A 120,423-nucleotide genomic window follows, 5' to 3' on the forward strand; every position below is an offset into this window, starting at 1 on the left:
CTTTATAATATAAATATATTAAATTTTTATTTATAGTTGTAATGAGAATTAACTAGTAATTTAAATTTTATAAATGTTATAAAATATAATTATTTAATTTCTAAAAATTTAAAACATTAGTACGGATTAAATAATTACAATTTTATAAAAAATAAAATTATGGTATCAACAGACTTCTAAGTAAAGTTGAAGAGTAAAATTACATATTTTATCTCAAATAAATAAATTAATGTATATAAAACTACGGGGCTCATTACGTCTGACATTGATGAAACTTGTGTATTAGAAAATTAACTTGTAAAAAATTAATAATTAAATCAGAATAAATTACTTTTTAGTCTTTAATTTTAATATAATTAATAAATATATTCTCATAAATTATAATTTTTTTATTTATAAAATTTATTAAATTAATAATAAAATGGAAAATAACTGTTCTAAAATTTTCGTTTATTGAATTTCATCAATCAATTTCTCAAACAAACATGTATACATTTCACAAAACATCTCAGCATCAACAAATAATCAAAGAGGACAATGAATAAAAAAAAAAATCAAATTTCTAAAGAGAAAAAACAGAAATTTAATTACATTAAAAATTAAGTATTAAAATATAATTTACTTTAAAAATACCTCATTCCAACTTTTTTGCACATATATAAATTGCTAAAATAGTCGGACTTTATTATTTTAAAAATTATAAAAAAAAGCTTATTTTTAATTTCAAAATCTAAAATTAATTTTATAATAAAATAGTATATTATATTAATACTCAGTTTAAATCGATTTAAATAAATTTTTAATTTATTTTTTATTTTATTCAAAATAATTAATTTTAATTATTTAATAATTTTTATTAACTATTTATAAAATTATCATGTAAATAACCGATGTGAGAAATACCAATCTCGTTCATTCGTTTTTCAATTTGTTCAAAATGATTAATTCAATTTAATATTTTTATTAACTATTTATAAATCTATCAATTTTTTTATAAATAATCAATTTGAGACACTACAAATATACTATTAACAAACACTGTCAACAAACAATAATATTTCGAAAGACGTTCATGATTAATTTATAATATTATTTGAAATAAAACTATTTAGACTTTTAAAAAAATTTTAATCAATAAAATTTAATTAAAATGAAATTTAGAGAATAAAAAGTTAAAAATCAAAATTTTTTATTAAATTTTTGAAAATTAAAAAGTAAAAAATAATTATTTATAATAGAAAAAATCTTAATATAAAAAATTAAGAAAAAATCTAAAAGAATAATAAAATTATATTAACTCTTTTAACAATAAAATTTTATATTTGAATTTTGTGACAAAACTGACTTAATAGAATTTTGATCTTAAATTTTGTGATAAATTTATAACTTTAAAAAATCGTACATCATAAAATATTTTTTCAAAAAATTATTATGAACTTCCAATAAAAGTTAGCAGTAGAAATTAAACCCGATTCAAATTTATTATAAAATCTAAGATTAATCGCTTCATATTAGAACCGTAAACTTTTGAAAGTTGAAATTTTTTTTTTTGAAAGGTTATCCTAGACCTTCGACGAATGTGGTACTAAAAGTTAAATTATAATTTAAATTTATTATAAAACTTAATATTAATTATTCCCTATCATATCATGCCTTATGATTTTTTATCATAAAGTATACTTCATACTATGAAATAAAATATGCATTAAACCATGGTACTTTTTATTATCATTTTTTTAAAAATTTTTTTAGAATAGTCAGATGAAAAAAAAAAAGATCCATAATGGGATTTACAAAATTTATCCAGAATAATGCACCATATCAAACAGTGAGTTCTGCCTCTCCTCCTCTCTGTGAAATGAAGATGCATGATCATAAGCTCCTTCAACAGGCATAGGCTGATTTGAAGAGCTAGGTTGACCATCAAATTCCCTGGTACTCGTCTCAGCAAATGCAGGTTCGAGCAACGGACTGGGTTCCTCAGCTATCACTAAAAGATCACCATTCATAGCGGCCGTCTCCATCCAGTTAACATCACAAAGCTGATCCCCGCATCCATAGATGTGTTCCCCATCTGGCATTAAAAGATGACCATTCATGGCGGCCGTCTGCATGCAGTTAATATCCCAAACTTGATCCCCACGTCCATAGGCGGGTTCCTCAGCTGGAGGTAAAAGATGATCATTCATGGTGGCCATCTCCATGCAGTTAATATCAGAAACTTGATCCCCACATCCATACATGGGTTGAAAGCCATTGCTATAATGAGAATGAGGGTAATAGATTTGGATTGGTTGCACATTATAGGCAAAGATATTATTGAATGTGTTGTCCATTGATGGAGGATTATAGTCCATGTTATTCAAGATTGGCCGAGGAGGATCAGAAGAAAGAGGAGGATCAGAAGAAAGAGGAGGAAGCAAATAAGACCCATAACCATTCTCGTATTCTTTAGAAATCATCAAAGAATTATCACACGGTAGAGGCTGTGCAGTGGAATCATCAGCATGTGGAATTTCTGTTTCTGCATTTACAGTTCCTCCATCTTCATCATTCTTATTTTTCTTGTCTTCTGCTTTGTTGTTGTAGATCTTGCTGAGAACCCATTCATTCAACTGACCCAAAAAATATATAAACACATAAAAATTAATTTTTTTTTCTAGTTAACATAATTTTATGGTTATAATAAAGAATAGTTACATAATTTATCAATAATTATTGAATTTTTTAAGAAATCTATTAAAATATTTATATAATATAAAAAATTAACTGATTATTTAAACTCATTAATTAATCAATCAATAAAAAATATATTAAAACATTTTTAAAATTTTAAAAAAAATTAATAATTAATCACTCTATTAATTTAATTTTAGCCATATGCAAAAGTCTCAAATTCTCTCAATATCAAGATACTAAATAATAAATTCTTTTTTTTACTAATAATGAGTTTTCTGATAACAAATAAGAAAAGGTTAAATGATGGACAAACTAATGAAATAAACTAAATAATAAATTTTTTATAGAAAAAAAAAATGATGAATACCTGGTTAGGCTGCAGTGGGTTTTTGCCTCTGGCCGTAGCGCCTGAAGGAACAAGGCTTTGATGAAGAAGATATTCATGCATCTTCCAGTTGGTTTTGGTTCCATCACGCTGCCTCCCCTCATAATAGTCCAAAGACTTTCTGAATCCCAGAGGTTTTTTTCCATCTAGGATTGCTTTATCAGTTCCTGTAGCCTTCCAATATCCTAATTCCCCTGCGTTTCGTTTCGGTCTAGATCCATTCGGGTACTTTTTCTCCCTACTCGTGAAAAAATACCACTGGCTTTCTCTTTCTCTATTCAGTTTATAGGTTTCTGCAGCAAAACAAAGAAAACCCAAAAAAAAAATTACATTATTGAAGAAGAAGAAGGACATGCATATGTGCGTGCATGCAAAATTAATGCGACGTACCTGCGAGCTGTTGAGGGCTATAGTTATATAAATCAACCACATGAATTCTATTAGGAGGCAAGTGTTCATTGTTGATCTTTCTCAGTAAATAATAACGAATCAGCTCATCATCACTAGGAGCGAATCGATACCCAACAGGCAACGAGTTGAAATATCTCTCAACGTCATCGCTACTAGTACTGCAATCTGCAGCAACTCCTTTGTTCTTGTTCTGATTTTGTTCCATTAGATTGACACCAAACAGAAAATCAGAGAAGGGTTTTTGATGAACGTATGTGTTATGTGTGGGTGTTGTTTGTGTCAATTTTTTCAGACCATTACTCAGAAAAATTAGGTTTCCTTCTCTTAATGGAAATATTCATGAGGAAGTGTAATTAGATTAGGAAAAGGATTTTGAAATAATGTAGAGTTGTGAATATGTGGTCAGTTAATAGTTAATTAAATATCATAATAAATAGTTTTTTATAAATTATTTTTTCAATTATTAAATAATAGTGTTTTAACTAAATTAAAATACTGAATATTAATTTAAAATTAATTATTGAACAGAAAATAATAGACATTTTTTAAAGATATTTATTTATGGTATTTTTTAAAAATTGAGAGGTTATATGGGGAGATATTTTTAATTAAATCAAATTATATTTATTATTACTTTTATGATTATTTTATTAATTTTAAATAATTTTAATTATTTTTATTTAATTAAGAATAAAAAATAAAAAATTTAAATTATTGTTACTAATATTTATTCATAAGGAATATTTTAAAATTACTAATAAATTCTCATTATAAATAGAAATAGAATTTAATATATTTATATTATAAAGTATTATTTTTTATATTTATATTATAAAGTATTATTTTTTATATTTATATTATAAAGTATTACTTTTTATATTTATCAGAAATTTTCAAATTGATATTTAAAAATAATATATCAATTCATAAATTAATAATTTTAAAATTTGTACAATAATATCAATTAAAAATATCTGTATTCACAGATTAAAAAATATTTGTTAAAAAATCTCATAAAAAATAATAATTTTTTAAATTCATACCATAATCTTTTCAACATTAATACTATTGAAATTTAATATTAAGGATTTCTATATCTGTAAAATTAGATACAAAATAGCTTCATTTGTAATCAAGATTAAAATATTTGTTTAGAATACTAAAACCGGTCAAATCAAAATAAATCGAATCAATTATATTTGATGATCTAAGATCCAGAAAATAGGGTTTTACAATGGGTTCTGTAAGACTGGAAAAAACTTAGACCTAGAGGAGAGTATTTCTCCTTTTATATGTTTCCTTTTGGCAGCTAGTGACATGTAGCAGAACGTGTATCATTGGACCACCTGTCCTGGCTACGTTGATATGGACGTACGAGGGAATCGGATCTCTGTCCCATGCATAACAGCCCCTGATTCTCCCCATACGCGCATGCGTATGGACCCACATGACGGACAGGTGGGTTTTCCTCCTGATTCCGGACTAGACCGGAAGATAAGTCGTGAGCTGAGCCCAGGAAGGATCTATTCATCGGGCCCAAGAGGTTAGGCCGGCCTGATTGAGGAAACTGATTGGAGTCTGATCTGGAGGGGGACGGGCTGGACCAGTCTCACGGGGGAGGCCCCAAACGATGGGCTCACGATATGGGCTTGCCCCCAGTCCGGGGTGGAAAAATCCAGCGGTCATCAATTGCCCCTTTACCTTCTCGTCAGTTATTGTCTGACTGACGAGGGGGTAAATATCGAGAGTAATAATGACCGCGCCGCTCCAGGACAAAACTGTTCAGAACAACTCTTCGTCTCATTACCGTTCCCCATTTTGAGTTCTCTCAGTCTCCCAAGAAAACTTGCTCTCTTCTGCTCTCTGTTCTCCTTCGACCTCTTCTGCTTATTCATCCTTATTGTGTTTCAGGTACGCTTTCTTATTCCTCCATGGAAGGTCCTAAACTTCCCGATGTTTCTAATCTTGAGTCAAACATCACTCCCTCTACCATAACTAAGTATATTTCTCGGAGATATTTAGATACTCCGCTTTACTATATTCGTGCTCCTTTACAAAATGAGAGGATAGTTCTTCCAAACCCTTCCCCTCCCGATTTAATAGATCCCCAGAAGGGTCGTAGCTTAGTCTTCTTCCTTAAGCAGAGGGACTTTGGTCTGACTTTCCCTTTTACCCCTTTCTTCATCGAGGTTTTCCAATACTTCGGGATAACCCCCCGGATGTTGTCTCCAAATTCTATTTTGTTCATGTGTTGTTTTGAATCTATCTGCTTGAGTTGGGGTTTTACACCCACGGCATGTCTATTCGTCACTTTCTTCTGTCTCGTTAGGGCGATTCAGAATTTTTACTATTTTGCCCCCCGTGGTGGGTTGTCCATTTTCACGGGCTACAAGGACTCAATAAAGGGATGGGTAGAGAGTTTCCTTGTGGCAGAGCTGAGAAAAGAGACCGACTTGTCGTGGGGAGTGGGGCTAGATTGGGAGGATGTCCCCTTGGGCTGCAACGACCTGCCCCAACTAAGTCTTACCGAGCAGGTGGGGTATCTTCGACTGACTTCTGTTGACAAGAAGTATGACGTCGAGAAGTGTATGTTCGTGTCTAATCTTAGGGATATTCAAGATACAGGTATAGTGTTTTGTCCAGCAGTCCTATTTTTTCCTCGTAACTGGTATTATAAAGTACACTAACTTTTTCTGATTTTGTGTTTTTCGGCAGCTTCAGACTTCGAGATGGACCAGATCAAGCCCCCAAAGAACTTAGTTATGTCCCGGGAGAGCATGAACGCCGCCTTAGATGCCCTTCGGGCTGGACACTACGTGTCTAAGGTCGCTGAAGAAGTGGCTCAGATTGTTTCTTCTAGGAAGGTTAGCCGACCTCCTGCCAGAGCTTCCTCTCGAGCTCCTAAGCCGAGCTCCCGCGGTGCCGGATCCTCTCGGCCATCTAGCCGTGGCAGGTCGACCTCGGCTCCTAAACCTGCCCAGGAGTCTAGATCCAATCAAGCTTTCATAGAGGAGGTGAGGGAAGCTCCACGGGTCATTGCGAAGCAGACAGAAGACATTGAACAGGCAAGGTCGGATCTTGCTCTTTCTTCCGAGGAGGTGCTAGGGGGAAGGTTTGGGTCCCCCATTATTGAAGAGGAAGCCCCAGGGAAGGGAATGGAGGTTGTACTTGTGGAAGAGAATGTCCTGGAGGCCCCTATCGGGGATGCTCCTGCCCCTGTGGGGACTGGATCTGGATCTGTTGACGGAGGCGTCACAGTGAAGACCGGGGACAAGCGTCCAGCCCCTCCTGAAATATCTCCCCCAGCTCCTGCTCGAAAGAAGTCCAGGGCTTCCAAAGGATCAGCTCCAGCCCTCCCTCCTATTGGGAAGGAAAAAGATGTCCCCGTAGTACCTCTGTTGTTTGCTCCTGACAATGATATTCTGAACGTGGAGGACATCACCCACCAATCTCCAACCAGTGTAGTTGCCGAAATTCTCAGAGAGCGAATGTTTGGTGGCATTACGGAGGCTTCAGATCCATGCCTGCTTGCCCTCACTTGTAATACCCGGCTAGACTCCAGTATCGAAATTCCTACTGTCCGGTGGAATCTCGGATGTCGAAAACCTCTAGAAGGGTAAAACCATGTTTTCATAAATTGTTTTAATGTATTTTATGGTTTTAAGCAAGAAAGAAATTAAGTTTTGAATGAAAATAGTCTTGAGAGGAAGACTCAGATTCGGCCGCCGAACATGCATGCACTTTGGGAGTGGTTTAGGCCCCCGAAGGCATAAGTGAGGGAAGTCCAGGTTCGGCCGCCGAACCTTATGTTCGGCCGCCGAACATGGCATGCATGCGGAGGCACGTTAGGCCCCCAAAAGTGGCCTGGCCAGCCACCTATAAAAGGGTCCCCTTGTCCGAACGGGCGAGCTTTTCTCCCCATTTTCAGCCAAGGTGAGTTCTCCGCCGTCCCTCGCCGATTTTGAGTCTCTTCCTACAAATCTTTCATGATTTTCATGAGTTTTCACTTTGTTTTGAAGATTTTTGAGCATTAAAGCAAGTTTTGAGGCTTGGAAGACTCAGGAGCTCCTTTCCTTTGGTTTCCAAGTTTAGGTCGTCTCTCTCTCGATCTTCATGAGGTAAGAGCCGATCTTGAGCTCATTGTATGTTTTAAACAAGTTTTAAGTTGATTTATGGGGTAGAAATGCATGTTTAGGTTAGTTGAGCTTTGTTAGGTTTTATGTGATTATATGGACAATGTGTGTTGGATATGCATGTTTGATGTGTTGTAGTTGGGGTTTAAGATAGTTTGAGACCCCTAGGTGTTGATGTATGTGTGTATGCATGCTTTGAGAGAGTTGGATGCTTGATTGGAAGGTTTGGGAGGAAAGTGTGCATTGAAGAGCTGAGTTTATGCCCTTTGGGAGAAACCAGGTTCGGCAGCCGAAAGGATTTTCGGCCGCCGAACCTGTCTGTGAGGCAAGCCTTTCGGCTGCCGAAGCCTGCCCCAAAAAATGGACTTTCGTCTCTGGAGGGCACTTTCGGCCGCCGAAGGTGCCGCCGAACCTGCATGACTTTCGGCTCTGGAGAGACTTTCGGCCACCGAAAGTGCCCTGTTCAGCCTTCCTTTGCATGTTTTCTATGGATGTTTTGAGGTGTTTTAGGGGGTTTTTGGGGAGTATTTTAGAGTCTTGATCATAGATGTTTGGTCCCTCATTTGAGTCCACCTGTGTAGGCTCGGACCCGAGGAACCGAGGACCCCAGCAGTGAGTCAACTACTTCAGAGTCTTGTCAGAGCTAGCCAGAGGTGAGTGGAATAAACCTTATGTTTTAAATTAATACAAGTTTCAACATGATTCATGCATCACGAATGCCATGTGATATTTTAGGTTGTTTGCATTAGAATCCACGAATATGTTGCATTGCATATCTTAATGTTAATGTGGATGGATGTTGGATGACCCATTGGTCCTCAGTATGATGAGATATGATATGATATGGAAGTCCAGGTGTGGCCTGCACTACGCCCCTGGCACTATGTAAGGGAAAGTCCGGGTGTGGCCTCCACTACGCCCCCGGCATTATTGGATATGTATGACATGTTATGTTTAGGGGAAAGACCAGGTGTGGCCTGCACTACGCCCCTGGCATGATTGGATTATGATGAGGGTCATTGGCGACAAGTCCATCCTTGATGTGATTTGTTTGTGTTGTGACGCATTCCATGATATCATATGTTTTAAATACAATAGTTTATTATTCTGCTCACTGGGCTCTAGTAGCTCACCCCTCTCCCTTAACCCCCAGGTTTGCAGGTACAGGGTAGACCAGGAGGTCAGCAAGAGTAATGAAGTCATGGTCATGTAATAGCTAGTGTGGACATGAAAAATGGTGATATGTTATGTTGAGTACAATCATGTAAAAGTATGGTAATGTAATGATGCTTATGGAAGTTTAGAATTGTGCTTGACTATAGTGTAATGTTATTAATCCCTTGGAGTACATGATCTTTTTGATGCTTTTGTAAACCAAACTTAATTCATGTTATGTCACCCCATTGGAGCATTGATGAGACTCCAAGGAGGGGTTAATGTTTATGATTATGTTTATGTATAGTGCATGCTCAGGTTGAGTTTGGAGAATGAATAAATGGAAAGGAAAGTTCAAATTTTTATGTATGTTGTTGATCATGTATGGGATTAATCAGGTTCACAGGATGAATGTTTGGCTTGCTACGGGTCCCGGTGGCCTTAAGCCGATCTAGATCCTAGCGTCGGTAGCGGTCCGATTTCCGGGTCGTTACATCACTGGTCTTCTAGCCAGTTCTACTAAGGAGTAAGCAGCGTTCCGATCTCGACCTCAGGAGGAGCTCGGGGATATGATTAGGGAGATGCTTCTGATGGTAAAGTCGTCTTTCCGTTTCCTTTCTGGCTTTCTTTATTTCTTTCTTCTGATGGTTGTCTTTTTGTACTAGGTGACGGGCCTCTTCATGGAGGTGGATGCTCGCGACCACTCTCTCCGGGAGTCTGTGAATCGCCGGATTGAGGAGGCGCGTCTGGAGGAGAACTTGTCTGCCACCAGCGACGCCAAAGGCAATCTCACTGCTGCTCGAAAGCACTCTGAATCCCTCCGGCTTGAGCTACATACAGCCTTGGAGGCTCTCAAGAGGGCTGATGTGAGGGCCTCTGAGGCGCAGGAACACGCTAAATCCCTGGAGGCGGAGTTGTCTCACACTCAAGAGGTCCTGAAGGAATCTGATGAGAGGGTAGCTGCAGCTGAGGTTCGCTGTGAGGAAGTTTTGAAGCAGTTGTCCTCCATGGTGGAGACCCTTCGTGAGAGGAACGAGGCTATAAGCCAAAAGGATGAGGTCCAGCGCCAGTATGAGGCCCTGAAGGCTGATTTCGAAGAAATTCAGGCTCACCTTGATAAGGTGAAGATTCAAAAAGAGGGGGCCCTGGCTCGAGTGGAAATCCTCAAGTAGGAGCTGAGCACGAGCTCTGAACATATCAGAGACCTGGCTTCATCGGCGGAGGAGTCCAAACTTCGTAATCAACAGCTCAGCCATGAAGTCAGGACTTTAGAACGTAAATGTTCAGCTCTGCTCGAGGAGACCAGACATGCTGAGGACAAGATCCAGCTGGAGTGTGAGAGGCGTCTGACGGAGTATCAGGAGTCGGATGAGCTAAAAAGGAAGATTGAGCAGGCCTGTGAAGCTCACCTACAAGATTATAAGGATTCTCCTGAGCTGAAGGCAATTATAGCTAAGGCCTGTGAGTCACAACTTGCGGAGTATAAAGCCTCTGATGAGATGAAGATTGCTGTTTGGCAAAAAAGCTTCTGCATGTTCGCGACTGGCTTCAATCGGGGTTTAAGAGAAGCCAGGCTTGCTCTTGATATCCCTCTAGCGAAGCTCCGAGCTGCTGAGATGGACTCTGACGGCGAAAATGTGCTATACGGGGAGGACGACTTTCCCTTGCCCAGAGGAACCTCTCGCATTGCAACTGAATCTTCTTCAAAGGAATCCGAGCTAGATGGGGAAAGTGTGGACGTCCTCGAACCTGAGGAGGATGACTCCGGGCCTCAAGAAAGGGATGTAGAGCTAGGAGAGGAAGGTGCTAGTCCTTCAGGGCTAGAGACTGTGCCTTTTGTTGGCACTGAGGGGTCTGAGCTGGAGGATGCCAGACCTCCTTCAGATGTTAATGTAAATGTAAATAAAGATAGTGTAGATGACGATGTTCCTAGAAATGTAAGTCCCTTAAGGACTGTTTTTCCTTCAACCTTAGCAGATAAGTAGATTGTAATACGTTTTTTCTTTAATGAAATTATAATTGCCTCCACTTGAACTACTTCTTGTTTTTCGTTCATTCTTGAACTTATCTCTGCTTATAAATGAAATACTTAAACTGCATGCTTCATAATTTTCTCTGAGGGATCCACTATACTGTCTTTCCTTTTTTCCTTCAAGCTCGTCATTACTGAGATATTAACAATTGACAGGACTTTTGTCTTATAAATTTATCTATTTCACTAAGGCATACTTACCCGTATACTCCTTCCGAGCTGGACTAACCGTACCCGTTTCCGAGCTGAACTGGCCGTGCCTGCGAGCTCTGTTTCTAATAGTGGGTTAAACTTGCGATCTTTTGAGGTGATGAGTCGGGCTGGCCTTTTTGCTTTTAGTTCTGATTTGACAGGAGCTGAAGCTAGGGTCTCATTTGCTCACGCCATGGGGTTTCTCCTCAGATTGCCCTTTTTCCTCCTCAACATTTATTACATGAGTGGTGAGGGGGTAAATCCCTAGACTTCATTTGTAATCGCCTGTTTTTTTTTTCAGGGCTTCCTACTGCCCCTAAGTGTTTTATGTGTTGTCTGTTCTTTGCTGCCCCTGGGTTTTACCAGGGTTGAGCTTTCCTTCTTGAGGTCTGCATGGTGCTTTGGCGTTTTGGCGCCTGCGAGCCCTGCTTTAGTAGGTCGCACTGCTATATGATACAGGCGTTGAGGTGCCTTTGTTTAATCTTGTTATGTGCTGGTTACTTTGCGAGATTGGGGCCTTATTGGCTCTGTTGATCCGAGCTCTTTCGGGAGGTCGGAGTTTTAGCTTTTTATTTATGGCCCTGTGCCCCAATCTTTTATGTGAGGTCGGAACTTTTGTTTTTGCGTGTGGTCGTTGTGTACCTCTGTTTGCTATGAGCATGTGTTACCGGGATATCTCTGGGGATCCCAGTTTTTGTTGCTCCGGGAGGTCTTTTTGAGATCCTCGCCGGCCGTTTTTTGCTCCAGGAGATCTTACGAGATCCTAGCCCTTTTTATTTCGGGAGGTCTTTTTGAGATCCTCACCGGCCGTTTTTTCTTCGGGAGGTCTTTTTGAGATCCTCGCCGGCCGTTTTTGCTCTAGGAGATCTTACAAGATCCTGGCTGTTTTTGCTCCGGGAGGTCTTTTTGAGATCCTCACCGGCCGTTTTTGCTCCAGGAGATCTTACGAGATCCTGGCCATTTTTGCTCCAGGAGGTCTTTTTGAGATCCTCGCCGGCCGTTTTTGTTCCAGGGAGATTTTTTTGTGATCTCGCCGGCCTTCTATGCTCTGGGAGGTCTTTTTGAGATCCTCGCCGGCCGTTTTTGCTCCAGGAGATCTTACGAGATCCTGGCCGTTTTTGCTCCGGGAGGTCTTTTTGAGATCCTCGCCGGCCGTTTTTGCTCCAGGAGATCTTACGAGATCCTGGCCATTTTTGCTCCGGGAGGTCTTTTTGAGATCCTTGCCGGCCGTTTTTGCTCCAGGAGATCTTACGAGATCCTAGTTGTTTTTGCTCCGGGAGGTCTTTTTGAGATCCTCGCCGGCCGTTTTTATTCCGGTGAGATTTTTTTGTGATCCCGCCGGCCTTCTATGCTCCGGGAGGTCTTTTTGAGATCCTCGCCGGCCGTTTTTGCTCCAGGAGATCTTACGAGATCCTGACCGTTTTTGCTCCGGGAGGTCTTTTTGAGATCCTCGCCGGCCGTTTTTGTTCCGGGGAGATTTTTTTGTGATCCCGCCAGCCTTCTATGCTCCGGGAGGTCTTTTTGATATCTGTTCTTTCTTTTCCTGAGAGAGTTAATGCTCACAATAATAGAGTTCAATCATTGCATTTATAAGATGGCGTTATTTTGTGCTTTTATAGTACAAGAATTTCTTTTCACAAATTTTCTAAGGAAAATACCTCTGTAGCTTTTTCAACCTTTTGTTCCTCCAACGACCATATTGATGGCCCCATTGGATCCGTCATTCTCCTGCCCTGCTCCCTCTCTTCTGAGTGTCTGTCCTGTTGGGTCTGGCTGAGACCTTTGTTCTTCTGGTTTCTTTATGAAGTTCTTGAGGTGTCCCCTCTTTATTAGCCTTTCGATCTCAGCAATCAACTGGAAGCAGTTATTGGTGTCATGGCCGTTCGTGCGGTGGTACTGATAATATTTGTCAGGATTTCGCTGGTTCGATTCTGTTTTCATAGGCTTGGGCCACTGGAGGAACTCCTTATTTTGGATGGCCATGAGCACTTCGGCTTTAGAGGCATTGAGAGGGATCGGTTTCTCTGGAACCCACGGGGGGAGCGACCTTGGTTCTGAGGCCCGAGGGGAAGGTCTTTGGTCCCTGCGCTCCCAGGGTTGTCTATACGTTTCAGGTCTCTTGTCATGCTTTTTCTCGCGCCTCTCCGGCCTTCCCTCCTCCGGTTCTTTCCCCTTATCTGTCGCTCCCCTGGCAAACCTGCTTGTCTCCAAAGCATCGTCCTGCCTTATATACTTTTCGGCTCGTTTCATCAGCTCGGCCAGCGAGGTCGGAGGCTTCCTGCTCAACGAGCCAAAGAACTCTGCTGAGGTCGTCCCCTTCTGCATGGCTTCTACAGCTCTTCCTTCATCGAGCTCGGAGATCTGCAGGGCCTCTGTATTGAAACGAGCGACGTACTCCCTAAGTGATTCGTCTTTCCTTTGCCTGATTGTCTCCAGGTAGCTCGTCTTCCTATCCGCAGACACCCCGGCAATAAACCTGCTGATGAAGTGGGTGGCTAGATCTCCAAAACTGCCAATGCTTCCTGCCTCAAGGCTGTTGAACCACGCCCGTGCTGGCCCCGAGAGCGTCGTAGGAAATACCTTGCACATCAGGACGTCTGACAGAGTTTGCAGCTCCATGAAAGTCTTGTAGTTCAAGACACGCTCCCTAGGGTTCCCAGCCCCGTCATAGGCTACCATTGGTGGCATCATGAACTTCTTAGGCACAGTCTCCTGTTGTACCCATTTTGAGAAGGGTGAAGCAGTGGGTAGGAGAGTTTGGTTCTAATCCTTCGCTCCCAGCTCGGCCAAGAGCTGCTCCCTCAACTTCTGCAGCTTTTGGTCTACTCTCTCCCCTTCCCGCCTGGGCTTCCTCTCCTGGTGAGCCTCCTCTTCCCATGTTTCACTCCCCATTCTTCCGGTGGTTTCGGCGGAGTAGCTATCGACTTCATCATTTTCTATCATCTCCCTCGCCCTTCTCTTGTGAACTCGAGCTGCCGGCTCTTCCTCTTCTTCAACTCTCCTCCTCCCATCTCCGGTTTCTTGGCTGACAGTTCTGGGGTGGTTGAAGGTAGGCTGAGGTTCGTTGGTCTGGGGTTCTTCTACCACCGGTGACACGTTGGCGGGGGTGCTAAGGCCCCGATGTTGCATTATCTGCCCCAACCAGTGGGCGGTGCTCTGTAGTTGGAGGGCCATGGTTTGGAGGTCTTGGTTGGACAAGGTGGCGGCGGAAGCATTCCCCGCCAGGCTTGGCGAGGGGTTGAAAGGGATTGGTGTTTGGTTATTTGGTGTCGTATGACTAGAAAAGGAGAATTGTTGCCCCTCTTGGGCAGAGCTCAGGTCATTTGGAGTGACGTTGTTTTCATTGTGGTTAGCCATTGTGGATCTCAGTGGGTATTCGTGAGAGTGGAACTCTGGCGATGAAAAGATCTCCTTCGTTCCCACAGACGGCACCAATTGATGATCTGAGATCCAGAAAATAGGGTTTTACAATGGGTTCTGTAAGACTGGAAAAAACTTAGACCTAGAGGAGAGTATTTCTCCTTTTATATGTTTCCTTTTGGCAGCTAGTGACGTGTAGCAGAACGTGTATCATTGGACCACCTGTCCCGGCTACGTTGATATGGACGTACGAGGGAATCGGATCTCTGTCCCATGCATAACGGCCCCTAATTCTCCCCGGACGCGCATGCGTATGGACTCACATGACGGACAGGTGGGTTTCCCTCCTGATTCCAGACTAGACCGGAAGATAAGTCGTGGGCTGAGCCCAGGAAGGATCTGTTCAACGGGCCCAAGAGGTTAGGCCGGTCTGATTGAGGAAACTGATTGGAGTCTGATCTGGAGGGGGACGGGCTGGACCAGTCTCACGGGGGAGGCCTTGAACCCCCCAAACGATGGGCTCACGATATGGGCCTGCCCCAAGTCCGGGGTGGAGAAATCCAGCGGTCATCACTATTCAAATCAAATTTTATTCAAAATCAATTAATTCAATTTTTAATATACTAAAATTTTGATTTTTTATCAAACTGAACCGATCAAATACTCACCCTACCTACCAGCGTTTGAAGAGTTGCAATTAGATTCGATAACAACTTGTTGGAATTGATACAAGTTAATAGAAATCTAAATTCTTTTCTGCTAGTTTTTATAACTGAAATAGGGTAAAAAAACACGGCCATTTAATTAGATTCTCATCGTTCCAACCACTTTGATCTTCTTTTGTTTTTATGATTCACATAGGCTATAGACTCATGAGCCCACCACACCTTAGATATCTATTTTGCTGGTTAACCACTTGTCAAAGGATAGAGACATGTTAAACCGACGCTTCACCTTGACATGTTGATTTTCAAACATAGATCAGCATGAAACAGGCTCATGTCTAGCCTTTGTGATTATAAAACCGAGCCACTACTTTGCCTTCTACCCATCACAAGATCAGCATTCAGATTTCACTCCTCTAGTACTTTTAGAAGCACAGTTTCTCCATAGGTCTTTGCCTTTATAGAGTAATAACAGGACGATCAGTCCCAAGAAGCTCCCCAAAATGGCAAGAAATGAGGCGAAAAAGAATCACACTCCCACAAACCGTTGGAAACACAGATACAAGAAACTCCTGCTGCACATCAGCAGCAAAAGCTGAAAAGGGTTGTTTTGTTGTGCACTCTTCAGATCAAAAGCGCCTTTTGCTTCCTCTTCAATGCCTCAACAACCAAATCATCCTAGAACTATTCGAAATGGCATAAGAAGAGTTCGGATCACAAAGCACGGGACCTCTCACATTACCATGCGAGGCTGAGCTCATAGAATATGCAATCACTCTGATCAAACAGCAGGTCACCAGAGACATAGAAAAAGCATTACTGACTTCCATAGCTAGTAGTTTCTGTTCTTTGTCTTCCAATCTTCAACATCAAAGAACAAACCATCAAATACCCATTTGTAGCTTCTGAAGAGTTCATGTACAAATCAGATTTTTTATCAGAAATCTTGTCTTCTTTTTTTCTTTTAACTGTCTGATCAAGTTCATGTACCCATATACCCATAATTAGAATATTCCAATCCCATCAAAGTCAAAAACACAGTTCCTTCTTTGACTCTTTGCAGCAACAGAAGCAGGCAAGTACAAGAACTGCTCCATTCGTCAGAGGCTTAGCTTTCCAAGCTCCATTCTTATTTGCTGGTAAACCACTAGACAGAAGCATGTATATATTACATGCTTAGTCTCAAACTTGAGGGGTTAATTGTTAAACATGCCAACCTTGTAAACGAGCTTTCACAACCACCTATCACATGGTTTTGCTTTCATGCACCCCTGCCTTGTGGGAGCTCCATGAAATGGATTGTCTATCCTTGCAAATATATAACCAAGTCACATACTTTCCCTTATGCCCATCAAACAACTTGCATTCAGCATTTTAGAATCTAGAGGTTTCTTTCTCTATTTCCCTCCCAACTTTCAGTTCTTATAGATTAACAAGATGATCAGTAACCAGAAACTTTTGAAATTGGCAATGAAATGGCAAATTTCGAATAAAATTCCTAGAATTGAGCTCTCTCTCTGGCTGTGGAGTGATTAGATAGGTTACAAATTGCAACGACATCACTGGAAGCCTAATAATTCAATCTATTTTTAGCGAGAGGGTAATGCAGATTTTTGTAATTCCAGGGAAAATTAAGCATACCTCATATTAGGCTTTTGCATAGTGGGAATCCAATGATATTGGTGATTCTGATGGCTTGGATTTTCTTCTCTTTGTTTCCTTCTCATCATAAGAACTTTTATCATTACTGATTTTTCTTCATTCAAATTCCAATACCAAATTCAAATTAAGGGTTCAAAGAAAAATTATATGATTTTATCATCAATCATCAATCTTCTTTTTCATCACTCTCAAATTATTTTTACAAAAAAAGAAGCTTTTTTCTGATGAAGTCCAGTAGTTTTTTTTTTTTTCCAGGTTTCCCAAATTATTTTAATTTAATTTTATTAATTCAAAATTAATAGTTTGATTCTCATCTATTCCTGCACTGTGAGAGCTCCATGAAGCAGACTTATGTCACTACCTCCATAACCAAATCATCCGAGAGCTATTCGAAATGGCAGAAGAAGAGCTATTAGACCAGTTTAATACTAAGTGGAAATATTAAATAAAAAAATTAAAAAAAAAAAAAAGAAAATATAAAATGAAAATATTTCAATAAGTAATTCTAATCCTTCCACAACTCTATATTATTTCAAAATCCTGTTCCTAATCTAATTACACTTCCTCATGAATATTTCCGTTAAGAGAAGGAAACCTAATTTTTCTGAGTAATGGTCTGAAAAATTCGAAACAAACATATAAATATTTCAACACCCACACATAACACATACGTTCATCAAAAACCCTTCTCTGATTTTGTGTTTGTTGTCGATCTAATGGAACAAAATCAGAACAAGAACAAAATCAGAACAAGAACAAAGGATATTTCAACTCGTTACCTGTTGGGTATCGATTCGCTCCTAGTGATGATGAGCTGATTCGTGATTATTTACTGAGAAAGATCAGCAATGAACACTTGCCTCCCAATAGGATTCATGTGGTTGATTTATATAACTATAGCCCTCAACAGCTCACAGGTACGTCGTATTAATTTTGCATGCACGTACATGCATGTCCTTCTTCTTCTTCTTCAATAATGTAATTTTTTTTTTTTTTTTTGGGGGGGTTGGTTTCTTTGTTTTGCTGCAGAAACCTATAAACTGAATAGAGAAAGAGAAAGCCAGTGGTATTTTTTCACGAGTAGGGAGAAAAAGTACCCGAATGGATCTAGACCGAAACGAAACGCAGGGGAATTAGGATATTGGAAGGCTACAGGAACTGATAAAGCAATCCTAGATGGAAAAAAACCTCTGGGATTCAGAAAGTCTTTGGACTATTATGAGGGGAGGCAGCGTGATGGAACCAAAACCAACTGGAAGATGCATGAATATCTTCTTCATCAAAGCCTTGTTCCTTCAGGCGCTACGGCCAGAGGCAAAAACCCACTGCATCCTAAGCAGGTATTCATCATTTTTTTCTTTAAAAAAATTTATTATTTAGTTCATTTCATTAGTTTCTTCACATATTTTATAAAATATATTAAAACATCTTCAAAATTTTAAAAATTTTATTAATTAATTTTTCTCACAGTTTTAACATTTTATTCATTCATTAATTATAAAAAAAAATATCCATCGTTTAGTCCTATTGAAATTAAATTAATAGAGTGATTAATTATTAAATTTTTTAAAATTTTAAAGATATTATAATAAATTTTTCTTTAGCTGAATGATTAATGAGATTTTCCATGCCAATATTTTAATATAAATTTTAAAAATTCTTGTAATTATAGATCAATTATGTTAACTATAGATAAATTATCTTAACTAGAAAAAAAAATAATTTTTATGTGTTTATATTTTTTGTGGGTTAGTTGGATGAATGGGTTCTATGCAAGATCTACAGCAACAAAGCAGAAGATAAGAAAAACAAGAACGATGAAGATGGGGAACTGTAAATATTGCTGAAACAGAAATTCCAAAAGCTGATGATGTTTCCACCGCACAACCTCTACTGTGTGATAATTCTTTGATGATTTCCCAAGAATACGAGAATGGTTATGGGTCTTATTTGCTTCCTCCTCTTTGGTCTGATCCTCCTCAGCCAATCTTGGATAACGTTGACAATGATCCTCCGCCAATGAACAACACATTCAACAACAACTTTGCCTATAATGTGCAACCAATCCAAATATGTCAACCTCCTTCTCATTATAGCAATGGCTTTCAACCCATGTATGGATGTGGGGATCAAGTTTGGAATATTAACTCCATGCAGAAGGCCGCCATGAATGATCATCTTTTAATGCCAACTGGTCAGGAACTCATCCATGGACGTGGGGATCAAGTTTGGGATATTAACAGCATCCAGACAACCACCATGAATGATCATCTTTATGTGCCAACTGAGAAACCTGTATTTGGATGTGGGAATCAAGTTTCTGATATTAACTACGTGGTGACGGTCGACATGGATGGTTATCTTTTAGTGATAGCTGAGGAATCCAGTCTTTTGCTCGAACCTGCAGCTGCTGAGAAAAGTACTAGAGAATTTGATGTTCAACCTAACTCTTCAAATCAGCCTATGCCTGTTGAAGGAGCTTATGATCATGCATCTTCAGTGCACAGGGAGGAGAGGCAGAGCTCCCCGTTTGAAATGCTGCAATATTTTGGATAAATTTCGTAAACCCCATTATGGATTTTGCATTTTTTTTTAAATATAAAGAATTAAAAGCTTCTCGTATTTTTTTATTTCAGGATCTGATATTTACTTTGTGACAGAGTGATACAGAACAAAGTCTTGAGTATTTTAGCTATTTACACATGTGCAAAAAGTTAGAATGAGATTTTTTAGGATAAAGTATATTTTAGTTTTTAAATTTTAATGTAATTAATGAATATTATTTAAGTTTTTTTTGTCTTGGAAATTTGTTGCCAAGCAATATGGCAGAAGAAGAGTTTGGGTTGCAAAGCAAAGGGCTTTTTACTTTGCCTTGCGAGTAAGAGCTCTTAGAGTAAGTGACACCGGAGATGTGAAAAAAGCATTATTGATATCCATAGCTAGCTGCGGTTCATTGTCTTTCAATCTCCCACATAGAGAAACAAGCAATCAACTACCAATCTGCTTGCAATTAGATTCAAGAACAATGCATAGGGATTGACACAATTTAATAGAATTCTCAATTTTAAAATTAAGAATTAAAAAAATTCAATTCTTTTAACTTATATAATTTTATAAAACTTTATTAATTTTTTTTAAATGAATCATACCAACAGCATATTAAACGAGAGATTCATGATTAAGTTTTATTTCTATGAAAATTAATTTTTGTAAACGAAATAGTGTATAAAACACTTACCATTCGTTTTTTTTTCCCACTAGCCTGATAGGCCAAATTATAGTCATGTCATCTACCATCTAACCCTAATGATTTTTTTTTCTTTTGTTACTAAAGAACACACAACAATACTCCCTTGGCTTGGAACTCCATGTTAAATATTAACACCTAAAATTATGAAAGAAATCAATTAAATTAAATTTTTAATTCCAAATGAAGTGTTAAAATAACGAAAAGTAACGGTTAGTGATCAATGATAAGATGCATTTGCCACAATTCCCAGCAAGGCAGGTGATTTGTAGACGTGTAGGCACACAGAAAATATCAAGTGCAATCTTAATTGAATATGCAATACACTGGATAATAAAATACATCAACAATGATGACCTAACCAATCGGAAACACAAATATTTAAAAAAAAAAAAAAAAAAAGGAAAGGAAAAAGAATTGAATCAATTCTGCCTTTCACGTGAACTATCAGACTCTAAAAAATATTATACTCCTGCATCAAAAACATCTAATAGAATCAATCAATGAAATGACATCAGCATAACAACATTATATTTACATAACTGAAATTTGTTGAAGTCATTTCAGTATTTTCATCCATCTGAACAAAAATACTCATACAAATGGCATCAAACTCTTTCAGCCAGAAGCAGTTGTTCGAGTTCCTCCCTTCGCCGCTCCAATTGCTGTGATTTTAATTCATGTTAGTTGATATACAAAAATAATAGTTAAAGACTCTGTCTTCACAGGTATACATTAAAAAATTAATTTTCCTTTTAAGAGTCTAATAAAAACAGATGCATATTCGCACTACCTGGTGTGTGGCAAATCACAGTATACTTGGAATTATCTTGTGCACTGTTTTGAACAATGGTTTGTAAAAGTAAATTCTAACCCCCAAATGCTGTCACCTTAGTACAGACCTTAGTTATTGATCACCATAAACAGCATAATTTTACTCTTTCTCATGAGAAATTTTCCACATTCACCCTTGTGATTTGTAATTATTGCTCACAGCATGTAAGAGTTTTAGAGAGAACAAACTTTTTTACTTATTTTGATAGTCTTATCAGAATGAGTGAAACATATGGTTCTCATTTTAGGGATTGCATGAAAATAAAAATATTGAAGAAACCAAGTAAAATCATGTAATTCATCATCATCATCATGCTGACCTACATTTAACATCCTACATCCTAGGTTAGCAGGTGAGGACTATATCTTTACTTGCAGACAATGAGCATAGTGAACGAGGCATTTATTGAGCTCTAAGAACACCTATTTCCTTTTATCTCTAAAAAAAAATTCCAAACCATGCCATGACATCTACAATATGATTTCACAAATAAAGCATAATTGCATAATTCAGAGTAACAGTAAACATATGCAAACTCGGAAGTGAGTCGCAAACAAAAGCCCTAATGGGACCTATTACAAGTTTTATAACCTATCATTTGTTTTTAAGGTAATGTTTAACTTACCTCCAGATCCTTGACTGCCTGCTCCCTTGTAATTTCCTTCTGCTGGCGAGCACGTTTAAGAAAACCAATGCATAGAACTCCCTGGAAATTGAAAGTGTATTAATTATGATTTACTTTTCGAGTGAAATAAGTCAAGATACGTATGTCTTGAGTATTAGAACTGAACTAAAACACATGAAAAATTACAGCAAAATAAAAATCAAAATAACTCGTAGACTGGTTGTGGTGGTTGGCCATTGCTTGATAAAAGTTCTCAGGTAACAGAAAGGAAATTCATCATCATATAACCTGAGATAAAAGTTTCTTCAAACTCCAAAAAAGTTAAGTTAAAAGTAGGGGGTAAATACTTATTTTTGTTATCTTACCGAAACAAGATAGACAACACCACAAGCAAGAAGCATATAACTTGCTATATTTTGCAAAAGTATAAGGTCCTTCTTGCTTGCTGAATAGTCAGGGAAAGCTCTTGTCATGACTGCAACACTGAACAAAGTAATAAATCCTTTAAAATTAAATTCATATTGTTCAAGAATCTCTCTGTCTTTCTATTGTCTCCATGAGAATGTATTTGTTTGTGTGTGCAATACAAATGAAGGAGAAAAAGGTGGTTCTTCCTAAAACATAAAACATACAATATCTGCAGCATGCCCCTACCAGCCCAATACTCCAACACCTGCAAAATGTAGAAAATAGTTTACCAAACGATTGCAGAAAGGTCAACAATTGATTTAATTGTCAAGTAACTCTATCTCCATGTCGGCTAGACCTGAATGAAGTCTACTGTTTGTATTGGTATACATGCATTAGGTGGAAGCATTTTCAAGTTTAATTTCCATGTCATGAGTGAAACCCAATACAAGAAACCTAAAATACAGAGCAAGGATTCACACCACATTGGTGGTTCTCTTCTACTCGAAAATTTTGTTTTATAGAGCGATAGATGTACCATATAAAAACATTTCCATTTTGAATCATTCTCGTATTAGAATTCAATTGTATTTCATTAAAAGAACTCAATTTATATAATTTTTGTAAGAGTTCATGTGTTTATAATTATATAATTCATTTGAATTCTATTGTTCAGAATGCTTGGAAAGTAAGTAAATGCAATTTTATTCCTATTTCATTCCTTATTGACAAATAAACATAGCTAATTTAAGTAGGGGTGTTCTGGGTTTTCAACAGGATATTTTATTAAATATATTGAACTTTTGCAAAATCATATCATTTTTGCAACAATACAGTTTTTTTTTTAACTAAAATTAAATAGATTCCAGTAAGTTTGAACTTTTCAAGTTTCAAACTGAGATCTTCTAATAAATAGAATACTAATTCAGTGAATCTGAATAGCCTGCTCTACACGATGATTGCTAACAAGTTTTGTTTTTTTTTTTTTTTTTTTTTTTTTTTTTTGTAAATCATGGCATTCCTCATTATGATGGGAAACAGAAGGGTTTGTTCCTTCAACTAGTCAATAATAATGGAGCTTGCTTGAATAAGTATTTGTTAAGAATAGGCTGCTCTAGAAAAGAAAAGATATTTTTCCCTTAGTAGATAAGAGTTAATAAATAATTATTTTTGGAAAAAAAGGGAAAAAACAAATTGTATGTTATGCAGGAACTGCAAGACAATTCGTTTCTAACTAATTTCTAGCCTGTGTTATTTGCTTTAAAGATGCTAATTAAACACGACGAGAAACTCCCGCTCTCTCTCTCTCTGCAAAACGACAAGTTTGAACCTGATTGGTGTTTTCTTGGACTTGAGGGTTTAGAGATGACATCAGGAAAATAAAATTTAAGGATTAATAAGATAACATTTCAAAAGGGAAAATAAAAACCTTCCAGAACTTGGTGATAAATCCCCATTCCGTCTCGGCGACCACCACAAAAAACGCAATCACCACCGCATAACACCGGAAAATCCCATCGAATACCTAGAAAAACCGATTAATTCACAATCAATACCTCACATAAGCACACATATATCTTTGAAATTCCAGTGTATAAGAAAGAAAAGCACACATCGGATCCATTCTTAAAGGAGCGAACGGCAGAGAGAACGTTCACGGCAATGCAAAGAATGCCAACAAGAGCCGTTACGAAACTAAAGCATCTACACACAACCAAAAAGGGGTCTGGCCCCGCTCTTATTCTGGAGCTCGACGATAACCCAGGCCCGGCCTCTCCATCTCCTCCTCCTTCTCCTTCGTTTCTCGCCATTTGTTTCAGGAAACTAAGAAAATTGAAAGAATCAGCAGCTTCAATCGAGGAATTTTGTGTAATTTAATGAAAAATCTTAGTGGTTTCTCTGCAGGTTTGGCTTGGAGAGTTCATTTTCTGGTCTCTCTGTGTGTGTTGTGTTTTGCAGTTACGTTGGAAAGCGGGATTCTTTTTCTTTCACCTGCTGTTCAAAGAAGCAAAGGCAGACAGGCAGGTAGGAAAATGACAAGTGTCGGTTTGAACACGTGTCGGTCGAGATCATCTTCACCTTTCAAGCTATCCACCCATCGACGTCGTTTTATCGATAATCTCGAGAATTGTCCTTTTTGGGGATGTCACGTTATTTGTATTTTACGTATTTATATGGCAAAACACGGATTTTACCTCTTAAATTTTACATTAATAGTAATATAAGTTTTTAAATTCTTTTAAAAAAAATTTCATATTTTATCACTCCTATAAAAAAATTTTAAACATGTAGGCCATGGTTGATAGTTCGATTTAAATAGAAAAATTTTATTAAATTGAATTAATTTAAAATTTAATTTGAATTGAATTATTTTAAAATTTTAATTTTTTTTTCAATTTAGTTGCATTTATATTTTTAAAAATTTTAATTATTTTAATTTATTTTATTTTTATAAAAAATTTAATAAAATTAAATTAAATTAATTAATAATAATATATTATTTTTTATAATATAAAAAAATTATACTATTAATAAAATTGAAATATATATTTCAGTTAAATTTTAAAAAATTAAAAATAAAAATTTATTAAAAAGTTAAATCCATCAAATTGAATTAAATCAAACTGAATCAGATCAGTTTAATTCGACTCGATTTTTATTTAAAAACAGTTCGATACGGTTTTATAAATACTAAAAATTTTAATTTTTGATTTATTTACTTCAATTTTGAACAGAATCGATAAATATTCATCCAGAGAGGAATATTATTCGGTTTAAATTTAAAAAATTAATCAAATCAAATTTAAATATAAATTTAATTTGATTTATCTGATAATTCAGTTTAATTTTATAATTTTAAAAAATTAATTTATTTATTTCGATTTAATTTTATTTTAAAAAAAATCAAAAAACCAAACTGAAGATATATATAATATTTAAGAGAAGTTTATACACATATGTATATTATTGCTTGGTTGTTAAAAGTCGTCCATTTTCAAATGATTTTGGCCCTTGAAATTATGTATATATTCATCCCTACTTTTTAACCCTAACCCCCTCCTCTTCTCCCATTAATGTCATTGGGCTACCTTCGTCATCTCCTCCTCTAGGATCTCTCTTCTTTCACCTATGGTCTTATTCTTCTCGACTTCGCATTGCTCTCTTTCCTCGTCACCATTAAACTCTTTATCTAACCAAATATCTTCTTAATCTCCATCACCTTTTGCACTTGTTCTCAATTTCCGATTTCTATTTTATTGAAGCATTGCAAGCAGCTGTCATATTATTGTAGGAAGCAGAGGAAAGTAAATCCATTCTCCTCTCTCTTTCTCCCGACGAGTGAGTTTCATGCATATGGGATGTTCATTTTGTTTTTATTGTTTGTCTATTTGTAACTTACCAAATCCTTCTTCCTCTGTGACTATCTATATGAGTGACGTGAATATGAATATTGATTCAAGATTTTCTTGTATATATATGTAGACACCGATTTAATCTTGCAAATTATTTGCTTTGGTGCACAAGGAGAATTCTGAAAATATTCGTTAAATCTTGATTATCTTGTTTATAAAGGACAAATATATGTTATTTGTTGAGACGTAAGACTAATCTATTAGCTAAAGCCATACTAGTTGCATCTTAGCGTCGTTTGGCTCATCTCTTAGAAGCATGACATATGATGAACTGTAGAAGCATGACATATGATAAACTGGTTCCTGAGTAAAAAGAGAAATTTAACAGCCCTGAAGAGAAGTCCCTCGTCCTCTGTTTTTAATCGGTCACCTAAGAGCCAACAGAAAGAAGAGAAGAATAAAAAACAGCTTTTGGATGATGGGTGGAATTTCTATATATGAAAATGATACAGAAATGTAAAGTTGGTTTGGGTTAAATTTAAATTTAAATCATCTTTCACCCATCATATAACACATAAATTAGTTTTGTAATTGAATTCAACCGATTCATTTTATAAGTTTTTTTTTTTTTGTTGATTTTTGAAGTTAACCAAAATCTCCAATACTACCTGATATGTAATCTATTTAGATGAATTTATTTTCTCTTTATCCGTCTACAATTATATTCAAATTAAATTATATTTATTCGTTAATTAACAAAAATCAATAAAAAAATATAAAATGAATGAAATATTTAAATCAATCTAATATAATTATTTAATAAAGTGAAATGAAATAAATATGTGAACCAATTATTTCATCTAATTAGGGATTGGGTTTGAAAATGTTAATGGAGAATAAGCTCCATACATATATATATATATAATGATCTTTTCATGCAGTGTGTGAGAAACATATGCACTAAGTGAAATTGATAAAGGGGTCTTCAAAGTGCAAACAGGGGAGGAAGCCAGTAGATGACAGTTGAGGGAGATAATAATTTTTCTCATCATTGACTATAAGAAAGGACATGGACTAATCATAAAAAGTTTAAAATTGGCGGATGTCTTTTTAATTAATCAAATTAATTTATAAAGATATTTTGATATAATTTAAAAAATATAAAAATATTTTAATTAGTTAAATGAAATTATAAAAATATGATAGTAATTATACATTTTTATTTATATTAAAAAGTTGAAAGACTATTCATCGCACTTTAAAATTTAATTGTATTATTTATATAAATTTTTATATGACCTTTATTTATAATATATTATTATTATTGATGATACATAATATCTATTTAAAATAATGAAGTATCACCACCACAAGATAAGGGTAATATGGCAAGAATTGAATAAGTGAGAAAAACGGTCCTATCACAGAAAAGAAAGATCGGAACACTTTAACACCTGAATTATCATCAAGTCTCGCCCCCTTGACAGACCGAGTTTTGATACAGAGTTGCTGTTATCAGGCACAGTCCAGTATATCGCCTGTGATCGTGGGATCACTAATCTCTTAGCTGGCAATGCATTATCGGGCAGTCGGCCACATCATTGCCGAATTTTCAAGAAACAATATATTTATCTCTATTTTCTTACAGTATAAAAAGAAAATTATCACAGAGACAAAGATACGCTATATGTAGTACTACTCAAACTCTAAGTAGTCTATTACATTCTCTCTATTCTTAGGTATTAATTTAGGCGTTAGAGTGGCTATCGTGGTCACCTACTACCGCCTCACGTTTTCTCTTTTGCAGATTCTATCCAATCACAGCACAGTCTCATTCCGGCTATGTCATCAATCTAATCTCAACAATATCATTTGGTTCCGTTGCCAGAAAATCCATTAAACCTTCTTTTGGATCACGACCGATTCCCTAATCGTCTGCCCTCACTCAAGATGGCCGGAAGTCCTACGACTACTGTTAATATCACTACCAACGAGAGAGTTATCATTTCCTCTACCCCAGACAACCAGGAAAACACGTCCCCAGTGATCAACAAAGCAAACATTAATAATTTAAACAACAAGCAAATAATCCAGTATATCCAAAGGATGCAGGTCACTTTCAGGCAGTATAAGGCTCAAGAAGCGTCTAAAATAGACCTTAGAAGAAGGGACGAAACCTCCACAGACACCCCAAGGGCCCAAATGGAAGCAGTCAAATTACGACATAAAGAAAAGTCCAAATCTGAAGCTGAATCGGATGAGGCTCCGAAAGGAGTGGACTGGAAGTTAGTACGGGTCGTACAAAGATACCAAAAAGAACAGGTAGAAGATTTTAGTTTAGATAGTTTCTCGCCTCTTTCAGAAGAAATACTAGCGTTTTCCTTTTATGCCAAGTTCAAGTTACCCAACTTAGACAAATATGATGGAACGGCAGACCCTAGAAGTCATCTTGCCATTTTCAGGATGACTATGTAGCTTCAAGATGTAAATAATTTTGTGTTATGCTAAGTATTTCCGTCAACACTCTGGGTTTAGCTTAGAAATGGTATCAACACTTAAGCCTATGTTTAATCCAAAACTTTACACTATTTGCTACGATATTTAAATCCAGATTCATCACCTGCATACCTCCCAAAAAGCTTTCCTTGGACCTGCGGAAAATCCACCAGGGAGAGGGAGAATCTTTAAGGAGTTTTATTTTTCGTTTCAATACTGAAGCTATACAGGTGGAAGAGTTGAATCATGAGATAGCATGTGAAGCATTAAATAAAGGAACTCACAACGCTAAGTTCATGGATTTCTTAATTAAAAACCCAGCCGCAACGTACCAACAATTGATAGACAAGGTCTAAAAGTATATCAGGTTGGATGATGAGGTTCAGACACTAAAAGAAAAATAAGAAGGCAAATCAAAAGCTAAGTCAAAGGCCCAAGAGATAGGCCCATGAAGGAGATTATAGGAGCTACCCCATCTCATGAAAAAAAGATGAACAGAGTAAGTATAAGAATTACACTCCGTTAAGTGACCCACAAACTCGTATCTTGATGTGGATCAAGAAAAATGATAAAGAAATCAGGTGGCTGCTCAAACTCAATCCCGAGAAGGCAGAAAAATGAAACAGGACCAAGTATTATCGCTTCCATAAAGATCATGGCCACACAATGAAAGAATGTTGACAATTAAAGGACGAGATCGAAAGGCTTATAAAAGATGACACCCTCCAAAAATTCATGAGAAAAGGAAAAGAAGGGCAAAGGTCTGAGTCCGAGGAGACAACCCCTAAGACAACTCCTAATAGAAAACCTGTAGGAGTCCCACATGTGATAACCAAAGGACCTAGCGAGGCATAGGCAGCTTATAAACATAATTATTAGAAAGATAGGGAACTTTTGGAGGCCTTAGGAAATATTCGCCCATGAGGATCATTCGCCCAAAATCTCATGAGAGTTTTGGTACCGTTCATATTTTGACAGCAATTTAGTTCTACCCTCATATGCAAATGGAGAATATACTTTTAATAATAAAGCCAACGAAGTATTTTCATATGGTATATTCTTTGGACCAATAAACCACTCGGGTGTTGATCCCACGAATTAAGTCCACAAGGCAATTCACTCCAATCCAGGTCACAAGGCGGTTTCCTCTAGACCACTCAAGCATTGGTCCCACGAATTAAGGCCACAAGGCAGTTCTCGCCAAGCCAGGTCACAAGACAATTTCTGCCAGACCACTCGGGCATTGGCCCCACAAATTAAGGCCACAAGGCAATTCTCACCAGGCCAGTTCACAATACAGTTTTCACCAGATCATTCGGGTGCTGGCCTCACGAATCAAGGCCACAAGGTAGTTCTTGTCAGGCCAGATCACAAGGCATTTTCTCCAGACCACTCGGGCGTTGGCTTTGTGAATTAAGGCCACAAGGTAGTTCTTACCAGGCTAGATCACAAGGTGATTTTTGCTAGACTAATCAGGCATTGGTCCTATGAATTAAGGCCACAAGATAATTCTCGCCAAGCTAGGTCACAAGGCGGTTTCTGCCAGCTCAATCGGGCATCCCGCGAATCAAAGCCACGAGGCAGTTCTCGCCAGACCAAGTCACAAGACAGTTTCCGTCATACCACTCAAGCATTGGTCCCATGAATCAAGCCCACAAGGCAGTTCTCACTAGACAACTCGAACATTGGTCCCATGAATCAAGGCCATAAGGTAGCTTTTGCCAAGACAAGCCACAAGGCAAGTATCCACCGTACCTCATGTTTGGGTGTTAGTTCCATTTTGGAAGCTCACTAAGTCTCTTATTTTATGGCCATAAAATAAGTCACCAATTAGGCGGGTGTTTGCCCCTTAAGCAAATTTTTCTTCGAAAAAAAAAAGTACACATAGAGCATATAAATGCTTAACGGAAATAAAGACAACATTTTCATTAAAAAATATAAAAAGTTAAAAAAGGCAGGATCATCAGCATCATTTGCTCGAGTTTCCATTACATTGACATTTTCGGGAGAAACCCGAATAGAGGGTATATCTTCAACACGCTCCTCGTTGACGGGAGTATCTTCAGCATGCTCCCTTTTACCCTTATTTTCTTACTCGGGGAGGATGTCATCTATCCAGAAAAAATCCTCAAAAGGAAAATGTTTCATCAACTCCTTCTTCATAAAATCCTGACCCTGAACAAACATCTCTCCACCTTGGATCACTGTCTTCTAGAGTTTCACCGTGAGCTCGGCTGCCTTGGTTGAGGCAACCCGGGCCTCTCAGCTTAAGCCTACAGCCCCAAGACTTGGCATTGCAACAGGGTCATTTGATCCTCGACGAATTTAGCACTACTCTCTAAGCCCAGGTTAGAGGTAAAGGTCATGTCAAGATTTTGCTTTTAATTCCCCCTCTTGTCCTCCCTTAATGCTTGGACTTCTTCATCCAGTTTGATATACTTCTGGACTTTGTCTGTTGACACGTTGTGGCTAGATTTTTTATTAAAGAATGCATGAACTTGACGTTGTGTGTTTCTTTCTTTAGTGCTTCACACGCTATCTCATGATTTAACTCTTCCACCTGTATTACATTGACATTGAACCGTGAGATAAAACTCTTTAAAAACTCACCCTTTCCTTGGCGGATCTTTCGCAAGTCAAAGGAAAGTTTTTTAGGAAGTATGCAAGGAATAAATCTGGATTTTAATAACGTAGCAAACTACATAAAGTTTTAAATTAATTTTGAGCTCAGATGTTAGTACCATTTTTTAGCCAAACCTGTGAGTGTTGACGGAAACACTCAACACAACACAAAGTCATTGATGACTTGAAGTTGCATAGTCATCCGCCAGGTGGCTTCTGGGATCTGCTATTCCATCATACTTGTCCAAGTTAGGTAGCTTGAACTTGGTTAGGAATGTTTCTTTCAAAATTTCTTTTGAAAGAGGTAAGGCCTCCTCCATGCCAAAATCATCCTCTTGTTCCTTCTGGTACCTTTGAATAGCTTGTACCAGCTTCCAGTCTACACCTTTCGGAGTATCGTCTAATTCATCTTCTTTGACCTCGGCTTCCCTTTGTACCGTTTCTTAGTTGCCTCTGTACGAATCCTCAGGGCATCAACGGGGGCTTCTTCCCTTCCCATGGGAGTCATGACTGACGCCTTCCCCCAAGTTTTGTACTTCTCAAGAGTAGCTTGCAACTTCTAGATGTATTGGAGCATCTGTTTGTTGGTCAAATTGTTGAGATCTGCTTCATTGAGGATGTATTTTTCCCACTACCAAGGGTGAAAGAGATGATAAAGCCCTCATTGGTAACAACCTTAGCAGCAGCTCGTGAACTACTGGCCATTTCGAGAGAGAAGAGGAAGATTTTTTTTTTAAAAGAAAAGGAATAAGAGACCGACTTTAATCCAAATGAACAGAAAGGATTAAATGGATTATTCCCAGCAATGGAACTAAATGATGCAGTCAGAAAACAAAGCTGTGCTATGATTGCCTAGAGCTGCAAGAAAGAGAACGTGAGATAGTGGGTGTCCACGGCAACCACTCCGACGCTCAAGTCAGTATACTAGAGAATAGGGATAATGTAATGAGTTGCTTAGAACTTGAATAGTGTAAGAATTGCATACCTTTGCTTCTATGATCATTCTCATTTTATACTGTTAGAAGATGGAAATAAATATAACATTTACTGATAATTCAGTGATGATGTGGTCGACTACTTGATAAGGGATATCACCAACTAATAGGTCAGTGATCCCGCAATTACATGCGTAATAGAGATTCGTTGGACCTTGCCTGATAATGATAACTTTGTATCGAGACTCGTCCTATCCAGTGAAGGGCGAGCCTTGATGATGAATCGGGTGTTGAGTTATCCAGGTCTTCCTTTTTTTGGGTGGAAAAGTATTTCCCACTTATTAAATTTTTGTCGCATGGTCTTATCTTGTGGTGGCAGCTCATAACTTATTTTAGGCGATCATTACGTAATATCATTATTATTTATAATTATTATAAGTTATTGTGAGTAAGATTTTTTTTATAATACAAAATTATATATAATTTTTAAACTTTATTAAGGATAGTGTAAGAATTGAAAATAAATGAATTTTAATTTTGAAATTAATCTAAATAAAAATTATATAAAATTTAATTAACTTTCACACTTTAATTATACCAAATCAGTAGAATTGAATTGAAACTAATTGTTTCTCTCTAAGAGTTTTAGGGAGAGATTTTCTCTAATTTTTTTATATTTTTGTCTGAGGCATAGGGCCTCATCATTCAAGATTCCGCTTGCCTCCCCTGCCCAATCGGCTCTCTTCTTTGCTCAGGGTAAGTTCTCCTCTCTATCTTTTTCGGATGAAAGTGTATATATATATATATTTTTTCTTTTGTTTGTTTGCCAGCATGAGGTGTTTTTTAGTGAGAGAGTTGTTCTTTTGTCATGCCTTATTCATGCGTTTGTTGGTTGGTTTTTTTTTTTTTTTTTTTGGTTTTAGATGGAGATCCCTTAGATCTGAGCACTGAGGTTTTATTGCCGATGAAAATGGTATCATAGTTTCAGATAAGTGCCTTCCTTTCCTCATTGACTTCTCTTCAACATGTGTCTTCTCTTGAGTGTGGTGGTGGATCTAAACTCGATCGTAGAAGCTTCTCTCTCTTTCTCTTACATTTTGTTTCCACCAACCATCTTGGTCCAGTTCCATACTTTTCTCATATTGTTAGCTTCAACCTCTTTCAATTGTGATACTCCGGCTAGCTAGTTAGTTTTTTGTGACTTATTTCTCCGTTGTTCAATATGTTTTTGTAGCTATGGATATAATTTTTGGGGTAACCGGCTAGTGATCTTTCATTGACAATTGCTTCTAAAGTTGCAAGTAGGTGAGGGGGATAATTTTATTAGTTGTTGCCGGATTCAGTTTCGAGTCTAAGTTCTTTGTGCGATAGAGTTTTGTGGTTTTTGGACTTTTTTTATTTGGGCCTTGGACTCCTTTCATGTAATACTTTAGGGTAATTTACGATTTAGTCCCTGGATATTACCATTATTAACAAGTCAGTCCCTGTATTTTTAGAAACCTATTAAAACGTCCTTATGTTTTCTCTCCGTCAACGAAATAGTCCTTCTGTCTATTTTTGCCGTTAAAAATATAATAAAAGACTATATTACCCCCCATTATTTTTCTCCTTCTCCTCCTCCTTCCTTTTCTTCTTCATCAATTCTTTTTCTGCTTCTTCTTCTTCTGCTTCTTCTCCTTCTTCTTCTGCTTCTTCTCCTTCTTCTTCTTTTGCTTCTTTTTCTTCTTTCTCTTCTTCTTCTTCATCTCATTCTTCTTCTTCTTCTTTTTCTTCTTTCTCTTCTTCTTCTTCTTCTTCTTCTTCTTCTTCTTCTTCTTCTTCTTCTTCTTCTTCTTCTTCTTCTTCTTCTTCTTCTTCTCCTTCTTCTTCTTCTTCTTCTTCTTCTTCTCCTCCTCCTCCTCCTCCTCCTCCTTCTTCTTCTTCTTCTTCTTCTTCTTCTTCTTCTTCTTCTTCTTCTTCTTCTTCTTTTTCGGAGGAGGAGGAGGAGGAGGACGAAAGAAAAGACAGGGACGATTTCGTTGACAAAAAGAAACGATAAGGACGTTTTAATAGATCTGAGAAAAGATAGGGACTATTTAGTTGACATAAAAAAATGATAAGGACGTTTTAATAGATATGAAAAAAGATAAAAATATTTTAATAGATTTTTAAAAATGTAAGGACTAACTTGTTAATAATTGTAATATACAAGGACTAAATAAATGGTTTTATTTAAGGGTAAAATTGGATTTTAAAAATTTTCTCTCTCCTCCTTTATCTAATTTTAACGGAAAATAGGACAGAAGAACTATTTCGTTGACGGAGAGAAAACATAAGGACGTTTTAATAGGTTTCTAAAAATACAGGGACTGACTTGTTAATAATGGTAATACCCAGACACTAAATCGTAAATTACCCAATACTTTATTATGGGTCTTGAGTATCTTGATTGTATTCTTTAAAGCCTAATGGCTGAAATTTTTTATGGAAAAAAGAAAAAGAAAAAAACAAAAACCAAAAACCGTGTAAATTTTCTAATAACTAAATAATCTCATAACGATTGTTTCTGTCAATTGACCTGCCCTGCCTTCAAAAAAATTATTTCTTTAAACAACCAGCCCAGATTCTCACATGAATCCAAATACAACCAATCCATCTCCGCATTCCACTTCATTTCCATAATATTCAACTCTTGAAGATAACCCATCAATCATTTTCCTCTCTCCCACTCATACATGCATATTTTTTCCACACCCACCGTCGCCGTAAGCTGAGATTATCATCTCGTTACCAGAGAAGGCTCTGAACCTTAAAATGGAGAGAAATCAAGAAGAAAATAATCATGTGGAAGAGATTTCGACTTCCAAAGACGGTTCAATTTGTGGGTATGAGTCTCTTCATCATCTCCTCAGTGCCAACCTCAAGCCTCATCTTTTTAAGGTAACCTCATCTTGTTTCCTTGAACTGCAAATTCTGATGGGTGTGTCGCTGATTAATCTAATATGTGTTGTTCTGTCTCCTGGATATAAATAGATCCAATGGGTTTTTTTCAATTTAATCCTTTTCAGTTAGAAACTTAAAATGATTCATATAAATCTGCTGTTCTTATTTCTTTAATCAACTTAAAGCACTAGATGATTATGATTATTAAATTTAGCATAACTATGATGAATAATTTTTTCAGGAAGTCAGCAGGTTGCTTCTAGGGTTCAATTGTGGAAGGGCACTTGAATATGTCACCCTTCCAGAGTATGCAAAAGATCTCTCTTCGAAACATGATTTTGACCTCCAGGTATTGGCTCGTCCTCTCTATGTGCTATAGTAGTTCAGTATTAGATTAGTCTCTTTCTTTTTTTGGTATTTGAAGAATATGCTTCACTGTTATTTACTGCTCAAACATATGATTTGGTTATTGGTATTCAGAATTCTTGTGATACAATAAATTTTATGTCACTTGTGGAAGTCTTAATGTAATATTTTCTGTAAACTGGTTTAGGAACTGATTAAAAACAAAAAATGGTAATTCTGAAAAGTGATAGAACTCTAATTTGATATGCTATAGAATTAGATAATAGGATTTTAGGCCTAATAAGTTGAAAGTGTATGCTAGCTTACATGGTTCTGAAATGGACCTTCTGCTAATACTATCCGTAGTAGATTGTGCTATTTATATACTCATCCTTTTGCACATCATAAAGTTTCAACAAAGTTTATTTAATGTCTCAGGAATGTTTAACTATGTAATATGTATTAACTGAGTAGAAGTTTGTAACATTTAGTGTGATTGTCTTGCGACATGAGGATTTGCTTTTTGTTTTGGTTGTCGTATTAATAATAATATCTCATAATTATTTTTTCTGTATTTCATTGCTTATGTGAACAAGCATTTTGCTTCTTTTTCTAGGATAGAATCCTTAATCAATGCTATGCTATTTAGTGTTCTAAAGTATTAATCTTTATATCATTCAGGCTTTTTGCTTTGATGCTGACAAAGAGATATTAAGAGAACCTCGGAAAGTTAGGGTGGGTCTTATTCAAAACTCCATAGCTCTTCCAACAACTGCCCCTTTTTCAGATCAAAAGAGGGCCATTTTCCAGAAATTGAGGCCGATGATTGATGCTGCCGGTTCTTCAGGAGTGAACATTTTATGTTTGCAAGTAAGTTGGGAGATGATATTGAACTAATTCATTTATTGATTTTCCACTTAGTCTAAGGGTCTGGAGTGATTTTTCGCATAATATTAATTCTAGGAAGCATGGATGATGCCATTTGCTTTCTGTACTCGAGAGAAGAGGTGGTGTGAATTTGCAGAACCTGTAGATGGGGAGTCAACACAATTACTTCAGGAATATGCGCGAAAATACAACATGGTCATCATCAGTCCAATTCTTGAAAGAGATGTGAATCATGGAGAGACTCTTTGGAACACTGCTATTATAATTGGAAATCATGGGAACATAATTGGCAAGCATCGGAAGGTAAATGCAAGTATACTTATGTCTATCATCCATTACTTCTGGAGTAGTTTGTTCAGCACGTTAATTGAAATTGCATTTGGCAGAACCATATACCTAGAGTTGGTGACTTCAATGAGAGCACATATTATATGGAAGGAAATACTGGACATCCTGTGTTCGAGACTGCCTACGGAAAGATTTCTGTTAATATATGCTATGGGAGGCACCATCCATTGAATTGGTTAGCATTTGGCTTGAATGGTGCTGAGATTGTTTTCAATCCATCTGCCACTGTTGGTGAACTCAGTGAACCAATGTGGCCCATTGAGGTTATGTTCTATCCATTTGCTTCCTCTCTTGCTTTAACTTCTGTGTGATTCTTTTGGCCTGTTCTTTCAATGTACTTTGATATTCCCATGTTAGGTAATAGGAAAAGTTAGCATCATGAAGTCTTTGCATAGGGATTAAAATTCTGAAAGATGATTCACCTGTGAGGATTCTCATGCAATAAATAGCATGAGTTATTTACTATTTAGTTTATACACTAATGGATTACATGTAGTTAACCATTTGCCATGGTTTTACAGGCTCGTAATGCTGCAATAGCCAATAGTTACTTCGTTGGATCTATCAATCGCGTTGGGACTGAGAATTTTCCGAATCCATTCACTTCCGGTGACGGGAAGCCACAGCATGCAGATTTCGGGCATTTCTATGGATCGAGTCATTTTTCAGCACCAGATGCTTCTTGCACGCCCTGTCTTTCTCGTTACAAAGATGGATTGTTGATCTCAGACATGGACCTAAACCTGTGCAGACAGCTGAAAGACAAGTGGGGATTTCGAATGACTGCCCGGTATGAGTTGTATGCTGATTTGCTTGCTAATTATTTGAAACCAGACTTTGAACCCCAGATCGTCTCTGATCCATTGTTGCGCAAAAAGTCTTCATAAGTTCCAGGTACTATGCAAACTTGTAACAGTATCTCAAATCAACTTTCAAAATAAGTTGTGTGTGTGTTCATGTTTGTAAATATTTAAACATTATTTTTCTGTCATTGGACTAAGGGATGAATGATCGGAAAACATTACTTTTAGTCAATGGTCAGCGATCAAAGGTTGTTCATCAATGGTCATAACCGTGAAGTGTTAACAATTGATAACTTTAAGCTCTGTTATGTGTTTCATTTCACACTGTAATTTAATGAAAAATTCATGTTTCTAAGAGTGAAAACGCATATGCACATGTATTTTAGAGTTGATCTGAGCTTGAGAAGCAAAATTTGGTTTAAATTGAAAAATTGAATCCGACTTTTCTAATTTAATTTTTTTAATTCAGTTTTTCGATCAAATCAATTTTGTTCGATTTAATCTTTATTTTGCCTAAATAGGGTCTATATAGATCTGTAGTATAAATGAACAGATCTGTAGTATAAATGAACAGATTAAGTTTTATGTAAGTTTTATATATATTTATATTTTGCGTGTATATAGACTTGATCTATGTAAAATTTTCTTTCCATTGAGAAGGGTTAAAAGTATCTCAAATCATCTCCCAACTCAATTCCTGATCTATGTAAAAGAATTTATAAGGCCAACTTAAGCCCATGTTGTATCATTTGTAGCTAAAAGTTAAGTCCTGCCCATTTCGCTTACTAAAGACCGAAACAGCAGTACATCATTTCCCAACTCAATTCTTTTTTTTTTTTAAGGGAAAATGGAGATTTGCATTGAAACAGTCTTAGAAAAGTTATAATTACAGGGTAAAAACCACAAATTACATATCAAGTCTACAGTCCAATTCAAAAAAAATTGTTCAACTCATAAATTACCGATCCAGCTAGAATCCAATAAACCAAAACAACACCATATCAAGAATAAGGGAATCCACGTTATTAGCATCGAACCGACTATTTTTTTTATCTGGCATGTAACATTCTGAACAAAATTAGAGAAGGCAAAGCCAGATCAGAAGAAGCAAAAATGCATATAATCACAGAGTCGGAAATGACCAACATGCAAACAGAAGAACAAGGAGAATAAAACCAACGCAGTCGGTCATCGCAAAATCAGGACCACATACTTTGAAGAACAGCCGTACGACACCCAAAAAATGAAACCAGAGGCTACCATGTCCATGAACGAGAGATATCATAATCGTGAATCGGCCAATGGCATTTCTAGTCTATTATAGCTATTCAGCCACCTATTGTAGGCAAACATAGGTCTTCCGGTGCCGATTACCATTTATCTTGAATTTTTCTATATTTCCGCCCAAGCCAGAGATCAAAACCATTCAAAAAAAACCGCAACAAAAAAAAATCACATATACAACCACAATGAAAACAAACTAAATATATACCGTTGGTTAAGCCCACTGCCTTAGTATACCGTTGGTTAAGCCCACTGCTACAAGGCAGAAGAATCCGCCGTTAGCTAGCTCTCTTGTTTGGCATGAATAATTTTATAAGAAAAAAATTCAAATAAATTTTTACAAAATATTCATGGAAAATCTCCATAAATAATGAAAAATTTTCAAGTTCAAAAATTTTGAATTATTTTATTTTAAATAAGAATTTAATAAAAAAATTTTTAATTGAATTAAATTTTTATAAAATCTTTGATTTAAGGGTTAGGATGAATTATTCTAAGTTTGATAATTCATTTTATATTTTTAGAATTACTTTAAAGTGTTCTCAAATTTTATTTATAATTGTTAAAAGGTGGTTTGATCTAAAATTAAATCCATTTCCATGAGTCAATGTCTTTTAAACTAGTCATAGGAGAGACTTTTTTTTTTTTAAATCATGCTTAAAAATTTAATCAATTATGCAAATAGGATCAATTATTCAATTTACAAGTTAATAAATCATTGGACATTGATAAGCCGGATACCGAGAAATGCCAGAGGGTTGGATCAATCGAACCAACATGGATCCATAAGAGAGGATTAGGGAAATCACTCCAAGGGTCTAGGCTCCTAAAGAGGTTTGATCATTAACCGAAGGGCCAATGCCTATTAAGGGGTCCAGTGATAGCAATGGGAGCTAGGTGTGAGCACTATTCGATTCAAATCGAAAAAATCGATCGAATTAAATTAATTTTAAAATTCAATTTAATTTTTTATTCAATTCGGTTCAGTTCGATTTTTAATTTTAGAAATTTAAATTATTTCGATTCGATTCGATTTTGATCAGAAAAAATAAAAAAAATCAAACCGAACCGATTAATGATAATAATATGTTATTTTTAATAATATAGAGAAATTAAATTATATTAAAATTAAAATATTTTAATTAAATTTTAAAAAACTAAAAATAAAGTGTAAAAAATAAAAAAATTATTAAAAATCGAAATTGATCAAACCGAACCAAATCAGATCGATTCAGTTTGATTTAATTTCTGATCAAAATCGATTCGATTCGATTTTTATAAATACTAAAATTTCAATTTTCAATTTATTCGATTCGATTCAATTTTAAACTGAACCGATCAAATACTCAACCCTAATCAGAACCTTAAGACCTACTCCCAAGTAGATGTTTCAGTATTGCCTCGTAAGACCGACCTAGGCTTCTAACTTTTTTTTGTCAAGAACATATATAATTTTTTATTATTAAAATGGTGATTAAAAACTGGATAGTAAATTTTAAAACTCTCAAATTTACTCAAATACACTTACTATCATATTAAATCTAAGTACTCACATCATTATTTAAACTCATTCAAAATACATTCATTATATATACCATAATTTTATTATAACTATTAATTATAGCAATTTTTATATAAATTTCATGATCAACATCTAACCATTGGATAGGATGATGGGTTGAGCAAAGTTGAGGCATAGATCATGGCTTCTTGTGTGCCTGAAACGACACGTCACTTGCAATTATAGCTCCCCTTTCTTTTGCCATGTAAAGACCAACATGATGCATGAACTCCTGCTAGGAAAAATAATCTACTTAGTTAATATGATATTTAAATATACAATAAATCAAAATACATAAGATCAGAAGAGAAGTGAATTAATTACCTGAGGATGAGGTAAAGCGCCTTTGGTGTTGGTGGCGACATGAAGAGGCACATCAAAGGTGGCGCAGCCACGAGAGTACACCACCACCTTCTCCAGTGGCCTCAGAAATCCAAGGTTTCTAGCCGATAATGTTGAACTCACAAAATCCAGCACACATATATCTGTGCATACCCCCACAACCACCATCTGCACCGCAACAATTAAATTCATTTTCAAATTAAAATATAAATTCAAACTCATGTAATTAAAATATTTACATCCACAGATCTTTCCATGGCGAAAGAAAATAAACACAATCAGTAATCTAAAAAATCTTTTTAAGACATGGAAATCAGCAAAGGAAATTAAACTCCCAACATAAATCATACTCACAGTTTTGATCTGATTGTTCTTCACCCAGTCTACAAAAACATTGGACCCATCATCCTGAATTGAACCCAGAAATCCATCAAAGCAATCTTTGCGTCTGATTGTTACATTTGCTTCTTTTTCTAACCACTGTAGAGCTGCAGATTTTCACAAAATTAAGAAAGCTTACACTTCTGCAGACAAGAATGAATGATTCCATTAACAAGATAAACAGTAGAATACCAGGAACTAAGTTTGATTCATCAGTTCCCGAAATACAGTGAGATGGGTAAGGTTCCTCAGGCTTGTTTGGCTGATGGGTATCAAGAAATGCAAGAATAGGCCAATTCTTGTCACAGAAAACCCTAGCCAAGTTTGCTGATTCATTGATCATTCCTGAAATCTGCCTGTTGGGTTCTCTTGGAGCCTAATAGCCAAAACAAGTGTAAAATTTGTTCTTTCAAGAAGAATTATTACTGTAATTGATAATTACCAGATTTCCAGCACCAACAGTGCAAAATCCATTGATGATGTCCACAAGAACAAGGCCAATCACACCATCTTCAGGCAAAACCACAGCTTCCAGCTCAAGAGGAAGCTCATTTTTCAGAAGATCAACTGTTTGAGACACCATTTTTCAATCACCCAATTTTCTTCACAGTATAAAAGACATTTTCCATTAATATAGAACTTGTGGCCCTGTGGGAGGATAGCATTTGGGCCTCCATCTGTCAAAAGCTCATACTTCAGATATTATATTTCCAAGCTTAATTTCCTTCGGCAGTAGAACAGTCAAAAAGATAAAGCACATGCATATCCATCCATCTAGAGCCTTTGACAATTTAGTTTTTTTAATTTTAATAATTTATAATAATTTAATTTTATTATTTTAATATTATAATAATTTAATTTTTTTAATTTAAATTAAATTTTTAATTAATTATTAACTAATAAAACACATGCATATCTTCAATTATTAATATTTTATTGAAGAATTATATTTAGATGATATAGGTGTCAGGATTTGCTTATGACCTCAAAATACAAACTATAGCCCAAGGAAAAATAATTTGGCTAAAATAGGTTTTTAAGGCTGAAAAAATATTCTAAAAAAAAATTCATCTAGTAAAAAATCTCAAAAATCTAACTTGAGTTGATATTACACAATAATCATTTAATAAAATCCAACTTGATACCCATAGTATTCTGCAGACTCCGCCAAAATTTAGAAGTGAACTGAGGTCCCCTATCTGACACTATTGAAACGGGAGTCCCATACAACCTGACCACTTCATCAACAAACACCTGCGCCAATTTATCCACAGAATAGCCAATCCTGACAGGGATGAAGTGAGCAGATTTGGTCAGTCTGTCCACAATCAACCATATGGAGTCCAATCTGTTGGACATTGCCGGTAACCCCACCACAAAATCCATAGCTATATTCTCTCATTTCCACTCTGGAATCGGCAGTGGGTTAAGCATTCCAACCGGTTTCTGATGTTCCAGCTTCACCCTCTGACATACTTCGTGGGCGGACACGAACTGTGCCACTTCTCTCTTTATAGCTGGCCATCAATAAACTCTCTTCAGATCTTGATACATCTTGGTGGCTCCAGGGTGAACACTGTATCTGGCATTATGAGCTTCCCTCATAATGTCACCCTTTAATCTCACGTCATCTGGTACACATAACCTACTCTCATAGCGGAGGATCCCCTTGTTGTCGAATCTGAACTCTTCATTTTTGCCTGACTGAACAGTCCTGGTAATTTTCACTAACTCTGGGTCCTCATGCTGTTTCTGAGCCATGTGCTCCAGAAACACGGGTGTCACTCTCATCTGGGCTATCAAAGCACCTGTACCAGACAACTCCAACTGCAGCCCTTCATCAATGAGCTTGTAGAACTCCCTCACAACTGGTCTTCTCTCTGCTGTAATATGGGATAGACTGCCAAGTGACTTCCGGCTTAGGGCATCTGCCACAATATTTGCCTTACCCGGATGGTACTGAATTTTGCAATCATAGTCACTAAGCAGTTCTACCCATCTCTTCTGCCTTAGGTTCAACTCTCTCTGACTCAAGATGTACTACAAGCTTTTATGATCTGTGAAGATCTCACATTTGACCCCACAAAGGTAATGCCTCCACATCTTAAGTGCAAAGATCACAGCTGTCATCTCCAGGTCATGTGTAGGGTAATTCAACTCATGCTTCTTCAGCTGCCTAGAAGCATAAGCAATTACCCTCTCGTTTTTCATTAACACACAATCTAGTCCCACACGGGACGCATCACAAAACACTGTGAAGCCTTCATTACTGGTAGGCAGAGCCAACACCGGTGCTGACGTTAACCTTTTCTTCAGCTCTTCAAAGCTTTCCTCGCACTGATCAGTCCACACAAACCTCTGGTTCTTCTTGGTTAATCTGGTCATAGGAGCGGTAATCTTAGAGAAGTCCTGAACGAACCTCCTGTAGTAACCTGCCAAACCTAGAAAGCTCTTAATCTCTATAATTGTAGTGGGTCTAGGCCAGTTAGCTACAGCTTCCACATTCTTGGGGTCCACTTCAATTCCGTTCTCTAATACAACATGTCCCAAGAATGATATGCTCCTTAACCAGAACTCACACTTGGAGAACTTGGCATACAAGCCGTGCTCCCTCAGGGTCTGCAAAACTATCCTCAGATGATGGGCATGCTCCTCTGCATTTCTGGAATATACTAAGATACCGTCAATGAAGACAATAACAAAGTGATCCAGATACTGGCTAAATACTCTGTTCATGAGGTCCATGAATGCTGCAGGGGGATTGGTCAGCCCAAACGGCATTACTAGGAACTCATAATGCCTATATCTAGTCCTGAATGCCGTCTTTGGCACATTTTCTTCTCTTATTCTCAGCTGGTGGTACCCGGATCTCAGATCTATCTTGGAGAAACAACCTGCTCCTGCTAGCTGGTCGAATAGATCGTCGATCCTAGGTAACGGATATTTATTCTTGGTAGTGACTTTGTTCAACTGCCTGTAGTCGATACAAAGTCTCAAGGATCCATCCTTCTTCTTTACAAACAGCACTGGAGCACCCCAAGGTGAGGTACTCGGTCGGATGAAACCCTTGTCTACCAACTCTTGCAACTGCTCCTTTAGCTCCTTCAACTCTGCTGGTGTCATCCTGTAGGGAGGGATAGAGATTGGTCTGGTTCCAGGCATCAATTCTATTTCAAACTCTATCTCCCTAGCAGGTGGTAGTCCTGGAAGTTCGTCTGGGAAGACATCAGGAAACTCTCTGACCATGGGCACTGAGGCGGGCTCCCTAACCTGACTATCCAGCTCTCTCACATGAGCTAGAAACCCCTGACAACCTCTCCTGAGCAACCTACGAGCCTGTAGGGCTGATATCAGACCTCTAGGCGTACCCCTCCTGTCTCCTCTGAAGACAACCACTGACTCATCCTGATCTTTGAACCTGACTACCTTGTCTCTGCAGTCCAAGGTAGCCCTATGAGCAGATAGCCAATGCATCCCTAGAATGACATCAAAATCTGTCAAGTCCAGAACCACAAGGTCGGCTGAAAGGCATCTACTCTCCATAAACACTGGACTATACCGGCAGACTGACTCTACCACTGATGGATCACACTTGGGTCCACTGACCCAGAGAGGACACTCTAACCCAGAGACTATCAATCCCAACCTCTCTACGGCTCTCGGAGCAATAAAAGAATGAGAAGCACCAGGGTCCATTAGAGCATGCACATCTGAACAACCAATGATGAGATTACCTGACACCACGGTGTTGGATATGTTTGCCTCCTGCTGTGTCATAGTGAAGATCCGAGCTGGAGCTGATGGACTTTCACCCTGGGAACCTGCTGAAGAAGAGGCTGCCCCTCTCCCTCGGCCTCTGCCAATGCCCTGAGTCATGGCTGGTGCTGCTGGCTGAGCCACACTGCCAGAAGCTGTCTGCTGGGACTATGCCATGAAAGGTGCCCTAGGACACTCCCGAGCCATGTGTCCCTCCTACCCACATCTGAAGCAGGCTGTGGTCCCAAACCGACACACTCCCTTGTGTAGCTTACCACACCTCAAACACTCTGCACCATCTGAACCTGAGCTCGAGCCACCACTGAGTCCCAAACCTGATTTTAACCTGTTCCAGAACTTATTCTTCTTTGGCTTTTTGGTGGTGCTACTCCACCTCTTACTGCCTCAAGCTGCTGTACTCAGAGAAGAGGGATCTAACTTTCCTCTGCCTGGGGTCTTGGAACCCGAAGACTGTGCCACTGACTGCTTAACTGTCCCCTGAATGATGGCACTAGCCTCCATCTTTCGTGCTGCATCCACTATAGTGTGGAAGCTCTCCCTCTCTGCTGCAAGAATTAGGGAGGAATACCTAGAGTGGAGTCTCATGGTATACCTCTTTGCTTTCTTCTGATCCGTATCATAAGTTTGCTCCACAAATGGCAACAGCTCCAAGAACTTATCTGTAAACTCATCCACACTCATCTCTTCAGTCTGCCTTAACTGTTCAAACTCAATTATCTTCAATTCCCTTGAGCTATTAGGGAAAGCCCATCTTGCAAATTCATTAGCAAACTCCTCCCAGGTTAAACTGTCCAATCTTGGGTCCACATAGTTTTTAAACCACTCACGGGCCTTTTTGCATTTAAGTGTGAACCCCGCCATCTGAATGGCTCTACAATCATCTGCCCCTAACTCATCTATAATCATTTTAACTGTCTTCAAGTACTCAAATGGATCATCTCCCGTCTTGAACTTGGGAGCATCCAGCTTCAAGTAGTCAGTCATCTTAACTCTGCTCCCTCTAGATGAGCTAGGCTTAGGTACTTGGACTTCAGGAGCTACAGATTCAGGGGGTGGTGGAGGAGGTGCAACATTCCCTTGATTAGGGTTTGCTACATTTGGATAGAAAGGTGAGGGTGGATACATTGGGTATTGGGGGTATGGTGGATAGAAAGGAGGGTAAGGCATGAAAGAGGGATAAGGGTTAAAGTTGGGGTAATCCGATGTACCTCCCATCGAATACCCGGGGCCCTATGGAAAGGGTTGATATTGGGGTGGTTGAGCAAACCCCGAGGCCTGAGTGCCTCCTTGAGATTCTCCCATGCCCTCTTCAGACATGCTTACACCCAGACTTCCATCCCTTCTCTGGTCAACATCCATTTCATCCCCCTCAGCTGACATTCCTCCCTGAACTGCTCCCCTTCTGCTTGCATCAAAAGACCTTCTAGGGTCCCTTGACACTCTCTCCCTGCTAGATCTGTAGGACATTGCCCTTGGCAATGCAGGGGGACGGGCATCCATGCCCTCATTTTCTGGTGGGACTCCAGTCAATCGTGCAAATCGACGAGTGCCTCGCATTCTGTTTACTGAAAAACAACACACATCACATAAAACATTAGCATCATATGGTTCATGTGGAAACACATAAACCCGCATCACATACATCACATATCATTAATGCACATGCATAAAATCATGGCATTTCACATCATCATTTAAGACAGGACTCTACATCCTATCCTAGTGGACATGACTTTCCTAATGTGCTTGCCCTTCTAGAACATCTAAGAGCCCGACACTCTCTAGGTCCGACCATATAAACCTAGGACTCTGATACCAATCTGTAACGACCCGAAATCGGATCGCTACCGGCGCTAGGATCCAGATCGACTTAAGGTCGCCGGGACCCATAGCAAGCCTAGCATACAACCTGTCATACCAAATAAATCCCATACATGATCATACATTTTCATAAAAATTTCAAACTTTCCATCTACCAAGCTTGACCTGTGCATGCACTAATACTGAATACATAAAAGCCCCACACTAGAGCCCTCATTAAATGCTCTAGCTGGGTCAACATTACATATATCAAGCTTGGTTTACATCATATTAATATTACATAAAAATCACGTATCAAAAGGGATTAACCATAAACTCTAGGGTCAAGCACAATACTAATCCTCAATACAATTCTATACAATACATTACATTACATTATCTTTCATGTCCACAACTAACTATTGCATACACTATGCCTTTACTCTTGCTGACCTCCTGGTCTATCCCGAACCTGCAAGCCTGGGGGGTTAAGGGAAAGGGGTGAGCTACTAGAGCCCAGTGAGCAGAATAGTAAAACAATATATTAAAACACATGCTTTCATGGAATGCATCACATCATAAACAATTCACATCAAGGATGGACTTGTCACCAATAGCCCTCTACACATTCCAATGGTGCCAGGGGCATAGAATGGGCCTCACTGGACTTTCTCTTAACATAACATAACATAACTCGAGAGGAGAGGCGATCCAAACTTGGAGTTGTGGAGGAAATGGCTCCGGGGTCTCCAAGTTTCCAAACTTCGATCTTTGCTAAAAAATCTTTAAAACTAAGTTAAAACTCATCAAAAACATGAATGATTTAAAAGGAGACATCAAAACTGACCATAGAAGGGCATGGACTCACCTTTGCCCGAAAATGGGGAAGAAAACTCGCCCATTTTCGGACATAGAGCCTTTTATAGGTGGCTGGCCAGACCACCTTCGGGGGCCAAAGGTGGTCCCTAAACTGCACCATGTTCGGCGGCCGAACCTGGCTTTCCTTCCTTGGTACTTTTCTTTCAAAAACTCAATTTCTTTCTTACTTAAAACCTTAAAACACATGAAAACATTTTATAAAAATATGATTTTACCCTTCTAGAGGTTTTCGACATCCGAGAATCCACCGGAAAATAGAAATTCCGATGCCGGGGTCTAGCCAGGTATTACACAAGAGTTCAACTTGGGCAGCAAGTAAGGACCTAGGGCAACACTTTTAACTATAAAAAGACACATAAGGAGCCTCCCCATGCTTTTTCTACTCTCCCTTGGACACACATACGGGATTACAAGTGGCACCATCTCTTTTTCGTCCTTTCTTTATTTTCTTGTTTTGTTTCAACCATGAGTGGCTTAAACCTTTTGTTCTAGTTGAAGATTAGGTGATACTTTGATTGTTTTATGGATTGTGAGATCTGAACATAAGTTGTTTATCTTTTGGTTATTTAATATTTGTGCAATTTCATGCTTGATTCCATTATTGCTTTGTTATTATGATCAATGTGGCCACTTGATTCTTGATTGCAAGATAATATATTGTTAGTTTGAATAATTTTGAGTCTGTAATTGCTTGGATTGTTCAAACATAAGAACACTTGGTGTAAAAACTAAGGAAGTTGCATAATCTAGCAATATCACCATGCGTTTGGGTAGCTAGGATTAGATCTATCTATTTCTTAATGCAATTGACAGTTGTTTTGATGCCTAAGACCCAAGGACATTCCTTGGCAACTTGTTGATTAGTGATTAATTAGAGGACGTTCCCTAATTGGTTTACGATTAAGGAGAAACATGGTGGTGAGAAGCGTCTTCCATCTCCATAACTAATCTATTGAATCTATCAAGGGAAACTAAGTGTCAATGATCAATCCCAACAACTGAAGTGGATCCAATTCTTCAACTAGATCTTTCTCATTATTGAAATCTCTTTACTTTTATTATTCGCTTTCTTTTATTGCTTTCAGGTTTAGATCAATTCAATCAATTTCAAAACCTCTCTTTTTACTTTGCTTGCACTTTATTTTTATTTTGCTTTCAGTTTCTTTACTTTCAGTTAATTCTCTTGGTCTTGACAAGGAAGATAGGTAAGTTTTCAATTCTCTGTAAATTCGATCCTTTCACCACTATCTGCAGTTGTAATATTGTTGATAACTGAAAAGGTTATTTTTTACCGGTTTCGACAACCGCACAGTCACTCACCCTCCCCTGGAGAGGTTGGGTCTTCACAGCAAGTTATCGTTAGTGGCTACAATCTCGTATATCCCCTTTACGCCTGTAATCATGGGATCACACACCAATTAGCCGACGATATCCCTCATCAACGAGTCGGCCACATCATTGTAGGATTCTCAAAAAATATTATAATTAACTCCGTTTTCTCTTACAGTATAAAAGCCAACGATGACAAATACACACAATTTCTTCACAACTATTCTTGAATTCTAAATAATTAGATTAGATTCACCATTCTCTCCGGTTTACTAACTTGAGCGTCGAAATGGCTGCCGTAAACGCCAACCACTTCACGTGCTCTTTTTCGCAAGTTGTACAATCGCAACACAGTTTCATTCCGACTAGGACTGACCACCTCGCATTTTCTTTTGACCAATCATAGCACAGTTTCATTCCGCATTACAAATACATACCCGAACCTCAACTTACAACCAGTAGTGCTACTCTCTCTTCTCTGGTGTCATCCCATCAACTAGTACTAGTTGTGATTAAGGCGGCAAAAACATCTCCATCTACAGCAATCTAAGGACCAATACAACTAGGTGTAGAACAAGGAGAGGAAAACCAAGAGGTTTACCAGCAGCAGCCCAATAAAAACCACGACCGGAACGCAAAGGGAGAACATCTAAAGCCAAATCCAGCGCATGCAAAACCAAATCGGGTGGAAGTAGTGGCTGTCGACGCTATCGAGCATAGAGAAGGGGAAGAAAAACCCAGAGAGAAAAATAGAGACTTCCAAATTGTGTGCCTTGACTGTTAGAAAAGAAAAAAAATGAATTATTATGAGATATACTAATTATTTAGTTCTTGTTTCCTAAATTTTCTAATAAAATATGTTTATATTTTTATAAAATTAGATTTTTTTAAAAATTATTATTAAATTTCTATCAAAGAAATTATGAATAATTAAAATTACAGGAACAATTTTTGGAGTATAGGAATGCCTTGTGGAACTGATCATCTACCTCAGGAAGAGAAGGCTGGAAGCAGAGGTTATGATTGTAAAGTTAGAATTCTTTCACTGAAACCTGTCAAGCTGCATCAGATTTGGGTTGGCAAAAATTTCTGGCATCTGAGCTGCCTTCAGCCGGAGCTGCTCTCCCTCTTTCCCTACCATCACTAGTTTTATCGTCTTGGCAACTGCATATCTGTCGAAAGAGCCATCTTCATACCTTGGCACCTCAAAGCCAACTCCTTGCTCTATCAACAGCTTCGCATTGAGACCTTGATCAGCCATCATCGGCATCAGAATCGTGGGGTGACCAAAACCAAGTGTTTCTATGGTGGAACTCCACCCACAATGTAAGATGCATCCACCAATAGCTGGATGAGCCAGTAATCTCCGCTGCGAAGCCCAACCGAGACTCACAATCCCTCGACCGGAAGTCCGAGCCAAGAAGCCATTAGGCAATAAGTCTGAGATATCTACTCCTTCTGGCTTCCTAACAGTCCACAGAAAAGGCTGTTCTGAGAGTTCTAGCCCACAGGCGAGTTCTTGGATTTGTTCTGCTGGCATCTTATACTCACTCCCAAATGCTACAAAAACCACAGATTTTTGTTCTTGTTGATCCAGCCACTTGAAAGAACCACACCAATATGAGTCAGGCAAGTAATCAGTATCACTTACTGTGAGATTTGATGTAAGTAAACCGACTGGCAGAACTTGTTTCTGATACAGTTCCTGCAGAAGCTTCAGGTATGCATCTTCAAACTCTGGACAGCTTCGTATGGCGACGAAGTCACAGCCCTCCAGGCTTCCAGCCCACCGGTGGCCGCTAGTCTTGCCAGATCTGTCAGGTACATTCAAGTTACGGAACATTATAGCTGCCTGGTCAGGTCTATGAGCTACAAGAGACGAAAAAGGAAACCAGTTTGGTGGTGCCATGAGATCTTCAGGCTTGGTTCTCAGGGCAGAAGATCTCAACTCTTGTGGAGGACCGAAGAAAGACAAAGCAGCAGCTGAGAATGTACTGAAATAAGCGCAAGGAACATTGCATTTAGCAGCAATTTCTGGGATCCAGCAGGGAACAAAGTCATACAATATAAAGTTAGGAGATTCATTGCGTAGGAGATTTTCCATTGGCTTCTGTAACATATCATATGCTTTCTTTAGATCCTGAACTTGCTCCAGCTGCAGATCAATCGTGGCCTCGCCGTTTTCCGGCAAGCCGTTGATGTGTGGTAGTGGGATAGCTACCAGCTTTAAGTTAGCTGATAAATCTGGAGAAATGGAAGGCAATCTCTGAAGATTTCGTGGAGTGGAAACGAATAATACTTTAACACCCTTTGCTGCTAATTGTTTTGAGAGCTCTAGAAATGGTAGCATGTGGCCAAAGGCCAGCCATGGGAACATCATCAATTTGCATTGATTTGAAGAAGCCATGGCTGATTATTCTCAACTGATATCGAGAAAGGTGATTTCTTGCAGAAGACTACTGTGTTTTTCAATGCGGTGTGCATAGCGAAACCATAAAAAAAATTATAGAAAGAGAGCTTAGAAGTGTTCTTGGAAAAAAAAATTCGAAAAATTGAGATAAGTGTTTAGATATTTTTTGAAATTAAGATTTTTATTTGACGAAATAAATATTTGTTATAAATATTTAATAAACTGATAGGTGTGAATATTATTTAGTTTAAATAAAATAAAATATTTGTAAAATAATATATATATATATATATATATATATAAAGATACATGAGGTTTAAAATTATTTTATGTTTAATAATTAAATTAAAATAATCATTTCAAAAACGGTAATTAGATACGTGTTTAATATTTACAAAAATATTATTATTAATTATTTTATAATTTTTAAATAAAAATTAGACATTATAAATTTAGTTTGGTAATAAATGTATTTAAAAAGTTTTAAATTTTATTTTTTAATATTCAATTTTTATTTTAAAAAATACCAAATGGAGAGAGTTGATGTTTAGAGTATATATTTGTTTGGAGAAAGTGATTTATTTAAGTTTAAAAATAATAATAATAAAAATTAGCTTCAGCATATGCAGACAAGACAACACTATTGCCAATAATAATAATTAAAATATTTTTAACTCTTTTAGCTTTAGATACTCTAATATAAATTTATTTTCAATAAAATAAATTAAATTAAATAATTTTTTCTTTTAAAAAAAATATTTTACACGTCTTAAAAATTTTATTAAAATCTTTATATAAATTTATTAATATATTTTATTTTTTAAATTAAAATTAAATAATAAAAAATAAATATTTTCTCCAGAAGAATTTTAATTATTAAAACTTTCTTCCAGACTTGAACAAAACTCATTAAATTGGACAACTTGCTCAGTTGGCTCCATTGATTCGGAAGCATGATCCATTGCCTTTCCAACAATTTCAGTCTTATCTATAGTAGCTTGAGCTTCAATCGCTGAAGGACCTAAAACTACTGAAAATTTTTTTCTCCTTTTTTATCGTTCTGCATTGATATCTGATGCCCGCTGGATTTTGCCCCATACGAAGTCGGGCCTATAATAGCAGCCCACAATTAAACCGGTTCAGTCCATTTCGACTTTAAAGCCAGCCTTTTTTTAAGTCCCAGCTCTTTTTCCTCAAACCCAGCCACAAGAAAAGACTGTGGGTCCAGTCATTTCACAGTCCTAACCATGCACGTGCCGAAGAAAATTAAATACTCACCTAACATAGAGAGGGGTCCTAAGGACACTGCATAGCGGAGAGGCTATCTCGCGTTAGCAAAAAGAAAAAATATAAAAGAGGAGATAATATCATTTCTAAGGGCTAAGTTTTTCTCCAAACTTACAAAACCCCTTTAAAACCCTCCTAGATCTCAGCTTATCAATATCCTTACCAGTAGGCTTGTTAAATTCTGGGAGTTGCTCATGTGATTTCTAATATAGTGTTGATGGGTAACGCCTTAAGAACAGTGTTCTTAAACACTGTCTAGGCTTCTAATACTTTTCTGTTTCATCTTTAAATTTCTTCCAACACCCCTAATGCGACTTAATTGCCTCACCCTGTAAGTGCAAGACTGCAACCTTATCTCAATTCTCTGGACCAATTTTACCAATTTCAAAAGAAATACTCAAATTTCAATAACCATCGGTCTTGCCTTTCTCCATTAGAACGAGAAAATTCCAGTTTTGTTTTGTTGCTCCATGGACATTGACCGCTGGCTTATTCATTCAACGATCGCAACTCATCCAGCATACCAGTGAATTTGGCCTCCTGATGATGCTCTGCCTCACTAACCGTCGAGGCGATCTCTTTCCGCAACTTCTGCGAACGAGTCTCCACCGTCGTCATGGCCAAGAAACGAATGCTCAATGATTACAGTCCCTGAAGACTAACAATAGTTGCGAATTCCCGGCCAAGTAACTAATAGATCACGCCAGTCTAACAACCTGTAACTGTCATAACAACTTGGAGCTGATTCTGCAAGTTACCGTTGGAAGGCGCCCTTTGAAGGAAGAAAAAAGCACAATACGGCATCCTATGCTCATTATTCCTACGCACGGTTTAATGAAAAAACGTGTTATTAAACCTCAACGCACCGTTTTTATTACTTTGAATTACAACAAAAGAACCAATTTTATTATCACCGAATGGGTATCTAGTATGTTCTTAATTATCTTGATTTTGGTACAGAGACTTGGGTTAGGAGCATAGATCATAAGATAATATTGTCTCAATTGTCTCGAGGGAAAGAAGGTTCACTCCATTTCTTTCTTTTATTAATTATAAGAATCTAATTCTTTTTAACTTTAAACAAATCATGCTTAATTGTGAAAGAATTCATTTAAATAAACCGTTTCAAACAAAGTCTTAGTATCTAAATACGTACCTAAGAATTGCCCTTTTGATCAAAATGAGGAAATCGCCCTTATGATCAAAATGAGGAAAACTCTAAGAGGTGGAGCCAAAACTGTGGCCAAAATTTTAAAACAAGCAAATACATCCATAAATTCTATTCACCAACATCTCTCGTGTGTTTTTTCATACAGAAACTCAACAGATGTAAATCAAGATACATAAATAAGACACTTCTTTCTTGTCACAAGCAACATTAACTATATAATAGCATTTACTGCATTTAACAGCAGAAACAAGTTCTGCTGCATGAAATTCTGGCATTCCATTCATTCTCGAAAACCGAGTCAGCCGATGCTATGCTGGCTGAGGTGGTGGCTTTAGTGTGATTTCCACATTGTCATGCACACCCTGCAGTAATAGCTCACCATCATATGCAAGTACTTTACGCTTCTTTGCTGCTCTTAGTGTTCCAACCAATGCTTCAAATATGTTTGCACATCTATCGTCATTGAATAGCACACCGAAGGTGACCTATAAAACAGAAAACAAAACTTGGTGAAAAATGAAGACAGGATATTAGGTCTTTGAATAGAACATACCAATTTCAATTATGTTTCAGTCAATAAACAATGGCTAAAAGAATACCTGGACATGGTTAACGTCATCAAATGCAATGAAATTTTTTCTGATGTTCCTTTGAACGTAAAAGAATCAAAATATTCCCAACATATGTACTCTGGTTTGCATGATTTCCTCAAAGTAAACTGTGCTCATGAAGATTTCCAGAATCTTTAACCTCCTAGTTCCAGATTCCAGTTATCATATGTTGGTTGGACGGATGTATAAACTTAGTTAGAAGATCTCCAAGTTGTCAATTCAACACCAGCTAAAATTGTCATACAAGGGAAGGATATACAAATGAAGGTGCTGATTGAGAAGCCTACAAGAATACAAATGAAGGTGCAAAACCAGAAAATATGAATTGTTTTCTGGTTTTCAGTATTTTTTTTTTTTAATTCTTGAAAGATTATTGCAGTGAGCAATAATACAGAATATGGTTACTGGCTTACTGGGACTAAATATGACTTGGATGACTTTGGGAGAGACAACCGGAGCAAATGTCACGGGTTACAAATATTTAGCGGTAATGAGAGGGAGATTCTTCTTTGAAATAAGTTTTCATGTGTTAGTAATGGTGACTGTCATCTTGCTACATGATGACTGGAATGGCTCCCCCCCTCCCCCAACAAAAAAAACACTGCCATCTTAACTTGTTTGTCCCAGCAATAGAGGGATGATTTGATGAGTCCTTGTTTGCAGTTGCCTTTGAGAAGGTTGACGTGAGATTGCACCAATTGTGAAGAAAACTAAGATGGGAGGCAGACATCTTACTACTTTGCATAGGAGTTAATGAGGGTCAGGTTAAGCAGAGAATTTAGGTTGCCTCTACACGAAATGCTAATATGGATCATCCTGGGAGAGATTCTGTATGGGAATTAGAGAGAAGTATAGGAGGATGCTTGCACCATCCAAAGATACTGTTTTGTGAATGACCCACATGGGCAGGATTTTGACAATCAACAGTTTTGAGCAGGGGGAGAAAACCCTCGGAATAGAATGCTGAAACAGATGTAACTCTACTACAACATGGATGGAGCAAAAGCAACAGAAACTGGCCTTTCTTTCCCAGTTAAAGAAGCTTTCAAGCAGTTGCAGCTCAAGACAGGAATTTATGGCAGGAGTTGAAGATTTTAAGTTCTTCTGTATAATTTCAGATAGCTGATTTGAGAACCAAAGTTATTGTTAAAGTTGGCATTTTCCCGTTGATACCGCTGATGATGTAATTTTTGTTGATTCTGTCTCGTAAATAATCTCTTTTTGTTTGCTGCCTTTGCCCTTTGGTTCCTCATAGATATTATCCATACAGACAAACAGAAAACAAAAACCATTGAAATAATATCAGATAATGTACGTGTTCTGCTTTACCCCTTTTGTTGATGAAATGGGATACGAAGCAAGAGAGAAGCAATTGTTACTCCTATCAAAATCTAATTGGGATTCCATCTGAGAAAAATTGCATAATTGTGTTCTATGCAGTGGGTTAATAAACACAAACTGTCAAAAAGTGGACTAATCTGGAACTGTTATCAGTTGCATTCTCTCTTTCGGAGCTTCACTGCCATAGAAGAGCCAATACATTGGTAAGGGTGTGCATGGTCTACTTTTGTCAATGGAGGGAAGAAGACTAAACAAAATTACTAAGTACCAGTAAGAAAGGAGATTCTCCCAAGAGAGAAGTATACTTAATTGGTTTTCCCATTCTTCCTTTCCGATATTTAAAATCAACAGCCAACTCATGACATTTCAATTTTCATACAGACCCAAATCTAATTCCTAATCCAAAAAAGCAATTCCTAATCAGATCCTTATACTTCTGATATCAAATTCCTAGAGGACAAAAATAACATTTTTACCTAAATCAGCACTGACATTCATCTTGCAACTCTGCAGCTTCCAAACATAAAAAATGGACCAAAGAACCGAAAACAAAGAAGAAAAACGATCTAGAATCCAGATCTCACTTATAAAATTATCTCAAATCAAGATCCACCATTGATAGATTTTCCAATAATCAGGATCCAGATGAGATCAACCTAGATGCAAATTCAACTCGCTCGCATGCTCCATCAATGTTTAACAAATTTTATCAATGGAAATGAGAATTTACCTTATAGGATCCATCAGGTTGGATCTTGCCGAGTCTGTGGATCTCTTCCTTGAGTCGCTCAACCTCTTCCTCTACGTTCATGGTTCCTCTTTCTCCCTTCCTCAAAAATTTCTCGTTGTGATTTCTTATCTTGCTTCTGCGGGCTTGTGTTGTCTCAGGATTTTATATGTCGCACTTTCCATAAGGATAAATAAATAATATAAGCTTTATTTAAAAGATAATTTTATTTTTTTAGAATTTCAATTTTAATTTCTTTTATATATAATTATATTTTTTTTAAATTAAAAATTAAAAATCGAAGAAGTAGAAGTCAGATCTCTTATATTTATTATCAGATTAAATCTATAAATATATATAATTATATATTTAAAATTTATTAATTTAAATAATTTAAATTTATATTGAATAAATTAATAAAATAAAATACTTTTATTTTAAAAATATTTTAGATATAGAATTTAAATTCAAAATTTTAAAAAAAATAGCACTGAAAATTCAACTTCAAATTCTAATATAAACTAATTAATACATTCACATCAAATATAAGTTTAAAAGTAACATGAATTTAATTTCATTGAAAAAATAAATAAATTATGCTAACAAAAAATTAATAAATTTTAAAAAATAATAATATATATACATGTATAAAAGTAAATATGAATAAAAATATTAATTATTTGAGTAGCAGTTAATTATTGGAGCAAAAGTTAATTGTTGTAATAGTAAGTAATTAATATTATTTTTTATACTTGTAATTATAGATAAAAAAATTTTATTTTACATAATAAAATTTTAATTTTTAAATTTATTATAATTATAATTAATTTTTAAAATAAGAGAGAATTACTATTTAATTTATATAATATAGATAAACTCACTAATTAATTTTTTATTTTAAAAAATATATTAAAATATACTTTCAATATAAGTTTTCTCTATAATCCCTTTGTGGTTTGATACTCTCACTTTTTTTTTTTAACTTAACTTTTTTTTTATTCTTTTTTGGAAAGACGATCTGCGTCAATTGACTATCGATAATGAAAAAAATATTATTGTCCCTATTAATTTACCAGGCAATAATAAAGTGGCTCATCCGTTAAGGTCGAGATAGCCGAAAGCAATAATTGTTCTATGTTGAAACTGTTGAGAATTTGGCAGTTTCAATATATGAGAAAGAAAGAGAGCATTTTTATCAAATTATTTTATACTTAGTCAGGTACTTGAAAAGTATTTTTATCAAATTATCTTATACAGAGTTTAATTTTAAATGATTGTAAATGTTTGCTAGGGGTTTGATTTTAAATAATTGTAAATATTTATTAGATTTTAGAATTGATATTTCTGTTAGACTCTAACAGCTTATATTTTAGTTAGAAAATTTATTAGGTATAATAGTATTTTTATTTGGGATGATATCTATTTTTATTTGATAAAATTTTATTAATATAAACAATAGTTTTACTTGAAAAAAATATATATATTTTTTAAAACAAATAACTTAAAAAGTTAACTAATAAATTTTTTAAAATAATAAAATTAAATAGTAAAATAATTAACATACAAATTAACGATAAATTATCTAATAAATTCTTTTAAATATTAAATATTTTAATATATTTTTTAAAATTAAAAAAATTAATTAAAAAATTTTTATATTATAGAAATTAAATAATAATTTTTAATCTTAAAATAATTTATCAATAAAATTCATATTTAATAATAATTATAATCAAAATTTTTAGATATAAAATTAAAATTTTTATTTTTTTATAATTATGAATAATCAATAAAATAATTTTAATTAATTTTAAATTAATAAATATGTCATATTATATTTATTTATTAACTGTTTTTAAATATTAATTAAATTTATGTAAATTTTAATTAAACTTTAAATTTTAGTGTTTAATTAGATAAATTATTTTTAAAAAATTATTATTTAAAAGTTAAAATTTTATTCAAAATTAAAAGTCTTGATTATTATTGTCGTCGAAAGTAAAGTTTAAGCTTTTTTTTTTAATGGCGGATGAGCCATTTAAAAATAATTGCTTCACACGAATGATGGTAATTTGCTAATTTTCAAGCTTTCCACGCTGTCGGCTGTCGCCGAAAAATACGCCATCCTTGTTCTTTGATGCCGCAGTGGGCTGGCCGATGGCATGCCAACCCAGTGGGCACAGACCGTAATTGGTACCCATTTCTAGGGCCTATTTTCCAACCCTCTTCGTCCTCCTCTTTTCACCGCCCTTCATACCCTTTCCACCCATTATAGAAATCCCCTTTCCTTCCCAAATTTAGGTCTCTTCCTTTCTCCGTAATCTCTTCCTGGTTTCAAATTATTTTCATCTTCTGTTTGACGTTTAGTATTGTGTATCTAAATAGTAAGTCATAATCTTCAGTTGATTTTTCTATTGTTTCTTCATACGTTTTTGTTTATATTTCTCTTTCTTTTATTGGGATGTTTGTTTTCTGTTTGCTAAGTTGAATAAAAGTTCAGCTTTTGAATTTTGGGCCATTTTAAAGGTTTATTCTTTCTTTATTCTGTGATGAGATTTTAATTCTTTTTTTTTTTCTGTTTTGGGGTTTTTTTAGTGTTTTTTGGATTTGTTCTATCTCAAAAAAACCTGTGAATGTAATAAAAAAATGCCCAATTCAAATATACAAGCACCATTGCACACTGCAGAACAAATGAAAATACAGACCCAGTTGGAAGAAGAAGAAGATGAAGATATAGCTGGAGGTGGAGAAGAGTCCATAGACAACCCTAACATCCACTATGAAAATGGCACTGGAAATGCAGGTGGTGTAGACAGTTTTCCTCCTGATGATATTTGTCTTACTGGTGGACAAGATTATCCCCCGGCGGTTGGAAACGGTGGCGATGCTGACCAGCTCACTCTGTCTTTCCAGGGTGAGGTCTATGTGTTTGATGCTGTTTCCCCTGATAAGGTAAGTGTGGTGTTGGTTGAGTTGTGATTTCTTTGTGCTGTTGATTTATCTCAAGAGTGCTGGAATTTGTTTCTGGGTTTTGGTTAATTTTATGGGTTCTGCTATGTATTTGTCCTTGTTTTCTGGTTAATAATAGGGAGCCTGTAATTTGTGATGAGCCTAAGTATGCAAGATGAAAGAAGGTTGACTTTTTAGTGAAGGTTGGGACTGAGTTGCCTTCTAACTAATTTTTTTTTCAATTGTTCTTAGTTTTTATGCTATATTGGTGCTCTTCCAAGGCGCAGGTTTTGGTTTTTGTTTGAACGTACCTGTATCTGTTCGTCTGAAACTGAATCAATTTGAGTTTTCCTTCTACTTATTTATTTTATTATCTCAATTTTTTGTTTTTAACTCGATGATATTTCTGAAGAGTTCTAGTTTTCCCCTCCTAGGGGAAAGGTCAAGATCTGAGGTAGGCTTTGTTCTTCATTTTATCATATTTTCAGTAATATTTTTGTGACAAAAATTGATAATTTGATGACTTAATGCTGTTAGTTCTATGAATTTTGGTCGGTTATATTCAAAATATTCATGTTTCCTCATCTTCGAGCATAACTGCCAGACAGCTGGATTTTTCACTTGTCTGTATCTCATTTGGCTAATTGTTTCAACTGAAAAGTATTTCTTGTCTGGTTTCTGATAATTCTATAAGCAATTTAGCATTTCTTTCCTTCAAGGTTGTCTAATTATTGAAAAATTTCATGTTCATGCTAGTGAGTTTTGAAGGAGTAATGTGAATGGGTTAATCATTAATATGAAAATTTTGGTGTTATGTTCTCTGTAAATCAGCCTAAGCTGTGTTCTATGAATATGTTAGCTAGCTTTACAGCTGAAATATGTGCTGTTTCATTTCACTCGCGATTGCACAGTGGGCTTATTTTGTTTTTATTTATCTTCCAAAGTCTCTTTTCTTCTGATTTTAAGTAGGTTGGTTACTTTTGGTATTCTAATTAAACTGTGTAAATTTAAGTTTAAGGTTGATGGTTTTAGCAGGTGCAGGCCGTGCTGTTACTTTTAGGTGGATATGAAATCCCTTCTGGTGTTCCTACTGCAGGGGCTGTCCCTCTTAACCCAAGTGTATGCTATCATTCGAGTCATGCAAATTTTCTTACAATGGTACCTTTTAGACATGTTCATAGCTTCTTATACGCACTTGCTGTGATTCATATTCCTAGGGTCCAAGTGACTTACCTGGAAGGTCAATCCAGCATCAGAGGGCAGCTTCTTTGCATCGGTTTAGAGAAAAAAGAAAGGAACGTTGTTTCGATAAGAAAATCCGATACAATGTCCGGAAAGAAGTTGCACTTAGGTATTCTAAAAATTCATTTATTGCTTTTCCTTTTGTGTGGATGTGAGAGGCTTGCTTGTTCTATACATATTTGATTGGTAGAAGTTGAATTGCATGGTTCAGTAAATATATCAGGCTTCAAGTTTTGTTATCTTTTTCCTCAAGTATTTATAATTTGAGATCTGCGAGGGGTGTCTTTTAGGAATGGCATGATTTAATGATTCCTCTTGTCCTCAAAAGCAATACTATTAGTTTACACCACAGAATTATATATATATATGCACACACACACACACACGATTATATGGCTCTCGTTGCCTGCACTTTGACTTGGCAGCTTCCTACAATTCTCACTATAGCTGTTGTAAAATTAACTACCTTCTTAATTTGTTGTTGCTTTTTCCTTTAACAGTTGCAAAAGTTAAGATTGCCTTATTAATATAGAAATAGAAAATGGTTTGTGGTTGGATGATATAGTACTTCCCCCCATTACTTAATTTTCATAACATAACAATGCTACAAATATAACCAGATTTGGGTTACTTTAGCCATCTGCTACCTAGCCAAGTTAATTTTGAGAACTTTTAGGTTGCTGACGTGTTACATATTTTTCCACCTCTGTTAGAATGCTAGCTTTGTTTTCTTGCTGATTTGTTTATTGGAGGCAAAGATTTATGCCCAAGCTGTTTTTTTGGCAAGTTATTGACCTCCCTCTCCCCCTAAGCAAACCTTTCTTTTTCATAAAAATTTGGAGCTGGTCTTCTTATGAATTTTCTTAATTAATTGTTTAGATTGAAAGACAGTTTTCAACATATTGAGAGATATTGCCATTTCTTTTAACATAAAGGCAGTTTATATCTAGTATGTGTGTTGACCAGTTATCAATTGGACACTGTATTAGCTTGAAGATACCAATCAAAGCTTCCATTTTTTTTTTCTTAATTTCTATTCCTGTGTCTACTAATATAATGCATTCTCCCAACCACTTGTCCATATGTCCATATTATAAATTTGTCGTGTGTGGATTTTTTCAGGATGCAGCGTAAGAAGGGACAATTTACTTCATCGAAGGCTAATTCTGATGGAGCAGGAGCAGCTTCTTCTGGTTGGAATGTGACACAGGGTTCTGGACAAGATGATAGCATGCTGGAAACTTCGTAAGTGTTGATTTGTTTCTTCCAAATCCAATATGTATCTATTGCTGTCTCATAAAAGAGGATATGCCAGTATTTTATGTTTCTTTTGAATGGCTGTTATATCATATTGAAATTGGGGGTGTGCACAATTTGTGGCTTTCAAACCAAACCAATCAGAATTGTATCAAGCTGAACTTATTATGTTGTTTTGGTTCGATTCAAGTTCTTCACTAAGTACCGCACCAGATTAACAAAATTGAAAAACTGATTTATATGATTTTTTGAAAATTTTGTGGATATCGTGTATAATTCCTATATATTTATATACAGTTAAGATTATCTTTCATTCCTTTACCTTTTCTTCATAATTTTAGTTGTTAATACATTAAATTTTTTTATAATTCTTGATTATAATTATATTAGTGTATTGCATATATGCTTAATTCTTAGTTCTATATGTATGTTTATATTTAAAGCCTAGATAATTAAGGAATAGCTACAAGGTATGTTATATGATATAATATGTATTAGTAACAAACTTTAAATCTTAAATGGTAATTCAGGAAGGACTTTTCATGTAAAAATTGCATAAATTGTTTCAAGAACTGAAACTGGAATTGGAACTGGACTGAACCAAAGCACCAAAACTGAACTAGAACTAGAACAGTAAAGAACTGAATTGGAGTTGTACTGAAAGGTTGGTGCGGTTCAATTCCAATTATAGTACCTGAACCGGAGTCGGAACTGCACACCCTATGTTAATTGCAAGCTTGTATTACAGAATTACGTATATTGTCATTTCAATAGAGAGCAGCACTATCTGCAGACATATAACAAATGCCACAGCCGCATCAATATTTTTATACTGAGTTGAAAAAATTGCTCTCATCAAATGTTGTCTTTTTTTTAAGCCGTTGTTTGAATTGCTCTACTATCTGTTTCTTTCACCATGTTGCTACCTTGTTTTGAACCTTTAACCAAAAAATCTTCATCGATTATCTGTTTTATTTGACAAAATAAATAATTTATTGGCCTGCAATAGGCAACCTGAAACTTTCTATACAAAAGAAAAATCAATATGAAATCAGCAGAGATTTGGTCTTTGATGAAATAGTGAAAAGCACTCTGGATTTGTACGAGTGCCATGCCCTTTACATGAAAGATCAAATGGAGCTTATTCCATGTGAGACTTGGGCCCCTTCATTTCTAGTTGCTGTTGTTTAGTATTCAGTTGACATTATTGAAAAAAAAAAAAAGGAGTACTGATCAACACAGGATGATTTCTTTCCCAAACTTCTGTCTCACCCCTTGCCTCCCTGGTTATGAGGACATGATAACAATGAGAAAATAGAGATACAGGCATCGGCGCAGTTAGGTCTGTCTGACAGTAGCATTTTTATGAGCTGTTGCATCTACATGTTGAAATACACACATCCTCCAACAGAAATATTGAGTATCCTTCCTTCCTTGTATGACTTCTTCTGGTGGTTTGCGCAGATGTACTCATTGTGGAACCAGTTCAAAGTCCACTCCAATGATGCGTCGTGGGCCAGCTGGTCCAAGAACCCTTTGTAATGCATGTGGGCTCAAGTGGGCTAACAAGGTTGGTTGAATTATGAAGTTGGTAATAACTTCTGTTCTAATGAAATAATTGGTTAACTTATGGAATTCATCTCATTATGAAGGATTTAATGTTTCAGGGGATCTTGAGAGACCTTTCTAAGGTATCAAGCATGGATTTACAAGGTCCTCCTGCAAAGTCAACTGAAAAGGTACGGGCCTTATCGTAGAAACATTTTTTTTTTTCCTTTTTTTTCTGTAAACTATATGATGCCCCTTATTGCTGTTTGGGAAGTTGGAAGACTCTAGCTGTCTAGCGTGACTGGTGCACATATGCAGTTGAGCAACAAATTAGCACACTTGCTCTAAACCTAACAATCATATTGGACCCTCACTTGTATTATTGAGCAATCCACTCACCTGACTCATAAACAGATTCCCTATCAGACTCTTCCATCTCCTTGAGCTTTTCCTCTTTGTCGCAACCTTTCATTTTTCACTTTCTTCATTGTATTGTGCAATTGTCTTTAAATATAAATGTCAATGTTAAAACCGAACAGCGAGTTTCCTTCATATGATTGTGAATCCCACTACCCTAGAATTATTCAACCAGAGCCAAATAATCAGTAGCTAAGCAATTTTTCGAAGCCAAAATCAAACTAAATCCTTGGCACCATCCTGGTAATGTTTGTTCTCTCCATGGTTCCTCTTCACCCTCACGCACAACATTCATGGCCTTATGCTAACATGTTTTTACAACTTAATCCAATTTTAGCACTAACCTTATCAGAATTAGTTTTGGTTTCATCTTTTCAACTTACTGTGATTATTGACATCGTAAATTTGATTCTTATTATATAAATGACGTGGATTAAGATAGATAAAAAGGGGTTCGGAGAGAAAATAGAGAGCGGTTTGGTTTTGACCATGGTGGATTCAATCACCATGGCTGTAAAGAGTCGTATGAATCATGAATTCGGTCGACTGTTTAAAACTGATCCTGTGTTAATGCTCTCTCTCCCCCCTCTTCCCCAAACTCACTCATCAAAAGTCATGTATGGGGGTATAATTGTATTCCTTCCTGTCACAGAGTGAAGATGAAGCTAAAGGCATAGATGCTGTAGCCATTGCAACAGATATCGCGGCACCCGTGTAATTTATTCCTTTCTTTCATGGTAAGCAACTGCTGAAACATGAACCATTAAATTCTTTTGAACGTGAAAATTGTTAGTTGCTTGCCTTGCAGCGGGTGCCATTCAGACATCAGAATGAATTCTCAACCTGTGTAATAACATTTTTCTGTATTGCTTTAACCAACTGTATATATAATTAGGTGCAGCTTGTCTCATATATAAACTGTTCTGAAATGTATGTGCACATAAGCTTCAGGTTAGAAGATGAATCTTGATATGGTCATGTAATCTGTTGTCTCTCTTCCGATTATTCAAGCTGAAAACTGGCAGCAAGGTTCTTGGTGGTATTCTTTCCTCTTGCTTGCTGAAGTTTGATGGGAATTATTTCTCTTCTTTATATGCATCCTAAAACTAGGGCTGGATAGGAAGGATACTATAACGATCATATGCCTGCTTGCTTGGGATTTGATCCCACGTCGGCGGAATACAGCAATTTCAAATATATATAATAACTAGTACAAAATTATTAATTTTAACCATTTTGAATCAAGTGAAAAATGAATTCAAAAGTTATTTAGGTCAGTTTCAGTCGGACTGTTTCAATTGGTATTGAAGCCATTCTGGATCAGATAAATTGTGCAGAATTAGTGGGTCTGTAAGGAAAGAGCTATCTGTGTGAGACGGTCGAGGTGGAGCCGTCTGAGATACTAGCCAACCACAATATTTAAGGATTTGATTGTGGTTTAGCAATTATTTCGATTCAGTTACGATGAGAACGTTGTAAATTTAGCAAGATAGAGTGTAACGGTCAGCCGTCTGTTTGGAATTCAATTCCATATCGGCGAATATAATAATTTTAAATTGTATATAATAATTAGCACGAAATTACTAAATAATTTAATTAATTATTTTGAATTAAATAAAAAATGGGTTCAAAAATTATCTGGATATGTTTCGACCGATCTGTTTCATATAATAATAATAATATATTTTGGTTTGATATATTTGTATAACTTATTGTAAGTTTATTAGCGGATGGATAACTGCAAAATAATTTTAAGAAAAGGAAGTCTTGAATTTTTTTTTTAAGAAATAACTTATTCTTTTAATTTTAATAATTTTAATTTCAAGCTTGTTCATTGAAGTATTTGATAAAATATCATTTATTTATGAAAAATAAATTATCTTTAAAAAAAAAAACTTTATGTTTAAAAAATATTTTCAAGAATATAATTCATTTTCGCGTTTAGTTGTAAGTTAATAAAAATAAAGGATATTAGTGAATTTATATACAGTCTTGTAAATAAAATTTTTAGAGTTTAAAAAAGAGTCGTTTTCTTAAAAATTAATTTAATATTTTCTTTAATTAAAAAAAACATTTTCTTTAAAAGAAAGCCATTTTCTTTCAATTCCTTAAAAAAAAACAATAACTGAATTATTATTAAATTTATGAGTTTTTAAGAAATTTATTAATTTATTATTATTTTAAAATTAATCGATTAAAATGTTCATTTTATTTGGTAAAATTTAACTCTTAATTATTCTGTTAAAAAAAATAATTATCAAATTTAAATATTTTAATTACATATTATTTAATTGTTTAATTTTAAATATTTATATTTTTTAATTTTTTAATTAATATTAAAATAAATTAATTAACTGTTTTTTTTTAAATTAAATGGTTAATTATAAATATATGTATATTTAATTAAGTGATTTTAAAAGAAAAAACTAGTGAATTTCTTATTAGAATCTGATATAATTCTCCCAATAATAAATTATGTTAACAATCAATTGAAGTTAAAAATGAAAAAAATAAATAAATTAATAAAAACCTATAATTTTTTTTTTTTTAGCCATACCATTTCTCTCTCCCATCTCCCTTTTGCCAATCACACAGCAATGCAATTTAAACCTATAACTGAAAAAAAAAAACAATCACAACAACCCAACAAAAAAAAAGAGATTAATGAAAAATTCCCAATCCACAAATAAAAAACTAGAAATTATAAACTGAATTTCCATTCCGATCTAAAAAATACACAGCAAAATTTCAGTCGAAACCAAGAATTAGGGGTGAGCAGTATTCGGTTCAAATCGAAAAAATCGGCCGAACCGAATTGATTTAAAAATTTGATTCGATTTTTTATATATTTCGGTTCGATTCGGTTTTTAATTTCAGAAATTTCAATTATTTTGATTTGATTCGATTTTGATAAAAAAAAAATTAAAAAAACTGAACCGAACCAATTAGTGATAATAATATGTTTTTTAATAATATAGAGACATGAAATCATATTAAAATTAAAATATTTTAATTAAATTTTAAAATATTAAAAATAAAGTGTAAAAAACAAAAAATTATTAAAAATCGAAACTGATCAAACCGAACCGAATCGAACCGAATCAGACCGGTTCGGTTCGATTCGGTTTCTGATCAAAATCGGTTCGATTCAATTTTCATAAATACTAAAATTTCAGTTTTTGGTTTATTCGGTTCGGTTTTAAACCGAACTGACCGAATGCCCACCCCTACCAAAAATGCATACAATTAAAATGGAAAATGATTAAGCCTTATTTCTCTCCCCTTGTGTCTCAATCAAATCGAAAATTTTCAAAATCTCTAATGAAAATCAATCCAAATCATAAATCAAAATCGATTAAGTTTTTCAAAGAAGACGGAAATTAACCAGAAAAAAGTAAAAAAAAAAAAAATCTAAAATTAATCATAACTGAATAGTAGGTCAATAGAAGTTAACTATTATACCATAATATCTAATTTCTTTTAACTCATACCAAACATGCCCTTATTTGAAGAGAAATTGAGAAAAAGAAAAAATTTTATAAGTGAAGTATTCTAGATAAAATTTTGAAAATTTGGTAATAACACTCTAATTAACACTAGGCAATCAAGTAATGAGATAAAAATAAGTAATCAAGAGTAAGAAAAAAATATTAAAATTATGATTAATTATAAAATTATGATTAATTATAAAATTAATGGACCAACTATATTGAAAAATTAAAGGGTAGTTTAATTTTTTAAACTAATACAAAAAAAAAAGATGTAAATGTATGATAAAAAGAATTAAAGGACCAAATCTTCTAAATTTCAATATATGGGAATTCAATCAGGATTAATGATAAAATCTAAGGATTGCATAATAAATTTTCCATTACTTAATTAGACATATTTAATCAAATAAGTTCAATTAAATTTATGTATTTTTACTTAACGGTGAAATAAATTCAATTAAATTTTTTAATTAATTAAAAAAAATTTACTACTTAATTTTTATAATATAAAAAAATTTACTAATTAATTTTTCGATTTTAAATGATGCTTTAAAATATTTTTAATATTTTAAAAAATTTATTAATTAATCCCTTAATTAATTTTATCGTTAAGTATTTTATTATTTAAATTTAAAAGATTTATTAATTAATCTTTTAAATTTTTAAAAATTTATAATCAGACTCTCGGGTATTTTATTTTTTTATAATATTTAATAATTAAAATTAATAAAAATATTAATTAATAAATTTTTAAAATGTATGTTTTAATTATTTTTTAAAATTGATAGACTAATCAGTAATATTAAAAACTTAATATTTTAATTAACAAAATTTTTTTTTTAAAAAATAAACTTAAACTATAAATAAAGGAGAAATTGGACCTTATTTTTTTAAGTAGAAAAATGAAGTATGAAAACTCGGTTATAATTTTAATTGTTATTAAATAAAGATAAGCTATATTTTTATTTGGTTTTGAAAATTATATAAAATAAATAAATTCATACTATTTAAACCGGAAAGTTAAATTTAAATTTAATACTTTTCAAAAAAAAAATTTGAATTTAATAAAAATCTAACGAGTCAGAATTACTTAAAATTGGGTTTGTTTCATGTTTTGAGATTAGTTGTGCTTTGCCAAATTGTCTTTTAGCTTATTTTACCACAATCTCTAACGCCTCATTTTAAACGTGCGAATTAATGTTATGACGTCTGCAGGCAAATTACACAGCTGATTTTAATTTTTCTTCCATAAAAAATTCACTTAATTTTGTAAAATATATATATATTTTTTCAATATTTGGATCATTTATTTGCTAATCCAAAAAAAATGTATATATATAATAATTTATTTATTTGAAGTTAATTTTAAATAATTAAAATAAAAATTATATATATATTATTATTTATTATAATTTTCAAATAATATGATATATAATTTCAATTTTGAGTTTTAATTTCAGTTAAAATTTTAAAAATGAATTTTACAAAATAAAAAAAAATATTATATGATATATATTCTGAGTGAATGTGGAATAAAATTGAAGTTTATTGTATATATAATATATATTTACTTATTAAGTCAAAGTTAAATCATATAATATATATTAATATTAAAAAATAAAATATAAAATAAATTACTTTTTATTTTTTTAAATTATATCATAATTAATAAATATATCATTTATTTTAAAATCGAATGCTTAGTCTTTAAGTTTTGGTTTCATTAAATGAATTGTTTTTCTATTATTTTGTTAGGTCTTGTTATTGGTCCAATCATAGTTTTTTTTTATTATTATTATAAAAAATCCTTCTTTCTTTTTCTCCTTTTTTTTTTTTTATAAATGGCTACAATTTGCTTGTAAGATTATAGATCATTGGCTTAAAAATATTAAATTTTATTTTTCAATTTCAATTTATTTTTAAATTATTATTAAAATATTAAATAATATTATCATTTATTACAATTTAAAATATTAATTATATAATTTTTTTAATAATAATTCAGACAAAATTTAAATATAATATAATAATTATTCAAAATAAATTATGAGCGATTGTTATAAAATAAAATGATATTATAAATATGTAGTTTTATCCATAAAAAAGAAATTTCAAACAATATAATACTCGATACTTCATCATGATTTATCATCATTCGAAAATTTTGAGTTTTTACATAAAATTAGCATTAGTAGATATAATTTAATAAATTCTCATTATACCTATAATTATGAGATCCCGAATTAATTGATCTAGAGTGAGCATTCGGTCAGTTCGGTTTAAAATTGAACCAAACCGAATAAATCGAAAACCGAAATTTTAGTATGTATAAAAACTGAATCGAATCGATTTTAATCAGAAATCGAACTGAATTGGTTTGATTCGGTTTAGTTCAGTTCGATTTGATCGGTTTCGATTTTTAATAACTTTTTTATTTTTTACACTTTATTTTTAATATTTTAAAATTTAATTAAAATATTTTAATCTTAATATAATTTAATTTTTCAATATTATTGAAAATAACATATTATTATCACTAATCGGTTTGATTCATTTTTTTTTTTATTTTTTTCTGATCAAACCGAACCAAACTGAAATTTTTAAAATTAAAAACCTAACCGAACCGAATTTTAAAATTAATTTGATTCGGTCGATTTTTTCAATTTGAACCGAATACGGCTCACCCCTAAATTGACCATATAAAATCTATTATCAATTAGTCGATATTAATTAAATTTTTAAAAAATACTATAATTAACTCTAATATAAAATTTAATAATCATACATGTAAAATACACAATTTTTACACCATACTCTTGAATTCTAAAAAATTTTATTCACTCCATTATTCAGATTATTAATTTGAGTTTTATTAATTTGAGTATTCCAGTGGCTGAGATAGATGTAAATTAATTTTTATTATTATATTTTTTATATTAAATAATAAACTTATTTTTTTATTTATAAATAAATTAATTTCTTAAAAAATAATCAACACAACTTTTATTATTAATTATAATTTTTTACATTTATATATATGCAACTTAAAAAGTAATATTACTAAAATATGCAAAACATAACTTAATATGAGGTATTATTTAAAAATTAAATATATAAATAAATAATATTAATAAAAACAATAAAAAATTTTCACATTAATATTTATTAAAATTTGTTAACTAATCTTCTAAAGTTATCTTATGGAAAATGTTTTCTAAAAAAATATTTTTTAAATATAAATTATTTTTTATAAATAAACGAAATCTTAAAATTATAATAAATTTTAAAATTAAGAGATTATAAATATAAAAATACTTAAATTAAAACGTTCGGTTTTAAAAATAAAAAAAAAAATCATAAATTGCAACATTATTCAGTCACTAGAGTAAATTATACGGCGGTTAAAAAAGTAATTTACAATATAGTACATGAAGTTTAACAAAATTTATAAATTAATTTCTATCATTTTGATAAAAAATAATTTAATTTTTAAATTTTCACTTTATTAATAAAATAGTGATTATATTAAAAATTTCAGTATTAAATTATAAAAATTTATATTTAAATTTTATTTTTTATAATAATTTTATTTTTTTAATTTTAATAATTTATAATAATTTAATGCTTATTATTTTAATATTTATAATAATTTAGTTTATTTTAATTTAAGTTAATTTTATAAATTTAAAGTTCACTAATGATAAATTTAAAATTAAATTTCTATATCAACAAATTATTTAAAATTATAAATCATAATACCTAAATTAAAAATATTATAAATAATAATTAAACTAATTATAATAATATGTATATAAAAATAATTATATTTTATATATATGTTGTATAATAAATAATTATTTTTTATTGTTTTATTAATATAATAAATTGATATATATTATATTTTAAAATAATAAATTAAAAATGTAGTGATTCTAAATTAGGAAAAAAATAAAAAACAGTAGGGTTCTATTTGTAAACTGAGCAGCAATTTCATGTCAATCCAGAGTCAATTTTGGAGTAAATTTCAGAAAAAGAAAGTTCCAACCTTGATTTTTTGACAAATTGCAGAAACTCGGAGTCTTGTCTTGAAGCTCTCTCCCTATATACAGATTCACGCGCAGCAATTCCCTCACTTCTCTTCTATGTGGGTCATACTCTTGAGGCCTTAATGGAGAGGTTGAATGCGATTCCACTCAGAGAACCGCCTTGCGGTGGCGAGGAGGATGATCGGAGGCTGCTGCATATCGATGGTGGTGAGCTTGACGGTGGATTGGATGGAGGAGAGGAGGAGGAGGGCGTTATGAATGGAGTGGAAGAAGTACCGCAAATGAGTTCGATGGATTTTAAGAGTAGTAATGGCTGTATGGCTCAGTCCGCCAGGACTAGTGAGCTTACCATAGCTTTTGAAGGCGAAGTCTATGTTTTCCCTGCGGTTACGCCTCAAAAAGTAAGGGTTTATCTGCCTAGCTTTTCTCTTGAGTGAATGCATGTGCCTTTGTACTGATTTTGATGTCTTATTTGTTGTTGATGATAGGGTTTTTAATGAATTGGATTGCATTTTGTGGTTTATTTTTCTTTCAATCCATTGGGTGAGAGGTGGCGGTTCTGAGAAATGAGGTGATGAAGGGGAGGGGATTGGAGCTGAGTGCCGGTTTTAATTGGTGGATTATTTCTTGTGGGAAAACAGTGGCGGATTTGTATCTAAGGAGAAATGATAAATTCAAACACTTCCAATTACTTATCCGACTTTGATTCGACTTCTTTGTTTGAGGTGACAATGGGAATTCGAGAAAATAAAATTATGAGCTTCATGGTGCTAATATTATGATGTTTTGGCTTATGGAGCAAGGATACTGTTAGGTGTTTGCACCTAATTAGCAAAAATATAAAAGCAGGAGAACTTTCTTCGGTTCATCCCACATTGTAATGGAAAATTTTAAATATTGCACACGCACGTACTGCACCTCATGACAGATGAAAATTGGTCATTTTTGTAGTACAAGTTGTAATTGCTTTGGGAATTCTTTTGCAATCAACCCAATTATTTTCCCCTTTCTGGTAAACTAGGTGTTAATAGAAAAGAGCATTGAGGGTTGCACCTTCGGGAATCTTGAATGGCTATAAATCTGTTCTTATTTTGTCCACTAGTAATTTCATATATAAATTTTTCTGGGCATATCGCAATCTCGTTTTAATGATTATTGATCTTTTTTTTCTCTGAGAAAAAACATGTGCAAAGTGTGGCCAAGCCTATGAGTCATCTCATGTGCCTTTCCGTGTCTTGATTCACTGGAGTGCATGTGACAGGTGCAAGCAGTGTTATTACTTCTAGGAGGGACAGATACACCTGCTAGTGTTCCAAGTTCTGAATTTTTGCTGCAACAGAATGCTGGAGTATATAATGTATTATTAACACTCTGCTTTATGAAAATGTATTTGGTGGATTTATATGTAAGTGTTTAATATTTCTTTCTATATGTTCCAGAATGTAGGTGATGCTTCTCGAGGATCAAAACTCTCTCGAAGAATTGCCTCTCTGGTAAGGTTCCGTGAAAAGCGTAAAGAGAGATGTTTTGAAAAGAAAATTCGGTACACTTGCCGGAAAGAAGTTGCCCAGAGGTGGGATACCAAATTCATATAGCTTCTGTTATTAGAGAAAAATAAATATTTCATTCAATATATGTACCAATTGAACTCTGATGTTCTACATCAGAAATTATTTGCTCAAGGTTTGCCATGCTTTGGTTCTGATTTTCCTTTATTACCTTATTTTCTCAATACTTCATTCTGGTGAACAATCTACTATAAGAAAAAAAAAATCAATTACCCTTCATTTATTAGAGTTTCCTGGTGGATAGACCTTTAAATTTGTGCGCCTGGTCTTCCAACTTGCCAGGTAAACCAGCTATGCTTCTGGCATGTTGAATCCATGCAGTAGGCATCTATAGACAGCAAGCACTGTCCTGCCTGAGGTGGTTCATGACTTATGAGTTTCAGTCTGTGGTTTAGTGGGATATATAATATTGGACATTGAAAATGATCAAGGCTCTGATATGAATACATATTGTTGCTGAAACATTATCAACACATTCTTGGTTGGACTTCTGTCAACATTTTAACTTTTCTTTTTCTTAACACTACTTTATTTGGCTTCTCCAGTCTCTAGTACTTTCTGTTCATAGAGATGTGGCCTCTTCTATTTTCTAGGTGTTTGAATTGTGTATATAACTAACACACAAGTCATGTTTGCAAAACTGGGAACAAATAATGTATGCAGTCTCTTCAACAGTTCTAATCTGTGGGAATTCTTGTCCTAGTTTCACAAACAACTGCCTTGGGTGTCTTTTTTTTGCCTCATGGATGTTTCTTGGGTTCCTCTCAGGAATTAATTCACTTGTTGCTTTTGTAGTTGCTGAGTTTGATGATTGTACTAAAACTAGGGCCTTGGATATCTGGTTTCTGCAACAAAAATAACTGAGGGTATAATAATATTTCTAGTTTACTCTGCTATACTGTTAAAGTATAGATTTATAAGTGAGCGCATATTTTCTTGGAGCTTTGGTGTCATTGTAAATCTCTACAATGAATTTGTGAAGAGAAGCCAAAGTTTTACCTTTCTTACGTAGGCTCCTAACTTTCCCTTGCACTTCCACTCATCCGCAGACACAAAGGGCAAATTATGTGTGCACATGGTGATTGAATTTTGTTGCACTATTGTTGGCTTCTCTAAATATGTATCCACTGTTGTGGATTAAATTCTGGGTTTCTTCTTTCTATCTATCAGTTCTTCTTGTTGTCAGCATTGTAAAGCAAATCAACATTAGTTAATTATAGACACTGATTTTACTGCCAGAATGCACCGTAAAAATGGACAATTTGCATCACTGAAGGACTGTTACAGCACAGATGCTGGCAGCAACTGGGAACCAAATAGTGGCACTCCCCATTCTGAATCTGCGTGAGTTGAACTTACTCATTACTTCTATTAGCTTCTAAAATATTATCAAAAATCTCAGGTTACAGCTTAAATATAAAGTTGATATTGCTGCTTGGTTTTATCCTGCCCTTTATTGATGCTAAAGTATTCTTCTTTTTTTTGTAGTAATTCTTTTCCACATTTTTGTTTAGTTCACGTAGATGTCAACACTGTGGAATTAGTGAAAAGGACACTCCAGCAATGCGTCGGGGCCCAGCTGGTCCAAGAACTCTCTGCAATGCTTGTGGCCTCATGTGGGCAAATAAGGTGGATTTAGTGGTGTTAATCAGATTGTTTTGTTCTCCATCTGATGCAACTATGGTAGCCTTTTGGTTTAACAATCATCACTATTGAGCAATGCCCTTTTTATATTTGTGGTAAATTGATTTGAGGCTAAAATTCTTGTTTAAGGCACTATCATGGTGCTGACCATTTGCAGAAAAGGAGACTCATCTATGGAACCATGAATGTATAAATAAAAAATAAATAAATAAATAGCTTTTATATCATTACCTGTTATTTCAGTCATTATTTGGTGTTAAATGGTTTTGAATCATTCATCTCTATCCTTTTTCATTCTTGGACTGTATTCTTTCTGTATGTTATGAAGCTCTTCCTTCTTTGTCCCATTTATGTTATTTTTTGTTGATTTCTAGGTTTATTAGTCACAGTGTGTATAATGCTGCATGTCTCCTATGTTCATTAATTTTTCGTTTGAAGACCATAAGCAAATCCTATTATTTACTGTTTGAATCCTTTCTATAATTTCCTCTTCAACTCGAGCAAGATTCCTTCCATTCATTGCTCAAATATATCTCACCTTTGATATTTTTATGGACTTATGTTTCCATTGTCATCTGAAAAAATTTCTAGTTCTGATTTGACTGCGTGTGATATTTCATGTATCATGTGACTGCATAGGTGAATGTAACCAACATGTGTAAAGAAAGTTAGTGGATTAGGAGCCTGGGTAGCTGGATCCATGTTCATTGATTTGGCGTCTCATCTTTAATATAAGTTTTCACTGTTTGTTATCAAGTTTTGATCGATTTTATCATAGAATATGATTATGCCAGTTGATATGCGTACAAAGGTACTCTTCTGTCTATGAAATGTTTATTTACTGAGGTCTTTACAAACAACAACACCCATCTATCATCTATTATTCTAGATAAGGTTTCTTAGCTAAAACTAAAATGTTGTCTCTGCTTGTCGCTGTTAAAAATTTGGGGGCTTCCTCATCTAGCTGCCTTGATTCATATCTGTTAAGATGCACTGTACTTTTAATGAGACTGTTGTTTGTTTTGGTGTAACTTATAAACTTATATTTTGTCATGACATTGAATTTTGAAGGGCACTTTAAGGGATCTTACCAAAGGGGGGAGGCATATTTCTTTTGATCAAAATGAACTGGTATGTTTCTTGGCCTTATGTCATTAGTTATTTGTTCTTTATTTATCTGTATATGGTTTAGTGATTGCTTTATACATGTTTGTATAGATCGATTTGTGAAGTCATATTGATCCATTTGGTATAAAGATTCATATAAAAGGAGTGACAACTCTGCTTTTGTTTCAGGGAACTCCTGATTTGAAACCTTCAACCATGAAACAAGAAAACCCTTATGCTAACCAGGATGAAGAGGTATGGTTGCTTATATCAATTGAAATGAATACAGATGAAGCAAACTAACGGCAAAATATTCTGTCATCAAAATGGAACGTCATTGTATTGCTTGCTTCAACTGCTACTTCTATATATGGGGATAATCTGTGGGATAATCCTCATCAAAGAATTCTTGTTCATCTAAAACAGCAGCCTGAACTTACACTGATGGCTGAATTATTTAATTTTCAGGGAAGCCCAGAAGAAAGTAAGCCAGTGCCTTTAGATTCTGAGAATTCTTTGAGACCAAATGATCAGGTAACCTTTTTCTAGGCTTGAAATTGACTTGATGTGAAGTTTTCATGTTATAATTGGGTCGATGCTATAATGACATGAGTATGATACCCTAATCCCAAATCCACCCTGGTCATAGTAGTTGTGGTACTAAGGGGCTTTCAAAGTGTCATAGTTGCGACCTTAGTTACCCAATTCATTCCTCCACCCCAACTAACCACTATCTGGAATGCACTTCCCACAATGTAGTATGTTGGCCTTCTGGATCATCTTGGTATGTTATCTGGATCGCTAAAACTGACATTCCAGTTCTTGCTTTCCGTTTGATTTACCAAGTATGCACTTCCCACAGAAATATAATAAAAAAGAAACAAGGACACTGAAGTTTTGATAAGGGAAAGTAGCAGTACACTGAAGAAGAAGAAGAGGAAGAAGAAGAAGAAGAAGAAGAGATGTGGAATGGAAATGGAGTCCCTAATTTATTACTTATTTATTATGGGGAAGTGGGAACCTTGTGGCTGTTTCTAATGTTTTAGGAAGTAAATGCCAGGAATTATATAAAATGATGACAACTTTATTAGGTTAGGGGCCAATTAATATATTAACTACTAATTTGTATTGTCTAATGTATTGGTGTACCCCATAGTCTAATAGTAAACTTTCTTGGGACTTTCTTTTTACTGATACTAATCTTATAACATTTATACATTACAAAAGAAAAAATTTCTTTTTTTTTAATGAAAAAATACAAGGATTTTACCATTTTCTTGATGTCTTACACTGTGGGATTATACTAGTTATTTGTAATCACCTAGCGTGAACAAAATTAATACAGTTCATATACCACTTTCCAAATTGGTTACAAGCCAAGCCTACCCATCACACACCCTATGTCTAACTGAGTGATGTACCATGTAACCATAATCATATGATGATCCAAAATGTACTGCATTGCAGATAATTGATGCTATTAGTGTTGCTATAAATTCTTTTAGATATTAGCTTGCAAAAATCAGATTATCTATAATTGTAAAAGCCATGATGGCCTATTTCACGTGTTTCTTGAATAACTGCCCTGGAATGGCCAGGAACATAAAGGATGGCCAGAAGAAAAGCAAATCACATGGCCATTAATCATGTTATCATGAGATGACATTTGATTGTTGACAATATTGACTTTAGCCAGATGCTCACATAATATGTCAATTAATGTTCCAGAACATGATTCATGAACAAGTTAGGTAGGCTTGTTTAGCTGTAATTTCGCACAACCTAATAATTGTTCATTTTTCCTTCGGGGTTCAGATAAATTCCAAAAGACATTGTGCAGGTAAGCTGTAATGTATGTATACTTCCTTTATCTGAACAAGACCGTGCAACCTAAGAGGCTACAAACTTCTAGTGGTTAATTAACGGATATTTTGCAAAGAAATGCAATTCCCAAGTTACTGGATCTAGTTGACGTTGACAACCTAGATTCCAAGTTATGGGTATCCGGTTTATAGACTAGCCAGCCAATAAGTCAGTGGAAGTGGGAGTTCCCCAATAAGAGATGATTGCATATTCTTGTTTGTGGTTTTGACAATTCACTTTACATGCAAGATTTGCTTTTGGTTAGGATATAAAGTTTCACATATCCTACGTGCAGGAGTTGCTGGAAGCTGATGAAACTCTCACTGATCCTTTGCCTATGCGTGTGGAAAATTCACCTGTCAACCTAGATGACGAGGTAATGAACTGGGTGCTGAATAAGTTACTATATTCCAGAGGTTTCCTGATAATTATGCCATGGGAATTATAGTATGTGAATTTTGATATTATTACAATACGAACCATCTTCCGCAAGGAAAAAAGGAGCACAAATACACTGTAATTTATATCATCTTGATAAAATGTCCAACCCATAAAGGTGGTTTTATGGTAAGTTTATATTTGGAAGTAACTACTAAACGTCAAGTGAACTGATTTTCATCATTGTTGAAGAAATTCTGATTATATGCTAGTCGCCATGATCTTATTTTGGTGACAATTTGTCTTAACAAATATCAGGACTTCCAGGACACATTGGATGAGCTTGGGAACGTATCAAGTTCAGAATTTGAGATCCCTGGGAATTTTGATGATCAGGTAGTGGTATTTTAGCAAATTGACATGAAGCATATTGGAGACTAACCATATCCTTGAGGTAGGTTAAAGTGGTGTAAATGTTAGTTACTTGTCCAAGTTCATGATACCAACTTACAGGTTGAGCTTGATGATTCTAATACGAGTGAGTGGCCAGGAACTTGAGATAATGCTGTGCACCTGTGACCTTAATCCTTTATGTATGTGTCCAGTTTCTTGCCATGGATCAACATATGCAGTTTATACTAACTAATATTAGAAATCCAGAGATTGCACTTGTTTATAAGACGCCTCTTTTTTTTTTCTTTTCTTTTCTTCACTTTTCCTTTTTGTATGCGAGTTTCTGGGAATTTACAATATGAATAATGCTGCCATTTTCTTGGTTTTTTTACGTTTTGCTTCCTCCAGAAAGAAATAAATTTCATCCTACTATCAAATCAGGCTATGGCCCTCACCAAAATATAGATTTGAATCTATTATGAAAATAATGGATTTTCTAAATTCTGAAAAGGAAGATAAAAACAACTTTCTAGTCCGTGCGATTGGATAATGGTAATTGTTTTTCTATTTTTGGATTTTTTTGAATTTTTTTGAATTTTTAAATTCTGCCAATGAAAACTGTATTAGTTAACTTCTTTATGTTAATTTTGTGAATGAATTAACGTCTTCACAGGAGAATAGATTATTTTGCTCTTAAAAGATAAGAAATGACCATCTACTCTGCCTCTTCTCTTTCTCTCCCTTCCTTCTCTCTCTCTCTCTCTGTTTATTCTGACAAGGATGTGATCTGAAAATTACGGCTCATGCTAGGCTATAACAGAAAAATCATTGAATCGCCGCACAAATTATAGTAGAAATTCACATCTTTCAGAGTTTTAGCGGATCATTTGCCCAGTTGGATTTAAAATGTTAAGGACTGGAAATTGAATTTAGCCGATTTAAAACTGAAAATTGAATTGAATTAAAAGAGAAATTAATATGAATCAAATTTATCCAATTCAACTTAATTTGATAATCCCAAGAAATCCTCTGGTACTTCACTTTATCGATCGGTTTGAAAACGTGTGGAGGGAAGAACCAGCACGGCCGGGGATTTGCTGCATTCCGCCATAACTTCGAGAATGAATGAATTTGTTTTGCCGAAAGCTGCGGTGGATTTGAACTTTTTAATAGATTTTTTAATTTTAGAATAGATTTTTTATTTGTAGGATATTAAAATTTAATTCTTTGTATTATTAAAACACAGTATTACTAATTAATTAGTTTATTTCAGATTTATTAATTTTTTAATAAAATATAATCAAAATAATTGAATTTTTAAAAAATCAAAATGAATTAAATTAAATTTTCAGATGAATTCAATTAGCTTAATTATTTTAATTTAAACTGGACATTACTCACAGTAACCAAAACATTCCCTCCTTGAATGCCAACTGGAGGAACTAGGAAGAGAACCTTGGACTTGGAGAGCTCTTAATAACAACCAAAGCATCGCCTTCAATATGAATACGCTCTGCTCTACTCAGCTTTGAAGCTAGCTAGCCAAACCTTCTAGAAACAGAGGATTGTCATATTAGCATATCTATGATAGTTATTAAGAGATCAAATTTAACTAAATTATATTAAAATTCTAATATTTAAAATTACAAAAAATAATATTTTATTTAAAAAAATAATATTAAATTAAGTAAAACTTTATTAGCCTTTAATAATACTCTTAAACAAAAGTAGAACAATTTAATTAGATTTATTTTATTTAATTTATTTTTAAAAGTTTTTTTGTCTGAATAACTAATTTAATTTACTTTAAAAATATAAAAGTTTAATTTTTATGAAGTCGAATGGCTTATTTAATTGAAAAAAAAATTAAAGGCTTATTTAACTTCAATAAACCTTTTACTTTAAATCAGTTCTTTGTCAATTTTTGTGCCTCATTACACTTATGAGCCTATTAGTTAAATATGAAATAATATTTTAGAACCCATTGAAAATATTTTATTGTTTTAAATTCTAATTACTAGAACAAGTCAAATTTGATTTTAAGTCCGTGTCAGGCTCGTGCTCATTCTCGTTCCCCTGTTTTCCGTTTGACTTTTAAGATCAAAATTCCAAGGGCTTAAATTATTATTCCAAAATGAGATGGTGAACCTCGATAAGATCAAAATTAAATTAAATTATTATTCCATATGCCATTCTTCCCCTGGCGTTAAAAGGCCTTAATGGCATGAGGCTTCCCACCTCCTCCCCTCCCCCCCTCCAAAACATTTGAATGTTAAAAATATCAATAGTACAAGTTCGAAATGGTGAAGAATGGCATGTGGCTAATTAATTAGGCAACGCCCGCTTTTCATGAAAATAGGCAATTCGATGACAGCTTGATTTGTTGAAGCATCAAATAATTAGTAAATGCCAAAATCCTCAATTCCACAAGGGATTCAATTGATTATATCAACCTTATAATTATCAATCTAGCAATGAGAAAACATAGGGAAAATATTCGGAAAAACAAAAAGAGGCCAATAGCGGCATAAAACGCCAAATTCAACAACATTGTGAGCACTCATTTCTCTAGCATCGCACAAAAATATACTTCTTACTTGACAAGTGTTTGAAAACTCAAGAATGTAAACCAAGCTAACAATATGTATAACACAATTTTTTTAAGGTCAAAATATTAGATGGTGATCAAAATAACCAAATAATCCCATCACGAACTGGGAAAACCCTTCTCAGTAAAACAAAGAAATCTAGAAAGAAAACTTGCTCAAAGATTAGTTACTATATGGAGAGCTCTTGCTGCTTCTAGTGGGTAAAAAAAGGTGGACTATTGGCTCCCTGTTATTCTTGCTGAAGCCTTGTTAAACAAAGAATGCCATTATGAATATACTATTTTTGGAAAAACTAAAAGACATATAGGAGTAATGGATGCACCTCTTCCGGTCTGCATCAGCGAGTTGAAATTTCAACATTCTGAGAAGAGTGGCTTCACAATTAAATGAATATACCATGTCTGGACGCTTCTGAAAAACTTGACCAATAAGCTTATTCAAATGGCTTAGAAATCTACTGTTGGATAGAGACCAGGCATGTAAGACCGTCCACTTCCATTAGAATCTGCATTAGAATATAAATGGGGTTGCAGCTCCCCAGAGTGAGATGATTTGCGGGACCGTGGGTTCCTAGGAGAAGCTGTGTAGTCACTGGAACCACTGCTAGTAGAATACACAGATGATGTTGGCAAACCATGGATCTTCGGCAAGCCAGTTGGATCAGATCCCAAACTGTATCCCCTTTCAACTGTTTCAGCTTCCAATGGCAATTCGTCCAATGTCTATTAAGAGACAAATCAGTAGAACATGTTTAGTAAGCAGCTACAAAACCTGAAAACAACAGTGAACAATTGAAGAGCATCTCTTTATCCACTGAACAGATCCATACTCCATAGTCATGGTTGGTACTATGTTTTCTCAATAAACAAATGCTCTAAAAAGGATTCAAGAAAGGATGCCAAAGACAAAAAAGAAGCCTCCATCATTCACACAACAGGATGCTGAGTTCAAAAATTAAAAAAAAAATAAAAAAAAAGAAAGAAGGGTGAGGATCCTAATATTTCCATATAAGATCATATTTTATGTTCTTTACCTACCAGTCATTCAGTCTAAAGTTAGTTAAATTCATGTCAAAGTATATAACATAGTTTTATATCAAAACCCACAAAAACTTTATAACCAAGTCAGGTGCAACTAACAAAAACAAATAGAAAGTTAAAAAAGCAAGAGGACCCACCCTAAAAGCCTGTTGAAGAACTCTAAGTGTTTCTCGAGTACGCTTTCTTTTCATGGCTATCTCTTCAGGTTCCTGCAGCATCTCTTCAAATAGGTTTTCCCTGTTTACATTGACAGGTTGCACAGGGCAGTGTCACACACATGGAAAGCAGTATCCAACATAGCTAAAAGTGCAGATATGATCAGACTGATTAAATCAGGAAGTGTAATCCCCAGTCACCTGTAAAGCTTTTTGATGAAGACATTGTGCAGATCACGCTTTGTATGGTTTACCTACACAGTTATTGAAAAGACAAAATCAGAACTGACAGTTAAGATACTAGCAAGGTCCATTGTATACAACTGTGCCTTTAGAATCATGGCCTTATTGAAGGAAAATGAGACCAAGTGGCTAGACATGTTTATTGAAGTTCTGTGACTATTGAAATCTACCAGTAAATTTTGAGACAGCGAGGGAATTAAGCATAAAACTGGAAATTTCAAGATGAGTAAACAATTTGGCACACAAAAAATAATGAAAATCTTCTGCATGTCAGAAACTCAACGAGAGTCTAAATTGATGAAATCGTAGAAAGTAATATGGGATGTCCACATGGCTTAATTATTACCAGAAAGTGCATAATTGCTTTGGGTACAGAGTCCTCAACATTCTTCCGAACTATGTCATAGTATGATCTCAATAGCAATTTAGTGACTGCGATTTCAATAGTCTCTTGCTCTGAATGACTTTCTGAGGGTCTCAACACAGTTGGAGGCTTAGAAACATGAAAACACAGTCAATTAAAATATATTTACTAAATCAAGTAAAATAAGAACTTCAAATGGACACAGCTTGGTTAATTAGCAATAAATTCCATATAAGAAAATCTAATTATATACCTCTCTTAAATGGATCAAAGAAACACTTTGTTCCAAAGCATCCATGCTATGAACAGGTTCAATATGTGACTTTGCTGTTGAGCTTTCTTTAGCAGACATACGGGAGTTATCACCACCACCAAAAATTGACGAAATACCCCAACTTGAAACATTCCCTGCAAGATCAAGAATTCTTCTAAAAGTTAGAATATTTTAGAACTGATAATATGAAAGAGTACCTACTACAGCAATCAGCAATAGCCATGCTACTTGACCCCACTTCAAGGGAACAGGGGAGGGGGGGTTGGGGGGCAGGGCATCATGAGACATTTGCATGTATATTTCCATTGAAACTTTGCAAAAATAGAAAATTACCAGGGGGTGCAATCTTTTCAACATCAGCCACAGGACGAACTCCCTGCAGGACATACAAATGAAATCAAAATAAGAAATGGTAAATGAAACAGATTAGATGCAGCAATGACTAAACCAATTAAGCAAAGATAAAAAAAAATGGCCAGAAACGAAGTACATAAATAAAACTTTCATGCCTGGTCAGCCACCACTCCATTTACTTGTCTAGCAAGAATTGCCCGAGACTTGAGGGTCCTCTCTGATGCTGGTGCCTTGTCAGTCTCTGGGCCATCCTATTTTATTAAAAGAGTGAGGAGGAGAAAGTAGATCCAAAAGAAAACACGGCGGTAATCAAAACAAGAACACTTTAAAAAAATGTCCGATAATAATAACTATATTTTCTAGAGTCAGACACTCAGACACAAACCTTTTGTCTCACTGGTAGAGGAACAGCCCTAGAAGACTTGGCCTGTTGCAGTGCAAGTTCCACAGCCTTACTCCCACCAATAAAATTGGGGTGTGAGGTGTTTATATAATCCATCTGCAAAAGAATCCAAAAGGTTTTTGCCATGTGACAGATAAGTTCAAAGAAAAGACAATCCAGAACAGTTAACAGTACAAAATCCAGGGAAAACAAGTAAAAAGGAAAAAGAAAATATCTGGAAGCAGTAAGCACAAGGTGATATCAATAACTTTGTTCTAGCAATCATGTAAATATTTATCTGAAACTAGTTTGCTTAAAATCTTCATCAGCTTGTGCTTGCAACAAAGTTGTTTATAATAGTTTGCTAAAAAAATGGCAATTTCAAAATTTGAAGCTACAACAATAAGAGTACTAATTTATCATTACAACATGAAATGACAGACAGATATGAAAGGATGATAAAAGAACATAAAGAGCCACCGAAGCCTCAATGTACAATGCTCAATAACCATTCATCTCACCACAAAAAGAATAATTTAACAAAATATAAGAAACAATCCATTGTGTATTTACAACTATTCAATATTTAAGGAAATTTAATAGCTTAAAAGAATAATCATTTGGGAGAGGGAAGAAAACAAGTCAACAAAGAAATTGAACCAGAAGAGGAAATAAGCATTATGAAAAATCTATTGGTATGTTGCTTATAACATTACCTCCATTTCAATAATGTGGCCAATCATTGTCTCTGATGGTTCAAGGCCATCTCGCAAAAAGTTTCCAATAACTTCATCCATACGCTTCCGCAGAACAGGAAATCTCTGCAGTTCATTTACTAGACAGCGATGGCTAATCTGGAGAAAAAGAGATTTTATATTTCTTTTAGATGAAAGAATGCAAATAATAGTCTGATGGAAAACAAATACAAAAAGTACCTTTATTAATTCATCATATATGAACCTAGCACACTGGAGGCTTGGATCCAATAAACGAGCTATTTGCCTTCTAACAAGAACTTCAAATGGCACCTAGAGGGGGAAAAAATCCTCAGAAGAAGTGTAAACAGCATGTGAGAATAATTTACATTAAGAAAAGGCAGAGAAACAATACTTAAAACCTACTTCTGGAACAAATAGTGCAGATCTAGGGCCAGTTGCATTCTGAATGGCAGTTCGAATATCATCATCAGTCAAGTCCTCACACGGATCAACCTCCTGTATAAGATATAATTCAACATCAAGTTGCAAAATATCACAAGTCATATACCATCAACCTCCATCTCATATTATCGAAAGCGGTATTTGCTCAACTGCTCAGGCTACTAAATTTCATCTGTTAAGCTAATGCCTATCACATAAACTCCTCAGTCCTCACTTTTTCAAGGGTTTTCAGGAAAGGGAAAATAAAAAGCCATATGTAAGAGAGTCATCCTTCACCATCACTTCAAAATCTACTCACTATTCCTTGTCACAACTAGAATTTCAATTACTTGCTGATACAGGGTAAGATGCATGCATGCTATTTTTACACATCTAATTTCAGAAAAAAAAAAGAAAAGAAAAGAGCTCCAGAGCAAAGGACTATTGAGACCATTATTGCATGTGCAACTTTTTGGAAAAGTAAATTTTATTTATTCTTTGGTCTATGTAACTCGTTATACTCGGTGCTTTTCCATGCTATACTTTCTTTCTTTGCTTTCTCTATTACTTCAATTACTTCAATCAAAGATAACAGGAATTGCAGATATAAAACCGATAACCAATTTGAAAAGTCTGCACCTAAAAAAGGCCAACCATTTTCTGTCATATTACAGAAAAAAAAAAAAAAAAAAAAAAAAAAAAAAAAGAGGGGAAAAATATAAGAAAAATGTTACTGCAAATAAGATTAAATGAAACCTAAATATGAAAGTACTCAATCTTAAACTATTCAGTAATAAATCTAGGCAATTCCAAACTAATCCAACTGTCTTTAAGAGAAACTTATTTTGAAAAGGACAGAATAGACAAAAGACATTTTCCTTTCTCAACCACAAATAGCTGTATCCCTGTCTACTGTCTACAAGATTTTGCAACATTTTAGGCGCCCATGACCGTGGCAAATGTGAGACCATGCTCACATCCATGAATCTAAAAAGCCACTTAAATCTTAATAGCAAAGCAGTTGGTGGAAATAGAAATGTAAAACCTAAGGGTGCATTTAGTTACAGAAAATAATTTTCTATTTTCTATCTCCAATTTTATTTTCATTTTCTCTGTTTTGTTCTCCATGAAAAATTGGAAAAACGTGTTCATTTCATATAATATTAAAAATTATTTTCAATTTGAAAACTAGAAAATACATTCAAATTATCATTATTTTTTGTATAAGATATGTTTTTTTTTTACAATACTCTCCACCTTAATTCATTCATTTCATATTAATTTAAAATAAAAAGAAAATTTTATGCATGCTTAAATATATAAATATAATTATTAAGAACGGTGTTAAAAATCTATCCGTACAAAGAGTTTTGGATTTTTCACATTGGAAAACTGTGTTTTTCAAGTTTTCAATATAATGAAGAAAACATGAAAAACAATCATTTCAGTATTTTATATTTCCTTTATAAAATTTAGAAAACAGAAAATTTGTTTTCCGTTTTCTAATTAGAGTAAAAAGGTTATAATGAAAACGTTTTCTAATTTTTTGAAAAACAAGGAAAATTTTTTTAGAAAACATGCATGTGTTATGTAACTAAACACGCTCTAAAATTTCAGATTTTTGTAATCTGCCTATTCAATTCTTTCTAAAGCAACCCAGTGGACCATAACTCTCACCAAGCAGGGAATTTTATGCATATGTAAAATATAGGATAAAATAAACAGCATTCACCAAGTACTTGTAAGATGTCAATATTCACACCTCTAAACTCTTCACAAAGATAGATTGGAATATATAGTGAATACGTGCTCCACCAGACAGCTCAGAAGTTGACATTTCTTCATTTTTTCCCTCTACCATTGAAGAAAATGCTGTATTCAACAATAAGCACAATTACTGATCTAACAGCATAATAAGATAATAAAATATATTTGGTGAAGCAATACATCATTTTAGCCAAAGAGAACAAGGTATGAATGAAGAGACTTACCCTCAGAATATTTTGAAAGAATGTTGAGGAGAAGAGCTCCTTGACCAGCCTATCATTTCCAAAATGTTATATGAGAAGCAATTAGCAAAAGCATAAAGACAACATCAGCAAGGAACCAAGCCAAACCCTTCCTTGAATAGGCAGAATAACCACAATATTTAAGTGCAACTAAATTATGGACATCAATAAAATCCACAAAGAAAATGAAATTGCATTTGCAACAATGATTTATCCATTTACATGATCATATTGTTAATATAGTAATACAATAGATTTCAACTGAAATGAGGGGTAAATGATCTGTAGGTTGATTGTTATGCCAGGTACAAACCTACCCTTGAGTCTAGAAATCATATACAACAAGAAAAATTGAATGCAACTCAAATTGGGAACAAGAATCAATTCCACAAAATGTTCAGGGTTTTCCACTTTATATGCAGTGCCAAATTGCCATATTCATGTCCAAGTAACTTATTTGATACAGATATTTTGATACATGTATGTACCTTTGATTCAGTGATTTCCCCGTAGCTTGCATGTTCCTTTGCAACAGAAACCAGTGCAGAACTTATGCGTGACTTCAGCCCTGGCAGTATGGCTTTGATATGCTGCACCAGAATCTAAAGGCAGGAAAGGTAACAAAACAACGCTCAAAAGAGTAGCCAATAGGCCCAATACAGATTACCAAGCACATGCCTGATAAGCATGTCACTCTATAAACAAGATTCAGGAGGATAGAAGTAGTAAATGAGGAAAAGTCACGCACATGACAGTATCACTAGATGCAGAACAAGATGCATTTACTTTAAATAACAGAACATAATGCTTAAAGCATTCAGAGTAATCCCATCTGCAAGTGTCCTACCTGGTTCAACTTTTTGGCCAACTGAGGAACGCCACAGCGATCAGCTAGGCCATTATAAACCTATACAACAGTATACATTAAAAAAATAAAAACTTTCTCCAACTGATTTTATACCTAATTAGGAATAACAACTAAATACAGGACAGACATACTGGACGACTGCGGAAGAACTTTTCCTCTGCTGCAAGTGCATCCTTGATACTCCGATTTAGCATAATATCCTGTATAAGAGTGAGTGTTCAAAACACTTTGGCAATTGAAAATGCACATTATGGATAGTTTGCCATTTGGATCTCAAAATTAACAATTCAACAAGTAAACAACAATGAGCAGAAAATCAAACAATCTCAATCACAAAATTACAAATTATGTTACTATTTTGTCATAAATAATTAAATGACTGTTTAATTACCTATATAGATTATAGAGAGATGAATTTGATAACTCCACTAATACTGTAATTCTTGATATCTTTCAGAGGATTAGATCTTGCAATCCAGTTATAAGATATTAAATTAATATCATTTTAGTAGTCTTCATAATTTTTATATTTTAAGCAACCCAAGAAAAAAACAATTCCTGCATCCTCCACTGCATTAACATTTCAACAAGTAAACACCAATGAGCAGAAAATCAAACAATCTCAATCACAAAATTACAAATTATGTTCCTATTTTGTTGTAAATAATTAAATGACTGTTTAATTAATAGAGAGTTGAATTTGATAACTCCACTAATACTGTAATTCCTGATATCTTTTAGAGGATTAGATCTTGCAATCCAGTTATAAGATATTAAATTAATATCTTTTTATTAGTCCTTATATTTTTTTTATCTTTTATGCAACCCAAGAAGAAAAAAATTTTCTGCATCCTCCATCTGCATTAGAAGCTACTTTCAACGCTCGACCAACAAAAAATGTCAAAACTAAATTATCACCAAAAAACAATTGTGTCAAACAAGGAAAGCATGTTGACAAATAGAAACAACAACAAATATGTTTAACCTTGTCTCTGCATCATCTTAAGTAATAATCTAAGACGTTGAAGAAGTAAAATGGAACTGAATGCTATCCTGAAGAATAAAACAAGCAGCCCCAAAGAAGTAGCCTAGGTTCTATAGGCTATACTGTTACCTCTTGACTTCGATTAACAACACCAACATAACCAAGTCTGAGGGGAATTACTTTTCCAAGCAACAGATTACGAGCATCAGTACCTCTGTCCATAATATCTAACTGAAATTGAAAAGAAAATATGTCAAGCCTCAGAAAAAAAATGCCACAAGATTGGAAATGTTAAGCCACCTAGAAAAAGAAGAGTTGCAGCATCACCTTTGTAATTACTCCAATAGTTCTATAACCTGTCAACAGAAAATTAGTAAGCGCAAATTGAAATAGAAAAAAAAATGGTACGGATATCAAAAGTAAAACATACCATCAGGATCAGCATTTCCAGCAATCTGAAGTGCATCAGAGTTCGCTAAGTCAGAATTTGCTGGTGTAACAGCTAAAATCAGACAGCTTGGTTTCTTGATGTATGACATTATCATAGTTCTAATTCGTGCTTCAATATCAGAAGGTTGATCACCCACCGGAACCTTTGTGATACCAGGTAGATCAACGAGTGTGATATCAAGAACATTTGGTGAAAAAATCTTCAAACGTATCTGCTTGTCTGAGACACCTTTGTTGTCTCCTGCTTCCTTAGCTGTCTCAGCCTATAGCAAATCAAAATTAATGCACACTCAGAAGGACAAACGGTTGATACTTAAGAGTTGGTCTACTGTCTATGAGACATAACCAGACCAGCAGACCCATGTAACCAACTAGTTTCTAAGATCACACAAATAGTGCCAATATTACAAGAAAATCCAAGAGCAATTGCATGACAACCAGCAAAGGTGGCGACTGGCAAACCATAGGCACATTGATTAACAAGAATATTATACTATTTATTTGATTATATTTATAAAGACACATTTTACAACCATATGTCAACAAAACTTTGGATGCCATTGGGTTTGATTCTAGATTGAGTACATAATAATGCTCAAAGAAAGTTACCATTAGCAACAACAATTGGAATGTGATATCAAAAGAAAAAAAAAAAAAACAAGGCAGGTCAAGAAACAACCAATCAAGAAATTAGCCTCAAGTTTCATACTCAACAAGACATAAACCCTGTATCTTTATGCTTTTCCCAAAATTGAAGTCCAAGTGAACCATAATGGTTTACTTTTACTGCGAAGAATAGCTATTGTTCCAGGTCACAAAAAATTTGCACTTTTCCTTATCACATCCCCTACTTTATTTGCTTAGTATTGCATACTCAATTAAAAAGTATTCACACCTTCAATCTCTGCCTTCAAGACTTTTAATGCACATTTTAGAAATGAGTCCAATTTCACTTTAAACAAATAAAAAATGCACATTAAATAGAAAAGACATCAAACCACACAATAATTTGCCTCTTTGTGACAACTTCATTGACAAAATTTCAACTTAACTTATCCAGATAACTTAATTACTCCCCAGTATCATCATTTTAGAAACTTTCAACACATGATAATATGGTTATCTACAATATCTTGAGAAACACCTCCCCACTCCACATACCCTTTCTAAAAACATCACTTGAATCGCACATGTAATACGGTAGCATCTTCCAATAAACTAGTAAAAACAACGCAACATAAATACATATATGAACTGCACGTACTATGAACACATACTTGAATTTCTCTCCGGATCTCGGAGAAATCATAGAAGCGTTTTCCAGGATGATGCAGGAACTCCCCCCACTCCTCCTCCGTGCCATCAGCCTTCCTCTTAGTCTGCAGCAGCTGCAAAACCAGCGGCCTCCGGGTGCAAATATCATTTCCCCGAGGCAAGAAATCCCTTCCTACAAGAGCTTCCAGCACGCTGGATTTCCCGCTGCTCTGGCTCCCGACTACCGCTACCTGAGGAAGCTCGATCGTCGACTGGCTTCCAAGCTGCGCGAATATGTCTTGCAACTTGTTCACTATCGGGATCACTGAGGAGCCGAGCGGCGCAGCCTGCGATTGCGATTGTGCCGCCGGAGACGGCGATGCAGGTTCCTCTGCCATTAACGGATCCAGTGGAAACCCTAGGGTTTTGGAAGTTTACAGAAAGGGGGAAAAAAGAATGGAACTGTGTTTTAGAGAGCGAAAGTGCTGGAGAGGAATCTCAAATGGGTGATTTGAGATGGACTGACGTCTGAGTTGTTAATGTTTGGGTCAGGAGCTAAAATGGACGGTGTATGTTAAGATGTATAAACTGCGCACCTTTTATTTTTCATCATTGGTGTTTATATATAAAAAATTTTCTGGCCCACGACGAGACAGAGGGGCTTTGCTAAGAGAAAAAGGCTTTCCTTGCGGGACAAGGTGATTTCCGAATAATTTGCAATTTTCTCTGAAAATTTTATAATTTAAATAATTTTATTTATTTTGATTAATTTATTTTTTAAGTAAATTTAAGGTATGATTTTTATATCGTTAAAATCATTTTTATATGAATAATAAAAAAATGTTTTTTTCAAATAAAGTTTATAAAATTCAATCACACACTTCTTAAACAGTGGATTAAATTTATACTTTTTCTTTTACCATCTTCCACTCAAAGGAAATGTTCCTTATTATATGTCTTTTTGTGCATCTACTAAATCAATAGACATGATCTTCAAAATCTTGTTTAGAACATTTTAGTGATGATTGTTTTGTTACAAAAAGTGATAAAATTTAAATTTTATTCGCACCGAATTCATCGGATAAAAAATAAAGTATCACGTTCACCTGCTAGTTTATGATTCATTCCTCATCGATGGAATACAGCAAATTCTAATTAGCGGAATATAGCAAATTTAAATTAGGAAAAATTACTTTTTAGTCTCTCACTTTCTCTTCCGTTCAAATTTGTAGTCTTTCCGTCCATTTAAACCGTTTGGTAAAGAGTCAAAGGTGAGATGTGATAATTTTTTCTAAAAATACTCTTCTTTCAATGTGAAATTTCAGAAGAAGAAGAAGAAGAAGAAGAAGAAGAAGAAGAAGAAGAAGAAGAAGAAGAAGAAGAAGAAGAAGAAGAGGGTTAATTTTGTCAATTCACGTGTCCCAAACGGCTATTTTGGATGTAATGACTACGAATTTGGACAGGAAAGAAAGTGAGGGACTTAAGTGTTGGGTCGCCAAAATAGAGGGACAGAAGTGTTAATTATGTTAAACCTCAGGGACTACAAAGTAATTTTTCCTTTAAATTATATATAATAGTAAGCACGAAATTAATAAATAATTTTTAATTAATTATTTTAAATTAAGTGAAAAGTGAATTTAAAAATTATTTGAGTGAGTTTAAACTGAACCGTTTCAATTTGTATCAGAATCATCTGAATCAGATAAATTGTGCGGATTTAGTGAATCTGCGAAAAAAAGACTATTCATATGAGATGAAATGGAATCGCTCGAGATAATAGCGAACTACAATATTCGAAGGTCCGGTTCTAATTTAACAATTGTACCCAATTCAATTGTAACGATAACAAAACTACTAAATAATTTGAGTTAACAATTCTTAATAAGTGAAACGTGAATTCAAAAATTATTTAGATCAGTTTGGACGAAACTGTTTCATAAAATATTCTCAATAAATATTTACTTCATTTATAAAAATGAAACTATTTAAAATAAAATAATATCTAACCACTTATTTCAATATTTATTAATTATAAAATATTTTTATATTTATCATCAATCACTTTTAAATTTTATTTAAATACCCATAAAGTTTTAGCCATTTAGTTAAATTGGATGATTTTAGAGTATCTCTTTGTGCACAAACTAATATATCTCATCATTATTTAATATTTACTAATTGTTAAAAGGAAATTGTGGAGGAATTTATGAATATAGTAAAGTTAGATTTTCAGTCACAGCTATAAATAACTTGAAACACAGAGTTTAATATTTAATTAATAAAAATTAGATAAGATTTTAATGTCTTTTAGAAATTTGATCAATTGTTTGAATATTTAAATGTTTAGATTAAATTATTAAAATGCAAAATGATTTTAATTTTTTTTTCTTGTAATCAGGCCAAATAATTAAATTATTATATTTTATAATGATAATAATTATAATAACTGAAATTCAAGAGCGACTATATTACATTATTTAAAGATAATATGTAAAATCATATAATAATAATAAGTATGAAAATTTTTACAAAAAAAATTTCAAAGATCTTTTTTCTTTACATTTAATACATACTTTTTTAAAAAATTAAAAAGAAACTTTTTATAGGTTTAATAATTACGTAATGCTTCATATAATTTGAAAAAACGGCCACAACAATTAAAATAGGTATTGAATCGATTCGATTTAAAATTAAATTATATTAAATAAATTAAAAATTAAATTGAATCGATTTGATTTAGTTGGATTCAATTTAATCAATTAAGTTTTTTAGTAAAATTTTTATTTTTATATGTTATTTTTAATATTTTAAAATTTAATTAAAATATTTTAATTTTGATTATGATATAATTTTTTATATTATAAAAAATAATATATTATTATAATTCAGTTACTTTTTAATTTTTTTATTAAAATTAAATTGAGTATAAATAATTGAAATTTTTAAAATTAAATAGAATAAAAGAATAAGCTAAATTTTCAAATTAATTCAATTTTTTTTGTGTGATATTGGAAATTTTTGCATAATTAATTTTTGTTTTGGCAACAGAGTGTCTTGTCGTCTTCTTTTTGTTTTGTTTTTTTTATTCTTTTATCTTTTACCGATTTTTCGAATCTGTACTTTTTATTTCGGAGGGCAATAAATCTCACCACTCATATTTATTAGTTCATTTTCTTCGTTTTAAATCTCTCTTTTATCTCTTTAATTAATATAATTTATTTTATAAAAATAATTTTTTAAATTTAAAAAAATAAAAATTTTCATCATAAATAAAAATTTATTAAAAAACAATTAAAATAAATTATTATAAAATTTTGATTTCAAACTGAATATTTTTTCGCAAATGAATGAATTTAAATCTATTTTAAATATATCTATATTTATCAATTAAGGAGTAGTTTAATTTTTCTTTTATTTTCAATTATAACTTATTAATTATCATAATAAGATTCGATTTAAAATTAAATTAAATTAAATAAATCACAAACTAAATTTAATTTTTTTTCCTTATTAATGTTAACTCTTAATCAAAACGCCTTGAATTTTAATTATAAAATAATTAAGATTTTAAAATTTTATTTTATTACAAAATAATTTTTCAACTTTTAAATTAAAAGGTAATATTTTTTGTATATAGTATATTATATAACAGTTGCATATATTTTCTAATATTATCTCTTAAAAATTAATAGTTATATATTCCAAAATTTTTCAATCTTATATTTGTTATTGATGACCGTTGGGTTTTACCATCCCGATAAAAGACCGGACCCATGATGACAGCTCTCGTCCAAGGTTCACGAAGCCTCTTAAATAGGCCGGCCAGACCATTCGCCTTGAAATCAGGCCTCCCTTGAGTCTCAGTCTCTTCACCTCCAGTTCGATCATGAGGCCTAGCAGGAGAGGAAATAATCGGCCCATTCACCTAATATATCTGTTTACACGCGCGTCAAGAGAAAAATTAAATGGCCGTTCAGCATGGAGCAGACGCTTTTGTACGTACGTGTAATACCCGGCTCTTTCAGGCATCGGAAATTCCTACCGTCCGGTGGAATCTCGGATGTCGGACCCTTTGCCAAGGGTTAAACAAGGGTTTAGCAAAGGTTTAGGTTAGTCTATGCATGTGGGAGAGTGGTATCAGAGCTTTGGGCCTCGAGAGTACGGTGTGTTGCACATCGGAAAGAGGTTGGCTTAGAGGTCATAGAAGGGCAAGCACAATAGGAAGAATCATGTCCACCAGGATAGGATGTCGAGTCCTGTCTTGCTATGATGATGTGATATGCCATGATTTCATGCATGTGCAAAAATGCTATGATGTATGACATGTTATGTATGCTATGTATGTATGATGTAGGTTCATGTGTTTCCACATGGACCGTACGATGCTGATGTTGTTTGCATGCTTGTGTGTGTGCTTCAGAGGAGTCAGGATGTGGGGTACTCGTCGATCTGTGGAATCGACAGGAGTTCCGTCAGAGAGGGAATGTAACAGCCCGGAAACCGGACTGCCACCGGCTGTATTACCCTTCTCGAGGGTTCCGACACTCAAGATTCCACCGGACTACAGGAATGCCGATGCCGGACTCGAGCCGGGTATTACAGGGAAGGTTTGGACACCTTTCCCCCTGCCCTGCCAAGAGCGCAGTCGTGGGGAGTCAGCAGATGGGGAACATCAAGGGACCCTGGAAGGTCTTTTGATGTAAGCAGAGAAGCAATGGCTCCAAGAAGGATGTCAGCTAGTATGAGGGAAGTAGAGTCGGATGTTCAGAGAAGGGATGTCAGTATGGGAGTCAGAGTACCTGAAGAAGGTATGGGAGATTCTCAGGAGGATGCTCAGACCCAGGATTCTAGAATCTCGGGTTCAGGAGGGATTGATCCCTCCACTCTGAGTACAGCTGCCACGAGAGGTAAGAAATGGAAGAGAGGTCTCAGGAAGTCGAAGAAGAAGTTTTGGCAGAATCTGAAGGCTAGTCTGGGTTTTGGTGGCGGTTCGGGCCGTTACAGAGGGGTACCGGTTTCCGGGTCGTTACAGTACGTATCCATATGACAAAGACAGGTTGGCCAATTGCAGTAAGGCCGTTGGACGTCACTAGACAAAAGAAAAGAATAAAATGAGAGGAGCACCCTCCACCAAGCTTACTCAACAATTGTAAACCCTATTTTCGAGTATCAATTATATATTAGTTTTTATGTTACTTCAAAATTTTAAAAAAAATTACTTTATGATCCTTAAAATTTTTCACTTATTATAATTAATTTCTTATTTTTAAAAAATTAATTATTCCCTAGTGATAACCGTTGGGTTTTATACCTGCTTGGGCTGAGTCGGGCCCCCTACCTAGCGATTTCGACCTGAGATCCAACATACATGACAGGCCAAGCCGTCCACGAGCCCAAGCTCGAAAAGAAGGTAGTCGGTCCGGTGATGGGACATGGGGAAAAACGAGCAAGCCTCGTCCCTTCGCAGCTCTATTCGCATACGTATTGGCCGCCTAATGCATCTTTAGCAAGTCATAAGAAAAAAATAAAAAGGAAAAATTATTAAACTTGAGGGATACTGTAAACCTTATTCTATTACTATTTTAATAATTTTTATATTTCGATATGCAAGTCTAAAAGAAAGAGTAAATATTAGTAAAATAAAAATATTTTTATCTCTAAAATGCATTACGCTGTAACTTGTGATTTGTGAAATACATAATTGGGAGTATTTGATTGGTTAGATTTAAAATTAAATTAAATTAAATAAATTAAAAATTAAAAATTTAATATTTATAAAAGTTAAATTAATTTTAATAGAAATTGAATCGAATTAAATCAGTGTTATTCAATTTGATTTAATTCAATTTGATCGGTTTGACTTTTCAATATAATTTTTAATGTTTATACCTTATTTATAGTATTCTAAAATTTAATTAAAATATTTCAATTTTGATTATATTATAATCTATGTATATTATCAAAAATAATATATTATTATCAATTCAGTTCAATTTTTTTTATTTTTCTGACTAAAATCAAACCGAAATAACTTAAATTTTTAAAATTAAAAATTAAATTAAAATAAATAAAAATCAAACTGAATTTTTAAATTAATTTAATTCGATCAATTTTTTCAATTTAAACCAAATATTTTCAATACTAAATAATTAGAGGAAAAAACTAAGCTGTTTCATTTTAAGAAAAGTATTTTCCAACTTTTTTTAATTTATAACATTCAATAAAATTAATTAAAATAAAATATTTTTAATAATTTTATTAATTTTATATATAAATTTGTAATATATTTTATTTTTTAAATTAAAAATAAAAAATAAATTATGTTATTAAAAAATATTTTTCACATTTAAGATACGTGATTATAAATATAATATTTTAAAAATATAAAATTAAATATTAAATTTCGTATTAAATTATAATTCCTCTTTTTCAAAACTATATAAATGCTATATTTTTTAATATATTAGTATAATAAAGGATGGTGACAAATAGAGTTAAATTAATTTAGTTATAATTTACTCTCCACCAATAACAACTTACAGTATTTTTAGAGTATTACATATAGCCAATCAATTCCATGGTATAAAATAAATAAATAAAATTAACATACAATTACTAATGCAAAGAATTGTAAATAATAAATGGAATTAAAGAAGGAAATTGGAGTATTAGAGCCTTTTAATTTGATGAATAAATTTTATAAAATTTATTTATTGATCCAAATTTTACATGTTTATAGGGGCGTAAACGAACCAAATTGTTCGTGAGCCATTTGAGATTCGGTTCGATAAAAGTTCGATCGGGCTCGACTCATTTTCTAAACAAACCGAGTTCGAGCTCACTTTTTAGATTCGTTTAATAAACAAGCCGAGTTTGAACTTAGACTCGCGAGCTGACTCGTGAACACTTTTTAGATTCGTTTAATACCAATTGTAAAATTTAATTTAAAAGTCTTTTAATAACCTTATAATTTAAATTTGTTTATAATTTAAATAAATTTAAATTATATTGAGATTGTTTATAATATAATCGAGCTCAAATTTAAATTTTTTGAATGGAGTTTGAGTTGGCTCGTTAATGTGATAAACGAATTTATTACGAATCGAGATCAAATCGAACTCGAGTTTAATATTTATTTTATAAATCGAAATAAAGTTCGAGTCGAGATCGAGTTCGAATTCGAACTCTTAAATTTATTTTATAATCAAGTATGAACTTATCAAAATTCAGTTCGGCTCGGTTCGATTACTGTCCTAAATGTTAGCCCCACATGTTTAGTATATATAAATTTTAGAATTGGCTATAGTGTTATACTTGATGCAAGTCAATTTCCTCACTTCATAAATGCTTTTTTTTTTTAACTACGATCCTTAATGGATGGTATTATTTTTTAGTGGATTGATAGAAATATAAAACTATTTTTTAAAGTTTTTATTTATAAATTTAATTTTTTAGATCAAGTGGCTTTTTAATATAATATTAGTTTATCTGATTAAAAATTTTAAATTTAAATATTAAATATTATAAATATATAAAATTTTATATGAATTTTACTGTTATTATAAGAAGGTTTCGGTATGAAAATGCCTGGTCGTTGGAGATGGATTGTAAGAAGGTTGTTGAAGACGGATGGAGAGTAGAGCAGCATGCAGATATCGAGCATCGCATTTTTAACTGTACACAAACCATTCAACAGTGGGCGAAACATCACCAACAGGAATTTCGAACTCAGTTGAATGATGCAAAACGTCGGATGGACTGGCTTCAACGTCAATCAGCTCTAAATTCTTCAGAATTAAAAAAAGCACAGGAACGGTATAGTAATCTGTTGTTACAGAAGGAAATGTACTGGAAACAGAGATCTAAACAGTATTGGCTTGCTCACGGGGATGCTAATACGAAATATTTTCATGCTACCGCTTCCAATCGAAGACGAAAGAATATGTTCCAGAAGCTGAAAAATGACGATGGTAATTGGGTAGAATGGGAGTCGGGTCTGCCTAATCTGATTCTTGATTTTTACACGAAGCTGTTCACTTCTGAGGGTGGTGACACAGAACCAGTATTAAGATATGTACAGAAGCGGGTTACGGTGAGGCAGAATGAGAAACTGATGACTGATTTTTCTGCAGAGGAGGTCAGAGAAGCAATTTTTTCTATGCATCCGGATAAGGCACCAGGGCCTGATGGTTTAAATCCTGGTTTTTTCCAAGCCTATTGGGAGATTGTAGGTGAAGATGTTACAAAGGCTTGCCTAAAATGTCTTAATGAAGGGAATTCTTTGCCTGGAAAAAACGTGACGAACGTGGTGCTTATTCCCAAAAAGAAAACTCCAGAAGTGGTGGCTGATTTGCGCCCAATCTCGTTAAGTAATGTGGTGGATCGAATAGTATGTAAAGCCTTGGCAAATAGACTTAAATCTATATTAGCTGATGTGGTTTCTGATTCACAAAGTGCTTTCATACCAAATCGGTTAATCACGGACAGCATTATAGTGGCTTATGAATTGTTTCACACTATGAAGCGGAAGACCCAAGGGCTTACGGGTTTTTTATCTCTCAAAACAGACATGTCCAAAGCTTACGATAGAATTGAATGGGGTTACTTGAAGCAAATAATGTTGGGGCTTGGTTTTTGCGAATTGTGGGTGGAAAAAATTATGAGAATTGTAACTTCAGTTTCATATATATTTGTTCGAGGGGCAGAGGAGTATGGTCCGTTATTTCCACATAGAGGGTTGCGACAAGGGGATCCTCTGTCACCCTACTTATTCATTCTATGTGCTGATGGTTTATCTCAAATGCTGTCTAAAATGCAGGCTCAAGGGAAGATTCATGGGGCTCAAGTTTGTCGAAATGCTCCACCAATTTCTCATATTTTTTTCGCTGATGATGCCCTTTTTTTCACTAAAGCTACTGAAGGAGAGGCGGTACATTTAAAGGAAAGCTTGTTGGCATATGAAATTGCATCTGGTCAGAAGATAAATCTGTCCAAGTCATCAGTAATGTTCACTCCTTGTACACCACAACCGAAACGAGAAGTTTGTTGTCATATTTTTGGAGTGCAGGCTGTAGATAATCACGGCAGCTATTTGGGGATGCCCTCAATTATTGGTAAGGATAAAAAACAAATTTTTCAGTTTGTGGTGGAAAAATTGACGAAGAGGATTCAGGGCTGGAAAGCAAAAATTTTGTCCAAAGCGGGGAAAGACGTTCTTTTGAGAACAGTAGCACAAGCAATGCCGAATTACATCATGTCATTATTTCTACTTCCTATTGATGTTTGTAAGGAGTTAGAGATGGTGATGAATTCCTTTTTTTGGAACAATGGCAAGTCAAGCTCCATTCACTGGCTACGATGGAAAAGAATGGTGGTGCCCCAAGCCAATGGAGGTCTCGGATACAGGGACCTACGGCTGTTTAACTTGGCCCTTCTCGCCAAACAAGGGTGGCGGATTTTACGTCATCCAGATTCTTTGATGGCTAAGATTTTGAAACAACGGTATTTCCCTGATACTGATTTTTTCTCAGCTGAAGTAGGTGGAAATCCAAGCCAGATTTGGAGAAGTATATGTGCAAGTCGTTCAATTTTAATGGCAGGTTGTAGAAGAAGAATCGGTGATGGTCTCTCTACAAGGGTTCGAGAGGATCCATGGCTTTTAGATGACAACCCTTATATTCAGTCTGTTTTTTTGGATGATGAGATTCAGTTGGTTGCAGATTTAATTCAGGGTGGAAGATGGAATTCTCAATTCATTTTGAGTAATTTTCAAGCTAGAGATGTGGAGCTCATACAACAAATTCCTTTATCCATGCGCCAACAATCAGACATGTGGTATTGGAATCAGAACAGGCTTGGGGTTTACAAGGTGAAAGAAGGATATAGACTTGCTATAGATGAAGCGGACCATCAGTTTTATTTGAATGATGATATGTGGGAACGAATTTGGAAGGTGAAGGTACCAGCAAAAGTCAATTTTTTTATATGGAGAGTACTTCGTGGGTGCTTACCTTGTAATTTTAATTTGAGGAAGCGTAAGGTTGAAGTACAGGATGCTTGCATTGTTTGTGGCTTATTCCAGGAAACCGAGTTACACCTGCTTCATGATTGTACTCACGCCCAAGCTGTGTGGGTGTCTTCCATAATAGGATGGGAACCCATACATGATCTTAAAATATGGTTTTCTAATCTTATTATGACAGGTACACATACCCAGAAAGAAGAATTATTTATGTTGTCTTGGAGTCTATGGCACAGCAGGAATCAATTATTATGGCAGCAGAAGCATGAAGATTCTTTGGTGGTTCTTCATAGAGCCCGGTCAACTTTACAACAATGGCAGAATGCTCAACTAAAGCCGAAGGAGAATGTAGTGGCATTGGCGCGTAATAGACAATGGATAGCACCAGAAATTGGAAAGTTCAAATGCAATATTGACATAGCTATTTTGACAAACAGCAGGTTCGGGTTGGGTTTTATTCTGCGTAATCATCAGGGGTTATGTGAGGCTGGAAAGATTGAAGCTATTTATGGGAATGCTGACCCAACGATAGGAGAGGCGTTATGTTTCAGAGAAGCACTAAGTTGGTTGAAAACATTGCCATATCATCATGTTACTGTGGAGACGGATTGCCAGGTAGTAACGAAAGCCTTGATATCTCAAGATAATGAGGTTTTATCTTATTTTCAGAGTATTATCGTTGATTGTAAAGCTCTATTAAATGAGCTACCGAATGTGAGTTTTCGTTTTGTGTATAGATCAGCGAATCATGTTGCCCATTGTTGTGCAAGAGCGGCTGGTTCCATGTCTGGTCTTTCTTGGGGGGTATGCCCTCCTAATTTTCTGTATGAGGCTTTGATGATGGATTTTAATAATATGCGCTAATAGCGCGAAGCCAAAAATTTTCAAAAAAATAATTAAATAGGTAGATTTTTTGGGTACAATTATTATCAAAGAATTATTCGGACATAACTATTTACCCTTAGGTTTAATATCTTAAAATATCTCTAAGTTGCCTTGATTTTAATAATTAAATTTCAATGTGGGTAAACATTTTATTAGAGTTGGCTTGTCCTATAAATTTGCAAATCTAATCCAAACTTAGATTATAGAGTGAATTTTTCTCTCCTTTCTATTTTTTTTTTCCTAAGGAAATGTTTATTTTTTTTTCAGAACTATGAATGTGTAATCTTGGCTTGTGTCTTGCTATAATTTTGTGCTTTTTAGCACATCTAACACCTTTTACCTTTTGAAAAAAAATTATATACTCTCTATTCTAATCTCATTTTCAATTTGATTAATGCAAATTTGATTTTAAAATTATTTAAAGAAAAATATTACATTTAATTAGTTACATCTGAAAGTTAAAAAATAATTCAATTTCCTTCGTCTTTCATCTGGATACAAAAATTTCACAAAATTCAATTTTTAAACTTAAAATTTTTTCTTTTACAAAATCATTCGTACCACAAAAAAATTTGAAAATTTTATCTCTATATGCTGGCTATGGGGTTCGAACCCATGCGCACTTATGTGCAAAAGATCTTAAGTCTTCCCCCTTAACCTCTCGGGCAAACCAGCCATTAATGTTTTAAAATACGTTTAATTTTAAAAAATATAAATAAAATTATCATTTCATTAAGATTATATATTTATACTTATAATATTGATAATTTAGATAAATTTAATATTTTAATTTTTACTTTTATTTATATTCATTTAATAATATATTAATTTTATATTATAAGATGCTTATATTAGTTTAAGCTTAATCTTTGGTGTAAAAAAAAAAATCAAACTTTAAGGAGATATTAAAATAAATAGAGAGAAATTTTATTAGTATACATAAAAAATATATATATATTGCACCAATTAGGTAGGAAATCAGGATTAATTATTTAAATAATATAAAAATAAAAAGAATTTAAAATTAATTACCAAAATAATGTTGATTTTAAAAAATGCCATTCTATATATTATTTTCAGAGACAGGAAATGAGGCTGAGGTGGAATGATACTGAAAATGTCATGTCAGTATCGTTTTTAATACTTGAAACTACGTTAAACATAGACTGATATAACTGAAAACGTCATTGGTAATGGTATTTTCAGTATCTGACATTTGCCAGTACATCAGACACTATTGAAAACGATCAGACACTATTGAAAACGTCACTGTCAATAGCGTTTTTAGTGTCACATGAAATATTAAAAATGTCACTGTAGTTGGCATTTTTAGCGCCCACCAGGCCCCCTCCCAAGAGCATGGCCATGGCAAGTGTCAGAAGTCAGTCAAGCTGAAGAGAGAATTCATTCACCTCAGTGTTTCAACCTCGCAAATCACCCACATTTGTTGTGTTTTCCTCTACTTATTTAAGAGAAGGAGAGTAAAATTTGATGCTGCAAGATAGAGTGTGGAGTAGGTTTGCTCTCAAACTTTTTTCTTTGTTAAAATTTCATTTCAATCATTGAAGTTTTATAATGTAATTTTATTTGATTTATATGTATAGAATTTGGAACTACAATTTGTCATTCATCTTCAATTTGTTATGCCTTTGTTCTAAAGTATTAAAGGTATGTAATTTTATTTATTTCATTTATCAAATTTTCATTTCAATTCTTATAATTTTATAATATATTTATTTGATATATGTATATAAAATTTGAAACTACAATTTGCCATTAATCTTTGATAAATATTTTCCTCTTCCTGGTCCATGATAGATCTGGTTTTCTTCTGGGTCCCTTCTTGCTGGGCTCCCTGATGGATCTCTCCATGTTCTTCCTGGTGAAGGGACCTGTAAAATAAGAAAGAATGGTCAGGGGCCTACCGGGTGTGCCCCGGCAGAGGCCCTCCGACGCTCAAGTCAGATTTTATGGCTCAGAGTAGTATATTTAGGCAAGGGTTACAGTAAGAATAAAAATGGTGTCCAGGAAGGAGAAGGAAGAAGAAGAGAGTCCCCTCTGCGTGGCCTCTATCGTGATATATATATCTGTCTCTCTGCCACAATGCTAGCTGTCTTCTGTCGCCTAGCTCCGTATGTACGGATGTGTCAGGCGCCTGCTCCATGCATAACGGCCATTAATTCTCCTCTGATACGTATGATTCTCCTCTGATACGCATGCGGAAGGACCTACCAGCGGGGCATCTTGGTCATTTTCCCCTTTCCGGGCTGGGTTGAATGGTAGGGCTGAAGTTGAGCCTGGTGGGGGCCTGATTACTGGGCCGAGAGGTTTGGGTCGGTTTGATTGAGGAGTCTAGGCGGAGTCCGGCCCTGTGACTGAGCGGGCTGGACCTGGCTCTCGAGGGGAATATTGAAGCCTTCGGATCATGGGCTGTTTTCATGGGCCTGGCCTTTATACCGGGGTGAAGAAATCCAGCGATCATCAATTGCCCCTTTATCTCCTCAGCAGTTATTCCATGATTGGTGAGGGGATAAATCTTTAAACTCTATTCATGACCGTGTGGTCTGAGAACTGCTCCTGTCGAAAGTATCCCTTTCTTGCCTTTTTATTATTTTTGCCTTAGCATTGGACTCTTGTGTATGTTTTTTGCCCCTGAGTATTTATGGGCTGTCTTCTTTCGAGCGTTTTGCGGGCTCTTTGTTGCTTGGACCTTTCTCTAGGTCAGCTGAGTTGGTTTAGTGTGAGCGGTCAATTCTCGAGGTCGTTGCCTCTCATGATTGCCCCTGATTCTCTGTTTGGCTTTGTATTTTGGTATGCAGTTTGCTTAGGAATCGCCTTGCCTTAATTCAGTCTGTCTTATCGGGTTTACCAGTACTGCGCTCGTTTTCTTGAGATCGGCATGATGCTTTGGTACTTTTGGCTGTTGTGTGAGATTAAAGTCTCTCTATCTGATGACTTGAGCTTCTTTGGGAGGTCGGAGTTTAGCTTTTTCATTTATGGTCCCGTGCCCCAATCTTTTATGTGAGATCAGAACTATGTTCTTTATGAGTTGTTTTTGCTTGTTGCACCGGATGATCTTGGGGATTCTGGCTATTTTTGCTCCGGGAGATCTTTGAGATCTTTGCCGGTCTTCTACCTCAGTGAGGTCTTCTGCCTCATTGAGGTCTTCTGCCTCAGTGAGGTTTTCTGCCTCTTTGAGGTCTTCTACCTCTTTGAGGTCTTCTGCCTCTTGGAGGTCTTCTGCCTCAGTGAGGTCTTCTGCCTCATTGAGGTCTTCTGCCTCATTGAGGTCTTCTTTTGTCAAGACCTCATTGAGGTCTTCCTTGTCAAGACCTCATTGAGGTCTTCCTTGTCAAGACCTCATTGAGGTCTTCCTTGTCAAGACCTCATTGAGGTCTTCTCTTGTCAAGACCTTATTGAGGTCTTCCTTGTCAAGACCTTATTGAGGTCTTCCTTGTCAAGACCTTATTGAGGTCTTCCTTGTCAAGACCTTATTGAGGTCTTCTCTTGTCAAGACCTTATTGAGGTCTTCCTTGTCAAGACCTCATTGAGGTCTTCTCTTGTCAAGACCTTGTTGAGGTCTTCCTTGTCAAGACCTTATTGAGGTCTTCCTTTGCTAGGACCTCAGTGAGGTCTTCTTTTGTCAAGACCTTATTGAGGTCTTCTTTTGTCAAGACCTTATTGAGGTCTTCCTTGTCAAGACCTCATTGAGGTCTTCTCTTGTCAAGACCTTATTGAGGTCTTCCTTGTCAAGACCTTATTGAGGTCTTCCTTGTCAAGACCTTATTGAGGTCTTCCTTGTCAAGACCTTATTGAGGTCTTCTCTTGTCAAGACCTTATTGAGGTCTTCCTTGTCAAGACCTCATTGAGGTCTTCTCTTGTCAAGACCTTATTGAGGTCTTCCCTGTCAAGACCTTATTGAGGTCTTCCTTTGCTAGGACCTCAATGAGGTCTTCTTTTGTCAAGACCTTATTGAGGTCTTCTCATTGAGGTCTTCTCTTGTCAAGACCTTATTGAGGTCTTCTTTTGTCAAGACCTTATTGAGGTCTTCTTTTGTCAAGACCTTATTGAGGTCTTCCTTGTCAAGACCTCATTGAGGTCTTCTCTTGTCAAGACCTTATTGAGGTCTTCCTTGTCAAGACCTTATTGAGGTCTTCCTTGTCAAGACCTTATTGAGGTCTTCTCTTGTCAAGACCTTATTGAGGTCTTCCTTGTCAAGACCTTATTGAGGTCTTCCTTTGCTAGGACCTCAGTGAGGTCTTCTTTTGTCAAGACCTTATTGAGGTCTTCTTTTGTCAAGACCTTATTGAGGTCTTCTTTTGTCAAGACCTTATTGAGGTCTTCCTTGTCAAGACCTTATTGAGGTCTTCCTTGTCAAGACCTTATTGAGGTCTTCTCTTGTCAAGACCTTATTGAGGTCTTCTCTTGTCAAGACCTTATTGAGGTCTTCCTTGTCAAGACCTTATTGAGGTCTTCCTTTGCTAGGACCTCAGTGAGGTCTTCTTTTGTCAAGACCTTATTGAGGTCTTCTCTTGTCAAGACCTTATTGAGGTCTTCCTTGTCAAGACCTTATTGAGATCTTCCTTTGCTAGGACCTCAGTGAGGTCTTCTTTTGTCAAGACCTTATTGAGGTCTTCTTTTGTCAAAACCTTATTGAGGTCTTCTTTTGCTAGGACCTCAGTGAGGTCTTCTTTTGTCAAGACCTTATTGAGGTCTTCCTTTTCTAGGACCTCAGTGAGGTCTTCTTTTGCCAGGAGATCTTGGGGACCCTGGTCTTCATGCTCCGGGAGGTCTTTTAAGATCCTCACCGGCCGTTTTTATTTTGTTTTCCCGGGAGTTCTACGGGATCCCGGTCTTCTTTGTTTTCCCGGGAGTTCTTAGGGGATCCCGGAGTCTTCTTTGGTTACCCGGGAGTTCTTAGGGGATCCCGGAGTCTTCTTTGGTTACCCGGGAGTTCTTAGGGGATCCCGGAGTCTTCTTTGTATTTCCGGGATGACCTCGGGGCCTCGCCGGCTGTTTTTGCTTCAGGAGATCTTACGGGATCCTGGCCATTTTTGTACCGGGGTGACCTCGGGGCCCCGCCGGCTGTTGATGCTCCAGGAGATCTTACGGGATCCTGGCCATTTTTGTACCGGGGTGACCTCGGGGCCCCGCCGGCTGTTTTTGCTTCAGGAGATCTTACGGGATCCTGGCCATTTTTGTACCGGGGTGACCTCGGGGCTGTAATACCCGGCTCGAGTCCGGCATCGGAATTCCTGTAGTCCGGTGGAATCTCGGGTGTCGGAACCCTCGAGAAGGGTAATACATATGTTTTCCAAGGTAGTTTCACTTGTTTTCATGTTTTGAAGTGTTAAAAGACTTGAGTTTTGAAAGAAAAGCAACAAGGGAGAAATGCAAAGGTTCGGCCGCCGAAGGTCACTTTCGGCCACCGAACATTGCATGGTTGCGGCTTCACGTTCGGCTGCCGAAGGTGGTCTGGCCAGCCACCTATAAAAGGGCCAAGGGTCGGTGGAAGGAGGTTATTTCTCCTCCACTTGCAGCCAGAGGTGAGTTTCAGCCTCTCCTACGTTGACTTTCATGTTTTCCATGATTTTCATCAAATCTTTCAAGAGTTTTAAGAGTTTTGGTGACTTATGAAGGTTTTGAGCAAAAGAACCAAGGTTTGAAGCTTGGAGCTTTGGAAGAGCTTTTCTTCATATCTCCACGTTAGGATCCTTCATCCTCAAGTTGTGTAAGAGGTAAGTGAAGATCCTGAGCTTCTTTGATGAATTTGAAAGGTTTTATGCAGTTTGTATGGGTAGTATGCATGTTTAGGTTTAGGTGAGGTTTTTGATGATTTGTGGTGGTCCAACATGTTTAAGTGTTACGTGCTATGTTTGTTTGGGGTTTTAGGGTAGTTTTAGACCCCTTGTGCATATATATGTGTCTATGCTAGTTGGGAGTAGTTGATATGCATGTTTGTAGGTTTTTGGGCAAAGTTTGCATGAAACAGAGCAGGGTTCTGTCCTTCGGGCAAAACCAGGTTCGGCCGCCGAAGGAAGGTTCGGCCGCCGAACCCCTTGTGGAGGCAGTTCGGCTGCCAAAGGTTGCCCCCGAAAGCTAGGCTTTCGGTTTAGAAAGGGACTTTCGGCCGCCGAAAGAGGGCGTTCGGCCGCCGAAAGTGTGTGAGTTTCGTCTCTGGACGAGACCTTCGGCCGCCGAAGGTGCCGCCGAACATGCATGAGTTTCGTCTCTGGAGTGGGGTTTCGGCCGCCGAACCTGCCGCCGAAAGTGCCCTGTCCAGCTTTCTTTTGCATGTTTTATGTGATGGTTTGAGGATTGTTTAGAGGGGTTTTGGGGAGTTTCTTAGAGATGTTCTTGAGTGAGTTGAGTCCCTCATTTGAGTCCACCTGTGTAGGTACGGACCAGAGGAATCAGGGAGGTCAGCAGTGAGTCCAGTGTCAGAACCTGCAGAGTCCGTTCAGAAATAACTAAAGGTGAGTGGAATTTAACTTAATGTTTTAATATGACAACTGAATATTTTATCATGCTTCATGCATCATGACTATGCAATAGGGTGAGTGCATTAGAGTACACGAATATGACGCATTGCATTTATCCTTGTACTTGGCACTGCTCCTTGTACATTGCTTATGTGAGACGGCACGGACTTCGTGAGGATTCATTAGCCCTCAGAGGAAAGACCTGGAACAGCCTTACGAGGACCAGGCACAAAGACCTGGAACAGCCCTACGGGGACCAGGCACATGGTACTCCGGTACCCTAGATGAGATGGAGGGAGTTTTGATCCGTCCGGCCGAGGTGATGTGATTATGTGTTGCATTCCATGAGAGCATGTTTTATCACCTGTTATTTGACTATTCTACTCACTGGGCTATCGTAGCTCATCCCTCTCCCCTAACTCCAGTTGTGCAGGTTCAGAGGTCAGAGAGAACTCAGCAGAGTACAGGAAGAGTACAGAGTGGTGTAATAGCTAGTGTGGACATGTAAATGTAAAGAGAAAAGGTTTATGTAGAGTGTATAGAATGGTGCTTGACTATAAGAGTTGTAATCCCTTGTTCTTTTCACATGATCAGTTTATGTATGTTTACATATATTGTTGTATGTTTATGAGCAAAACCAGGCTTAACATTATGAGTGTGATCCGCCTAGAGCCATGAGGAGCTCTAGTAGGGATGAGTAGAGAACAGAGAGAGTGCATGCACAGGTTAAGCCTTGGAATGAAGAAAACTTTTATGTTTTTACAGCAAATGTATGATCATGTATGGGATTTCACAGGTATACAGACAGGATAGCAGGCTTACTACGGGTCCCGGCGACCTTAAGTCGATCTGGATCCTAGTGCCGGTGGCAGTTCGGTTTCCGGGCTGTTACAGATTGGTATCAGAGCCCTAGGTTCACATGGTCGGACCTATAAAGAGAGAGTTGGGCTCATAGAGAGGTTTATCAGGTCAAGCACCATAGGAAAAACATGTCCACGAGGATAGGATGTTATGCTGATAGGCCATGCCCTGAGTTATGCATGTGCATGTTTTTGATGTGTTGCTGATGTGTTATGTGATTTGTTGTTTTCCAGAGAGTGAAGATGCGAGGAACTCGTCGATCCGCGAGATTGACTGGAGTCCCACCTGTAAGTGAGGGTACAGCTGCTCGTCCACCTGCCTTGCCAAGGGCAAGATCGCACAGGTCAAGTAGGGAAGGAACGTCACGAGACCCTAGAAGGTCTTCTGACGAGAGCAGGAGAGGAGTAAGCAGAGGGGGAAGGTCAGTAGAAGAAAGAGGTGTGATGGAAGAGGATCAGAGTAGAGATGTAAGCATGGGTGTAGGAAGGTCAGAAGAAGGTATGGGGGAGTCCCAGGGAGGCGTTCAGGCCTCGGGGTTTGGCTATCCACCCTTTCCATAGGGCCCAGAGTATCCGATGGGAGGCACGTCGGATTACTCCAGTTTTGTCCCATATCCACCCTACATGCCATATATGCCCTATCCTTCCTTTTATCCACCATATCACATGTATCCACCCCCACCTGTTCATTCAAGTTCAGTACAGCCGGAAGTGAGGGAACCAGTTCCTCCACCACCACCTCCTGAACCAGTAGCCCCTGTTGTGGAAGCACAGCAACCCAGTGCTTCAGGGGGAAGTAAGGTGAAGATGACCGAGTACTTAAAGTTGGATGCTCCTAAATTCAATACAGGAGATGATCCCTTTGAGTATCTCAGTGCAGTCAGAATGATAACAAGTGAGTTGGGAGCTGATGACGGTAGAGCCATTGAGATGGCAGGGTTCACTTTAAAGTGCAAGAAAGCTAGAGAATGGTTCAAGAACTATGTGGACCCGAGACTTGAGAGTATGACATGGGAAGAGTTCGCCAACGAATTTGCTGGATGGGCTTTTCCTGACAGTTCCAGGGAACTAAAGGTTGTGGAGTTTGAGCAGTTGAGACAGACGGAGGAGATGAGTGTTGAGGAATATACAGATAAGTTCATGGAATTGTTGCCATATGTCAGTCAGGCATATGATACAGATCAGAAGAAGGCAAAGAGATATGCCACAAGGCTTCATCCCAGGTATTTCTCTTTGATTCTTCATGCGGAGAAGGAAAGTTTCCACTCTATTGTGGATGCTGCTAGAAAGATGGAGGTCAGTGCCATAAGTCAAGGTGTAGTCAAGGCACAGTCTTCTGGTGTTAAACCAGGTTCCTCCTCACAGAGTACAGCAAGTGCAAGTAAGAAGAGATGGGAGAAATTCAGAGGAAAGAGAGGCAAGTTCTGGAACAGGCTTAAGTCGGGTCTGGGAATGAGTAGTGGCTCCAGTTCTGGCGCAGATTTTCCAGTGTGCAAGAGGTGTGGCAAACAGCATAGAGGAGCTTGTCAGTTGGGATCCACAGCCTGCTATAGATGTGGGCAGGAGGGACATTATGCACGGGAATGTCCTCAGGCGACTTTAGTTGCACCATCCCAGCAGATGAGTACGGGCAGTGTAGTACAGCCAGTAGCTTCAGCCATTCCACCAAGTAGTGGCAGAGGAAGAGGAAGAGGGGCAGCCTCTTCATCAGGGATGGGTTCCCGAGGTGCAGGTCCGTCAGCCCCAGCACGGATTTTCACCCTGACTCAACAGGAGGCAGACACGTCGAACACGGTGGTGTCAGGTAATCTCATCTTTGGGTGTTCAGAGGTGTATGCTTTAATGGACCCCGGTGCTTCTCACTCTTTCATTTCTTCTAGAGCTGCAGAGAGGTTGGGTCTGATGGTGTCTGAGTTAGAGTGTCCTCTATGGGTCAGTGGACCCAAATGTGATCCATCTTTGGCAGAGTCAGTCTGTCGGTTCAGTCCAGTGTGCATAGAGGGTAGATACCTTCCAGCTGACCTGGTGGTTCTAGAGTTGACAGATTTTGATGTCATTCTAGGGATGGATTGGTTATCTACGTATGATGCTACCCTGAATTGTAGAGACAAGGTAGTCAGTGTTAGAGACCAGGATGGGTCAGAGTGTGTCTTCAGAGGAGACAGGAGAGGGACTGTAATACCCGGCTCAAGTCCGGCATCGGAATTCCTGTAGTCCGGTGGAATTTCGGGTGTCGGAACCCTCGAGAAGGGTAATGCATATATTTTTCAAGGTATTTTCACTGGTTTTCATGTTTTGAAGGGTTAAAAGACTTGAGTTTTGAAAGAAAAGCAACAAGGGAGAAATGCAAAGGTTCGGCCGCCGAAGGTCACTTTCGGCCGCCGAACATTGCATGGTTGCGGCTTCACGTTCGGCTGCCGAAGGTGGTCTGGCCAGCCACCTATAAAAGGGCCAAGGGTCGGTGGAAGGAGGTTATTTCTCCTCCACTTGCAGCCAGAGGTGAGTTTCAGCCTCTCCCCACGTTGACTTTCATGTTTTCCATGATTTTCATCAAATCTTTCAAGAGTTTTAAGAGTTTTGGTGACTTATGAAGGTTTTGAGCAAAAGAAGCAAGTTTTGAAGCTTGGAGCTTTGGAAGAGCTTTTCTTCATATCTCCACGTTAGGATCCTTCATCCTCAAGTTGTGTAAGAGGTAAGTGAAGATCCTGAGCTTCTTTGATGATTTTGAAAGGTTTTATGAAGTTTGTATGGGTAGTTTGCATGTTTAGGTTTAGGTGAGGTTTTTGGTGATTTGTGGTGTTCCAGCATGTTTAAGTGTTATGTGCTATGTTTGTTTGGGGTTTTAGGATAGTTTTAGACCCCTTTGTGCATATATATGTGTATATGCTAGTTGGAAGTAGTTGCTATGCATGTTTGTAGGTTTTTGGGCAAAGTTTGCATGAAACAGAGCAGGGTTCTGTCCTTCGGGCAAAACCAGGTTCGGCCACCGAAGGAAGGTTCGGCCGCCGAAGGAAGGTTCGGCCGCCGAACCCTTTGTGGAGGCAGTTCGGCTGCCAAAGGTTGCCCCCGAAAGCTAGGCTTTCAATTTAGAAAGGGACTTTCGGCCACCGAAAGAGGGCGTTCGGCCGCCGAAAGTGTGTGAGTTTCGTCTCTGGACGAGACCTTCGGCCGCCGAAGGTGCCGCCGAACATGCATGAGTTTCGTCTCTGGAGTGGGGTTTCGGCCGCCGAATCTGCCGCCGAAAGTGCCCTGTCCAGCTTTCCTTTGCATGTTTTGTGTGATGGTTTGAGGTTTGTTTAGAGGGGTTTTGGGGAGTTTCGTCGAGATGTTCTTGAGTGAGTTTAGTCCCTCATTTGAGTCCACCTGTGTAGGTACGGACCAGAGGAATCAGGGAGGTCAGCAGTGAGTCCAGTGTCAGAACCTGCAGAGTCAGTTCAGAGATAACCAGGTGAGTGGAATTTAACTTAATGTTTTAATCTGACAACTGAATATTTTATCATGCTTCATGCATCATGAATATGCTCTAGGGTGAGTGCATTAGTGTACACAAAGATGATGCATTGCATTTATCCTTGTACTTGGCACTGCTCCTTGTACATTGCTTATGTGAGACGGCACGGACTTCGTGAGGATTCATTAGCCCTCAGAGGAAAGACCTGGAACAGCCTTACGAGGACCAGGCATAAAGACCTGGAACAGCCCTACGGGGACCAGGCACATGGTACTTAGGTACCCCAGATGAGATAGAGGGAGTTTTGATCCGTCCGGCCGAGGTTATGTGATTATGTGTTGCATTCCATGAGAGCATGTTTTATCACCTATATTTGCTTATTCTACTCACTGGGCTATCGTAGCTCATCCCTCTCCCCTAACTTCAGTGGTGCAGGTTCAGAGATCAGAGAGAACTCAGCAGGGTACAGGAAGAGTACAGAGTGGTGTAATAGCTAGTGTGGACATCTAAATGTAAAGAGATAAGGTTTATGTATAGTGTATAGAATGGTGCTTGACTATAAGAGTTGTAATCCCTTGTTCTTTTTACATGATCAGTTTATGTATATTGTTGTATGTTTATGAGCAAAACCAGGCTTAACATTATGAGTGTGATCCGCCTAGAGCCTTGAGGAGCTCTAGTAGGGATTAGTAGAGCACAGAGAGAGTGCATGCACAGGTTAAGCCTTGGAATGAAGAAACGTTTTATGTTTTTACAGCAAATGTATGATCATGTATGGGATTTCACAGGTATACAGACAGGATAGCAGGCTTACTACGGGTCCCGGCGACCTTAAGTCGATCTGGATCCTAGTGCCGGTGGCAGTTCGGTTTCCGGGCTGTTACAGATTGGTATCAGAGCCCTAAGTTCATATGGTCGGACCTATAGAGAGAGTTGGGCTCATAGAGAGGTTTAGCAGGTCAAGCACCATAGGAAAAACATGTCCACGAGGATAGGATGTTATGCTGATGTGCAATGCCCTGAGTTATGCATGTGCATGTTTTTGATGTGTTGCTGATGTGTTATGTGATTTGTTGTTTTCCAGAGAGTGAAGATGCGAGGAACTCGTCGATCCGCGAGATTGACTGGAGTCCCACCTGTAAGTGAGGGTACAGCTGCTCGTCCACCTGCCTTGCCAAGGGCAAGATCTCATAGGTCAAGCAGGGAAGGAACGTCACGAGACCCGAGAAGGTCTTCTGACGAGAGCAGGAGAGGAGTAAGCAGAGGGGGAAGGTCAGTAGAAGAAAGAGGTGTGAGGGAAGAGGATCAGAGTAGAGATGCAAGCATGGGTGTAGGAAGGTCAGAAGAAGGTATGGGGGAGTCCCAGGGAGGCGTTCAGGCCTCGGGGTTTGGCTATCCACCCTTTCCACAGGGCCCAGAGTATCCGATGGGAGGCACGTCGGATTACTCCAGTTTTGCCCCATATCCACCCTACATGCCATATATGCCCTATCCTTCCTTTTATCCACCATATCACATGTATCCACCCCCACCTGTTCAACCAAGTCCAGTACAGCCTGAAGTGAGGGAACCAGTTCCTCCACCACCACCTCCTGAACCAGTAGCCCCTGTTGTGGAAGCACAGCAACCCAGTTCTTCAGGGGGAAGTAAGGTGAAGATGACCGAGTACTTAAAGTTGGATGCTCCTAAATTCAATACAGGAGATGATCCCTTTGAGTATCTTAGTGCAGTTAGAATGATAACAAGTGAGTTGGGAGCAGATGATGGTAGAGCCATTGAGATGGCAGGGTTCACGTTAAAGTGTAAGAAAGCTAGAGAATGGTTCAAGAACTATGTGGACCCGAGACTTGAGAGTATGACATGGGAAGAGTTCGCCAACGAATTTGCTGGATGGGCTTTTCCTGACAGTTCCAGGGAACTAAAAGTTGTGGAGTTTGAGCAGTTGCGACAGACGGAGGAGATGAGCGTTGATGACTATACAGATAAGTTCCTGGAATTGTTGCCATATGTCGGTCAGGCATATGATACAGATCAAAAGAAGGCAAAGAGATATGCCACAAGGCTTCATCCCAGGTATTTCTCTTTGATTCTTCATGCGGAGAAGGAAAGTTTCCACTCTATTGTGGATGCTGCTAGAAAGATGGAGACCAGTGCTATAAGTCAAGGTGTAGTCAAGGCACAGTCTTCTGGTGTTAAACCAGGTTCCTCCTTACAGGGTACAGTAAGTGCAAGTAAGAAGAGATGGGAGAAATTCAGAGGAAAGAGAGGCAAGTTCTGGAACAGGCTTAAGTCGGGTCTGGGAATGAGTAGTGGCTCCAGTTCTGGCGCAGATTTTCCAGTGTGCAAGAGGTGTGGCAAACAGCATAGAGGAGCTTGTCAGTTGGGATCCACAGCCTGCTATAGATGTGGGCAGGAGGGACATTATGCACGGGAATGTCCTCAGGCGACTTTTGTTGCACCATCCCAGCAGATGAGTACGGGCAGTGTAGTACAGCCAGTAGCTTCAGCCATACCACCAAGCAGTGGCAGAGGAAGAGGAAGAGGGGCAGCCTCTTCATCAGGGATGGGTTCCCGAGGTGTAGGTCCGTCAGCCCCAGCACGGATTTTCACCCTGACTCAGCAGGAGGCAGACACGTCGAACACGGTGGTGTCAGGTAATCTCATCATTGGGTGTTCAGAGGTGTATGCTTTAATGGACCCCGGTGCTTCTCACTCTTTCATTTCTTCTAGAGCTGCAGAGAGGTTGGGTCTGATAGTGTCTGAGTTAGAGTGTCCTCTATGGGTCAGTGGACCCAAATGTGATCCATCTTTGGCAGAGTCAGTCTGTCGGTTCAGTCCAGTGTGCATAGAGAGTAGATACCTTCCAGCTGACCTGGTGGTTCTAGAGTTGACAGATTTTGATGTCATTCTAGGGATGGATTGGTTATCTACGTATGATGCTACCCTGAACTGTAGAGACAAAGTAGTCAGTGTCAGAGACCAGGATGGGTCAGAGTGTGTCTTCAGAGGAGACAGGAGAGGGACACCTAGGGGTTTGATATCAGCCCTCCAGGCTCGTAGAATGTTAAGGAAGGGGTGTCAGGGGTTCCTAGCTTATGTGAGAGAGCTAGACAGTCAGGTTAGGGAACCATCCTCAGTACCAGTTGTTAGAGACTTCCCAGATTTGTTTCCTGAAGAGCTTCCAGGACTACCACCGGATAGGGAAATAGAGTTCGAGATTGAGTTGATGCCCAATGCCAGACCGATCTCTATTCCTCCCTACAGGATGGCACCAGCAGAGTTGCGAGAGTTGAAAGAGCAGTTACAGGATTTGGTAGCTAAGGGTTTCATCCGCCCGAGTACCTCACCCTGGGGTGCTCCAGTATTGTTTGTCAGAAAGAAGGATGGACCTCTTAGACTTTGTGTCGACTACAGACAGTTGAACAAAGTCACTATCAAAAACAAGTATCCTTTACCCAGGATCGATGATCTATTCGACCAGCTGGCAGGAGCAGGTTGTTTTTCTAAAATAGATCTGAGATCCGGATACCACCAGTTGAAGATCAGGGAAGGAGATGTATCCAAGACTGCTTTCCGAACCAGATATGGGCATTATGAGTTCCTTGTGATGCCGTTCGGGTTGACTAACGCCCCTGCAGCATTCATGGATCTCATGAACAGGGTTTTCAGGGAGTACTTGGATCGTTTTGTGATCGTCTTTATTGATGATATCTTGGTGTACTCCAGGAATGCAGAGGACCATGCCCAGCATCTGCGGATAGTGCTGCAAACTTTGAGAGAGCATGGCTTGTATGCCAAGTTCTCCAAGTGCGAGTTCTGGCTAAGGAGCATTTCCTTTTTGGGCCATGTTGTATCAGAGGAAGGTATAGCAGTAGATCCCAAAAAGGTAGAGGCAGTAGCCAACTGGCCTACACCCACTACAGTGACCGAGATCAAGAGTTTTCTGGGTTTGGCAGGCTACTATCGGCGGTTTGTTCAGGACTTTTCAAAGATAGCTGCTCCTATGACCAGACTGACCAGAAAGAATCAGAAGTTTGTGTGGTCAGAGGAATATGAGGAGAGTTTTGCAGAGTTGAAGAGACGGTTAACTTCAGCACCGGTGTTAGCCCTGCCAAGCAGTGATGAAGAGTTCACAGTGTTCTGTGATGCATCCCGAGTGGGATTAGGTTGTGTGTTGATGCAGAAGGACAAAGTGATAGCTTATGCTTCTAGACAGCTGAAGAAGCACGAGCTGAACTATCCGACACACGATCTGGAGATGGCAGCTGTTATCTTTGCACTTAAGATGTGGAGGCATTACCTCTATGGGGTAAAATGTGAGATCTATACGGATCATAAGAGCCTGCAGCACATCTTAAGTCAGAGAGAGTTAAACTTGAGGCAGAGACGGTGGGTAGAATTGCTCAGTGATTACGATTGCAAGATCCAGTATCATCCGGGCAAGGCTAATGTTGTAGCTGATGCCTTAAGTCGAAAGTCACTTGGCAGTTTATCCCACATTGCAGTAGAGAGAAGACCGGTGGTGAAGGATTTCTACAAGCTTGTGGAAGAAGGGTTACAGTTGCAGTTATCTGGTACAGGTGTTTTGCTTGCACAGATGAGAGTGACACCAGTGTTTCTAGAGCAAGTGGCTCTGAAACAGCACGAAGACCCCGAGTTAGTGAAGATTGCCAGGACTGTTCAGTCGGGCAACAGTGCAGAGTTCAGATTTGATAGTGAGGGGATTCTTCGGCACGGTAAGAGGTTATGTGTACCAGATGATAGCAGTTTGAAGGCAGACATTATGAGGGAAGCTCATAATGCGAGGTATAGCATTCACCCGGGAGCCACCAAGATGTATCAAGATCTGAGAAAGGTGTATTGGTGGCCAGCAATGAAGAGAGAAGTGGCACAGTTCGTGTCAGCCTGCGAGACATGTCAAAGGGTGAAGCTAGAGCACCAGAAGCCGGCTGGAATGCTTAACCCACTGCCGATTCCAGAATGGAAATGGGAGAACATAGCTATGGATTTTGTAGTGGGGTTACCGGCGACGTCTAACAGACTAGACTCCATATGGGTGATTGTGGATAGACTCACGAAATCTGCTCACTTCATTCCAGTTAGGAGTAACTACTCTGTGGACAAGTTGGCGCAGGTGTATGTAGACGAGATAGTAAGGTTGCATGGAGTTCCAGTGTCGATAGTATCAGATCGAGGACCTCAGTTCACCTCCAGGTTTTGGCGGAGTCTGCAAAATGAAATGGGCACAAGGTTGGATTTCAGCACTGCTTTCCATCCACAGACAGACGGTCAGTCTGAGAGAACCATCCAGACCATTGAAGATATGTTGAGAATGTGTGTGTTAGACTTTGGCGGTTCTTGGAGGCAGCATCTACCTCTGGTGGAGTTTGCCTACAACAACAGCCATCATGCTAGCATAGGGATGGCTCCTTATGAAGCTTTGTATGGGAGGAAGTGCCGAACACCTGTTTGCTGGGAAGAGGTAGGAGAGAAAACTCTTGCAGGGCCAGAGTTAGTTGAGATAAGCAGATAGAGTTCCAGGAGGGGGATATGGTATTGCTTAAGGTGTCTCCGATGAAGGGAGTGGTTCGGTTTGGAAAGAAAGGTAAACTGGCCCCACGGTACATTGGTCCCTTTGAGATCTTGCAGAAGATCGGGCCTGTATCGTATAAGCTAGATTTACCGGCTTCTATGGAACGCATTCACCCGGTATTCCATGTTTCTATGTTGAGAAAGTTTGTGTCAGATCCAGAGAAGGTTCTGAGTGAACCTGAGGTGGAAATCTTAAGTGATCTCACCTATGTAGAGCAGCCAGTGCGGATCCTTGACACCCAGATCAGAAAGCTGAGAAACAAGGAGATACCAATGGTGAAAGTTCTGTGGAACCACCATAACCTAGAAGAGTGCACGTGGGAGACTCGGGAGTCCATGCTCCAGCAATACCCATATCTGTTTTAAGGTTAGTTTTTCCCCTTTTCTATGTGGTTATGTTGTGTTAGGGACATTCGGGGACGAATGTTCTTAAGAGGAGGAGAATGTAATACCCGGCTCGAGTCCGGCATCGGAATTCCTGTAGTCCGGTGGAATTTCGGGTGTCGGAACCCTCGAGAAGGGTAATGCATATGTTTTTCAAGGTATTTTCACTGGTTTTCATGTTTTGAAGGGTTAAAAGACTTGAGTTTTGAAAGAAAAGCAACAAGGGAGAAATGCAAAGGTTCGGCCGCCGAAGGTCACTTTCGGCCGCCGAACATTGCATGGTTGCGACTTCACGTTCGGCTGCCGAAGGTGGTCTGGCCAGCCACCTATAAAAGGGCCAAGGGTCGGTGGAAGGAGGTTATTTCTCCTCCACTTGCAGCCAGAGGTGAGTTTCAGCCTCTCCCCACGTTGACTTTCATGTTTTCCATGATTTTCATCAAATCTTTCAAGAGTTTTAAGAGTTTTGGTGACTTATGAAGGTTTTGAGCAAAAGAAGCAAGTTTTGAAGCTTGGAGCTTTGGAAGAGCTTTTCTTCATATCTCCACGTTAGGATCCTTCATCCTCAAGTTGTGTAAGAGGTAAGTGAAGATCCTGAGCTTCTTTGATGATTTTGAAAGGTTTTATGAAGTTTGTATGGGTAGTTTGCATGTTTAGGTTTAGGTGAGGTTTTTGGTGATTTGTGGTGTTCCAGCATGTTTAAGTGTTATGTGCTATGTTTGTTTGGGGTTTTAGGATAGTTTTAGACCCCTTTGTGCATATATATGTGTATATGCTAGTTGGGAGTAGTTGCTATGCATGTTTGTAGGTTTTTGGGCAAAGTTTGCATGAAACAGAGCAGGGTTCTGTCCTTCGGGCAAAACCAGGTTCGGCCGCCGAAGGAAGGTTCGGCCGCCGAAGGAAGGTTCGGCCGCCGAACCCTTTGTGGAGGCAGTTCGGCTGCCAAAGGTTGCCCCCGAAAGCTAGGCTTTCAATTTAGAAAGGGACTTTCGGCCACCGAAAGAGGGCGTTCGGCCGCCGAAAGTGTGTGAGTTTCGTCTCTGGACGAGACCTTCGGCCGCCGAAGGTGCCGCCGAACATGCATGAGTTTCGTCTCTGGAGTGGGGTTTCGGCCGCCGAATCTGCCGCCGAAAGTGCCCTGTCCAGCTTTCCTTTGCATGTTTTGTGTGATGGTTTGAGGTTTGTTTAGAGGGGTTTTGGGGAGTTTCGTCGAGATGTTCTTGAGTGAGTTTAGTCCCTCATTTGAGTCCACCTGTGTAGGTACGGACCAGAGGAATCAGGGAGGTCAGCAGTGAGTCCAGTGTCAGAACCTGCAGAGTCAGTTCAGAGATAACCAGGTGAGTGGAATTTAACTTAATGTTTTAATCTGACAACTGAATATTTTATCATGCTTCATGCATCATGAATATGCTCTAGGGTGAGTGCATTAGTGTACACAAAGATGATGCATTGCATTTATCCTTGTACTTGGCACTGCTCCTTGTACATTGCTTATGTGAGACGGCACGGACTTCGTGAGGATTCATTAGCCCTCAGAGGAAAGACCTGGAACAGCCTTACGAGGACCAGGCATAAAGACCTGGAACAGCCCTACGGGGACCAGGCACATGGTACTTAGGTACCCCAGATGAGATAGAGGGAGTTTTGATCCGTCCGGCCGAGGTTATGTGATTATGTGTTGCATTCCATGAGAGCATGTTTTATCACCTATATTTGCTTATTCTACTCACTGGGCTATCGTAGCTCATCCCTCTCCCCTAACTTCAGTGGTGCAGGTTCAGAGATCAGAGAGAACTCAGCAGGGTACAGGAAGAGTACAGAGTGGTGTAATAGCTAGTGTGGACATGTAAATGTAAAGAGATAAGGTTTATGTATAGTGTATAGAATGGTGCTTGACTATAAGAGTTGTAATCCCTTGTTCTTTTTACATGATCAGTTTATGTATATTGTTGTATGTTTATGAGCAAAACCAGGCTTAACATTATGAGTGTGATCCGCCTAGAGCCTTGAGGAGCTCTAGTAGGGATTAGTAGAGCACAGAGAGAGTGCATGCACAGGTTAAGCCTTGGAATGAAGAAACGTTTTATGTTTTTACAGCAAATGTATGATCATGTATGGGATTTCACAGGTATACAGACAGGATAGCAGGCTTACTACGGGTCCCGGCGACCTTAAGTCGATCTGGATCCTAGTGCCGGTGGCAGTTCGGTTTTCGGGCTGTTACAGGGACACCTAGGGGTTTGATATCAGCCCTCCAGGCTCGTAGGATGTTAAGGAAGGGGTGTCAGGGGTTCCTAGCTTATGTGAGAGAGCTAGACAGTCAGGTTAGGGAACTATCCTTAGTACCAGTTGTTAGAGACTTCCCCGATTTGTTTCCTGAAGAGCTTCCAGGACTGCCACCGGATAGGGAAATAGAGTTCGAGATTGAGTTGATGCCCAATGCCAGACCGATCTCTATTCCCCCCTACAGGATGGCACCAGCAGAGTTGCGAGAGTTAAAAGAGCAGTTATAGGATTTAGTAGCTAAGGGTTTCATCCGCCTGAGTACCTCACCCTGGGGTGCTCCAGTATTATTTGTCAGAAAGAAGGATGGACCTCTGAGACTTTGTGTCGACTACAGACAGTTGAACAAAGTCACTATAAAAAACAAGTATCCTTTACCCAGGATCGATGATCTATTCGACCAGCTGGCAGGAGCAGGTTGTTTTTCTAAAATAGATCTGAGATCCGGATACCACCAGTTGAAGATCAGGGAAGGAGATGTATCCAAGACTGCTTTCAGAACCAGATATGGGCATTATGAGTTCCTTGTGATGCCGTTCGGGTTGACTAACGCCCCTGCAGCATTCATGGATCTCATGAACAGGGTTTTCAGGGAGTACTTGGATCGTTTTGTGATCGTCTTTATTGATGATATCTTGGTGTACTCCAGAAATGCAGAGGACCATGCCCAGCATCTGCGAATAGTGCTTCAAACTTTGAGAGAGCATGGCTTATATGCCAAGTTCTCCAAGTGCGAGTTCTGGCTAAGGAGCATTGCCTTTTTGGGACATGTTGTATCAGAGGAAGGTATAGCAGTAGATCCCAAAAAGGTAGAGGCAGTAGCCAATTGGCCTACACCCACTACAGTGACAGAGATCAAGAGTTTTTTGGGTTTGGCAGGCTACTATCGGAGGTTTGTTCAGGACTTCTCGAAGATAGCTGCTCCTATGACCAGACTGACCAGAAAGAATCAGAAGTTTGTGTTGTCAGAGGAATGTGAGGAGAGTTTTGCAGAGTTGAAGAGACGGTTAACTTCAGCACCGGTGTTAGCTCTACCGA

General features: G+C 36.4%; 9 protein-coding genes and 1 non-coding gene across 20 annotated transcripts in view; 3 read left to right on the forward strand and 7 right to left on the reverse strand.

Moving 5' to 3' along the window:
• LOC122723961 (auxin-responsive protein SAUR61-like) overlaps window positions 1-916 on the reverse strand; it is a 2,435-nt gene extending 1,519 nt beyond the window's left edge. The window contains 1 exon segment of the mRNA XM_043958091.1: window positions 904-916. Within this exon segment, the coding sequence (XP_043814026.1) occupies window positions 904-916 (13 nt within the window).
• Window positions 917-20,383: 19,467 nt separating this feature from the next.
• Window positions 20,384-23,770, reverse strand: LOC110619229. Its single transcript, XM_021762528.2, has 6 exons — window positions 23,403-23,770; window positions 23,219-23,314; window positions 22,014-22,054; window positions 21,747-21,864; window positions 21,382-21,462; window positions 20,384-20,586 (listed from the first exon to the last, which is right to left on the reverse strand). Exons 1-6 carry the CDS (start codon window positions 23,598-23,600, stop codon window positions 20,530-20,532), a joined length of 591 nt encoding a protein of 196 aa, XP_021618220.1. The 5' UTR covers window positions 23,601-23,770; the 3' UTR covers window positions 20,384-20,529.
• Window positions 23,771-33,713: 9,943 nt separating this feature from the next.
• On the forward strand, window positions 33,714-36,761 carry LOC110619656 (beta-ureidopropionase). Its single transcript, XM_021763184.2, has 6 exons — window positions 33,714-34,114; window positions 34,359-34,466; window positions 35,144-35,332; window positions 35,426-35,653; window positions 35,737-35,961; window positions 36,220-36,761. Exons 1-6 carry the CDS (start codon window positions 33,989-33,991, stop codon window positions 36,583-36,585), a joined length of 1,242 nt encoding a protein of 413 aa, XP_021618876.1. The 5' UTR covers window positions 33,714-33,988; the 3' UTR covers window positions 36,586-36,761.
• Window positions 36,762-36,908: 147 nt separating this feature from the next.
• On the reverse strand, window positions 36,909-40,726 carry LOC110618802 (nicotinamidase 1). 2 transcript variants are annotated; one of them, XM_043958548.1, is made up of 6 exons: window positions 40,512-40,726; window positions 40,262-40,445; window positions 40,043-40,176; window positions 39,671-39,856; window positions 39,445-39,578; window positions 36,909-37,569 (listed from the first exon to the last, which is right to left on the reverse strand). In XM_043958548.1, exons 1-5 carry the CDS (start codon window positions 40,650-40,652, stop codon window positions 39,486-39,488), a joined length of 738 nt encoding a protein of 245 aa, XP_043814483.1. In that variant the 5' UTR covers window positions 40,653-40,726; the 3' UTR covers window positions 36,909-37,569; window positions 39,445-39,485. The 2 variants fall into 2 exon arrangements, with proteins under 2 accessions (XP_043814483.1, XP_021617737.1); XM_021762045.2 differs by lacking the exon at window positions 36,909-37,569 and having other exon boundaries at window positions 39,295-39,578; window positions 40,512-40,725.
• A 7,743-nt stretch (window positions 40,727-48,469) lies between these two features.
• LOC110619749 (putative UDP-rhamnose:rhamnosyltransferase 1) lies at window positions 48,470-50,426 on the reverse strand. The gene is made up of 2 exons (XM_021763294.2): window positions 48,844-50,426; window positions 48,470-48,631 (listed from the first exon to the last, which is right to left on the reverse strand). Exon 1 carries the CDS (start codon window positions 50,259-50,261, stop codon window positions 48,897-48,899), a length of 1,365 nt encoding a protein of 454 aa, XP_021618986.1. The 5' UTR covers window positions 50,262-50,426; the 3' UTR covers window positions 48,470-48,631; window positions 48,844-48,896.
• A 2,351-nt stretch (window positions 50,427-52,777) lies between these two features.
• LOC110619651 (costars family protein ST45-2) lies at window positions 52,778-55,587 on the reverse strand. Its single transcript, XM_021763177.2, has 2 exons — window positions 55,405-55,587; window positions 52,778-53,207 (listed from the first exon to the last, which is right to left on the reverse strand). The coding sequence occupies exons 1-2, from the start codon at window positions 55,483-55,485 to the stop codon at window positions 53,031-53,033; spliced, it is 258 nt and encodes an 85-aa protein (XP_021618869.1). The 5' UTR covers window positions 55,486-55,587; the 3' UTR covers window positions 52,778-53,030.
• Window positions 55,588-57,450: 1,863 nt separating this feature from the next.
• Window positions 57,451-63,856, forward strand: LOC110619573 (GATA transcription factor 28). Of its 5 annotated transcripts, none has more exons than XM_021763086.2 (8): window positions 57,451-57,785; window positions 58,088-58,353; window positions 59,383-59,469; window positions 59,568-59,701; window positions 60,715-60,837; window positions 62,314-62,419; window positions 62,517-62,588; window positions 63,467-63,856. In XM_021763086.2, the coding sequence occupies exons 2-8, from the start codon at window positions 58,093-58,095 to the stop codon at window positions 63,530-63,532; spliced, it is 849 nt and encodes a 282-aa protein (XP_021618778.1). In that variant the 5' UTR covers window positions 57,451-57,785; window positions 58,088-58,092; the 3' UTR covers window positions 63,533-63,856. The 5 variants fall into 5 exon arrangements, with proteins under 5 accessions (XP_021618778.1, XP_021618776.1, XP_021618775.1 ...); XM_021763084.2 differs by having other exon boundaries at window positions 57,452-57,785; window positions 57,997-58,353; XM_021763085.2 differs by having other exon boundaries at window positions 57,457-57,785; window positions 57,997-58,353; window positions 59,386-59,469.
• A 6,434-nt stretch (window positions 63,857-70,290) lies between these two features.
• On the forward strand, window positions 70,291-77,590 carry LOC110619452 (GATA transcription factor 19). 4 transcript variants are annotated; one of them, XM_021762906.2, is made up of 10 exons: window positions 70,293-70,752; window positions 71,613-71,708; window positions 71,791-71,924; window positions 73,159-73,263; window positions 73,434-73,548; window positions 74,635-74,694; window positions 74,860-74,925; window positions 75,139-75,204; window positions 76,829-76,909; window positions 77,239-77,590. In XM_021762906.2, exons 1-10 carry the CDS (start codon window positions 70,474-70,476, stop codon window positions 77,320-77,322), a joined length of 1,086 nt encoding a protein of 361 aa, XP_021618598.1. In that variant the 5' UTR covers window positions 70,293-70,473; the 3' UTR covers window positions 77,323-77,590. The 4 variants fall into 4 exon arrangements, with proteins under 4 accessions (XP_021618599.1, XP_021618600.1, XP_021618598.1 ...); XM_021762905.2 differs by having other exon boundaries at window positions 70,295-70,752; window positions 77,230-77,590; XM_021762907.2 differs by lacking the exon at window positions 71,613-71,708 and having other exon boundaries at window positions 70,291-70,752; window positions 77,230-77,590.
• A 2,254-nt stretch (window positions 77,591-79,844) lies between these two features.
• Window positions 79,845-90,019, reverse strand: LOC110619247 (dynamin-related protein 3A). Of its 3 annotated transcripts, XR_002488626.2 has the most exons (21): window positions 89,454-90,017; window positions 88,157-88,439; window positions 88,054-88,082; window positions 87,856-87,957; window positions 86,873-86,941; window positions 86,721-86,780; window positions 86,362-86,475; window positions 85,856-85,904; window positions 85,627-85,736; window positions 83,847-83,939; window positions 83,661-83,753; window positions 83,442-83,579; window positions 82,729-82,842; window positions 82,499-82,594; window positions 82,323-82,365; window positions 81,969-82,123; window positions 81,698-81,844; window positions 81,310-81,362; window positions 81,091-81,190; window positions 80,236-80,635; window positions 79,845-80,158 (listed from the first exon to the last, which is right to left on the reverse strand). XR_002488626.2 is itself a non-coding variant. In XM_021762555.2 (20 exons), exons 1-20 carry the CDS (start codon window positions 89,826-89,828, stop codon window positions 80,360-80,362), a joined length of 2,499 nt encoding a protein of 832 aa, XP_021618247.1. In that variant the 5' UTR covers window positions 89,829-90,017; the 3' UTR covers window positions 79,845-80,359. The 3 variants fall into 3 exon arrangements, 2 of the variants coding, with proteins under 2 accessions (XP_021618247.1, XP_043814239.1); XM_021762555.2 differs by having other exon boundaries at window positions 79,845-80,635; XM_043958304.1 differs by lacking the exon at window positions 81,698-81,844 and having other exon boundaries at window positions 79,845-80,635; window positions 89,454-90,019.
• Window positions 90,020-100,928: 10,909 nt separating this feature from the next.
• Window positions 100,929-101,011, reverse strand: TRNAL-UAA. Its single transcript has one exon. It is a non-coding gene; the product is annotated as a tRNA-Leu (tRNA).
• Window positions 101,012-120,423: the final 19,412 nt, after the last annotated feature.

The sequence above is a fragment of the Manihot esculenta genome, chromosome 7 (genome assembly GCF_001659605.2).
Source record: "Manihot esculenta cultivar AM560-2 chromosome 7, M.esculenta_v8, whole genome shotgun sequence".
NCBI lineage: Eukaryota > Viridiplantae > Streptophyta > Magnoliopsida > Malpighiales > Euphorbiaceae > Manihot > Manihot esculenta.

Bases quoted from the DNA above. Each gene is read 5' to 3' on its own strand.
- LOC110619229 (XM_021762528.2), bottom strand. From the start codon at position 23,600: ATGGCGAGAAACGAAGGAGAAGGAGGAGGAGATGGAGAGGCCGGGCCT. The intron at 22,055-23,218 runs GTTTTTATTTTC...TACATTTTGCAG, and splicing joins TTATCACCAAGTTCTGGAAG to GTGTTGGAGTATTGGGCTGG. The intron at 21,865-22,013 runs GTATGTTTTATG...TACTTTGTTCAG, and splicing joins AGGGGCATGCTGCAGATATT to TGTTGCAGTCATGACAAGAG.
- LOC110619656 (XM_021763184.2), top strand. From the start codon at position 33,989: ATGGAGAGAAATCAAGAAGAAAATAATCATGTGGAAGAGATTTCGACT. The intron at 35,333-35,425 runs GTAAGTTGGGAG...TATTAATTCTAG, and splicing joins TGAACATTTTATGTTTGCAA to GAAGCATGGATGATGCCATT. The intron at 35,962-36,219 runs GTTATGTTCTAT...ATGGTTTTACAG, and splicing joins AACCAATGTGGCCCATTGAG to GCTCGTAATGCTGCAATAGC.
- LOC110618802 (XM_043958548.1), bottom strand. From the start codon at position 40,652: ATGGTGTCTCAAACAGTTGATCTTCTGAAAAATGAGCTTCCTCTTGAG. The intron at 39,857-40,042 runs GTGAGTATGATT...GTTGCGGTGCAG, and splicing joins AGAACAATCAGATCAAAACT to ATGGTGGTTGTGGGGGTATG. The intron at 39,579-39,670 runs GTAATTAATTCA...TTTTCCTAGCAG, and splicing joins GCGCTTTACCTCATCCTCAG to GAGTTCATGCATCATGTTGG.
- LOC110619749 (XM_021763294.2), bottom strand. From the start codon at position 50,261: ATGGCTTCTTCAAATCAATGCAAATTGATGATGTTCCCATGGCTGGCC.
- LOC110619651 (XM_021763177.2), bottom strand. From the start codon at position 55,485: ATGAACGTAGAGGAAGAGGTTGAGCGACTCAAGGAAGAGATCCACAGA. The intron at 53,208-55,404 runs GTAAATTCTCAT...TCTGTTTTATAG, and splicing joins AACCTGATGGATCCTATAAG to GTCACCTTCGGTGTGCTATT.
- LOC110619573 (XM_021763083.2), top strand. From the start codon at position 58,048: ATGCCCAATTCAAATATACAAGCACCATTGCACACTGCAGAACAAATG. The intron at 58,354-59,382 runs GTAAGTGTGGTG...TGATGGTTTTAG, and splicing joins ATGCTGTTTCCCCTGATAAG to CAGGTGCAGGCCGTGCTGTT. The intron at 59,702-60,714 runs GTATTCTAAAAA...GGATTTTTTCAG, and splicing joins CGGAAAGAAGTTGCACTTAG to GATGCAGCGTAAGAAGGGAC.
- LOC110619452 (XM_021762905.2), top strand. From the start codon at position 70,474: ATGGAGAGGTTGAATGCGATTCCACTCAGAGAACCGCCTTGCGGTGGC. The intron at 70,753-71,612 runs GTAAGGGTTTAT...TGCATGTGACAG, and splicing joins CTGCGGTTACGCCTCAAAAA to GTGCAAGCAGTGTTATTACT. The intron at 71,925-73,158 runs GTGGGATACCAA...TTTTACTGCCAG, and splicing joins CGGAAAGAAGTTGCCCAGAG to AATGCACCGTAAAAATGGAC.
- LOC110619247 (XM_021762555.2), bottom strand. From the start codon at position 89,828: ATGGCAGAGGAACCTGCATCGCCGTCTCCGGCGGCACAATCGCAATCG. The intron at 86,942-87,855 runs GTAACAGTATAG...ACTCTTATACAG, and splicing joins TTGTTAATCGAAGTCAAGAG to GATATTATGCTAAATCGGAG. The intron at 81,363-81,697 runs GTAATAATTAAG...ATAACTGTGTAG, and splicing joins AAGCAATTATGCACTTTCTG to GTAAACCATACAAAGCGTGA.